This window comes from Oncorhynchus keta, chromosome 2, assembly GCF_023373465.1.
Source record: "Oncorhynchus keta strain PuntledgeMale-10-30-2019 chromosome 2, Oket_V2, whole genome shotgun sequence".
Lineage (NCBI taxonomy): Eukaryota > Metazoa > Chordata > Actinopteri > Salmoniformes > Salmonidae > Oncorhynchus > Oncorhynchus keta.
In genome coordinates, this window is record NC_068422.1 from 17473785 (window position 1) to 17581337 (window position 107553).

A 107553-nucleotide genomic window follows, 5' to 3' on the forward strand; every position below is an offset into this window, starting at 1 on the left:
AGGCACTGGAGCAACGAACCGCCCTTGCTGTCTCTGCCTGGCCGGTTCCCCTCTCTTCACTGGGATTCTCTGCCTCTAACCCAATTACAGGAGCTGAGTCACTGGCTTTCTGGTGCTCTTCCATGCCATCCCTAGGAGGGGTGCGTCACTTGAGTGGATTGAGTCACTGATGTGGTCTTCCTGTCTGGGTTGGCGCCCCCCTTGGGTTGTGCCTTGGCGGAGATCTTTGTGGGCTATACTCGGCCTTGTCTCAGGATGGTATGTTGGTGGTTGAAGATATCCCTCTAATGGTTTGGGGCTGTGCTTTGGCAAAGTGGGTGGGGTTATATCCTGCCTGTTTGGCCCTGTGTGGGGGGTAACATCGGATGTGGCCACAGTGTCTCCTGACCCCTCCTGTCTCAGCCTCCAGTATTTATGCTGCAGTAGTTTGTGTCGGGTACTAGGGTCAGTCTGTTATCTGGAGTATTTCTCCTGTCTTATCCAGTGTCCTGTGTGAATTTAAGTATGTTCTCTATAATTCTCTTTCTTTTTTTCTCTCTCTGAGGACCTGAGCCCTAGGACCATGCCTCAGGACTACCTGGCATGATGACTCCTTGCTGTCCCCAGTCCACCTGGCCGTGCTGCTGCTCCAGTTTCAACTGTTCTGCCTGCGGCTATGGAACCCTGACCTGTTCACCGGACGTACTACCTGTCTCAGACCTGCTGTTTTCAACTCTCTAGAGACAGCAGGAGCGGTAGAGGTGCTGACCTGTTGCACCCTCGACAACTACTGTGATTATTATTATTTGACCATGCTGGTCATTTATGGACATTTGAACATCTTGGCCATGTTCTGCTATAATCTCCACCCGGCATAGCCAGAAGAGGACTGGCCAACCCTTATTGCCTGGTTCCTCTCTAGGTTTCTTTGTAGGTTTTGGCCTTTTTAGGGAGTTTTTCCTAGCCACTGCATCTACACCTGCATTGCTTGCTGTTTGGGGTTTTAGCCTGAGTTTCTCTACAGCACTTTTAGATATCAGCTGATCTAAGGGCTTTATAAATACACTTGATATCCGTTCTTTCTTTTGCAGCTTTGTATTTAGAGTGACTCAACACAACAATAAAATGTTATTTGTCATATGCACTGAATACAACAGATGTAGATCTTACAGTGAAATGCTTACTTATGTCATAGTTTTCTTCCTCTTCATCTGAAGAGGTGAAACAGGGATTGGACCAATACGCAGCGTGGTAAGTGTCCATGGTTTTAATAGGAAACCTCAAACATGAGCACAACTACAAAACCGTGAAAACAAGAACTGTGAAACCAGTCCCATGTGGCACAAACACTGACACAGGAAACAATCACCCACAAAATACCCAAAGAATATGGCTGCCTATATATGGTTCCCAATCAGACACAAATATTAACACCTGCCTCTGGTTCTCAATCAGTCTAGGCAACCATAGACTTACCTAGACACCTAAACTGAACACAACCCCATAAATCTACAAAAAACCCTAGACAAGTCAAAACACATAAATCACCCATACCACACCCTGGCCTAACCAAAATAATAAAGAAAACAAAGATAACTAAGGCCAGGGTGTGACAACTTACAAGCCCTTAACCAACAATGCAGTTTTAGAAAAATAAATAAATAGAAATATAACAAATAATTAAGGAGCAACAATAAAATAACTGTAGCGAGGCTATATACAGGGGCTATATACAGGGAGTCAATGTGCGGGGGCAGCGGTTAGACGAGGTAATATATACATGTAGGTAGAGGTAAAGTAACTATGCATAGATAATAAACAGAATGTAGCAGCAGTGTAAAATGGGGGGTGAAGTGGGGACAACGCAAATCGTCCGGGTAGATTAACTGTTCAAGAGTCTTAAAGGGGTTAGAAGCAGTTAAGATCCCTTTTTGACCTAGACTTAGTAGCAGAGAGAACAGTCTATGACTGGGGTGGCTGGAATCATTGCCATTTTTTTGGGCCATGCTCTGACACCGCCTGATATAGAGGTCCTGGATGGCAGGAAGCTTGGCCCCAGTGATGTACTGGGCCGTACGCACTACCCTCTGTAGTGCCTTGCGGTTGGAAGCCGAGCAGTTGCCATACCAGGCAGTGATGCAACCAGTCAGGATGCTTTCGATGTTGCAGCTGTATAACTTTTTGAGGATCTGATGACCCATGCCAAATCTTTTCAGCCTCCTGTGGGGGAATATACATTGTCGTGCCCTCTTCACGACTGTCTTGGTGTGTTTGGACCATGATAGTTTGTTGATGATGTGGACACCAAGGAACTTGAAGCTCCCAACCTGCTCCACTACAGCCCCATCGATGAAAATGGGGGTATGCTTGGTCCTCTTTTTTCTGTAGTCCACAATCATCTCCTTTGTCTTGATCAGGTTGAGGGAGAGGTTGTTATCCTGGCACCACACTGCCAGGTCTCTGATCTCCTCCCTATAGGCTGTCTAGTTGTTGTTAGTGATCAGGCCTACCACTGTTGTGTAATCGGGAAACTTAATGATGGTGGAGTCGTGCTTGGCCATGCAGTCATGGGTGAACAGGGAGTACCTTAGGCTATGCTTTGGTTACATGAAATGATTACTGAATATATGGAAAACAATAAATACATGTAGTGGATAGTCGTTACCTCCCAAAAATCGCGCGATTTTTATTTTGTTACACAACATTTTGACCGAGGAGGGAAGGCATGTAGTTTTTTTCTCTCAAGTAAATTATTGATGGGACATGATAGACAAAACTAGTCTAGTAATCCCTTGAAGGTGGGTCTTTGAAACTGTTCCGTGTTTTCCTGACATGGAACCAAAGTGAACTTCGAAAAGTCCACATACGCTGTGGCCATATACAGTACATTATTACAATATGTAATAATTGAGTATGTTTAATTGTTGTATCGGTAACGTATGTTCGAAATGCGACTTGGGTTGGACAAAAAAAAGCAACGAACTATTTTGATTGACGTTCAGAAACCTTGTCCAATCAAAAACATCAGGGCGAGTTATTGGGCGGGATTTATCTGTCAGGAGACAGGAAGAGCGAAACGGGGGTTGTGTAGATAGCGAATATAGCTAGACTTGTAGCACAGCACGACGATCTGCAGCGTTGTTGTACTTTTATAATCATGACATCTACTCTTGATGATAGCGAAAAAGAAAAGGTACGTTATGAGCGATGTATTATCGTCTTTGTTAGCCAACTACCTAGCGCTTCGCTTAATGTTAAATATCCAGCTAACTGTAGCCTATATTTTAGCTAGCGAGGAAGTTCATGAGAAGCTCACTTGCTTAAAACACAACTGCAGTATTTAGGTAACGCTATTCACACAGTCAGCTATCTATGATACATTTCGCTGGCTAGCTAATAACCTGAAAATAAGGTTGCCCGGCTAGCTAAATAGCTATCTAGAGGAATCAACAGCTGCAGTCTGTTGAAAGCAACAGTCTAACTTATAACGTCAACGAGTATTGGAGCCTGTATAGAAAGCATTCTACCACCATCTTTGGCATTGGCCTAGCTAGCTAACTACTTCACAGATGAATGTTGTCACAAGATGTCTTATCCATTATTGTATTGTCACCACCCCAGGCTACTTTAGTTTGCCATAAGTACTTGATGTTGTAGCCTTTACAAGTGTTCCACTGCCTCTGACATGAGAGTTGGGCTTGTATGGCACTACACTTCCCCAATAACGTCAGGCCATTCTCGCTGGTTTAATTTCTGCTTTTCCTGTTTACCCCATTACTATTTTGAATTATATCTGGCTAGAGGGCTATTGATTTTAGAATATGGATCACTGATCTAACCATTGCCTTTGGGGACTTGCAACGTGGCAGTAAGAGGCTAGTTTTGTCCTGGCCAATTACAGAATAACTCAGATGGCTTACATATGGACTGGTGTGGAATTGGACAGGCCTGTGGTTATTTTATTTTCTGCAATTTTTTTATATTTTCCTCTGAGACTTTCCAGAGGAGACTTAATCTGCTTTATTTCGGTTGACTCTGTCAAGCAGAGTTCGGGTAGTAGTATGGTGAAACACTGAGGCTCAGTGGGTCATTCACACAGGAAGTACTTGCTAAATTGTTAGAGAAAGGTGCTTGCAACGGCAGGATAGTGGGTCAGTTTCCACTAGGGCTACCCATACGACCAATGCTTCTCCTACTCAAACAGAAACAGCTGTTAAGATGGGAGAAACGTAGCCTTGAAAATAATGACCATAGGGAGTGGTCGGATGGCACAAACAAATTCAGGACCATGCTAGGAAAAATGTGCGCTAGCTAGCAGACTCTTGCGAACACTGACTGACCCTTTTGGGAAATCAGCTGGAGTTATTGCTTCAAGTACGGTGTGTGTAATTCAACCCCAAGTATGTATGTATGTATGTATGTATGTATGTATGTATGTATGTATGTATGTATGTTAGTTGAAGTCGGAAGTTTACATGCACTTAGGTTGGAGTCACTTAGGTTGAAACTCGTTTTTCAGCCACTCCACAAATATCTTGATAAAATATAGTTTTGGCAAGTCTGTTAAGACATCTACTTTGTGCATGACACAAGTAATTTTTCCAACAATTATTTAGACAGATTATTTCAGACAAATTCACTATCACAATTCCAGTGGGTCAGAATTTTACATACAGTAAGTTAAATTTGCCTTTAAACAGTTTGGAAAATTCCAGAAAATGATGTCATGGCGTTAGAAGCTTCTGATAGGCTAATTACATTATTTGAGTCAATTGAAGGTATACCTGTGGATGTATTTCAATGCCTGCCTTCAAACTCGGTGCCTCTTTGCTTGACATCATGGGAAAATCAAAAGAAATCAGCTAAGACCTCAGAAATTGTAGACCCCCCAGAAGTCTGGTTCATCCTTGGGAGCAATTTCCAAATGCCTGAAGGTACCATGTTCATCTGTACAAACAATGGTACGCGCAAGTATAAACACCATAGGACCACGCAGCCGTCATACCACTCAAGAAGGAGACACGTTCTGTCTCCTAGAGATGAACGTACTTTGGTGCGGAAAGTGCAAATCAATCCCAGAACAACAGCAAAGGACCTTGTGAAGATGCTGGAGGAAACATGTACAAAGTATCTATATCCACAGTAAAACGAGTGCTATATTGACATAGCCTGAAAGGCCGCTCAGCAAGGAAGAAGCCACGGCTCCAAAACCGCCATTTAAAAAAAGCCAGACAACGGTTTGCAACTGCACATGGGGACAAAGATTGTACTTTTTGGAGAAATGTCCTAGTGTCTGATGAAACAAAAATAGAACTGTTTGCCCATAATGATCATCGTTATGTTTGTAGGAAAAAGGGGGAGGCTTGCAAGCTGAAGAACACCATCCCAACTGTGAAGCATGGGGGTGGCAGCATCATGTTGTGCGGGTGCTTTGCTGCAGGAGGGACTGGTCCACTTCACAAAACAGATGGCATCATGAGGGTGGATGTATTGAAGCAACATCTCAAGACATCAGTCAGGAAGTTAAAGCTTGGATGCAAATGGGTCTTCCAAATGGACTATGACCCCAAGCATACTTCCACAGTTGTCCTTAAGCCATTTTCTCACAAAGTCATGGTGTTGGAGTGGCCATCACAAAGCCCTGACCTCAATCCTATATCAAATATGTGGGCAGAACTGAAAGCATGTGCGAGCAAGGAGGCCTACAAACCTGGCTCAGTTACACCAGCTCTGTCAGGAGGAATGGTCCAAAATTCACCCAACTTATTGTGGGAGCATGTGGAAGGCGACCTGAAACGTTTGACCCAAGTTAAACAATTTAAAGGCAAAGCTATCAAATATTAATTGAGTGTATGTAAACTTCTGACCCACTGGGAATGTGCTGAAAGGAATAAAAGCTGAAATAACCTTGTCCTTTACCCTGTTCCCCCTTGTCTTAGGCACGCTCTGTGTCTGTGGACCTTAACAACGACGCTTCTCTCCTCATCGACATTCCTGATGCACTCTGTGAACGTGACAAAGTCAAGTTCACTGTCCACACCAAGGTAAAAACAGCAACTCCACAGTTTCAGTTCTTAAGCTAAGGGTCACTGCTAGTTCCCTCACTTTCCTGTCAGTTATTCAAATAATATATAATGCTCTTCGTGTCCAGCAGGCTAGAACTAAAGCTGTTGTTGTTTCTATGTTTCTATGTCGGATGTGGTTGTCTTACCTACCTAGTTGAATGCTGCACTGCAAGTCACTCTGGATCAGTGTCAGTGAAAAATAAATAACAGTAACTGTCTCTCTCTGTCTTACTTCTAAAGTATATTACAACCTTGTGTTAATGCACTTTAAATGGAGCTTGAATTGTCTTGTCAGACCACCCTGAGCTCCTTCCAGAAGCCAGACTTCTCTGTTCCTAGGCAACATGAGGACTTTATCTGGCTCCATGACGCGCTGGTTGAGACTGAGGACTACGCTGGGCTCATTGTGAGTGACCTATTAAGTCCACCACATACACACACACTGGTTTGCGACTACGCTGAGCTCATTGAGTGATTTGAGTAGTAGAGCTGGGTGATATGGAATAAAAGACCATATTGCAATAAATTGCCTGGATTGATGCGATAATGAGTAGTTTATAACATTTTAATGTACATCACAGATGTTTATCTTTATCCTTAACTACTAATACTAGATTGATGGTTGTTTCCATCAGTTGTCCCATTAAGTGACCGAGATTAGCAAACATATTTAATTTTAAACTTCTCTAGTATCGGCTACTTATCGTAATGAACGATATCAGCAAAATGCCTGTGATAAGTGGTCTGTATTGATCATTTTCAGTTTATCGTCCCAGCTCTATGGAGTAGTCTACGGAACATACACACACACACAGGTTAAACCCTGGATCACTGATATTCTGACTTCCGCGACGCATATAAGGCCCTCCCCCGCCCTCCTTTCGGGAAAAGCTGACCACGACTCCATTTTGTTGCTTTCAGCCTACAGACAGAGACTAAAACAAGAAGCTCCCGCGCTCAGGTCTGGTCGGACCAGCGTTGAACAATCTAATTTCACGCTTCAAGACTGCTTCGATCACGTGGTTTGGGATATGTTCCGCATTGCGTACAACAACATTGACTAATATGCTGATTCGGTGAGCAAGTTTATTAGAAAGTGCATCGGCGACGTTATACCCACAGTAACAATTAAAATATTCCCAAACCGGGGATTGATGGCAGCATTCGCGTGAAACTGAAAGTGCGAACCACTGCTTTTAACCAGGGCAAGGTGACCGGAAACATGACCGAATACAAACAGTATAGCTATTCCCTCCAAGGCAATCAGACAAGCTAAGAGTCCGTGTAGAGTCGCAATTCAACGGCTCAGACACGAGAGGTATGTGGCAGGGTCTACAGTCAATCACGGATTACAAAAAGAAAACCAGCCCCGTCGCGGACCAGGATGTCTTGCTCCCAGACAGACTAAACAACTTCTTTGCTCGCTTTGAGGACAATATAGTGCCACTGACATGGCCCGCTACCAAAACCTGCGGACTCTCCTTCACTGCAGCCGAGGTGAGTAAAACATTTAAACGTGTTAACCCTCCAAGGCTGCAGGCCCAGACGGCGTCCTCAGAGCATGCGCAGAGCAGCTGGCTGGTGTGTTTACGGACATATTCAATCAATCCTTATCCCAGGCTGCTGTTCCCACATGCTTTAAGAGGGCCACCACTGTTCCTGTTCCCAAGAAAGCTAAGGTAACTGAGCTAAACGACTACCGCCCCGTAGCACTCACTTCGGTCATCATGAAGTGCTTTGAGAGACTAGTCAAGGACCATATCACCTCCACCCTACCTGACACCCTAGACCCACTCCAATTTGCTTACCGCCCAAATAGGTCCACAGACGATGCAATCTCAACCACACTGCACACTGCCCTAACCCATCTGGACAAGAGGAATACCTATGTGAGAATGCTGTTCATTGACTACAGCTCAGCATTTAACACCATAGTACCCTCAACTCGTCATCAAGCTCGAGACACTGGGTCTCAACCCCGACCTGTGCAACTGGGTACTGGACTTCCTGACGGGCTGCCCCCAGGTGGTGAGGGTAGGTAACAACATCTCCACCCCGCTGATCCTCAACACTGGGGCCCCACAACGGTGCATTCTGAGCCCTCTCCTGTACTCCCTGTTCACCCACGACTGCGTGGCCATGCACGCCTCCAACTCAATCGTCGGCAGCGTAGCCTAGTGGTTAGAGCATTGGACTAGTAACCGGAAGGTTGCGAGTTCAAACCCCCGAGCTGACAAGGTACAAATCTGTCGTTCTGCCCCTGAACAGGCAGTTAACCCACTGTTCCCAGGCCTTCATTGAAAATAAGAATATGTTCTTAACTGACTTGCCTGGTTAAATAAAGGTTAAAAAAATAAATAAATAAATAAATAAAAGTTTGCGGACGACACTACAGTGGTAGTCTTGATTACCAAAAACGACGAGACTGCCTACAGGGAGGATGTGATGTGGTGTCACGAAAATAACCTTGCACTCAACACAATAAAGGAGATGATTGTGGACTTCAGGAAACAGCAGAGGGCGCACCCCCCCTATCCACATCGACAGGACAGTAGTGGAGAAGGTGGAAAGTTAAGTTCCTTGGCGTACACAAACTGAATTGGTCCATCCACACAGACAGCGTTGTGAAGAAGGCACAGCAGCGCCTCTTCAACCTCAGGAGGCTGAAGAAATTCAGCGTGTCACCGAAAGCACTCACAAACTGCTACAGATGCACAATTGAGAGCATTCTGTCGGGCTGTATCACCGCCTGGTACGGCAACTGCTCCGTCCACAACCGTAAGGCTCTCCAGAGGGTAGTGAGGTCTGCACAACGCATCACCGGGGGCAATCTACCAGGACACCTACACCACCCGACGTTACAGGAAGGCCATAAAGATCATCAAGGACAACAACCACCCGAGCCACTGCCTGTTCACCCCGCTATCATCCAGAAGGCGAGGTCAGTACAGGTGCATCAAAGCTGGGACCGAGAGACTGGAAAAACAGCTTCTATCTCACGGCCATCAGACTGTTAAACAGCCATCACTAACATTGACTGGCTGCTGCCATACATGTTAAGAATGTATCACTGGCCACTTTAAACAATGCCACTTAATATAATGTTTACATACCCTACGTTACTCATCTCATATGTATATACTGTACTCGATACCATCTACTGCATCTTGCCTATGCCATTCTGCACCGTCACTCATTCATATATTTTTATGTACATATTCTTTATCCCTTTACACTTGTGTATAGGCTAGTAGTTGTGGAATTGTTAGGTCAGATTACTCGTTGGTTATTACTGCATTGTCGGAACTGGAAGCACAAGAATTTCTCTACACTCTCATTAACATCTGCTAACCATGTGTATGTGAAAAATAGAATTTGATTTGACACACCACTTAATTACAGTATAGTTCACACTCGCAGCCAATGCTGTCACTGAATGTAATTTCACAAGTTCACTGTCAGGACATTTGAGTGTTATTTGATGAAGGTGGAAGGGACTCCGTTATCTGCTCAAATATTTTATTTTAAATACCATTGTCTATCAGCTGAGTTTTATTGCAGGGACATGCCTGTGTAGGAAATCTTACTAGAAGCTCCATCTGCTCTCCTCACCCCTACCTCCGCATCTCCCTCTCCTCAACTACACCTTCTTCTCTGCTCTCCTCACCCCTACCTCCGCATCTCCCTCTCCTCAACTACACCTTCTTCTCTGCTGTCCTCACCCCTACCTCCGCATCTCCCTCTCCTCAACTACACCTTCTTCTCTGCTCTCCTCACCCCTACCTCCGCATCTCCCTCTCCTCAACTACACCTTCTTCTCTGCTCTCCTCACCCCTACCTCCGCATCTCCCTCTCCTCAACTACACCTTCTTCTCTGCTGTCCTCACCCCTACCTCCGCATCTCCCTCTCCTCAACTACACCTTCTTCTCTGCTCTCCTCACCCCTACCTCCGCATCTCCCTCTCCTCAACTACACCTTCTTCTCTGCTCTCCTCACCCCTACCTCCGCATCTCCCTCTCCTCAACTACACCTTCTTCTCTGCTCTCCTCACCCCTACCTCCGCATCTCCCTCTCCTCAACTACACCTTCTTCTCTGCTGTCCTCACCCCTACCTCCGCCTCTCCCTCTCCTCAACTACACCTTCTTCTCTGCTCTCCTCACCCCTACCTCCGCATCTCCCTCTCCTCAACTACACCTTCTTCTCTGCTCTCCTCACCCCTACCTCCGCATCTCCCTCTCCTCAACTACACCTTCTTCTCTGCTTCTCCTCACCCCTACCTCCGCATCTCCCTCTCCTCAACTACACCTTCTTCTCTGCTCTCCTCACCCCTACCTCCGCATCTCCCTCTCCTCAACTACACCTTCTTCTCTGCTCTCCTCACCCCTACCTCCGCATCTCCCTCTCCTCAACTACACCTTCTTCTCTGCTTCTCCTCACCCCTACCTCCGCATCTCCCTCTCCTCAACTACACCTTCTTCTCTGCTCTCCTCACCCCTACCTCCGCATCTCCCTCTCCTCAACTACACCTTCTTCTCTGCTCTCCTCACCCCTACCTCCGCATCTCCCTCTCCTCAACTGCACCTTCTTCTCTGCTTCTCCTCACCCCTACCTCCGCATCTCCCTCTCCTCAACTACACCTTCTTCTCTGCTCTCCTCACCCCTACCTCCGCATCTCCCTCTCCTCAACTACACCTTCTTCTCTGCTCTCCTCACCCCTACCTCCGCATCTCCCTCTCCTCAACTACACCTTCTTCTCTGCTCTCCTCACCCCTACCTCCGCATCTCCCTCTCCTCAACTACACCTTCTGCTTCTCCTCACCCCTACCTCCGCATCTCCCTCTCCTCAACTACACCTTCTTCTCTGCTCTCCTCACCCCTACCGCCGCATCTCCCTCTCCTCAACTACACCTTCTTCTCTGCTCTCCTCACCCCTACCGCCGCATCTCCCTCTCCTCAACTGCACCTTCTTCTCTGCTCTCCTCACCCCTACCTCCGCATCTCCCTCTCCTCAACTACACCTTCTTCTCTGCTCTCCTCACCCCTACCTCCGCATCTCCCTCTCCTCAACTACACCTTCTTCTCTGCTCTCCTCACCCCTACCTCCGCATCTCCCTCTCCTCAACTACACCTTCTTCTCTGCTCTCCTCACCCCTACCTCCGCATCTCCCTCTCCTCAACTACACCTTCTTCTCTGCTGTCCTCACCCCTACCTCCGCATCTCCCTCTCCTCAACTACACCTTCTTCTCTGCTCTCCTCACCCCTACCTCCGCATCTCCCTCTCCTCAACTACACCTTCTTCTCTGCTCTCCTCACCCCTACCTCCGCATCTCCCTCTCCTCAACTACACCTTCTTCTCTGCTCTCCTCACCCCTACCTCCGCATCTCCCTCTCCTCAACTACACCTTCTTCTCTGCTGTCCTCACCCCTACCTCCGCATCTCCCTCTCCTCAACTACACCTTCTTCTCTGCTTCTCCTCACCCCTACCTCCGCATCTCCCTCTCCTCAACTACACCTTCTTCTCTGCTCTCCTCACCCCTACCTCTGCATCTCCCTCTCCTCAACTACACCTTCTTCTCTGCTCTCCTCACCCCTACCTCCGCATCTCCCTCTCCTCAACTACACCTTCTTCTCTGCTCTCCTCACCCCTACCTCCGCCTCTCCCTCTCCTCAACTACACCTTCTTCTCTGCTGTCCTCACCCCTACCTCTGCCTCTCCCTCTCCTCAACTACACCTTCTTCTCTGCTCTCCTCACCCCTACCTCCGCATCTCCCTCTCCTCAACTACACCTTCTTCTCTGCTCTCCTCACCCCTACCTCCGCATCTCCCTCTCCTCAACTACACCTTCTTCTCTGCTCTCTCCTCACCCCTACCTCCGCATCTCCCTCTCCTCAACTACACCTTCTTCTCTGCTCTCCTCACCCCTACCTCCGCATCTCCCTCTCCTCAACTACACCTTCTTCTCTGCTCTCCTCACCCCTACCTCCGCATCTCCCTCTCCTCAACTACACCTTCTTCTCTGCTCTCCTCACCCCTACCTCCGCATCTCCTCTCTCCTCAACTACACCTTCTTCTCTGCTCTCCTCACCCCTACCTCCGCATCTCCCTCTCCTCAACTACACCTTCTTCTCTGCTCTCCTCACCCCTACCTCCGCATCTCCCTCTCCTCAACTACACCTTCTTCTCTGCTCTCCTCACCCCTACCTCCGCCTCTCCCTCTCCTCAACTACACCTTCTTCTCTGCTCTCCTCACCCCTACCTCCGCATCTCCCTCTCCTCAACTACACCTTCTTCTCTGCTCTCCTCACCCCTACCTCCGCATCTCCCTCTCCTCAACTACACCTTCTTCTCTGCTCTCCTCACCCCTACCTCCGCCTCTCCCTCTCCTCAACTACACCTTCTTCTCTGCTCTCCTCACCCCTACCTCCGCATCTCCCTCTCCTCAACTACACCTTCTTCTCTGCTCTCCTCACCCCTACCTCCGCCTCTCCCTCTCCTCAACTACACCTTCTTCTCTGCTGTCCTCACCCCTACCTCTGCCTCTCCCTCTCCTCAACTACACCTTCTTCTCTGCTCTCCTCACCCCTACCTCTGCCTCTCCCTCTCCTCAACTACACCTTCTTCTCTGCTTCTCCTCACCCCTACCTCCGCATCTCCCTCTCCTCAACTACACCTTCTTCTCTGCTCTCCTCACCCCTACCTCCGCATCTCCCTCTCCTCAACTACACCTTCTCTGCTGTCCTCACCCCTGCCTCTGCCTCTCCCTCTCCTCAACTACACCTTCTTCTCTGCTCTCCTCACCCCTACCTCTGCCTCTCCCTCTCCTCAACTACACCTTCTTCTCTGCTCTCCTCACCCCTACCTCCGCATCTCCCTCTCCTCAACTACACCTTCTTCTCTGCTCTCCTCACCCCTACCTCCGCATCTCCCTCTCCTCAACTACACCTTCTTCTCTGCTCTCCTCACCCCTACCTCCGCATCTCCCTCTCCTCAACTACACCTTCTTCTCTGCTCTCCTCACCCCTACCTCCGCATCTCCCTCTCCTCAACTACACCTTCTTCTCTGCTCTCCTCACCCCTACCTCCGCATCTCCCTCTCCTCAACTACACCTTCTTCTCTGCTCTCCTCACCCCTACCTCCGCATCTCCCTCTCCTCAACTACACCTTCTTCTCTGCTCTCCTCACCCCTACCTCCGCATCTCCCTCTCCTCAACTACACCTTCTTCTCTGCTCTCCTCACCCCTACCTCCGCATCTCCCTCTCCTCAACTACACCTTCTTCTCTGCTCTCCTCACCCCCTACCTCCGCATCTCCCTCTCCTCAACTACACCTTCTTCTCTGCTCTCCTCACCCCTACCTCCGCATCTCCCTCTCCTCAACTACACCTTCTTCTCTGCTCTCCTCACCCCTACCTCCGCATCTCCCTCTCCTCAACTACACCTTCTTCTCTGCTCTCCTCACCCCTACCTCCGCATCTCCCTCTCCTCAACTACACCTTCTTCTCTGCTCTCCTCACCCCTACCTCCGCATCTCCCTCTCCTCAACTACACCTTCTTCTCTGCTCTCCTCACCCCTACCTCCGCATCTCCCTCTCCTCAACTACACCTTCTTCTCTGCTCTCCTCACCCCTACCTCCGCATCTCCCTCTCCTCAACTACACCTTCTTCTCTGCTCTCCTCACCCCTACCTCCGCCTCTCCCTCTCCTCAACTACACCTTCTTCTCTGCTCTCCTCACCCCTACCTCCGCATCTCCCTCTCCTCAACTACACCTTCTTCTCTGCTCTCCTCACCCCTACCTCCGCATCTCCCTCTCCTCAACTACACCTTCTTCTCTGCTCTCCTCACCCCTACCTCCGCATCTCCCTCTCCTCAACTACACCTTCTTCTCTGCTCTCCTCACCCCTACCTCTGCCTCTCCCTCTCCTCAACTACACCTTCTTCTCTGCTCTCCTCACCCCTACCTCTGCCTCTCCCTCTCCTCAACTACACCTTCTTCTCTGCTTCTCCTCACCCCTACCTCCGCATCTCCCTCTCCTCAACTACACCTTCTTCTCTGCTCTCCTCACCCCTACCTCCGCATCTCCCTCTCCTCAACTACACCTTCTTCTCTGCTCTCCTCACCCCTACCTCTGCCTCTCCCTCTCCTCAACTACACCTTCTTCTCTGCTTCTCCTCACCCCTACCTCCGCATCTCCCTCTCCTCAACTACACCTTCTTCTCTGCTCTCCTCACCCCTACCTCTGCCTCTCCCTCTCCTCAACTACACCTTCTTCTCTGCTTCTCCTCACCCCTACCTCTGCCTCTCCCTCTCCTCAACTACACCTTCTTCTCTGCTCTCCTCACCCCTACCTCTGCCTCTCCCTCTCCTCAACTACACCTTCTTCTCTGCTCTCCTCACCCCTACCTCCGCATCTCCCTCTCCTCAACTACACCTTCTTCTCTGCTCTCCTCACCCCTACCTCCGCATCTCCCTCTCCTCAACTACACCTTCTTCTCTGCTCTCCTCACCCCTACCTCCGCATCTCCCTCTCCTCAACTACACCTTCTTCTCTGCTCTCCTCACCCCTACCTCCGCATCTCCCTCTCCTCAACTACACCTTCTCTGCTGTCCTCACCCCTGCCTCTCCCTCTCCTCAACTACACCTTCTTCTCTGCTCTCCTCACCCCTACCTCCGCATCTCCCTCTCCTCAACTACACCTTCTTCTCTGCTCTCCTCACCCCTACCTCCGCATCTCCCTCTCCTCAACTACACCTTCTTCTCTGCTCTCCTCACCCCTACCTCCGCATCTCCCTCTCCTCAACTACACCTTCTTCTCTGCTCTCCTCACCCCTACCTCCGCATCTCCCTCTCCTCAACTACACCTTCTTCTCTGCTCTCCTCACCCCTACCTCCGCATCTCCCTCTCCTCAACTACACCTTCTTCTCTGCTCTCCTCACCCCTACCTCCGCATCTCCCTCTCCTCAACTACACCTTCTTCTCTGCTCTCCTCACCCCTACCTCCGCATCTCCCTCTCCTCAACTACACCTTCTTCTCTGCTCTCCTCACCCCTACCTCCGCATCTCCCTCTCCTCAACTACACCTTCTTCTCTGCTCTCCTCACCCCTACCTCCGCCTCTCCCTCTCCTCAACTACACCTTCTTCTCTGCTCTCCTCACCCCTACCTCCGCATCTCCCTCTCCTCAACTACACCTTCTTCTTCTCTGCTCTCCTCACCCCTACCTCCGCCTCTCCCTCTCCTCAACTACACCTTCTTCTCTGCTCTCCTCACCCCTACCTCTGCCTCTCCCTCTCCTCAACTACACCTTCTTCTCTGCTCTCCTCACCCCTACCTCTGCCTCTCCCTCTCCTCAACTACACCTTCTTCTCTGCTTCTCCTCACCCCTCCCTCTGCCTCTCCCTCTCCTCAACTACACCTTCTTCTCTGCTCTCCTCACCCCTACCTCTGCCTCTCCCTCTCCTCAACTACACCTTCTTCTCTGCTCTCCTCACCCCTACCTCCGCATCTCCCTCTCCTCAACTACACCTTCTTCTCTGCTCTCCTCACCCCTACCTCCGCATCTCCCTCTCCTCAACTACACCTTCTTCTCTGCTCTCCTCACCCCTACCTCCGCATCTCCCTCTCCTCAACTACACCTTCTTCTCTGCTCTCCTCACCCCTACCTCCGCATCTCCCTCTCCTCAACTACACCTTCTTCTCTGCTCTCCTCACCCCTACCTCCGCATCTCCCTCTCCTCAACTACACCTTCTCTGCTCTCCTCACCCCTACCTCCGCATCTCCCTCTCCTCAACTACACCTTCTTCTCTGCTTCTCCTCCTCTGCTCTTTTCCTCCCTGTCTGTCCAGATCCCTCCAGCCCCCCCGAAGCCAGACTTCGAGAGCCCAAGGGAGAAGATGCATAAACTGGGAGAGGGAGAAGCCACCATGACCAAGGAGGAATACACCAAGATGAAGCAGGAGTTAGAGGCGTGAGTTCTGACCTTTACCCCTTGTCACTGTGTCCAAGCGTAATCGGCACAGTTTTGCGTATTTAAATGTTGTATTACGATTCCTGTGGGAATGATTCTGGTCATCTCAAGATTGTGTATCTGTATGTGCACTCTCAGTTGGTAATTTGCCATCTTCTGGCTCTCTCTCCCAGTGAGTACCTGGCTGTATTTAAGAAGACTGTACAAGTCCACGAGGTATTCCTGCAGCGACTATCTTCTCACCCGATCCTGAGCAAGGACAGAAACTTCCAGATATTCCTGGAGTATGACCAGGATGTGAGTTTGACACTTGGAAAAGGAAACGAAGAAGACAGACTGCGTATTTTCCAGCAGTACTGACTTCCTAGTTAACTGCTGAGTCGTGTTCACTCGAGCACACCGTTGAAAAACATTTCCCAATGCAGTTCAGTTAGTACATCCAGTCATTTTCTTCCGTTTTGTGCCTAGTGAACTAGAGGAAGGGGGATAGAGGAAGATAAGCAAGCAGACCTAGGACACATCCTGCTGCTGAGTTCAGCTCTATTTCCAAACCACTCGGACAGTGGAGCTTCGAGTCAGCTAGGGTCTGCTGAGATGGTTTTGTTTGTCCTTTTGGGAATGTTATACAGGCATTTTATAAAATTATTAGGAAAAACCCTAACACTTACTGTAGTTCTTACTCACTTTCTTCATTCCTATGTGGAACTAAAGACTTCCACAAGACAGCGCCACAGCTATTGTAGCTTACGTAATCAATTTTACATTGCGAACTTGTTTTGTGGTCTCAATGGCTAACTAAATCATTTCCCTCCCTGTGATTGGTCCACGTAGCTGAGCGTACGAAGGAAGAATGCCAAGGAGACGTTTGGGAGTTTCTTTAAGAACATGGTCAAGAGTGCTGACGAGGTCATCATCTCTGGGATAAAGGTAGGTGTGGCCTCCTCGCACATCATACAATACTAGCCAAGTTCGAGAGCATCACATCTGTGAGGCATTGTGGGTAAATTGTGACTGACTGACCTACAAACAATAATTTATGCAAGGTGATTTCAGGATCAGTCAGCAGTTGCCTGCATTGTCAAACAAGCCCAATGCTTTTATTGTCCATTTCCATGGAATGTCATCTTGTGAATGCATTGCTGATTTACAAACCAGATGCAGAAAATCAATGCATTACAAACCAGATGCAGAAAGTCAATGCATTACAAACCAGATGCAGAAAGTCAATGCATTACAAACCAGATGCAGAAAGTCAATGCATTACAAACCAGATGCAGAAAGTCAATGCATTACAAACCAGATGCAGAAAGTCAATGCATTACAAACCAGATGCAGAAAGTCAATGCATTACAAACCAGATGCAGAAAGTCAATGCATTACAAACCAGATGCAGAAAGTCAATGCATTACAAACCAGATGCAGAAAGTCAATGCATTACAAACCAGATGCAGAAAGTCAATGCATTACAAACCAGATGCAGAAAGTCAATGCATTACAAACCAGATGCAGAAAGTCAATGCATTACAAACCAGATGCAGAAAGTCAATGCATTACAAACCAGATGCAGAAAGTCAATGCATTACAAACCAGATGCAGAAAGTCAATGCATTACAAACCAGATGCAGAAAGTCAACAATGGAGAAACAAATGCAGCTACAAATCGTAACTGTTTACAAGCTGAGCAGGGACCTTCGTATCCAGAATGAAGATCTGGCTTTGTGGGTTTTTTTTTTGTGTGTCTTAGGCAGAAGGTTGTCTTTTAAAATATTTTTTTTCTTGCAGGAAGTAGATGATTTCTTTGAGCAGGAGAAGACCTTCCTGCTTGATTATTCGTCCAAGATCAAAGACTCCACTGCCAGGGCAGAGAAGATGACCCGCTCTCACAAAAGTAGGACTATGAAATCAACAACAACCAACTTGAATTGGAGCTTTTTGAGTTATTGATAAGTTGTTTTTTCCCCCTTATATCTGGCTCAATCACATGTAATTTATAAAGCCCTTTTAACATATTGCTTTGGAGATACCTAGCCGCAATGCTGGACTTGGGACTAAAATAGGTGCTGGTACTGTTTTTATAGTTAGTTGCAGAAGCTCCACAATACATTTGTGCTAATATTCTATGAGAGGAACAGAATATTTGAGGAGCTCCTGCCCAAGTCAAAAACTGCCTTACCTAAAACTCCAAAGAGCAAGCAATACTGATGCAGAAGCACAGTGTCTAGGAAAAACTCAAAAGGCGTGAACATAGAGGAACCGAGGGGTGGCCAGGCCTCTTCTGGCTGTGCCGGGTAGAGAGGAACCAGGCTCCGAGGGGTGGCCAGGCCTCTTCTGGCTGTACCGGGTAGAGAGGAACCAGGCTCCGAGGGGTGGCCAGGCCTCTTCTGGCTGTGCCGGGTAGAGAGGAACCAGGCTCCGAGAGGTGGCCAGGCCTCTTCTGGCTGTGCCGGGTAGAGAGGAACCAGGCTCCGAGGGGTGGCCAGGCCTCTTCTGGCTGGGCCGGGTGGAGATTTAAGAGTACATGTAGCCATTAAGGCCAGATCGGTTTTCAAGACATTCAAATGTTTATAGATGAACAGCAGGATGTGTGGTATCATTGTGTGGTGTCACCAAAGTGGTGCAACTTCTTGCAGTATGTTACCCATACTGAGTTTTATTGATTGCTTGGAATTCACAGCCGTTGACTCTTGGCCTCAGGTCGACCACCTAGGATACCAGGTTTTGCGTTATGGTGACCCCTAACCTCTTGAAGTCACTCAGGGGCTGAGTTCAGATTTAAAGTGGGCCAAGAATTTAGATTTTAACATGTTGTATTTTGTCTCAGATGTTGCTGATGATTACATCCACATCTCTGCCACTTTGAACAGTCTCTCTGTCGATGACAACACCGCACTTAAAAAGTGAGTAACAATATGAATACACTATAGTTTGAGGTATACGAATGGTGCCGTTGTTTCAAGCCAACTACGGGTGGCTTAATCTCGGTTAACCCAGAACTAAAGTCCCGCGTAATTGGTCAGAAGCTTGATTAAGTTCTGGGATCATACGTGTTAAGAGATTCTAGAATGAGGAGCGGAACCAGAACAAGGAGCCCCAACCTCTCTGCAGATTACAGGCAATTATTATATGGGCAAAATGATTTGTCCAAATAATCAGTGATTGAGAACCCAAGCACTGAACTATTGCTGCTTGTTAGCTATCGGTGCCCATAGTATAAAGATCGATCTAGGGTACCATGTTTGTTTATGTAGTCTAGCTACAAGAGTTTATGGGTTGCTAAATGAATGGTTTACATCTCACCCAATATCAGCGACAACAAATTGTGACTTTGCTCAAGTTGTCATGGTCTTGTCTATTCCCTTCAGGCACCTTGAGAAGTTTGCAGACCTGTTTGAGAAACTAAGGGTAAGAACCACAGTGCTGGTCTTCTGCACTTCTCAACCTGGACTGTTTTTCTATTCATTGTATGTTTTTATATAATCCGCTATTGTCCATCTCCATGCAAATTCAAATTGTGCGGTCAGCAATACATTTAAACACGTGTGCATTTTGCTTTTGTGAGCTGTGCAAATGTCTACATTTGTTTTTACAAGTTAGTCATTTAGCAGACACTCATATCCAGCACGACATGCAGGTCATTTTAAGATAGCTAGGGTAGACAACATTTCTGTCATATCTGCTTTAGAGGAAAATTGTACTTACTATCAGCAAAGTGCTAGTTGGAAATGTGTGTATATACAGTGCCTTGCGAAAGTATTCGGCCCCCTTGAACTTTGCGACCTTTTGCCACATTTCAGGCTTCAAACATAAAGATATAAAACTGTTTTTTTTTGTGAAGAATCAACAAGTGGGACACAATCATGAAGTGGAACGACATTTATTGGATATTTCAAACTTTTTTTAACAAATCAAAAACTCAAATTGGGCGTGCAAAATTATTCAGCCCCTTTAAGTTAATACTTTGTAGCGCCACCTTTTGCTGCAATTACAGCTGTAAATCGCTTAGGGTATGTCTATCAGTTTTGCACATCGAGAGACTGACATTTTTTCCCATTCCTCCTTGCAAAACAGCTCGAGCTCAGTGAGGTTGGATGGAGAGCATTTGTGAACAGCAGTTTTCAGTTCTTTCCACAGATTCTCGATTGGATTCAGGTCTGGACTTTGACTTGGCCATTCTAACACCTGGATATGTTTATTTTTGAACCATTCCATTGTAGATTTTGCTTTGTTTTGGATCATTGTCTTGTTGGAAGACAAATCTCCGTCCCAGTCTCAGGTCTTTTGCAGACTCCATCAGGTTTTCTTCCAGAATGGTCGTGTATTTGGCTCCATCCATCTTCCCATCAATTTGAACCATCTTCCCTGTCCCTGCTGAAGAAAAGCAGGCCCAAACCATGATGCTGCCACCACCATGTTTGACAGTGGGGATGGTGTGTTCAGAGTGATGAGCTGTGTTGCTTTTACGCCAAACATAACGTTTTGCATTGTTGCCAAAAAGTTCAATTTTTTTGGTTTCATCTGACCAGAGCACCTTCTTCCACATGTTTGGTGTGTCTCCCAGGTGGCTTGTGGCAAACTTTAAACGACACGTTTTATGGATATCTTTAAGAAATGGCTTTCTTCTTGCCACTCTTCCATAAAGGCCAGATTTGTGCAATATACGACTGATTGTTGTCCTATGGACAGAGTCTCCCACCTCAGCTGTGGATCTCTGCAGTTCATCCAGAGTGATCATGGGCCTCTTGGCTGCATCTCTGATCAGTCTTCTCCTTGTATGAGCTGAAAGTTTAGAGGGACGGCCAGGTCTTGGTAGATTTGCAGTGGTCTGATACTCCTTCCATTTCAATATTATCGCTTGCACAGTTCTCCTTGGGATGTTTAAAGCTTGGGAAATCTTTTTGTATCCAAATCCGGCTTTAAACTTCTTCACAACAGTATCTCAGACCTGTCTGGTGTGTTCCTTGTTCTTCATGATGCTCTCTGCGCTTTTAACGGACCTCTGAGACTATCACAGTGCAGGTGCATTTATACGGAGACTTGATTACACACAGGTGGATTGTATTTATCATTATCATCATTAGTAATTTAGGTAAACATTGGATCATTCAGAGATCCTCACTGAACTTCTGGAGAGTTTGCTGCACTGAAAGTAAAGGGTCTGAATAATTTTGCACGCCCAATTTTTCAGTTTTTGATTTGTTAAAAAAGTTTGAAATATCCAATAAATGTCGTTCCACTTCATGATTGTGTCCCACTTGTTGTTGATTCTTCACAAAAAAATACAGTTTTATATCTTTGTTTGAAGCCTGAAATGTGGCAAAAGGTCGCAAAGTTCAAGGGGGCTGAATACTTTCGCAAGGCACTGTATATATAAATGTTGTCTCCCCTAGCTAACATTTTTAAAATGTTTATCTTATGTTCTTTGAGCATGGCGGTAGCATTGATGTTGTATCTATTTGGTCCTGCCTGTAGAAAGTGGAGGGCAGAGTGGCGTCAGACGAGGAGCTGAAGCTCACGGAGCTGCTCCGTTACTACATGCTGGACATCCAGGCAGCCAAGGTGAGCCACGTCTAGTCTTTCTCTCTCAAAAAAACCTCAGCAACTTCTTATTGAATCATTAATTATTTTCTTAAAGTCACGTGGAAACACGGTAGGCATGCATATTCCATGCATTCTCTGAGAAATGCTGTTTGTGTGTTAACCACTACATGTGTGTCAGGACCTGTTGTACAGACGGGCCCGGGCCCTGGCTGACTATGAGAACAGTAACAAGGCCCTGGACAAGGCCCGGCTGAAGAGTAAAGACATCACCCAGGCTGAGGAGCACCAACAACAGTGTCTGCAGAAGTTTGACAAGCTCTCTGAGTCTGGAAAAAGAGGTTTGTGTAAGATGGTGTGCATGTGGTTTTGGGCTAACATGTTCTTCCGTAATACAGTATACTGAGTAAACTGACAGTATGGTCTTCTCCTCCCAGAGCTGACCAGTTTTAAGGGCAGGAGAGTGGTGGCTTTCCGTAAGAACCTAATAGAGATGGCTGAACTGGAGATCAAACACGCCAAGGTCAGTCAGGGTGCACAGAGTTCTTTTTCCTTCCTGTGTTTGAGATTTTCTTTCAGGAATATGCAGTAATGAAATATAGGGGGAGGGGAGAGATCGAATGACACAATTAGAAGCCGTGGGATACAATCTCACAATATCACTAAACTGTTATGTGCTACAGGTGTTCCCCACTAGACCAACCGCAGACAACTCTACTTAGTTGGTACTTTTCTCAGTGATGGACTGGATTGTTCAGGAGCTTTCAGTGGATATTATATATGTAGCAACTATGAGCAAAATGTGGTTCATGTTATGTGGTACATTGTGCCCTGATCCTTGTGAAATGTCTGAATGGCTATGATACTGATATCCCTGTTCTCTCTGTAACCACAGAACAACATGGCTCTGCTGCAGGGCTGCATTGAGCTTCTCAAGAGCAACTGAACCTCCTGTCTCCTACCAATCCTCCCAGACCACCACCCACTGACCGGCTAGCCTGGGTGCCAGTCTGTTTTTTGCTGTCTTGCCAACTCCGTATGGAACTGTCATGCAGAACCGTGCCAATGGCGTAGGCAAAAGCACAAACGGATCTGGAACCAGGCTACTGACCCAGCCTTTGAGAAGGGAACCTGGATACCCCTTCCCACCACACTCTACCCCCAGGGGACCTTGGGTCGTGTTCATTAGGGTACATGGTAGAAAAACATACATTTGCGAAAGAAAAGGAGCCTTTCTTATTGCACAGGATTAGATAGTCCCTCACCGTTTCACTCGATTTCGGTGCATTCTGTGCCTATTAAACACGATCCTGGGTACCTCCACCCCCAAATGATTCCATTTCAGGAACCTGCAGCCTTCTGTTTTTTAGTCTGTCTCAAGGTTTACATAGTCCCTGCCCACCTGTCAACCCACCTCTTTCTACTCCGCCTCATGTCCCATGGAACACTCACCTTTTGTGATGCCAGCAATGCGGAACAGGGAGAAGGTAGCCGCTTGCATTGTCTTCTGATATTCCTCTTCATCTGGGCGCCTTTGTAAATTCACTCTGACTATCTACTCCGATTTCAGAGCGCTCTCGTCTGTGTGCCAGAATGCAGAATAACTGATGAACGAACGCTCAACACCTGTTGAATATGGCCGGTGTCCCTAAACATTGGTAAAAAATCGTAATTCAATTGCTGCACAGTTAGTCACCAACGCTCTATAACGTGAAAACAGCCTAACCACCTCTGACCACTTTACTTGCCCTAGCAGAGTGAGGTTTTCTATCATTTATGTCTGGAAGTAACTAGCAAGCTAATTTACTTTAGCCAGTTAGCAATCTGACAACGCTCTGAATTTACGAACGCACCAAGCGCACTCTCGAGGGCCCTTTGGCACTCCAGAGTGAATTTACGAACGCACCAAGCACACTCTCGAGGGCCCTTTGGCACTCCAGAGTGAATTTACGAACGCTCCGAGCGCACTCTTGAGGGCCCTTTGGCACTCCTTTCTACCAAAGTGTGCACTTGCACACTCGTCCTGGATTTAAATACATTGGGTTGATATAAGCATTGGCTGATGCAAGTTTCCACCACTGTTAAATCCATGACAGGAAGTGGGAGAATTGGGACTTAGATATAGATATAGATAGAGAGATATATATATATATCTTGCTCTCTCTCGCTCTCTGGTTAGGAACGCTGAGTAGACACGTGTGTGTGTGTGGTAGTGTATCTATACTGTGTGGAACCACACAAATGCTTTGGCTGTTCCTCAGGAATGGCTACATGGCTCTTCTCACATTCGTCTACATTACTCCCAGAATTTAGTTCCAGTTACTAAAGATTCACATTGCTTTTGACAAGTTTACTTACACATATGGACCAATGGATTGTTTTCACCACAGCCCTTGTGAGTGTCAGGACTGGTAGTTGTCCCTTTATCAAATTTGACTGCCAAGCTTGTGATTTATTTTTACCCCCCCACCCTCTCTTCAATCTGCTATGTCTAGTGAGTGCCAGGGATCACTGGTTTCTGTACTCATTGAGTGAATGTTCAGTGGACTAGTTTGAGTCAGTGAAGTCCACCCGTAGTAGCTAACTACTGTATACTTATGAATCACGTGACACACTTCCTGCTGTGTGGGTGAGGCCAGCAGCAGGTCCTAGTCCACTCACCCTTCAGCCAGTTGCTCTAGAGAATTTCCATGGTAACAGCATTATACTCAGATGTTTCACTTTAAAATGTATGTCAATGTTTAACTTAACTTTTGTTTGATATTTCCACTGAAAAGTTTACAGAAGCATATTTTACAGGAAGAACTGCAGATATGTTTGGTAACAGAATAAAATATGTTACTATAATTCTGTTACTGAACTTTGCATCTGCCCAGTTAATCCAGTAATTTATTTATTTCTCTAAAATTAAGGTAGTTGTATGGTTTGTTAAACTTAATGAATGGATTTTGCTTGACATACATTTGAAAGTTACTGTAGGATTGCGCTCTGTCAAGTCAGCCCAATAATTACATTGCACATGTAGCCTGGTCAGCTGGGAAGCTTCATGCATTATATAGTTAACATTAAGCAAGCATCAAGCACTAGACTTATATTGGCTATTGGAGAGTAACTCTGGTCCTAGCACTTATTCAGAGGAGTTTGACTGACTCATGTCCTTCAGCATCTGCTTGAAGCTGTTTGTTTAAATTCTAGAATGTTCTGCCCTAAGTGTGCACTTGTTCACTGCCCTTCATGAATTTGAAAGAGTCTGACATGCTTATACCAATCCAATGTTTTTAATTGTGTGATGAGGACGAGTGTACACTACCAGGATAATTGTGATGCAGAGAGTAGACTACATGACTGTGCACTTCATTGATTTCCTGTTGTTTACCAGTTGCCTACTCCACCTGCTTACAGAGCAACACTAACCTAACCAATCCACCAATCTCCTTGCTTCTTACTGCTGATGCAGTATTTGTTTTTAAGCAATTAAGTTTGGCGTCGCCTATATTTCTCCTATTGCTTTTTGTTACTGACAGAACCTTTGCTAGTGCTAAACTAGCCTGGGTACCAGTCTGTTTCTGCCCTCTTGCATACGATTGGATATGGATTTGTCATGCTGGTCTGGCTTTACTATGACAGCAATGGTGTTGGCAAGAGCACTAACAGATCAGGGACCAGGCTATGCCAACACTCATTAACCTGTGAAATGGAAAGGGTTCATATTGAAACAAAAATGATTGAATTCTTTGAATTGCTTAAGAAAAGAATGAGAGAATGCACTATGAAGGTGGTAGATACTTAGCAATCATTTCCAAGCCCCAGAGAGCTGTGTTTTATAATGAAATATGAAATGTTTTTTGCAAATTGAATGTATTTCTAATGGATTACAACTGTGTGAAATACTTCTTTACCTAGTTCTTTTTCTTACGGAGCGTCTACATTTAAAAAAACAAAATGCAATAATGACATTAAATAAATCCTACTTTCCCAAAATACATAGTGTTAGTATCTTAAGGTACTACAACTGCGTGTGATGTAATCACTACTATGGACTCGTTCAAGACAACTCAGAATTCGGAAATTTCTGACTTCGAATATATCAGAATGAACCAATAATAAGCTCTATGTAAAAAAAAAAAATGTATGCAAAATTGAAGGTAGCGTATTACTACTGAAGTGAAGGTCAACTGAAATTCAACTGTCACTGGGACCATGGCATCTTCACACCAGCAGGTGGTGCAGTCTGCATGCTGAAGAGGATAGGAGAGTAGACAACCTAAACTACTAATATCTAGAAGTTAATTTTTATTTTTTATTTTTTTTTACGCACTGGTTTGCCTTTTCTCATCTCACAATAGGCCATGTCAGTTGGTGTAGGGAGTTTTCTAAGGTATTTTTATGCACAATGTTAAATGCATGAATAGACCCTATCACCTCAACACTACTACGTAATGACGTACTTTCTCTCAGAGCGTTGCCACTATACTGTTGAACTTACAGTATGTGGCCTGACTTCCCCTGCTCACAGTAAGGGCCACAGTAGGACTGTCATTGGCAATGCTGATTTGATGACACCATCTTTGGGAGTGTCATGAGAAGGTGGTATATATTTATGCTGGAAAAGACTCCGTTGCAATGCCAGGTGCAGTTTCCCCCTGGACAGTAAGTGGAACTTGACTAATTTTACTCAACTGTAAGAGGAACTTCCATATCTTAGAACTGTGTATGTGTCGCTGTGTCCTTCCGTGTGTCAAAATGTTTGGTCACTCATCCTGTGTCCTGAGATAAGACTGGGACAGACAGTCTGCTGTCGTTTACTGTAGGTGAGTGGAGAGGAAATGCCAGTGTGCCTCAGGGACTTGTCACTATGAAAACACACGGGCTACATCTTGCTTGGTGAGAGCTTCTTAGCAACCGCTACTAAACAAACCAAACAAACCAGTGGGCCTACAGCCTGAAATTCACTGGCCGAGCTCTTTACAGCCCTGTACTAGGGCCTCTGAAATACACTGGCCGAGCTCTTTACAGCCCTGTACTGGGGCCTCTGAAATACACTGGCCGAGCTCTTTACAGCCCTGTACTGGGGCCTCTGAAATACACTGGCCGAGCTCTTTACAGCCCTGTACTGGGGCCTCTGAAATACACTGGCCGAGCTCTTTACAGCCCTGTACTGGGGCCTCTGAAATACACTGGCCGAGCTCTTTACAGCCCTGTACTTGGGCCTCTGAAATACACTGGCCGAGCTCTTTACAGCCCTGTACTGGGGCCTCTGAAATACACTGGCCGAGCTCTTTACAGCCCTGTACTGGGGCCTCTGAAATACACTGGCCGAGCTCTTTACAGCCCTGTACTTGGGCCTCTGAAATACACTGGCCGAGCTCTTTACAGCCCTGTACTTGGGCCTCAAATACACTGGCCGAGCTCTTTACAGCCCTGTACTGGGGCCTCTGAAATACACTGGCCGAGCTCTTTACAGCCCTGTACTGGGGCCTCTGAAATACACTGGCCGAGCTCTTTACAGCCCTGTACTTGGGCCTCTGAAATACACTGGCCGAGCTCTTTACAGCCCTGTACTGGGGCCTCTGAAATTCACTGGCCGAGCTCTTTACAGCCCTGTACTGGGGCCTCTGAAATTCACTGGCCGAGCTCTTTACAGCCCTGTACTGGGGCCTCTGAAATTCACTGGCCGAGCTCTTTACACGCTTCTGCTTGTTTGGGTTCAGAGAGAATATAATTGGTAAAAGCTTTCCTAAAGCCTGATGCTGTCTACAATCTACAGAACTGTACATGGATACACTATCTTGTATTTTGTACTTTAAATGGGTCTTTTTCTGAATGTTTGTCAAAGATGAAAGATAATTCCATATGTACAAACCAAGTGCTGATAAGTGACAAGCCTTTTAGCTACAACAATCAGATTTACACTGAACAAAAATATAAATACAACATGCAATGATTTTACTGAGTTACAGTTCATATAAGGATATCAGTCAATTGAAATAAATAAATTAGGCCCTAATCTATGGATTTCACATTATTGGAGATCAACGTTCCAACAACAAAAATGACACAGCAAATTTAGGTGCAACTTCCGGTGTGCGTTTACTGTGAAAAAATGAGGCTGTACCCGTTTTAAGTCTTCAAGTAGGCTACTATGGCTAGTTGAACGTTAAATGCATCCCTTAACATTTTAACATGGAAATAGCTATATTATCACTCAGCCTACAATAGCAGCCAATGTTCGGTGTTCAATGTAGACCTACATTCCATGAGACATGCAGGGTGTGACATTAACATGTTTATCCACTTGTCCTTCAGACAAGGAGGTGACTGAAAATGTTGTTTTGATGCAAGAAACCACTTTCCAAAATAAAATGCATCATTATTCCCATACCATTATTACAGAGACTCATACAAATTATGCTACCCTCTGCCAATTGGCTACTAAGCTTATTCAAGCCTGTCTCAAAATACAACACTTCCCTTTTAAGACAAAAAAAAGCTCTTTACCTGACTTGTCTAGAAATTCACATGTTTTGTGCTCTTGTAGGAAGCAATCGCTCCCCCATTGCTGGCTACAAATGATCTATAACTGCGCATGCTGTAAAAACAGTCCAGTTCAAAGTGAATGGCAGAGATTCATATATGGCAATGGTCTATTTGCATATAGGCCTACTGCAGCTCTGATTGGTTATGGCACACTGGTCTGTGTAGAGTGAGTCATGCCTGTCAATGGCAATCCAAGATAGCATAGGACGTGTGTATTTATCTTATCCCGTGTCGTATATATCTTAATTTCACTTTCTATTTACGAACTAAGTATACTTTCCTGCAACCAGCCTCACCAAATTTGGTACGGGTCTGCTATTTTTATTCCTTATAACTGGAACTTCCATCAGGAGCTGGCCAGCTAACTAGCTACTTTGTTAGTCACGGCTAGCGGTCTTCACCTTTTTCTCGGTCACCAGCCAGCCTTAGCTCGGACAACACCTGCCAGTCTGCACAGCGTGATATCAACTCAGAGCTTATCAGACTGCTTCTCTCTACCAATCACCGGATTCCTGCAGCTCTGGATCATTACACCAGATCATCACAGCTAGCTAGCTGCAAACAAGTGGCTACTGCTTCGGGACAAGTGGCCTCTGTCCCGAAGCAAGCACCAGCTAGCCTCGAGCTAGGCCCATATACCAGCTAATTCTTGGGCTACAATACAATACTTTGCCAATTGGCCATCACGACTGGACTGCCGACGTGATCACCCAATGTGGTCGCAAAAGGCTATTCTGTTACCATATTGCCGAAAAACCATCTACTAACCACGGCCCGTTATCTTTTTTGAATACTGTGTCCCCTGCACGCTTAGCGTAGTAGTGACTACCAAACGGCACCATGACTCACCTATTGCTGCTCTTTTGACCCTATGATCACTCGGCTACACAGCTGATGCCCCCTGTATGCACTACCTTACTGACCTGCTCTGCCCATTCATCGCCATTTCCCCATTGTTGTCTTAGCTCTCCTGATCAACACCTGTGATTGCTTTATACCTCTCTCTGTCAATATGCCTTGTCTACTGCTGTATTGGCTAGTTTTTATTGTTTTATTTCACTGTAGAGCCCTCAGTCCCACTCAAAATGCCTTTATATAGCTCTTTTGTCCCACCCCACACATGCGGAGACCTCACCTAGCTTACAGAGACTAAACCTCTCATCGTCACTCAACGCCTAGGTTTACCTCCACTGTACTCGCATCCTACCTGTACATTATGCCCTGAATCTATTCTACCATGCCTAGAAATCTTCTCCTTTTATTCTCTGTCCCCAATGCACTAAATGACCAGTTCTTATAGCCTTTAGCCGTACCCTTATCCAACTCCACCTCTTTTCCTCTGGTGATGTAGAGGTTAACCCAGGCCCTGTAGCCCCCAGTTCCACTCCTATTCCCCAGACCCTATTATTTGTAGACTTTTGTAACTGTAAAAGCCTTGGTTTCATGCATGTTAACTTCAGAAGCCTTCTCCCTAAGTTTGTTTTATTCACTGCTTTAGCACACTCCGCCAACACTGATGTCCTTGCCGTGTCTGAATCCTGTCTTAGGAAGGTCACCAAAAACTCTGAAATTTCCATCCCAAACTACAGCATTTTCCGCCAAGATAGAACTGCCAAAGGGGGTGGAGTTAGCTTGCAGAGTTCTGTCATGCTATTCCGGTCTGTGCCCAAACAGTTCAAGCTTCTGCTTTTAAAAATCCACCTTTCCAGAAGTACGTCTCTCACTGTTTCTGCTTATTATAGACCCCCCTCAGCCCCCAGCTGTGCCCTGGACACCATATGTGAATTGATTGCCCCCTATCTATTGTCAGTTTGAAATGTTCGGTGACCTAAACTTGGATATGCTTAACACCCCGGCAGTCCTATAATTTAAAATAGATGCCTTCAATCTCACACAAATTATCAAGGAACCTCCCAGGTACAACCCTATATCTGTAAACACGGGCACCCTCATAGATATCATCCTGACCAACCTGCCCTCTAAATACACTTCTGCTGTCTTCAACCAGGATCTCAGTGATCATTGCCTACGTCCGTAATGGGTCCGTGGTCAAAACGACCACCCCTCATCACTGTCAAACGCTCCCTAAAACATTTCAGTGAGCAGGCCTTTCTAATCGACCCTTGCCCGGGTATCCTGGAAGGATATTGACCTCATTCCGTCAGTAGAGGATGTCTGGTTACTTTTTTAAAAGTACTTTCCTCACCATGTTAAATAAGCATTCAAAAAATGTAGAACCAGGAACAGATATAGCCCTTGGTTCACTCCAGACCTGACTGCCCTTGACCAGCACAAAAACATCCTGTGGCATACTGCATTAGCATCAAATAGCCCCTGCGATATTCAATTTTCAGGGAAGTTAGGAACCAATATACACAGGTAGTTAGGAAAGCAAAGGCTAGCTTTTTCAAACCAGAAATGTGCATCCTGTAGAAGACACTCCAATGTTCTGGGACACTGTAAATTCCATGGAGAACAAGAGCACCTCCTCCCAGCTGCCCACTCCACTGAGGCTAGGAAACACTGTCACCACAAATCTACGATAATCTAGAATTTCAATAAGAATTTTTCTACAGCTGGCCATGTTTTCCACCTGGCTACCCCAACCTCGGTCAACAGCTCTGCTGCACCCCCCCCCCCACAGTAACTTGTCCAAGCCTCCCCCATTTCTCCTTCACCCAAATCCAGATAGCTGATGTTCTGAAAGAGCTGCAAAATCTGGATCCCTACAAATCAGCTGGGCTAGACAATTATTGCAACCCCTATTACTAGCCTGTTCAACCTCTCTTTTGTATCGTCTGAGATCCATAAAGACTGGAAAGCTGCCGCGGTCATCCCCCTCTTCAAAGGGGGAGACACTCTAGACCCAAACTGTTACAGACATAGGTCTATCCTACTATGCCTTTCTAAAGTCTTCGAAAGCCAAGTTAACAAACAGATCACCAACCATTTGAATCCCACCGTACCTTCTCCGCTATGCAATCTGGATTCCGAGTGCACCTCAGCCACGCTCAAGGTCCTAAACGATATCATAACTGCCATTGATAAAAGACGGTATTGTGCAGCCGTCTTCATCGACCTAGCCAAGACTTTCAACTCTGTCAATCACTGCATTCTTATCGGCAGACACAACAGCCTTGGTTTCTCAAATGACTGCCTCGCCTGGTTCACCAACTACTGCTCAGATAGAGTTCAGTGTGTCAAATCTGATGCCAATTGCACAGTCCCTCTACTTGAGACGTCTGTGGCATTGTGCTGTATTTGCAAAGGTGGTCTTGAGTTTGTGACAAACTGCACATTTTAGTGTCCTTTTTATTGTACACAGAAATTAGTAATGGCATCGGAGGCAACTGCTATTTTTGTTTGTTTTTTTCACATAGTTTGTAATTAATTTTGTACATAATGTTGCTGTTCCTGTCTCTTATGACAAAGAGCTTCTGGACATCAGAACAGTGATTTACTCACCTCGAACTGGACAAATATTTTTTTCCTTTAACGAATCCGATGTGAAGGATATACTGCTTTCTCGAGACCAGGTCCCTGTCATTCGTGTGAAAAGGCAGAGAAAAAAGGGGTGGAGGTCGGGGTGCCTCGTGAGAATTCATAGGCGAGTGAGTAAATCTTCACTACCATCCGTACTATTGGCCAACATGCAATCATTGGAAAACAAAACTGTACGATCCACGATTAAGACTATCCTACCAACATGACATTTAAAAACGAATATCTTAAGTTGTAATATAGAGCTGGCTGGGTTTTCCGTGCATCGGCAGGACAGAGCAGGTACGTTTGATAAGATGAGGGGCGGGGGTGTGTCTTTGTCAATAACAGCTGTTGCGCAATGTCTAATATTACAGAATTTAAGTTATTGCTCGCCCGAGGTAGAGTACCTCATGATAAGCTGTAGACCACACTATCTACCAAGAGTACTCATCTATATTATTCGTAGCCTTCTATTTACCACCACGAAGCGATGCTGGCACTAAGACCGCACTCAGATCTGTTTAAGACCATAAGCAAATAAGAAAATGCTTATCCAGAAGAGGCACTCCTAGTTGCCGGGGGCTTTAATGCAGGAAAACTTACATTTTACCAAATGTCTACCAGCATGTCACGTACAACCAGAGGAAAAAGCTCTAGACCACCTTTACTCCACACACAGAGACGCATACAAAGCTCTCCCTCGCCCTCCATTTAGCAAATCTGACCATAATTATATCCTCCTGATTCCTGGTTACAAGCAAAAACTAAAGCAGGAAGTACCAGTGACTCGCTCAATACGGAAGTGGTCAGATGACACGAGTTCTAATCTACAGGACTGTTTTGCTAGCATTGACTGGAATATGTTCCAGGATTCATCCAATGGCATTGAGGAGTACACCACATCTGTCATTGGCTTCATCGATGATGTTGTCCCAACAATGACCGTACATACATACCCACCCAGAAGCCATGGATTACAGGCAACACCTGCACCGAGTTAAAGGCTAGAGCTGCCACTTTCAAAGAGACGGGCACTAATCCGGATGCTTATAAGAAATCCCGCTACACCCATAGACGAACCATCAAACAGGCAAAGCGAAATACAGGACTAAGATTGAATCCTACTACACAGGTTCTGACGCTCGGATGTGACAGGGCTTGCAAACTATTACGGACTACAAAGGGAAACGCAGCCGTGAGCTGCCCAGTGACACGGGCCTACCAAACGAGCTAAATGCCTTTTATGCTTGCATTGAGGCGAGCAACACTGAAGCATGCATGAGAGCACCAGCTGTTCCAGATGACTGTGTGATCACACTCTCCGTAGCTGATGTGAGCAAGACCTTTTAAACAGGTCAACATTCACAAAGCCGCGGGGCCAGACGCATGACCAGAACGAGTACTCAAAGCAGGTGCGGACCAACTGGCAAGTGTATTCACTGACATTTTCAGCCTCTCCCTGAACAAGTCTCTAATAACTACATGTTTCAAGCAGACCACCATAGTCCCTGTGCCCAATAAAGCGAAGGTAACCTACCTAAATGATTACCGCCCCGTAGCACCCACGTCGGTAGCCATGAAGTGCTTTGAAAGGCTGGTCATGGCTCAAATCATCCCGGAATCCCTAGACCTGCTCCAATTCGCATACCGCCCTAACAGATCCACAGATGACGCAATCTCAATCGCACTCCACACTGCCCTTTCCCACCTGGACTAAAGGAACACCTATGTGAGAATGCTGTTCATTGACTACAGCTCAGCATTCAACACCATAGTGCCCACAAAGCTCATCACTAAGTTAACGACACTGGGACTAAACACCTTCCTCTGCAACTGGATCCTGGACTTCCTGACGGGCCGCCCCAAGGTGGTATGGGTAGGCAAGAACACATCTGCCTTGCTGATTCTCAACACTGGGTCCCCTCAGGGGTGCATGCTTAGTCCCCTCCTGTTCACCCATGACTGCGTGGCCAAACACGACTTCACACCGTCATTAAGTTTGCTGACGACACAACGGTGGTAGTCCTGATTACCGACAATGATGAGATAGCCTATAGTGGGAGGAGGTCAGAGACCTGTAAGTGTGGTGCCAGGACAACAACCTCTCCGTCAATGTGAGCAAGACAAAGGAGCTAATCATGGATTACAGGAAAAGGTGGGCTGAACAGGCCCCCATTAACTCTGATGGGGCTGTAGTGGAGCGGTTCAAGTTCCTTGGTGTCCACATCACCTACGAACTATCATGGTTCAAACACACCAAGACAGTCATGACAACACATTTCTCCCCTCGAGACTACAAAGATTTGACATGGGTCCCCAGATCCTCAAAGTTCTACAGCTGCATCATAGAAAGCATCCTGACCTGTTGCATCACTGCCTGGTATAGCAACTGTTCGGCATCTGACCGTAAGACACTACAGAGGGTAGTGTGTAAGGCCTAGTACATCACTGGGGCCAAGCTTCCTGCCATCCAGGACCTACAGTACTCGTCAAAAGTTCATACACACTTACTCGTTCAAGGGTCTTTCTTTCTTTTTTAAAACTATTTTCTACATTGTAAATTAATAGTGTAGACAACAAAATTGTTAAATAACACATGTAGTAACCAAAAGTGTAAACAAATTAAAATATATTTGAGATTTTTCAAAGTGCAAGTTGCAAACTTTTGGCATCCTCTCAACCAGCTTCCTGAGGTAGTCACCTGGAATTCATTTCAACACTGTACGCCTGGTGACCATGTCAGTGTGCACTGCGCCTGGCCCGCCACAGGAGTCGCTAGTGTGCGAGGAGACTAGTATATCCCTGCCGGCCTAACCCAGACAACGCTGTGTCTATTGTGCTCCGCCCCATGGGACTCCCGGTTGCGGCCGGCTGCGACAGAGCCTGGACTCGAACCCAGAATCTCTAGTGGCACAGCCTTAGACCACTGCGTCACTCGGAGGCCCTTCTTAATGCTTTTGAGCCAATCAGTTGTTGTGACAAGGTAGGGTTGGTATACAGAAGATAGCCCTAATTGGTAAAAAAACAAGTCCATATTATGGTAAGAACAGCTCAAATAAGCTAAAAGAAATGACAGTCCATCATTACCTTAAGACCAAACGGTCAGTCAATCCGGAAAATGACAAGAACTGCTAAGGTTTTTTCAAGTGCAGTCACAAAAACCATTAAACGCTATGATGAAACTGGATTTCATGAGGACCGCCACAGGAAAGGAAGATCCAGTGTTACTTCTGCTGCGAATGATAAGTTGATTTAGAGTTAATTGCACCTCAGATTGCTTCCCAAATAAATGCATCACGTAACAGACACATCTCAACAACTGTTCAGAGGAGACTGTGTGAATCAGGCCTTCATGGTCGAATTGCTGCAAAGAAACCACTACTAAAGGACAATAATAATGACACTTGCTTGTGCCAATAAATGGACATTAGACTCTGGGTATGGGTCCTTTGGGCTGATGAGTCCAAATTTGGGGATTTTTGGTTCCAACTGCCGTGTCTTTGTGAGATGCAGAGTAGATGAACGTATAATCTCCGCATGTGTGGTTCCCACCGTGAAGCATGGAGGAGGAGGTGTGATGGTGTGGGGGTGCTTATTTATAATTCAAGGCACACTTAGCCATGCTGGTTACCACAGAATTCTGCAGCAATACGCCATTCCATCTGGTTTGAGCTAAACATTTCACGGTAAGGTCTACTACACCTGTTGTATTCGGCGCATGTAACAAATTAAGTTTGATTTGAATAGGCATTTTGTGAGTAGACAATTTCTGGGATCTTTTATTTCAGTTCATGATGCATGGAACCAACACTTTTACTTGTTGCGTTTTATATTTTTGTTCAGTGGAGATTCTTGCACCTAGTATTGCAGCTCGTTTTACCTTCCTCTTTACAGAACCATTAGCTCTGGAGGAAATGTGCTTCGAGGTTGTGGAATTTGTGCGTGTGTCTCTTCCTCTGTGAGAGCTGTGCTGAGACTCTCTTTAAAAAAAATGTTTAAACCTTTACGTAACTAGACAAGTAATTTAAGAACACATTCTTATTTACCCCGACCAAACCCGGACAACGCTGGGCCAATAGCGCGCTGCCCTAAGGGACTCTCAATCACGGCCAGATGTGATGCAGCCTGGATTCAAACCAGGTACTGCAGTGACGCCTCTTGCACTGAGATGCAGTGTCTTAGACCACTGCGCCACTCGGGAGCCCAAGACTTTCTGAGCAAACATTGTTTTAATGTGTGGAGAGCAAACAGTCATTTCCCACACAGCAGCCTGACTGGCAAATAACACTCACTATTCAACTGCAGAATGACAAATAGTGTTCACGATGGTTTGTGTCCCAAATGGCACCCTATTCCCCATGTAGTACACTACTTTTTTTAAGTAGGTCCCATAGCTCTCTGGTCAAAAGAAGTGCACTATATAGGGAATAGGGTACGATTTTGGATGCAGCCTTACGTCTATCAGCACCAATGGAAAGTGGTCTAATAGGCCATGTTGATGTTTGAGTAAATTAGAAGAATTGTTTGAATGTAAAAAAAGATTTGATAAAAACCTGTGCCTTACTGTTCAATGAACTCGTCCAAGGTCAATTCCATGGAGGGAATATACACTACAGTATGTTGCCAAGGCTGTTATAGAGCTGGCTGGGAGTACTCTGGGATAAGAGATATGGCTGAACTGCTTATAAACCCTTAATAAGTCCTAAGAATAGTGAAGTGTTACCTCTTTGTCTCTCATGTTATGAAACATGTCAAACTTGATTTCTGGTAATTGCAGTTTAAATGTCTTTTAAGTACCAATGTCCCTCCCTGGCTCTTTGGGTAAGGTGACTGGTGACATAATGGTTAAGGCCAATTACACACACACACACACACACAACTCAAGTCAGCCCCACCAGCTTTCGCCATACTGCAGACGTCATGACTTCTAATGCATTTCTTGTTGATATTAAGAAAGCTGATCTTAAATCAGTTGTTGAAGGTAACCAGAGTCCTTCATATGAGACAGAGGAGTAGGATATAGTTTCTTCTTGTCACTGATCTAGTGTCAGTTTTGTGTTTCTCCTCTTAATGGTTAAGGTTAGGATTTAGGTATGGTAAGCTGATCCTAGATCTGTGGTGTCGATGTCGGTTACTGCAGCAGCATCATGTCCTTTCCTCCGTCTCCTCTCGTGAGCCGTTCTCAAGTTCAACCCAGCTCCTTCCGCCTGCTCGCACAATGACGATATATCTGTCAGAAGAGAGACGGAGGGAGGGAGGTAGGGACGAGAGAGGGTGGGTAGGAGGGGGAGGGAGAGAGGGAGGGAGGGAGGGAGGGAGGAGAGGGGGAGGGAGGGAGGGAGGGAGGGAGGGAGGGAGGGAAGGAAGGAAGAGAGAGAGAGAGAGAGAGAGAGAGAGAGAGAGAGAGAACGTGGGTAAGAGAAAGTGAGGGAGTTTGTGAAAACGATGGAGAGAGAGTGAGGGTGTGTGAGAGAGTCAGGGAGAGAGAGTGAGAGAGAGGCAGGGAGAGAGAGAGAGTCAGGGAGAGTGAGTGAGAGAGAGGCAGGGAGAGTGAGTGAGAGAGAGGCAGGGAGAGTGAGTGAGAGAGAGGCAGGGAGAGAGAGGGAGAGAGTGTGTGTGAGAGAGGCAGGGAGAGAGAGTGAGAGAGAGGCAGGGAGAGAGAGGGAGAGAGTGTGTGTGAGAGAGGCAGGGAGAGAGAGTGAGAGAGAGGCAGGGAGAGAGAGTGAGAGAGAGGCAGGGAGAGAGAGGCAGGGAGAGGGAGTGTGTGTGAGAGAGGCAGGGAGAGAGGCAGGGAGAGGGAGTGTGTGTGTGTGAGAGAGGCAGGGAGAGAGAGGGAGAGAGAGGCAGGGAGAGGGAGTGTGTGTGTGAGAGAGGCAGGGAGAGAGGCAGGGAGAGAGGCAGGGAGAGAGGCAGGGAGAGGGAGTGTGTGTGTGAGAGAGGCAGGGAGAGAGGCAGGGAGAGGGAGTGTGTGTGTGAGAGAGGCAGGGAGAGAGAGGGAGAGAGAGGCAGGGAGAGGGAGTGTGTGTGTGAGAGAGGCAGGGAGAGAGAGGCAGGGAGAGGGACTGTATATGTCAAGAGTTGCGTGTTTGTGCATCTGCGCTTTAACATGCGCAGTAGCTCAAGCCCCATATTAGCAGCACGAGTCCATGCACGAGCACAGTGTCATTGTAATGCTCTTTATGGTCACCTCTTTGTGGTCTACTGCAGAGCACCGTCTTTATATTCTATAGTAGAACACAGTCTTATATTCTACAGTAGAACACAGTCTTTATATTCCAGAGTAGAACACAGTCTTATATTCTACAGTAGAACACAGTCTTTATATTCTAGAGTAGAACAGTCATTATATTCTAGAGTAGAACACAGTCTTATATTCTACAGCAGAACAGTCTTATATTCTACAGCAGAACAGTCTTAAATTCTACAGCAGAACACAGTCTTTATATTCCACAGTAGAACAGTTATTATTTTCTACAGTAGAACACAATCTTTATATTCTACAGTAGAACACAATCTTTATATTCTACAGTAGAACACAGTCATTATATTCTACAGTAGAACACAGTCTTTATATTCTACAGTCATTGTACAGTCAAGTAATCCTTCTCACCCCCCTAAAAGATTTAGATGCACTATTGTAAAGTGGCTGTTCCACTGGATGTCATAAGGTGAATGCACCAATTTGTAAGTCGCTCTGGATAAGAGCGTCTGCTAAATGACTTAAATGTAAATGTAAATGTGGCTACGGGCAACTTTTATCCTTTACTCCGATCCATCCAGTCACGCCCCAGTTGGGTTGGCCTGACCAGGCCTGACTGTAGCCTCCTACTACCGACTCACAGGGTCAGAGTGACCACTAGGTCCTGTTTCCAAAAGCCAGCGGTTGTTGACAGTTCGAAAGAACCTCTACTGTCACTGTTGCAGACTACTACTGACTTAGAGTCACATTGACTCCGGCAGTAAGTCCTGTGGCTGAGTGTTGGAACCACTGCAACTCTAGTGTGTGTCACACAAAACCTCACTGGAGAAGAACCAAAGAGGACACATCAAAAGTTCAAGCCAGGGCTGTATTCACAAGAGCACACACAAAGTAGGCTTACTGTACTGTATATATTAGTATTGATGGTGTCAGCCCTATGACTTGATGTAGTAGTCTACTGTATTCCCTGTCATTGTGGATTTTATATGTTCAATGTTGTTTTTATGCTTCTTTGTTGCAAACCAATTGCCCTCTGGAACAAATGAAGTTGAAACTTGAACTTGAACAAATTATTTTGCAACGGAAAGCGAAAAACTAAAATGAAAGTGAAAACAAAAACAAGTCGAGGTAGCTAGTCTCTCCCTGTTTCTGTCTGAATTCGCCCGTTGGATGGGCATCTTTATGTAATACATGTATCACTAGCCACTTTAAACTATGCCACATGTTTACATGTTTACATACTCATCTCATATGTATATACTGTACTCGATACCATTACTGCATCTTGCCTATGCCGTTCTGTACCATCACTCATTCATATATCTTTATGTACATATTCTTTATCCCTTTACACTTGTGTATAAGGTAGTGGTTTTGGAATTGTTAGTTAGATCACTCGTTGGTTATTACTGCATTGTCGGAACTACAAGCACAAGCATTTCGCTACACTCGCATTAACATCTGTATGTGACAAATAAAATTTGATTTGGAAGTTTACATACACTTAGGTTGGAGTCATTAAAACTCGTTTTTCAACCACTCCACAAATTTCTTGTTAACAAACTATAGTTTTGGCAAGACACAATTCATTTTTACGACAATTGTTTACAGACAAATTATTTAACTTGTAATTCACTCTATCACAATTCCAGTGGGTCAGAAGTTTACATACACTACTTTGACTTTGCCTTTAAACAACTTGAACAATTCCAGAAAATGATGTAATGGCTTTAGAAGCTTCTGATAGGTTAATTTACATAATTTCAGTCAATTGGAGTTGAACCTGTGGATGTATTTCAAGGCCTACCTTCAAACTCAGTGCCTCTTTGCTTGACATCATGGGAAAATCAAAAGAAATCAGCCAAGATCTCAGAAAATAAATTGTAGACCTCCACAAGTCTGGTTCATCCTTGGGAGCAATTTCCAAACGCCTGAAAGTACCACGTTCATTTGTACAAACAATAGTATGCAAGTATAAACACCATGGAACCACGCATCCGTCATATCGCTCAGGAAGGAGACGCATTCTGTCTTCTAGAGATGAATGTACTTTGGTGCGAAAAGTGCAAATCAATCCCAGAACAACAGCAAAGGACCATGTGAAGACGCTGGAGGAAGCAGGTACAAAAGTATCTACATCCACAGTAAAACTAGTCCTATATCGACATAACCTGAAAGGCCGCTCAGCAAGGAAGAAGCCACTGCTCCAAAACCGCCATAAAAAAGCCAGACTACGGTTTGCAACTGCATATGGGGACAAAGATCATACTTTTTGGAGAAATGTCCTCTGGTCTGATGAAACAAAAATATAATTGTTTGGCCATAATGACCATCGTTATGTTTGGAAGAAAAAGGGGGAGGCTTGCAAGCCGAAGAACACCATCCCAACCGTGAAGAACGGGGGTGGCAGCATCATGTTGTGGGGGTGCTTTGGTGCAGGAGGTACTGGTGCACTTCACAAAATAGATGGCGTCATGAGGCAGGAAAATATGTGGATATATAGAACTAACATCTCAAGACATCAGTCAGGAAGTTAAAGCTTGGTTGCAAATGGGTCTTCCAAATGGACAATGACCCCAAACATACTTCCAAAGTTGTGGCAAAATGGCTTAAGGACAACAAAGTCAAGGTATTGGAGTGGCCATCACAAAGCCCTGACCTCAATCCTATAGAAAATTTGTGGGCAGAACTGAAAAAGCGTGTGTGAGCAAGGAGGCCTACAAACCTGACTCAGTTACACCAGCTCTGTCAGGAGGAATGGGCCAAAATTCACCAAACGTATTGTGGGAGCTTGTGGAAGGCTACCCAAAATGTTTGATCCAAGTTAAACAATTTAAAAGCAATGCTACTAAATACCAATTGAGTGTATGTAAACATCTGACCCACTGGGAATGTGATGAAAGAAATAAAAGCTGAAAGAAATAATTATCTCTACTATTATTCTGACATTTCACATTCTTAAAATAAAGTGGTGATCCTAACTGACCTAAGACAGGGAATTTTTACTAGGATTAAATGTGAGGAATTGTGAAAAACAGAGTTTAAATGTATTTGGCTAAGGTGTATGAACATAACACGCTATAAAGATGGTGGGTATTTTTTATGGGATCATATCTTCAGCAGCAGACTAAATTAGGATTTGCCTGTGCTGAGTGTTTGAGTCAGTATTTCACTACTGCAAATAGACAGGTTAGTTTCCCCTGCCCTGCCTAGGCAATGTCTTGCATCATTCCTAATACTGTTTGCTCACAAAAAATGATCAAGAGTCAAATTATACTCAAGAAGACACGACAGAAACACTGATTAGAAACATTTAGGATAGAAATCATTATTTAGATTGTCCATATCAAATCTCTATCTTGTTGTCTGTGTAACGGATGTGAAACGGCTAGCTTAGTTAGCGGTGTGCGCTAAATAGCGTTTCAATCGGTTACGTCACTTGCTCTGAGACCTTGAAGTAGTAATTCCCCTTGCTCTGCAAGGGCCGCGGCTTTTGTGGAGCGATGGGTAACGATGCTTCGAGGGTGACTGTTGTCGTTGTGTGCAGAAGGTCCCTGGTTCGCGCCCGGGTATGGGCGAGGGGACGGTTTAAAAGTATACTGTTACATTGATGCTGTTGACCCGGATTACTGGTTGCTGCGGAAAAAGGAGGAAGGTCAAAAGGGGGGTGAGTGTAACGGATGTGAAACGGCTAGCTTAGTTAGCGGTGTGCGCTAAATAGCGTTTCAATCGGTTACGTCACTTGCTCTGAGACCTTGATGTAGTAGTTCCCCTTGCTCTGCATGGGCCGTGGCTTTTGTGGAGCGATGGGTAACTATGCTTCGAGGGTGACTGTTGTTGATGTGTGCAGGAGGTCCCTGGTTTGCGCCCGGGTATGGGCGAGGGGACGGTTTAAAGTTGTACTGTTACATCTGGGACATAAATACTGTACTTCATGTCAATTGTGTTATGATTTTTATGTCAGTATATCATACGGTATCGGACGTAATGCTAGTATGTGCCATGAGCCGCAAACAGAGATACAACAGCATTTTAAAAGGGCAGGGCGGAGAAAAGGCTATTATGAACTGAAGTCAATGATTGCATCCCAAATGGCACCCTATTCCCTATAATATAGTGTGCTATTTTTGACCCGAACCAGAACCTGAACCTGGTCATCAGTGGTGAACTTTATAGGGCGTGGGCTGCTATTTGGGATGCATCCAATGTTTTACTTTTAGGAGCTGGATATGAGTCACATGGTGTTGCCAAAAATGAGGAAACAGAGCCAGAGGGCAGAACAGCACAAAAACATAGGCTTTTGGTCATGCTCTTAGTATCAGTACAGGCACAAGAGAGAAATGAAGTGCTTCTCCTTCATGCTGGGTTGAAAATTGGAGTCCTGGGTTCCAGTAGTGCATCAGAGGGACACACGCATGACTTGAACTGTGTTCCCCTTAGTCAGTTGGCAGTTAAGGGTTGTGCATCTGAAAGTACTTCACATGAGGCTCACACACACCACAGAGCACTGGAGTGTAGTCTGTGTTTAGGCAAGTCAGTTAAGAACAAATTCTTATTTTCAATTATGGACTAGGAACAGTGGGTTACCTGTCTTGTTCAAGGGCAGAACAACAGATTTGAACCTTGTCAGCTCGGGATTCAATCTTGCAACCTTTCGGTTACTAGTCCAACGCTCTAACCACTAGGCTACGCTGCCGCCCCATCAAGATATTGTCAAGGGTAAAGTGCCTTCACAAAGTATTTACACCCCTTGCCTTTTTCCAAATGTTGTTGTGTTACAGCCTGAATTTTAAATGGATTCAATTTAGATTTTGTGTCACTTACCCCATAATGTCAAAGTGGAATTATGTTTTGAGAAATGTTTACAAATGATTTACAAATTAAAAGTAAGTCAATAAGTATTCAACCGCTTTTGTTATGGCAAGTCTAAATAAGTTCAGGACTAAAAATGTACTTAACAAGTCACATAATAAGTTGCGTGGACTCTGTGTGCACCTAATTGTTGTTGTGTACCTAATCTCTGTACACCACACATACAATTGTCTGTAAGGTCCCTCAGTCGAGCAGTGAATTTGAAACACAAATTCAACCACAAAGACCAGGAAGGTTTTCCAATGCCTCGCAAAGAAGGACACGTATTGGTAGATGGGTAAAAATATTTTTTAAAGCAGATAATGAATATCCCTTTGAGCATAGTGAAGTTATTAATTAGGTATTGGATGGTGTATCAATACACCCAGTCACTACAATGATACAGTCATCATTCCTAACTCAGTTGCCAGAGAGGAAGGAAACCGCTCAGGGATTTCACCATGAGGCCAACGGGGACTTCAAAACAGTTACAGTTTAATTGTTGTGAAAGGAGAAAACTGAGGCTGGATCAACAACATTGTAGTTACTCCACAATACTAGTTTTCTCTGAAGGAGGATGAGTAACAGTTGTGAACATCCATGGAGCTGATGTCAAGGCTGAGGTCAAAGCTTCAATGGTCTAATACATCTATTTGGGTTAACCCATTTGAATTCAATCACTTTTTGACAGCACCCCTTTTTGATTTGAATTAAACTTTCCATACATATTTGCCCATTGTACAAGTGCTCAGAAAGTGAATTTTTGAACCTGAATCCCAAAACATTCAGGAGATAAAGGTGCTGAAAGTTGACTCATTTTAGATCCCCCCCACCGTACTATTAGACATCCTACTATTAGACATGTCTTCATCACTGGAAAAGACAAAAAGTTTAAAAGCTTACAAACAGGGTTGTCATACAATTTTTACATTTTTATTATTCAAATTCTGTCATTTTTAAAAAAACTTTTAACGTCAATTAACTTACACATTGTTTTCAAATTCACATACAGTATGTTGTACCTTAGACCCTATTTTACATAATCTAAGGTGTTTGTGTTGTGCTCGCCATCAGTTGAGACACATGTTTTGGCTAATAAACATACTAAAATACGAATAAAATGGAAATTGTGTCTTTCAAATGGTACCACAAAGATGGAGGTTCACACGAGAGAATGTTGACTTGAATGGGAATATCTGTTGTTTTAAATTATACTGTCAATCCTCCATAGGAAACCTATTGAAATCAAATAAATATGGATAATACAACAGACATAACATTCAACGGTGGGTGGGCCGGCGGTCATCTTTGTGGTAGTAATTAGTAGTAAAAATGTCAATTTAATTTCAATTTCAATGGTGTGCCAGCTAATGGTCTGTGGTCTGAAGGGATAGGTCCATTCTATAAATGTTATTTCTATGATTGAAATGCCCCGCTTTATTTAAGAGCATGTTGTGTCTCAACCGATGAGGGCAAAATACAAAATCCTCAGACGATGTGAAATAGGTCTAAGCTACAGTACAACCTATGCGGATAGATAATTGACATTAAATTAAAGTTTTTTTTTTTAAATGTAAAATATTTATTTCAAGAAATAATCAAATAGTTTGAGAAGAGTGTATTATATTAAACTTAACCGTTTATCTTTCCCAGTGATGAAGACATGGATGTCTCATGGTATGGTGGGGTATTCAAAATGGACCAACTTTGAGCACCTTTATCTCCTGAATGTTTTGGGATTCAGATCCAAAAAGTCACTTTCTGACCACTTCTTCCACGGGAAAACATGTAATGGAAAGTTTTGCTTAAATCAAAATGGATGCTGTCAAAAAGTGATTCAATTAAAATGGATTGACCCATGTACTATAGCTATTATATATATGTATTTATTTTTACCGAGCAAAGACTTATAGATGACCTGGAGCCAGTGGGTTTGGCGACGAATATGAAGCGGGGTCTAGCCAGGTAGTATATGGGGCTTTGGTGATAAAACGGATGGCACCGTGATAGACTGCATCCAATTTGCTGAGTAGAGTGTTGGAGGCTATTTTGTAAATGACATCATCGAAGTCAAGGGTTGGTAGGATAGTCAGTTTTACGAGGGTATGTTTGAAGCATGAGTGAAGAATGCTTTGTTGTTAAATTGGAAACCGATTCTAGATTTCATCTTGGATTGGAGATGCTTAATGTGAGTCTGGAAAGAGAGTTTAAATTCTAACCAGACACCTAGGTATTTGTAGTTGTCCACATATTCTAAGTCAGAACTGTCCAGAGTAGTGATGCTAGACTGGCGGGCAGGTGCGGGCAGCGATCGGTTGAAGAGCATGCATTTAGTTTTACTTGCATTCAAGAGCAGTTGGAGGCCACGGAAGGAGAATTGTATGGCATTGAAGCTCGTCTGGAGGTTTGTTAACACAGTGTCCAAAGAAGGGCCAGAAGTATACAGAATGGTGTCGTCTGTGTAGAGGTGTATCAGAGATTCACCCACAGCAAGAGCGACATCATTGATGTATACAGAGAAAAGAGTTGGCCTGAGAATTGAACCGTGTTGGCACCCCCATAGAGACTGCCAGAGGTCCGGACAACAGGCCCTTCGATTTGACACACTGAACTCTGTCTGTGAAGTAGTTGGTGAACCAGGCGAGGCAGTCATTTGAGAAACCAAGGTTATAGAGTCTGCCGATAAGAATGCGGTGATTGACAGTGTCGAAAGCCTTGGCCAGGTCGATGAATACAGCTGCACACTATTGTCTTTTATCAATGGCGGTTATGATATCGTTTAGGATCTTGAGTGTGGCTGAGGTGCATCCATAACTTGCTCCGAAACCAGATTGCATAGCAACATACTGTGTGTGGTAGGCTGTACTGTAAATTGTGTTGGGCCCAATATACATCAAAATGTTCAACATCATTTTACATGTTCACTAATCGTGGATCAAATTAATAAATCCTAAGCAGTACTTTTAGCATTTCCTTTCATTAATTCAGCGTTTCCTTTTTTTAGGTTATGTATGCAGTTATAGTTTTTACTGTGTCATTGGTAAACAAATATTTTTGTGTGCACAAGAACAATTATTTTGTCAGCATTGGTGGATTGACCGGATTCCGTTCTTCGTTTTATGACTTTGTGTATAGAGCAACAATGTATCCCAGCATCATTTTTTTGTGTGTGTGTGTGACGAAGACGATGAGTAATTAAGGAAGTAGCCTAACCTAGCCTGATAACTTTAGCTAGCTACTACTAGTGGATATAATTTTAGCTAAAACTAATCTATAGAGATTTAAAACAATTTGCTACCATGTTAATGCCAAACAATGACAAGCCTACGAGGACAGGCAAATTCATTCGCCGAGAGCGACGAGCCCCCGTTTCGCTGATTCCAGCAGCGAAGAGGACAAACCAAAGGAGTCCGAGCCATGCACTTCCACCGATGATGACAGCTTTCTGGCTGGACGAGAACAGGTGGTCGCACCAGGCCTAGCCACACCTCCAAACAATGCCGGCGAAGACCCTACTATCTTGGACCCAGACTAAGATTCATCGCTCCCCGTCCCCGATGACAGTTGTGGTGCTGCTGCTAAATCCGACTCCCAGACAAAAAAAACATAAAAGATCCCGGTGAGTGTCCAAAATATATAAATAGATCTTTACGGGATGTTAGTGCAGGCTGGGCCACATCAGGATAAGGAGGGGGATTTCCCAAGAGATGAGGGGCAACGAAACACACGCACTAACAGCAGCAGCAGACGTCCGAAAAACAGAGTCGTCACTGCGGTGCTGACAGTGTTATCTTGGTGCCTGCAGCTAGCAGTGTGAGAAAATTACATTTTGGCACACGTCAGGAAGTGTGTGTGTGTAGCCTACAGCGACCAGTGACTTTTCAACACATCCAATAGGTGCAGTTGTGATTGCCCTGGAGTGGATGGTTTGGAACAGCACTGTCAGTGGTGAAGGTAGAGGATACTGTATTCCCCAAAGGGAAATGTAAGAGCTCTGTTGAATGCACAGGTTGCTGCCATCACTTCATAGCACAGAGATCTATTTCCATCTATTTTCTTTGTGTGATAGGTGTGGTTGTGACAGCATTAGAAGGTGATGGCTGAACAGAGGCTGTAATGCTGAAGTGACATATTTGACAGCATAGAGATATATTTCCATCTATTATCTTTGTGTGACATATGTGACATATGTAGAAGGTTCTCTGACCTAATGTTTGGATCAAGTTGTCACATTGAACTTTCCTTAACGAAAAGATAATTAGAAAACAAATGACAGACTCCTCTTTGAATACCGGTATGTGTCATTTTTCCAGAACTCCTGGCTGTTCCTGTCCCCAATCCACCGTGTCATGTTGCTGTTACGACTGCAGCTGTAGACCCTTGACCTAACCTGACTTCACAGGGCGTGCTACCTTCTCCTGGACCCCGGCTGATAGAGTCCCGCCACCCTACCCTATCTACTCGGTACAGGCAGAAGAGAACAGGCCACCCCCTCGGAGCCTGGTCCTCTCTAGGTTTCTTCCTAGGTTCCTGCCTTCTAGGGTGATTTTCCTAGACAATGTGCTTCTGCCTCTGCATTGCTTGCTGTTTGGGGTTTTAGGCTGGGTTTCTGTATAGCACTTTGTGACAACTGCTAATTTAAAAAGGGCTTTTTAAAATAGATTTGATTGATTGATGGTCACTTCTTGTGTAAGTCTGGATGACTGTCTGTGTGGTCTCGGTTTTTCTTCACATGTTTGCCTGGGAAATGGCAACCATCATGGGCAATTCACCCTGAAAACAAAGTTATTCTATTCAGTTCTATTCTATTGTACTCACCACAAACTCCAAAATAACCTAATCTGATTAGATATAGGATACTCAAAGAGACAGAGGACTGTTTCATATTCCTATTCTCTATGGAATTCAATATCTGACTTGTAATTCTCTATCCTACCTTATGTTGCAGAGCAAAGCACTGCAATATTACACCTCTGGACATCCAGAAACCAGTGGAGGCTGCTTAGGGTAAGACGGCTCATCATATTGGCCAGAACAGAGCAAATGGATTGGCATTTGATACCATACCATTGTATTTGATACCATTCCACTTATTCTGCTCCAGCCATTAACAAGAGCCCATTCTTCTCAATGAAGGTGCCACCAAACTCCTGTGCCAGAAGCAGATGTGCATAGCTACCTTGAATATAATCGAATGAAATCGTGTTCACAAAGGGGGCATGAAAATAATATGTGATGCTCACATCCTTGCCCGTGTGCCCAGCCTCCACATATGTTGTAGTTTTAAGAACGAGCTTTCACCGTCAAGCCAAGTAATTCCAACGAACAACAACCACAGAACAACTCCCAGAAACACTTTCCATTGTGAGCTACAGACATCGTTGGTTCCATTGCTTGAGTAGATTTAGCCAATTAGGAATCTTGTGGATTAATGAGGGGATTCATGTTTAGTAGTGGAGGTGTGGACGTGTTTAGCACAAATTGATTGCATTAGTTTTGGGACCGGGCTGCCTCCGGGATGTGAGCCCTATTCAAAGTCCACGGCGAAATCGGCTCCAAACAAAAGTGACGCAATTAAGCACGAGAAGTAATGAAGGATTTTGATGAAAACGCTTTATCTGCCTTCCCAATGAAAAATATATTTTATGGAAAATATATGTTATTTTTTTGTGCGCAGATTACTGTTCGATTTGAGAAAGGCGCTCCTCCCTCACCGCTTTTGACCGGCCCGTCACGGGCCATGGAACGGTGCCCTGATGTTCAGCATAATCGAATCAGCCCAATATCTAACAGGGACATGGGTCTAGGGCACAAAATCGGAGTCGGTGTTTAAGCAAATGCCGTCAAACATCGGGCGAAAGCGGGGAGGGAGGAGCACCATTCTATAATCTGTGCGCGGCTCAGTCATTTTGTCAACATAAAATAAATGTTTGAATTTTCAACAAAAATCTTTGGGAAAGAAGAAAAAAAAAAAAATCAATCACTTTTCCATGGGACAACACAGAATCCTACTAATTTACACACGTAGGTCACTCTTGTTTTGAGCAGATTTCACCTTGGGCTTTGAACCGGGCACCTGGCTCACGCCGGGAGCAGCCCGGTTTTAAAATCGAAAGCAATTAACTTTCAGTCGATGCAAAACACCTCAACACGGGCGCCCGGGCGATATTAATCGAACCTCCTCACTGGCCCGATGAGAGCCAGCTCAAAGTGCCACGACTCCATTTAAAGGAAGAGGATTCCCAGACGAACTGTCTGAGAGATAATTTGGGGAAATAGCTGCATATTTTACTTCAGATTGAAAGAAATTCAACGACAAAATCCGTGCTTCTTCAACCGCCCCCAGAAGCGGTCTACAGTAGCTACGTCAGCAGATATATAAAAAAAATAAGGTATGAATTCTGAAGAGCTCTAGAATACTATTCTGAAAAATCAGAACCTTATTACATATTTCATATGGATGGTAGTCAGACGAACTAACTGGTTGGCTAATGATGACTGTAACTATTTAGCATGTGATTCTTACTAGGCAGCAGCTGACAACTTCGCAATTTTATAATAATAAACTTGCAATGAAACTAAGTTAACTGGCTAAAAAGACAGCTAGCTAACGTGTTGTAGCCTAATAGCCTAGCTAACGTTAGCTAGCCAGCTCCTAGCTAATCATTCTCAACTCGAGATGTGATGTAGCTACATAGTAGATAAACTCTGTAACGGTAGTTACATAGATTTGTGGAGTTGCTAATTCTCAGCTGGCTGTCTCGACTTTCTTGCTAACGCGTTAGCTATGCTAGTTACGACAGTTTCCCACAAGATGCCAGTTAGTAATGACACAACTTAATTTCCATTTCATGTCATGATAAAAGATTTCGAAATTACATGACAGCGTTTTTATGATAAACATGCCGAATACAGGGCCTGACTGACCGCCGCATATGGGGCTCCAGGGCACCTACCGCCACTTTTATTTTTGAGGGGGGGCAGTAGAAATTTGTTTTAGCAGTCCCCCCCAATTGTTTTTTTAAACTTCCTGCATTTCAACACTTTGCCATGGGACAGAGATAAAATGTTCTATTTTATAGCAAATCTCGTGCTATTTTTCACATTTTGCCATGAGGATGAGAGAAAATGTAGCAGTATTAAAGCAAATTTCTTGCTGATGCTTATGGTGTGTTCATATGCTATCTGGGAGGTTGGGGGCCCCTGGCGGAATACAGCATCATGTATAATAAGGATAAAAAAAATGTATGTATAAAAACACAATCATTTCGCTCCCCCCGCCATAACATCTGCTAAACATGTGTTTTTGACCAATAAAATTGGATTTGATTTAGATGGGAGTCAGAGAGTAGGGGCTGGCGGGTAGTTACTGCTCTGGCCAGGGAGTAAAATAATCCCTTTGGAATGTCCAGCCAAACTTGGACGGAGCGTTGGTGTTGGCATTATGCCAAGCACTTGTTATAATAACACATGCTTGGCACTATAATGCCAAGCACACACATCTCCCCCAGCTGCACTGAGTGAGCTAATTGAAGAGTACGTAGCCTACTCTTTTGGTGATCTAGAAAAACAGGAGAACACTTATGTGGCTGTTTTATGAAAATCTGGGAATATTTGGCCAAGGAAACATTTCTGGTTGGTGTCAGGGAATGTAAACTTTTAGGGAGACTTTTAAAACAGGATTGAATAAAGTAACAGTAAATATGTTGAATGAGCATTGAGAGTTTGACAAAATTACCTTATGTCTTGAAGTCTAATATGGCTATTTACTTACTTTCGTAGCTCTTTGTTAGATGCATGCTTTTGTAAGTACCGGTAGTTAACTGTCCACTCCTAGTTTAGCTGGAATGTAGCCCGAAAGGATTTGACAAATGTATTTGGTTGACGATATGAAATTGGCCAACTCTTCTTCTTGCACTGTGCAGAATTATTATAATATATATTTTTTTAAATGTCACCTTTTATTTAACCAGGTAGGCTAGTTGAGAACAAGTTCTCATTTACAACAATTTACAACAACCTGGCGAAGATAAAGCAAAGCAGTGCGACACAAACCACACAGTTACACATGGAATAAACAAATGTACAGTCAATAACACAAAGAAAGTTTATATACATTGTGTGCAAATGGCGTGAGGAGGTAAGGCAATAAATAGGCCATAGTAGCAAGTAATTACAATTGAGCAAAATTAACACTGGAGTGATCGATGTACAGATGATGATGTGCAAGTAGAAATACTAGTGTGCAAAAGAGCAGAAAAATAATAAAAACAATATGGGGATGAGGTAGGTAGATTAGATGAGCTATTTACAGATGCTCTTTGTACAGCTGCAGCATTCGGTTAGCTGCTTGGATAGCTGATGTTTAAAGTTAGTGAGGGAAATACAAGTCTCCAGCTTCAGTGATTTTTGCTATTCGTTCCAGTCATTGGCAGCAGAGAACTGGAAGGAAAGGCGACCAAAGGAGGTGTTGGCTTTGGGGATGACCAGTGAGATATACCTGCTGGAGCGTGTGCTACGGGTGGGTGTTGTTATCGTGACCAGTGAGCTGAGATAAGGCGGAGCTTTACCTAGCAAAGACATATAGATGACCTGGAGCCAGTGGGTCTGGCGACGAATATGTAGCGAGGGCCAACCGACGAGACCATACAGGTCGCAGTGGTGGGTGGTATATGGGGCTTTGGTGACAAAATGGATGGCACTGTGATAGACTGTATCCAGTTTGCTAAGAAGAGTGTTGGAGGCTATTTTGTAAATGACATCGCCGAAGTCGAGGATTGGTAGGATAGTCAGTTTTACGAGGGTATGTTTGGTGGCGTGTGTGAAGGAGGCTTTGTTGCGGAATAGGACGCCGATTCCAGATTTAATTTTGTTTTGGAGATGTTTAATACGTGCTGAGATCCCGGGATCGATATGACAACAGCCAGTGAAAGTGCAGGGTGCCAAATTCAAAAAACAGAAATATCATATTTAAAATTCCTCAAATATACAAGTATATTACACCATTTTAAAGATAAACTTGTTGTTAATCCCACCACAGTGTCCCATTTCAAAAAGGCTTTACGACAAAAGCACACCAAACGATTGTTAGGTCAGTACCTAGTCACAGAAAAACACAGCCATTTTTCCAGCCAAAGAGAGGAGTCATTAAAAGCAGTAATAGAGAAAATTAATCACTAACCTTTGATCTTCATCAGATGACACTCATAGGACCTCATGTTACACAATACATGTATGTTTTGTTCGATAAAGTTCATATTTATATCCAACAAGTTTACATTGGCGCGTTATGTTCAGTAATGTTTTGCTTCCAAAAGATCTGGTGATTTTTGCAGAAAGCCACATCAATTTACAGAAATACTCATAATAAACATTAATAAAAGATACAAGTGTTATGCATGGAACTTTCGATAAACTTCTCCTTAATGCAACCGTTGTCAGATTTCAAAAAAACTTTACGGAAAAAGCACACCATGCAATAATCTGAGTACGTCGCTCAGACACAAAAACAAGCCATACAGATACCCGCCATGTTGTGGAGTCAACAGAAGTCAGAAATAGCATTATAAATATTCACTTACCTTTGATCTTCATCAGAATGCACTCCCAGGAATCCCAGTTCCACAATAAATGTTTGTTTTGTTCGATAAAGTCCATTTATGTCCAAATACCTCCTTTTTGTTTGCATTTAGTTCACAAATCAATATTCACGAAGCGCAGGGCAGACAAAGTCAAAAAGTTCCGTTACAGTTCGTAGAAACATGTCAAACGATGTATAGAATCAATCTTTAGGATGTTTTTATCATAAATCTTCAATAATGTTTCAACCCGAGAATTCCTTTGTCTTTAGAAATGCAATGGAACGCAGCTACCTATCATGTGCGCACGCCCGACTGAGTTCATGGCATTCCCCTTAGTCAACCTCCTCTTATTCTCTCCTCCTTCACAGTAGAAGCCCCAAACAAGGTTCTAAAGACTGTTGACATCTAGTGGAAGCCGTAGGAAGTGCAATCAAACCAAATGTACACTATCTTGGATAGGCAAAGAGTTGAAAAACTACAAACTTCAGATTTCCCACTTCCTGGTTGGATTTTTCTCAGGTTTCTTCCTGCCATATGAGTTCTGCTATACTCACAGACATCATTCAAACTGTTTTAGAAACTTCAGACTGTTTTATATCCAAATCAACTAATAATATGCATATCCTAGCTTCTGGGCCTGAGTAGCAGGCAGTTTACTCTGGGCACCTTATTCATCCAAGCTACTCAATACTGCCCCCCAGCCAGAAGAAGTTAATGAGTCTGGAAGGGGAGTTTACAGTCTAGCCAGACACCTAGGTATTTGTAGTTGTCCACATATTCGAAGTCAGAACCGTCCAGAGCAGTGATGTTAGTCGGGCGGGTGCAGGCAGCGAACGGTTGAAAAGCATGCATTTAGTTTTACTATCGTTTTAAGAGCAGTTGGAGGCCACGGAAGGAGTGTTGTTGGCATTGAAGCTCGTTTGGAGGTTTGTTAACACAGTGTCCAAAGGAGGGCCAGATGAATACAGAATGGTGTTGTCTGCGTAGAAGTGTATCAGAGATTCACCCACAGCAAGAGCGACATCATTGATATATGCAGAGAAAAGAGTCGGCCCGAGAAGTGAACCGTGTGGTTTCCCCATAGAGACTGCCAGAGGTCCGGACAACAGGCCTTCCGATTTGACACACTGAACTCTGTCTGAAAAGTAGTTGGTGAATCAGGTGAGGCAGTCACTTGAGAAACCAAGGTTATTGAGTCTGCAGATAAGAATGTGGTGATTGACAGAGTCGAAAGCCTTGGCCAGGTCGATGTACTGTTCAGCCGTCTTCAATCTTTTATCGATGGTGGTTATGATATCGTTTCGTACCTTGAGTGTGGCTGAGGTGCACCTGTGACCAGCCCGGAAACCGGATTGCACAGCGGAGAAGGTACGGTGGGATTCGAAATGATCAGTGATCTGTTTATTAACTTGGCTATCAAAGACTTTAGATAGGCAGGGCAGGAAGGGTATAGGTCTATAACAGTTTGGGTGTAGAGTGTCACCCCCTTTGAAGAGGGGGATGACCGCGGCAGCTTTCCAATCTTTAGGGATCTCAGACGATACGAAAGAGTGGTTGAACAGACTGGTAATAGGGGTTGCAGCAATGCCAGCGGATAGTTTTAGAAAGAGAGGGTTCAGATTGTCTAGCCCAGCTGATTTGCACGGGTCCAGAGAGTCATAAAGCGAGGCATAAAGCAATCACAGGTGTTGATTGGGAGAGCTAGCTAAGACAACAACAGCTAATCAGCTAAGACAACAACAACCGGTAAAATGTTGATGAATGGGCATAGAGGGTCAGTTAACTACACACAGGGCCTGAGATCGAGGCTAGGGGCGACAGATAAACAAAAAAAGAAACAAGATGGAGTACCGTGATCATCAGATCTAAACATCGATTGGAGAAGTGTATAACATCACCACCGGCACATCTTTATCATATAATATCTTGTCATAATTGCAATTTGACTGCAACGGAGAGAGGTTGGACTGTAAATTATCATCAAATGCATAGGAACCCTTACTGAAATATAAGACAAATGAACCTTTTTTTGTAAATTAGTAGTGTTTTAATTTGTTGATAAAACACAGGGCATTATTGTTTGGGTGTGCGATGTGGGATGCGTGACAGTGCCAAAATGTGGTACTGTCCCATATAATCCGGGACATGTGGCAACCCTAATAGGCTAGATTCTATTGACTGTAATGGAGAGCTTCAGATGGAGTATACTAATATTAGAGAGAGTGAGAAGGATGGAAAGTGATGTTGCATAATGGGCTATATGATTTTCCTAAACGACTGAGATTTGCATTTCTCTCTGCATGTAAAGGACATTTCTTCAGAGGTACAGTAGGTGGCATATGGCTAGCTCTGTGTTGCCTTTTCTTTCTACACATATCTTTTTTTAAAGCATGGTGTGCAGGTTAGAGGCAGCACATGGTTTACTCTGTCTAGCTTGACCTTACTTCCTAACAAAATGGAGAGGCTGAGCTCTTGCCATGACTCACGGCTTATATTTCCTCCCCCCTTTGCATAATTTGCCAAATGGTTAATTCCACCAAGCCATAATTGGGCCTATAAAAACACTGAGCAGGTAGGCTATGCTGCACTTGGGTGGCAGAAAGAGCTTTCAATTTAAGCATACTTCTTTCTTTTGATTTGCCAAAATGGGTTTAGTTTAGGGTTTCAATCCCTTTTTGACAGCACCCCTTTTGATTATTTGTTTATTAGGTTCCCAATTAGCTTTTGCAGAAGTAGCAGCTAGGCTATTCTTCCTGGGGTCCACAAAAAACGCAGAACATGACAAGTAACAAAACACTAATAGACAAGGACAGTCACACAAATTTGAAATGCAACGATATGCAAAAATTATAATAAAAACCATACAACAAAATGATTGTGTTTGTGTGTGTCCTCACAGTCCCCACCGTTCCGTGAGATGTTGCTTAATCTGATTTTAAAGGTAATTTTGCTGTTTGCTTGAGTAATTGGAGATGTTAGTTCCATGCGATCAATGCTCTGTATTATACTTTGCGTTGCCGTGAATTCGTTTTGGATCTGGGGACTGTGAATAAACTCCTGGTGGCATGTCTTGTGGGGTATGTATGGGTGTCTGAGTTGAATGTTATTTGATTATGCAAACAATCTGGAATGTATTACAGCAACATTTCTCATAACTAGAAGAGAAGCAGTAAGTCTCTCAATTGTCAACCAGGAAAGACTGGTATGCATGTTGTTGTTAGTTCTGTATGTGTTGTTAAGGGCAAGGCGTGCTGCTCCGTTTTGAGCCAGCTGCAGCTTTGCTAGATCTTTCTTTGCTACACTTGACCACATGTGACTTGTTTCAGGTAACTCGGCATATGTCGACATCACTACTGTACTTCACAGGAGCAGCATTTGAACATAAACATTTTTCTTTTTTTATCAAAATGCGTTTTTCGGCAGAATTGCCTTCTGGAATGTGAATTTTCATGTGCCTTAATAACAAACTTGTATTCCATCCATAAATATGATTAAAATTGTTAAATTACGAGCCTAGTTGGTTTAGCCATGGAAAAATGTAGGAACCTTCCCACTAGCCATGATTGGCTGAGATAATGTATGGGCTGGACATGCCGGGAAATTAGTTTAGATAGAAGCGTGCTACATGGCAGACCAGTCTTTAACGTGAGCTGTTCAGTATGTGTTGACAGTCCTTTCTACCGTGCTGTTTTTGACAGATATAATGTTAACCATTGAGAACTACAAAACTTTTGCTACTTTTTTCAACAAAATTGATGTCCAGAATTTAGCAGACGCTATCGACAGATCAGTAGGAAAAAGTGATGGGCTACTTTCTGCACACGTCATGGTCAGTGTGAACCGGTGTGACTTAACACAACGCTGGCCAAACAAGCTAGCTCCAAACAAAACAGAGTTAAATGGTTCCAGTCTGCCATGAAGCATTCATCCAGGTATACGGGTAGGAGTCTAGCTACATTTTCCAGATATACTTTATAATTTTGTCAGTCATTTTTATTGCAAGTTAAAGCATACTGTTAGCAAATTTTTAGCTTGCTGGCTAACCTTATGTGTATGATCTGTGTAATAATATTATTTGAATCAGAAATCCATTTGCATTGCTAGTTAACTTTGAACCTAGTTTGTTAGCTTTAGCTACCTGCAGATTCATACTACAATGTTTGTATTGGTAGTAGTATGAGTTGGGTTGTTCCGGTTCATTGTTTAGCTAGCTAACTACATGTCTAATCAAAAGACTCCACTTCGGCCAGATTGTTACACAACCTATCAAATTGGGTGTGTCTGGGGGTAATTAAGGCCATCGATTGTATTTCATGAAGATGTGTACATGTCTAGACAATAGTGACCCATCTGCTTAGCTAGATGTGGATGGAGGCTGGTAATAACATTTCCTTCACACGATCCATATATTTAGCCAAGTGTGTCGGGTAATCTAATAACAACAAAATATTTTTATTTGAACACTTTCAGTTTTTGATATTGCTGGTATGCAAGTACTATCCCTGTACTGTTTACACCTTCTGTACCCTGTGCATGTGACAAATAAACACATTTTATTTGATACAGCGTGTGTTTGCCACATGGCCTCGCATGTGAATCCTTAAAGGGGCGGCAGGGTAGCCTAGTGGTTAGAGCATTGGACTAGTAACCGAAAGGTTGCAATTTCAAATCCCCGAGCTGACAAGGTACAAAATCTGTCGTTCTGCCCCTGAACAGGCAGTTAACCCACTGTTCCTAGGCCGTCATTGAAAAGAAGAATTTCTTCTTAACTGACTTGCCTAGTAAAATAAAGGTTAAAAAAAAGAGATGGGTGTGGCTTAGGCTTAAGAGATGGTGTGAATGATGCTGAATGACTGACAAAGAAGAGCTCTCCAGTAGGTGTATCAAACTATTCAAGGCCCATTTTCTCAAAAGTGGGATTACAAGTTTATCAACTTTCAAAGCAGAATGACTTTCCCGTTGTTCCTCAACTGCAATGTATGATATACCATTTTCTAGCTCTGTTTTTTACACGGGATAAAAATTTATTAAACGTTTTGCTACGTAAGACCGAATCGAGGTGGTACAGTTGATTTTGTGTCAAACGCAGATCATCTTTTTATAACAGACATACCCCTCCCCATCTTCACAACAATATCCCTAGGAGTTTAGTTTCCTCGACTTGCTCAATGTTAATACCCTACCCTCTGCACAACTCCAGTTGACATTTAGGTCTTAGAGAATGCTTTGAACCAAATACAATGCTTTTAGTTTTATATATATTTAAGACCAGTTTATTATTAGTCACCCGTTCTGATACTGACCGTAACTCTGTATTTTGAATTTCAGTGAGCTCACTGGCTTTGGATGCTGACCTGTAGAGTGTGAAGTAATTTGTATACATAGTCATTGTAGCTTTGTGTAAGACCAGTGGCAAATCATTTATAAAAATAGAGGCCAAAGGCAGCTTCCCTGAAGGACACCGCACTGTACATATCTGATGTTAGAGAAGCTTTAGGATTAATAACATCAAAGGCTGCTCTGAAATCTAACAATACAGCTCCAACTATCATCTTATTATTAATTTATTTTAGGCAATCATCAGTCACCGGAGTCAGTGCAGAACAAGCTGAGTGCCCTTCTTTGTAGGAATGCTGAAAGTCAGTAGTCAAACACAATTCTCGCCATCCAATTTACTAAGGCCAGGCAGCAAACTGATTTGGGTGGCTGTTCGAGCCAGCAAAGGGTGCTTTACTATTTTTAGGTAGTGGAATTACTTTAGCTTCCTCCCACGCCTGTGGACACCAGTGGTGGAAAAAGTACTCAATTGTCATACTTGAGTAAAAGTAAAGATACCTTTTAATAGAAAATGACTCAAGTGAAAGTCACCCAGTAAAATACTACTTGAGTAAAAGTCTAAAAGTATTTGGTTTTAAATATACTTAAGTGTCAAAAGTAAATGGAAATGCTCAAATGTACTTAAGTATCAAAAGTAAAATTATAAACCATTTAAAATTCCTTATATTAAACAAACCAGACGGCACCATTTAAATGTTATTTTTATTGACGGATAGCCAGGGGCACACTCCAATACTAAGACATAATTTACAAACAAAGCATTTGTGTTTAGTGAGTCCGCCAGATCAGCGGCACTAGGGGTGACCGGGGATGTTCTCTTGATAAGTGTGTGAATTGGATAATTTTCCTGTCAAAATGTAACAAGTACTTTTAGTTATCAGTGAAAATGTATGGAGTAAGAAGTACATTCTTTTCTTTAAAAGTAGTCAAATATTAATAGTAAACTACAGGAGAAAAAATGGCTTAAGTAATTAAAGTGTTTTTACTTAAATACTTTACACCATTGGTGGAGACACACTCCTTCAGGCTTTGGTTAAATATCTAGCAAATAGAGGTGGCAATACAGTCTGCTACCATTCCCAATAGTTTCCTATCTTGGTTGTGGATACCTGGTGGCTTATTATTGATTGATAACAATAGTTTTTCCACCTCTCCCACACTAACTTGAGAAGGGAATTAGCCTGTATGAATAGGGCTGAATTGAAATCTTTCTTACCAAAGAAATATGAAAAGCATATGCATGACCATGGTAGCAATTGAAAGGGAACAGTTTTGATATAATGGAAAAGTTTTAGATCGAAGGTGAATGCACAACAGTTCACCTGACCCATGACTGAATACAGACATTACACTGTTGGTTTATGACTTTTTATTTAATTGTTTTACTTTTTGCAACATTTGTTGATAATTAAATCTGAAAATACTCTGTGTAGATTCAGTAACATTATAAGACTTCCTGGAAAATGTGGGGTAGGTACAAGGTGTTTGAGTAAGAGGACTATCCTGTGTCTCCAAGTGGTCATGCACCTCTCCAATGTGTGAACAGTTCCTAAGCAATTTTAATGTGCTTTTATGACTTAAAGAGTCTTCAACTATAAGGTACTTTTTTTTGTTCTCCCCTAGCTTTGCTGTTCAGGAACTAGAGCAAGCTTACTTGTAGTTGTTTCATTTGGAACACAACCCCATATCTCCGCCATCACAAAATGACTGTTTACTCAATTTAAAAACGGTCCATTGTAAATCGCAATCTGGGTCAGGTGGGCATGATTTGAAAGCTTGTTCTATTGCCAACGTGACTAGCTAAGTTATAAAATACGATCTTAGTGTTAGGTTTTCACATGGCAATTCAGAGAATCATAATGTAGTTTTGGTGCTCATAGTCAGTCATGAGTGCATTCGGGTGCTCACAATAAACAAAAATGGTAATACCCTGGGTTGTTCTCAACAGAATATATCGCCATGTCATCTTGTACATCAAACATAGTGATCATAAACATTGACACTGTATATGACTTTAGTTTTATGGTTTGGAAATGTGAAGTGCACATTTGGACTCACAGGTGTTTGGCTTGCTTGTAATCACATCAAAGCGGTATTTATTATAATCCTCAACATCTCATCTTTCAAAATACATTGAGTCATCATTTACAGCATTTCCGTCACTCAGACAAAATATTAGCAAAAGTTGCCCAATTAGCCGGAGGGATGGGGGCAACTTCTTGTCATGCTCGGTGCTCAAGTTAAGAACAGCTGTCAGTCAAAACCCATACAGAGCTGTGAAGAGCCAAGCCAGAGCTCTGACGTCATGTATAGCATGTTACTGTACAGCTACTACCGTCATATATAGCATGTTACTGTACAGCTACTACCGTCATGTATAGCATGTTACTGTATAGCTACTACCGTCATGTATAGCATGTTACTGTACAGCTACTACCTGTCATGTATAGCATGTTACTGTACAGCTACTACCTGTCATGTATAGCATGTTACTGTACAGCTGCTACCTGTCATGTATAGCATGTTACTGTACAGCTGCTACCTGTCATGTATAGCATGTTACTGTATAGCTGCTACCTGTCATGTATAGCATGTTACTGTACAGCTACTACCTGTCATGTATAGCATGTTACTGTATAGCTACTACCGTCATGTATAGCATGTTACTGTACAGCTACTACCTGTCATATATAGCATGTTACTGTACAGCTACTACCCGTCATGTATAGCATGTTACTGTACAGCTACTACCTGTCATGTATAGCATGTTACTGTACAGCTGCTACCTGTCATGTATAGCATGTTACTGTACAGCTGCTACCTGTCATGTATAGCATGTTACTGTACAGCTACTACCTGTCATGTATAGCATGTTACTGTACAGCTACTACCTGTCATATATAGCATGTTACTGTACAGCTGCTACCTGTCATGTATAGCATGTTACTGTACAGCTGCTACCTGTCATGTATAGCATGTTACTGTACAGCTACTACCCGTCATGTATAGCATGTTACTGTACAGCTACTACCGTCATATATAGCATGTTACTGTACAGCTGCTACCTGTCATGTATAGCATGTTACTGTACAGCTGCTACCTGTCATATATAGCATGTTACTGTACAGCTACTACCTGTCATGTATAGCATGTTACTGTACAGCTGCTACCTGTCATGTATAGCATGTTACTGTACAGCTGCTACCCGTCATGTATAGCATGTTACTGTACAGCTACTACCGTCATATATAGCATGTTACTGTACAGCTGCTACCTGTCATGTATAGCATGTTACTGTACAGCTACTACCCGTCATGTATAGCATGTTACTGTACAGCTACTACCCGTCATGTATAGCATGTTACTGTACAGCTACTACCGTCATGTATAGCATGTTACTGTACAGCTACTACCCGTCATATATAGCATGTTACTGTACAGCTGCTACCCGTCATGTATAGCATGTTACTGTACAGCTACTACCCGTCATGTATAGCATGTTTCTGTACAGCTGCTACCCGTCATGTATAGCATGTTACTGTACAGCTGCTACCCGTCATGTATAGCATGTTACTGTACAGCTGCTACCTGTCATGTATAGCATGTTACTGTACAGCTGCTACCTGTCATGTATAGCATGTTACTGTATAGCTACTACCCGTCATGTATAGCATGTTACTGTACAGCTGCTACCCGTCATGTATAGCATGTTACTGTACAGCTGCTACCCGTCATGTATAGCATGTTTCTGTACAGCTGCTACCCGTCATGTATAGCATGTTACTGTACAGCTACTACCCGTCATGTATAGCATGTTACTGTACAGCTACTACCTGTCATGTATAGCATGTTACTGTACAGCTACTACCCGTCATGTATAGCATGTTACTGTACAGCTACTACCCGTCATGTATAGCATGTTACTGTACAGCTACTACCTGTCATGTATAGCATGTTACTGTACAGCTACTACCCGTCATGTATAGCATGTTACTTACTGTACAGCTACTACCTGTCATGTATAGCATGTTACTGTACAGCTACTACCGTCATGTATAGCATGTTACTGTACAGCTACTACCGTCATGTATAGCATGTTACTGTACAGCTGCTACCTGTCATGTATAGCATGTTACTCAGATTTGCCACCAATGCTCCTTATAGGACACATCACTACACTCTATACTCCTCTGTAAACTGGTCATCTCTGTATACCTGACGCAAGACCCACTGGTTGATACTTATTTATAAAACCCTTTTAGGCCTCACTCCCCCCTATCTGAGATATCTACTGCAGCCCTCATCCTCCACATACAACACCCGTTCTGCCAGTCACATTCTGTTAAAGGTCCCCAAAGCACACACATCCCTGGGTCGCTCCTCTTTTCAGTTTGCTGCAGCTAGCGACTGGAACGAGGTGCAACAAACACTCACACGGGACAGTTTTATCTCAATCTCTTCATTCAAAGACTCGATCATGGACACTCTTACTGACAGCTGTGGCTGCTTTGTGTGATGTATTGTTGTCTCTACCTTCTTGCCCTTTGTGCTGTTTGTGCCCAATAATGTTTGTACCATGTTCTGTGCTGCTACCATGTTGTCATGTTGTGTTGCTGCCTTGCTGTGTTGTCTTAGGTCTCTCTTTTATGTAGTGTTCTCTCGTCGTGATGTGTGTTTTTGTCCTGTATTTTTAATCCCAGCCCCCGTCCCTGCAGGATGCTTTTTCGTAGGCCGTCATTGTAAATAAGAATTTGTTCTTGTCTGACTTGCCTAGTTAAAAAGGTTAAATAAATATAAATAAATACATTAAAATAAAAAAAACAGGTGCATGCTTGTTGACAATTGTCATGAATAATTTTACAAATACTTCCAGTTGTGCATCTGGATTCACTTCCTCATACACATCAGACCAACATACATTTTCAACAAAAGACTCCTGAGAAAAACATTTTGTATGAAGCATTGACAACTTTCGGGTCCATGCCCTGATGAAGTGAGGCTGTTCTGAGGGCAAAAGAGGGTGTACATTTACATTTAAGTCATTTAGCAGACGCTCTTATCCAGAGCGACTTACAAATTGGTGCATTCACCTTATGACATCCAGTAGAACAGTCACTTTACAATAGTGCATCTAAATCTTAAAGGGGGGTGAGAAGGATTACTTATCCTATCCTAGGTATTCCTTAAAGAGGTGGGGTTTCAGGTGTCTCCGGAAGGTGGTGATTAACTCCGCTGTCCTGGCGTCGTGAGGGAGTTTGTTCCACCATTGGGGGGCCAGAGCAGCGAACAGTTTTGACTGGGCTGAGCGGGAACTGTACTTCCTCAGTGGTAGGGAGGCGAGCAGGCCAGAGGTGGATGAACGCAGTGCCCTTGTTTGGGTGTAGGGCCTGATCAGAGCCTGGAGGTACTGAGGTGCCGTTCCCCTCACAGCTCCGTAGGCAAGCACCATGGTCTTGTAGTAACTTTGTACTTTGAACTTGAAAGCAAAGGTTGTCTAAGATGAGAGAGCTGAAGACAACTTGGAGTTAGACCAACTGCCCTTTTTTAATTAGGCTAGGCCTAACTATCCATTTCCCTGTGTGTTCAACGAAGTGAGTCCCTTTTGGATCACTTTGATATTTTAAGTAGAAATTGTGCTCCAAAATTGGATTTTAAAAGCCTGTGATATGGAATGAAGTGCCCTTTTGATATACAGGGATTTTTCTGCTATTGAACTACTTGGGTGTGCCGCCTAAGCATTTTTTTCTGGGTCACCTAAGTCCAAACAGTATGATAAATTAAATGCAAATTCAGGATGGAAAGATGCTTTCAGTGTAAGCTAAAATTACTATAACCAGATAAAAAGCATATAGAAAAGATAATGGACATATATTTTAAAATAATATAATCTTTGTTAGTTCTCAATCACCAAAATGACAACTAGACAGTCGGGGAGAATTGAAAATTCACAAAACAATGAATTTAGCAGTATTGAGATTATTATTATGTTTGAGTAAAACAACACAGCATTAGCCATGGCAAATGCATATAATTGCAGGAAATTAGCTTTAAAACTGCAATATTTTCTCAGCTCCGTGGAGAAATTTGTAGAATTGCAGGAAATTGGCTTTAATGCAAAAATGTTTCTAGGCCAAAGGGCTTCCAATGTCATTTAAAATTCAGCTGCATCAACGGGTGATTTTTTTTTTTTTTTTTTTCTGATTATTTATTTCTAGGGCTGTCAAACGATTAAAATAATTACTCGAGTTAATGTATTTTGTGGTCTTGTAGCTCAGTTGGTAGAGCGTGGCATTTGTAACACCAGGGTAGTGGATTAAATCCCCGGGACCATCCATGTTTGAAATGTATTCACGCATGACTAGAAGTCGCTTTTGGATAAAAGCATCTGCTAAGTGGCATATATTATTAATGGCGACACACATCCATAAGTACTGTTAAAGCTTGAAGCATTTTAAATGCGTGTAACTGTAGGAAAAATAAACTGTCTCTATGGATACAACAATTACCACGACGTGTTCTCCGATCATGCGCTGACCAACTGGCAAGTGTCTTCTCTGACATTTTCAACCTCTCCCTGTCTGAGTCTAATACCAACATGTTTATTAAAGCAGTCCACCATAGTCATTGTGCCCAAGAACACTAAGGTAATCTGCCTAAGTGACTACTGACCCGTAGCACTCATGTCTGTAGCCATGAAATGCTTTGAAAGGCTGGTCATTGAGTAAAACAACACAGCATTAGCCATGGCACATATCAACACCATTATCCCAGAAACCCTAGACCCACTGCAATTTGCATACCACACCAACAGATCCACAGATGATGCAATCTCTAGTGCACTGCACACTGCCCTTTCCCACCTGGACAAAAGGAACACCTAGAGAATGCTGTTCATTGACTACAGCTTAACGTTCAACACCATAGTGCCCACAAACTCATCACTAAGCTAAGGACCCTGGGACTAAACATCTCCCTCTGCAACTGGATCCTGACTTCCTGACAGGCCACAGCCAGATGGTGAGGGTAGGCACCAACACATCTGCTCACCAACAACAATGAGACAGCCTATAGGGAGGTCAGAGACCTGGCCGTGTGGTGCAAGGACAACAACCTCTCCCGCAACGTGATCAAGACAATGGAGATGATTGTGGGCTACAGGAAAAGGAGGACCGAGCACAGCCCCATTCTCATCGACAGGGCTGTAGTGGAGCAGGTTGAGAGCTTCAAGTTCCTTGGCGTCCACAACACCAACAAACTAACATGGTCCAAGCACACCAAGACATTCGTGAAGAGGGCACAACAAAACCTATTCCCCCTCAGGATACTAAAAAGATTTTGGATGGGTCCTCAGATCCTCAAAAGATTTTACAGCTGCACCATCAAGAGCATTCTGACTGGTTGCATCACTGCCTGGTATGGCAACCCCAAGGCACCACAGAGGGTAGTGCGTACAGCCCAGTACATCACCGGGGCCAAGTTTCCTGCCACCCAGGACCTCTGTACCAGGCGGTGTCAGAGGAAGGACCTAAAAATTGTCAGACTCCAGCCACCCTAGTCATAGACTGTTCTCTCTGCTACTGCACGGCAAGCGGTTCCGGAGCGCCAAGTCTAGATCCAAGAAGCTTCTAAACAGCTTCTACCCCTAAGCCATAAGACTTCTGAACGGCTAATCAAATAGCTACCCAGACTATTTGCATTACCCCCCCCATCCACGCTGCTGCTACTCTCTGTTATTATCAATGCATAGCCAGTTTAATAACTACCTAAATGTACATAATTACGTCGACTAACCGGTTCCCCCACACATTGACACATTGACTCTGTAATGGTATATTGTCCCACTATTGTTATTCATTGTTGCTTCTACACCTGCATTGCTTGCTGTTTGGGGTTTTAGGCTGGGTTTCTGTACAGCACTTTGAGATATCAGCTGATGTACGAAGGGCTATATAAATACATTTGATTTGATGATTTGATTTGCTCTTTAATTATTTGTTATTCTTGTCTCTTTTTGGGGGGGTTCTTAACTGCATTGTTGGTTAAGGGCTTGTAAGTAAACATTTCACTGTAAGGTTTACACCTGTTGTATTTGGGGCATGTGACAATTTGATTTGAACAATGTTATAAGTACACTAACCATCTGTACTGAGTACTTTACACATAGGCTTTCACACTCCCGCCCTCCCACACCCTCTCTCTTTCACTGGGCGAGTTCGTTTTGCATGGCCCGGTACCCGGGCTGGGCTAAGTTTGCACCTTTTTTAGGCCATTCTATTGGTTCTTAAATAAAGGTTAAATACAATTATAATAATTTCTGTTTTTCATTCTCCCCATCCAACAGGACAGCTAACCCGTCATAGTGGTCATCATGGATCTGTATGACCCTCAGACGCTAGGCATAATGGTATTTGGAGGCTTCATGTTCATCTCAGCCCTTGGCATCGTCCTGGTCTCCACCTTCTCCATGAAGGTAGCCTAACTGTTGTTAATATAATAATCATAATGTATACCATTTAGCAGATCCAAAGCGACTTAGTCATGCGTGCGTGCATTTTTCTTATGGGTAGCCCCAGCAGCACTCAAACCCACAACACTGGCATTGCAAGCACCATGCTCAACCTACTGAGATACACAGTTGTTGTCGTGGTGGTGATCATGTATTACATTTAACTGTTAAGTTTTCTCATTCTTCGCCATGAAGGAGACCTCGTATGAGGAGGCTCTGGCCCAGCAGCGTAGAGAGCTGGGCAAGATGGCACCTCCCAGCCAACTGACCAAGAAGGACAAGAAGAAGGACAAGGTAAAACGAGATAAAACACACCTCTACTCAAATGCCTTTTTGTAGAATTATTCTAGCTGTGTGTGTGCCTGCGTGCATTTTAATGCACATACATACTGCAGCGCATTTTGATTGTCATATATAATGTTAAAGTGTGTTCTAAATGAAATGTATTATTCTAATCATTAAGATATCTGAGAAGAAGAACCGTGGTAAGAAGAAAGATGACAAGCCCAATGGGAAGCTGCCGGAATCGGAACCAGAGGAGTTCCCAGTGGCCGTACCTGAACAAACCCCAGCCCCAGAAAGAGTCACTGCTCCTGCCCCAGCCCCAGAAAGAGTCACTGCTCCTGCCCCAGCCCCAGAAAGAGTCACTGCTCCTGCCCCAGCCCCAGAAAAAGTCACTGCTCCTGCCCCAGCCCTTGAACCAACCACTCACCCTGCTCCAGTTCCCACTGCTGTAGAGGCCCCACCTGCCCCTGCACCAAAGGAGAAGAAGAAGAAGGAGAAGAAGGTGGCTAAGGTAGAGCCAGCTCAGGCGACCACCACCCCCATTGCCCCCTCCAAGCCTGCACCAGTCCTGGAGGCTGTCACCAAGGAGGTCCCTGTGATGGCAGTGCCCCCAGTGGGCTCCCAGCCGACTGCAGCCAAGGCTCAGGAGGCCAGGGCTCAGGAGGCCAGGGCTCAGGAGGCCAGGGCTCAGGAGGCCAGGGCTCAGGAGGCCAGGGCTCAGGAGGCCAGGGCTCAGGAGGCCCAGAACCCTTCTAAGAAGAAGGCATCTTCCAAGAAAAAAACTGAGTCTGGTAAGGAAGCTTGGTCTATTTTCAATGCATTTCAATAATTTTACATATGTATTATTTCACATAACTAGAGAGCAACACAACTATTGATAATATACATGTATTTTTTGTGACCAACTTTTTATTTAGTTTGTCATCTTTTTGAAAAGGGGTTACGGGGTATAACATTAGAAGGGGGTTACGGGGTATAACATTAGAAGGGGGTTACGGGGTATAACATTAGAAGGGGGTTACGGGGTATAACATTAGAAGGGGGTTACGGGGTATAACATTAGAAGGGGGTTACGGGGTATAACATTAGAAGGGGGTTACGGGGTATAACATTAGAAGGGGGTTACGGGGTATAACATTAGAAGGGGGTTACGGGGTATAACATTAGAAGGGGGTTACGGGGGTATAACGTTAGAAGGGGGTTACGGGTATAACGTTAGAAGGGGGTTACGGGTATAACGTTAGAAGGGGGTTACGGGTATAACATTCAATGTCATATTCATATATTCAGTTAAGATATTTGCATTTGATATTTCCTAGTAACTTTTGGCTGCCACTCAAAAACAGAGCAACAGAGCAATGCATACAAAGATTTGAGGCCAATTTCATTATGACACATTTATTAGGTGTTAGTCTGTGAACAAAGTTGAAATGAAAAAATTGATGGTCAGAATTATGGGATGCCAAGGTAATGTTTTTCTCTATTCTGGTCTAGTTAAAGGATTATTCAGTTACATTTAGATCTGTGGGCCATACTTTTTTAATGGCTAGCTCAGAGTATGGGCTTTCCAATAGTTTAGTTTATATGTTACAGAGGTAGTCTGTTTACAAATTCCATAATTGGACAGGTTGACAGCTGGATTTCCCATGGAACTCCATAGGCCAGCATAGCTGACTTAAGTAAGAATAATAAAATGCTTCTTTCAGATCTTGGAATGTCCTAAAATCATTACTGTCCATGATATCGCCGATACTGCATTGGGGCGATGTGAAAGGCCGTCCTTTCGATCGCAAGGCATTATTAATATTGGCGTGTGGGCATGCCTTTTAGTTTCCTAGTTGCATATTTTTTTCAATTTTGTGGAAAAGAGAAATTGTTCGAGCAATAATAGGGACAAAGCGTAGTTTACATTAAGAGATATCAATGAACACCACCGCTTCCAGTTCCATTTCTAACTAGTAGACTATTTGATTTAGAAAAATGGCTCCTGGATGCTGATTGACGCAACGCGGAGTGCCTGGACACAGCACAGATCACAAACCCCCGAGGTGCCTTATTTCTATTATAAACTGATTACCAACGTAATTAGAGCAGTAAAAATACATGTTTTGTCATACAGGTGGTATACGGTCTGATATACCACGGCTTTCAGCCAATCAGCATTCAGGGCTCGAACCACACAGTTTTATACCAGACAATATACCATGGGCATGATGCAAAACTACTTGTTTACTGCTCTAATTACGTTGGTAACCAGTTTATAGTAGCAATAAGGCACGTCAAGGTTTTGTGGTATATGGCCAATATACCACACCTCCTCGGGCCTTATTGCTTAATTGTATAATAGGCCGGACTATATACTATCTGCAGAGGGACTTGTGCTCCTACACTGCAGAACAAAGCTCAGTTGTTTTCTCTGTGGTGGACTGATTAGAATGAGAAATTGGTGTGCTCAGCTGAAGTTTGTTGGTAACACAGTGTTTGGGTGCCGGGTTCAAAAGGTATACACTGGAAGAAAGAAAAACCTGCACTCACTGAAATATTCTTTAAGTTTTCATGTCATTTTTTTTAGCAGCACATGTCAGAGCAAATGGACACGTTTCAGCGGCATCTGACGAAGGCTGCCGTGGTGGAGTCTGATCTTAGCCAGTCTAACTGGGTGTGGTCTGGTCGAAAGACTACTACTGCACACACACGGTCAGGGCCCAAGGCCTCTGTGTGTGTGTTGGGTTATGTGTGTGTGTGCCACCAAAGTGCAGCTACTACAGCTGCACAAGAACAACAAATACAGGACCACAAGTACAGTAGTTTCTCCTAGTGTTGTAAAATTCCAGGAACTTTCAATAAATTCCATGGTTTTCCTGAAATCCCTGTTGGAGGAATCGTGGAATCAGAAGGGAATAAGCAGGAAATCCGGAATCCTCCAACCAGGATTTCTGGAAAACCAGGGAAGTATGTTGTCTGTCTGTAGATGTCATTCTTCCTTATATGGGTTGTGTTTTTGTGACTGACAGACAGACCAACACAGGAAGTGAGGTAACTGCTAGCTAGGCTGTTAAAAACATATCTTTCCGTTTTTAATGAGTGGAAACGGTAGTCTAGGCAGGAACTACTTTAGCCAAAACACAAGCACTACTGTAACACTCTTACTACAACAATGACAATGTGTGTGTGTGTGTGTGTGTGTGTGTGTGTGTGTGTGTGGGGTAGCCTGTTCAATTCTCAGTCTGTTCTTGGCTGCAGTGGCGCCCTCCTGCTCAGTGTGTGCATGTGTATGTGTGCACAGCTCTGGCCCTGTTGTGTGCTAGCTGACAAAGCCTCTCAGTAACTCAGACAATAGGGAGTTTCTCTGGTGCCACATGGGCTGTGTCTGCCTGGTACCACTCTGCCTTCTCAGCCCGGGGTACAGCTGCCCAGTTCCCACCCATTCTGCCCTGAGCCATGGGAATTTACTCATATATTAAGCATATTAGACATACAGTTGAAGTTTACATACACTTAGGTTGGAGTTCATTAAAACTCATTTTTCAACAACTCCACAAATTTCTTGCTAACTAACTATAGTTTTGGCACATCTACTTTGTGCATGACACACGTAATCTTTCCAACAATTGTTTACAGACAGATTCTTTCACTTATAATTCCCTGTATCACAACTCCAGTGGGTCAGAACTTTACATACACTAAGTTGACTGTGCCTTTAAACAGCTTGGAAAATTCCAGAATATGTCATGGCTTTAGAAGCTTCTGATAGGTTCATTTACATAATTTGAGTCAATTAGAGGTGTACCTGTGGATGTATTTCAAGGCCTACCTTCAAACCCAGTGCCTCTTTGCTTGACATCATGGGAAAATCAAAAGAAATCAGCCAAAAATTGTAGATCTCCACAAGTCTGATTCATCCTTGGGAGCAATTTCCAAAAGCCTGACGGTACCACGTTCAAACAATAGTACGCAAGTATAAACCCCATGGGACCACACAGCCGTCATACGCTCAGGAAGGAGACTAGTTCTGTCTCCTAGAGATGAACGTACTTTTGTGCGAAAAGTGCAAATCAATCCCAGAACAACAGAAAAGGACCTAGTAAAGATGCTGGAGGAAACAGGTACAAAAGTATCTATATCCACAGTAAAACTAGTCCTATATCGACATAACCTGAAAGGCCGCTCGGCAAGGAAGAAGCCACTGCTCCAAAACTGACATAAATAAAGCCAGACTACGGTTTGCAACTACACATGGGGACAAAGATCATACTTTTTGGAGAAATGTCTTCTGGTCTGATGAAACAACAATGGAACTGTTTGGCCATAATGACCATTGTTATGTTTGAAGAGAAAGTGGGGAGGCCTGCAACCCGAAGAACACCATCCCAACTGTGAAGCACGGCGGTGGCAGCATCATGTTGTGAGGGTGCTTTGCTGCAGGAGGGACTGGTGCACTTCAGAAAACAGATCGCATCACGAGGGAGGAAAATTATGTGGATATTGGAGTGGCCATCACAAAGCCCTGCTCTCAATCCTGTAGAAAATGTGTGTGCAGGCCAACAAACCTAACTCGGTTACAACAGCTCTGTCAGGGGGAATGGGCCAAAATTCACCCAACTTATTGTGGGAAGCTTGTGGAAGGCTACCCAAAACGTTTGACCCAAGTTAAACAATTTATAAGCAATTCTACCAAATGCTAGTTGAGTGTATGTCAACTTCTGACCCACTAGGAATGTGATGAAAGAAATAAAATCTCAAATAAATAATTCTCTCTACTATTATTCTGACATTTCACATTCTTAAAATAAACTGGTGTTCCTAACTGACCTAAGACAGGGAATTTTTACTAGGATTAAATGTCAGGAGTTGTGAAAAACAGAGTTTTAATGTATTTGGCTAAGGTGTATGTAAACTTCCGATATCAACTGTATTTAGCCTTCATTTATTGCCTTTTACCCCACAAACACCCCACGAAGACAACCGATAGCTGCCAAATATCTGCCAAATATCAACCAAACCTAATAGAGTAGAATGCCCTACTAGACTGCCCACAGTGCCCAGTTCCCTCCCCTGAGATTGTGAGAACTCACAATCTTACGATGGCAGGCAACCTGTATCAGACAGTAGGAATATTCCACACGGCCTTTTACCCCTTAACTTCCCAAGTTCTGCCAACATTGTATTCCTGTGCACAGTAACTGCCCTTTTGATGAGTGCTTTTCTCAGTAGGGAAGGATGTTTTATTAATAGCTATGATTTCCTCTCCTTACTTGTTGCATCTGACTCTCTAGGTGCTTGTAATAATATGTAATAACATCTCTCTCCCTGTCGTGCTCTCTGTTTAGCCATACCAGTGGACTCTGGTCTGGATTCCCCCCTGTACCTGCCCTACAGGGCCCTGGTCTCTACCGTTAGCAGTATGGTGATCAGTCAGGGAGAGGCCCAGCGCCTCATAGAGATCCTGTCTGACAAGGCTGGCATCAGACAAGACACCTGGCAGATGGTATGACCTGTGGCGGGGGATGGGAGATACTGTTGGGGGGGGTGATATGAAATCACTCTGGGGAGGAGGACATCATGCATGACATCGTGGTATGACCCGGGATGGGAGATATCATTGTGGAGTTGAAGGGGTGTTGACAAATGTAAGGCTTGAGTTGGAGGGTAGGGAATCCGGCAGGGCATATAATACAATCTGGTCAGAACTGGATGGGAGATGTCATTTGAGGGGGTTGGACTGGGAATGTGTGATGTGGGGGGGGGTGGTACTGCATGGGACGGGAGAAACCACTGGGAGGGATGGTGACACTGACACACGTCATGCATGAGGAGGATGGGTGATTGGTCAGACACTCACAAATACACTACAGTTGTTGATTTTGATATTGATTGTGACTAACTTCCTGTGTGTGTGCACATGCTACTCAGGCTACTCAGAAGGGCGACCCGGTGGCTGTGATGAAGAAACAGTTAGAGGAGAATCAGAAACAGCTGGCAACTCAGCAAGAGGACGCCACCGCAGCCAAGAACAGACTGAGGGAACTCACCAAGGTAACACGCACACACACAATGCGCCGGAGTGTGTCACCGCAGCCAAGAACAGACTGAGGGAACTCACTGGGGTAAAAAAAAACACATTCTCACACATTGAGAATATCTCTGAAAATATGACTTATTTAACCACATAACTAGAATTCCCTCCCATGGATGAGTTGAACAATTGTTTACCACTGTTGTCTGTGTGTAGGAGCCAGGGTTGGGGTCAATTCAAATTGAAGTCAGTCAATTCAGGAAGGGATTTGGAATTTCACATGAAATATTTTCATTAAAAAAAAAAAATTGAATCACTTCCTGAATTGACCCCAGTCCTTGTAGGAGCTGTCTGACAGACTGTATCTCTCCTCCTTCTGTAGGAGCTGTCTGCTGAGAAGTCCAAGGTGGCCAGTGTGGAAACCAGGCTGAGTTCCCAGCTCTCGTCCAGGGAGCAAGAGATGATCGCTCTGCAGGCTCGGATGCAGGCCTCCTACCAGGACCACGTAGCACAGACACAGAAACTCACCGCTAAGGTACTGTATATAGAATAGAATGCATGTCTGTCTCTGTCTGTCAGCTTCTGTCTTTTTCTCATTTGAATTCAGTATACTTTAAATTAGTTACGTAAAGATTTCCAAAGCATTCCAAAGCTTTAAGTCAAAAGTCCCTCCCTACTCTCAGGTCATCAGTCTTCAGGAGCAGTTGGAGTCAGGTCCCACTGCCCAGCTGGCTTGTCTGCAGCAAGAGAACTCCATCCTCAGAGATGCCTTGAACCAGGCCACCAGCCAGGCAGAGAGCAAGTAGGTGTCTGTTCCTAACCTAAACCCTAACCCTGAACCAGGCCACCAGCCAGGCAGAGAGCAAGTAGGTGTCTGTTCCTAACCTAAACCCTAACCCTGAACCAGGCCACCAGCCAGGCAGAGAGCAAGTAGGTGTCTGTTCCTAACCTAAACCCTAACCCTGAACCAGGCCACCAGCCAGGCAGAGAGCAAGTAGGTGTCTGTTCCTAACCTAAACCCTAACCCTGAACCAGGCCACCAGCCAGGCAGAGAGCAAGTAGGTGGGTTCCCGGACACTGTCACAAAACGTTTTAGTTTTTGCCACTACGAAGAATACGTTTAGTTTTTAGAATGCAGATATAAATTCGTATGGAACACAGTAAATTATGATTACTAGGTCTAGGATTAGTGTGACTAAGAGACTGTCTACTGTGAAGCCTGCTCTGAGGTACACTACATGGCCAAAAGTATGTGGACACCCATTCAAATGAGTGGGTTCTGCTTTTTCAGCCACACCCGTTGCTGACAGGTGTATACAATCGAGCATGAGGCCATGCAATCCCCATAGATAAACATTGGCAGTAGAATTGCCTTACTGAAGAGCTCTTTCAACATGGCACCGTCATAGGATGGCACCTTTCCAACAAGTCAGTTTGTCAAATTTCTGTCCTGCTAGAGCTGCCCTGGTCAACTGTAAATGCTGTTATTGTGAAGTGGAAATGTCTAGGAGCGACAACGGCTCAGCTGAGAAGTGGTAGGCCACACAACCTCACAGAACGGGACTTTCGTTCTGTGAGCGTAACAAGTAATAATTGTCTGTCCTCAGTTGCAACACTCACCATCAAGTTCCAAACTGCCTCTGGAAGCAAAGTCAGCACAAGAGCTTCATGAAGTGGGTTTCCATGGCCGAGCAGCCGCACACAAGCCTAAGATCACCATGCGCAATGCAAAGCATGAGCTGGAGTGGTGTAAAGCTCGCCGCCTTTGGACTGGAGCAGGGTAAACGCTTTCTCTGGAGTGATGAATCACGCTTCAACATCTCTGTCCAACGGATGAATCTGCGTTTGGCGGATGCCAGGAGAACACTACCTGCCAACTGTTACGTTTGGTGGAAGAGGAATAATGGTCTGGGGCTGTTTTTCATAGTTCGGGATAGGCGCCTTAGTTGCAGTAAAGGGTGATCTTAACGCTACAGAATACAATGACATTCTAGACTATTCTGTGCTTCTAACTTTGTTTCAACATGACAATGTCCCTTTGCACAAAGTAAAGTCTATACAGAAAATGTTTATGGAGATAAAGTGTGGAAGAACTTGACTGGCCTGCACAGAGCCCTGACCTCAACCCCACCAAACACCTTTGGGATCAATTGGAACGCCGACTGCGAGCCAGGCCTAATCGCCCAACATCAGTGCTCGACCTCACTCATGCTCTTGTGGCTGAATGTGAACAAGTCGCCACAGCAATGTTGTAACATCTAGTGGAAAGCCTTCCCAGAAGAATGGATAATGTTATAGCAGCAAAGGGGGGACCAACTACATATTAATGCCCGTGATTTTGGAATGAGCTGTTTGACGAGCAGGTGTCCACATACTTTTAGCCATGTAGTGTATTTTCCTGACTGACCTGGCCTCCCTCTCTCTTCTCTCCTCAGACAGAATGCAGAGCTTGCCAAGCTGAGAGAGGACTGTGCCAGACTGACCAAGGAGCTGGGGGAAAGGAGTGAGAGCCTTCAAGCTGATGAGAAGGTCAAGAGAGGGCTGGAGACTAAGGTGTCTTCTGTAGAGAAACAACTTACTCTACTGCAGGTAGGACTGGAAAACACACATGCACACGGACGCACATGCACACGGACGCACATGCACACGGACGCACATGCACACACACGGATGCACACGGACATGGAAATGCACACGGACATGGACATACACACACGTTCAGACTAATGACAACATCTGGAGAGGGCTGGAGGTACTGGCCCTGCTGCTATAAGTAGTATCGCACCAGATTTAGCTAGTCTGTTCTGTGACCTAGGAAAATGTAACCTACTGTAAGTAGTTGTCGTGACTTTACTTTCATTAATCTGATGACTGTTATTTATTTAATCAATAACTGTTTAATTGCTACCCGAATCATGTAACAATTAACTAATTAGGAATTTGGGTCATCACCAGAGCGGTTGCTTAAAGAGTTACCTTGTCCTGAATTTACCTATTACATCCCTAAAACAGTCTACGTATTAATGTGTGGTCTCTCTGTAGCACAGTTGGTAGAGCATGGCGCTTGTAACGCCAGGGTAGTGGGTTCGATTCCCGGGACCACCCATACGTAGAATGTATGCACACATGACTGTAAGTCGCTTTGGATAAAAGCGTCTGCTAAATGGCATATTTTTTTTTTTTTTTTTCATAACCTTGTATCATATCATCATTCGGAACAGTTGTAACTTCCAACAAGCTCAGTCCGATGATGCTGTGACACACCGCCCCAGACCATGACGAACCCCACTTCAGAGTACAGGCCTCGGTGTAACGCTCATTCCTTCGACGATAAACGCGAATCCAACCATCACCCCGGGTTTAGGTTAGGAACATCATCCCTGAACCAGTCCTGTCTGGTTCAGCGACGGTGGATTTGTGCCCATAGGCGACGTTGTTGCCGGTGATGTCTGGTGAGGACCTGTCTTACAACAGGCCTACAAGCCCTCAGTCCAGCCTACCTCAGCCTATTGTGGACAGTCTGAGCACTGATGGAGGGATTGTGCGTTCCTGGAGTAACTCGGGCAGTTGTTGATGCCATCCTGTACCTGTCCCGCAGGTGTGATGTTCAGATGTACCGATCCTGTGCAGGTGTTGTTACATGTGGTCTGCCACTGCAAGGACGATCAGCTGTCCGTCCTGTCTCCCTGTAGCTCAGTCTTAGGCGTCTCACAGGAATTGTGAAAAACTGAGTTTAAATGTAATTTGCTAAGGTGTATGTCAACTTCCGACTTCAACTGTACATACAGAAGAACCAACAACACGATATACAGAAAATAAGGAACTTTGATGGGACCCGTGTCCAAAGTTATTATTTGCCCGCCAGAAAATGTTCCAGTTTGTGCAAGACTGCGCAAATATCTGCATACTTGATCTGCGCAAACATTGGTGAAATGCGTGGGCTCTCCTCGAAGAGAAGTTTGTCCGGCTCAGTAAAGCCTCAAACATAAATGCTGAAAAGGGCTACTTCTATGTAAATTTAATGAAGAGGCGGAACACACTTCAATTCAAACTTTTCGAAAATACAACTTAGAAAATGATTTTGACAAGTTGAAGGCAGCGCGTGTTAACTGTCATTTTGCGTAATAATCCCATTTTGGAACAGTGAGTGCATTCTGACATTACGTGCATAAAACAACTCGCGCTGGGGGTGACCGTTTGAAATATTTGGAACTCACGTATGAAAAGGTTAACAAAAACACATCATTTTTCATACACAACATAAAGCATGGAGACTTCGTACATGTAGTGTGTATATACTTTTCAAGTTACAGTATTTCTTTATAACATTTTTAATGACATCACAAAATAACCAAAATGACATTCTTCTTTAGATCACCTCTGACCATTTAGATCACCTCTGACCATTGGGGCGGCAGGGTAGCCTAGTGGTTAGAGCGTTGGACTAGTAACCGGAAGGTTGCAAGTTCAAATCCCCGAGCTGACAAGATACAAATCTGTCGTTCTGCCCCTGAACAGGCAGGTAACCCACTGCTCCTAGGCCGTCATTGAAAATAAGAATTTGTTCTGAACTGACTTGCCTAGTTAAATAAAGGTTTAAAAAAAAAAAAAATTATTCCCCACGTTCTATATTATAAATATTGTTCCAGTATTCGCTTTAGAACGTGTTAGCGTTTCAGCGAGAAACGTCTGTGAAAGGTGAAAGGTGAAACAAAGGCACATTACTGTGTGAATTTGGAGAGGGAGAAAACTGAACGTTCTAATCCCTGATTTACTGTCAACCCACCACCACCAGTCTGGCTGAAGTCATCTACTGCAAAGCTTTTCCGACCCATCCGGATCCTCACAGGACAGTCATGACATAGTATTGCACTAGATTTAGCTAGTCTGTTGTAGGAAAATGTTATTAGGAATCCAATATATCCAAGGGTATGTTGAACTGCAAGGCTACACCCTAGTTCTAGAACTGCCAGTTTGCCTTCGCCTTACCCACTGGCTGGTCCCCCACTCCTCTAAAATCTTAGCTACGGGCTGGTCCCCCTCCCCTCTACAGCATTAACCTCCGGCTGGTCCCCCTCCCCTCTACAGCATTAACCTCCGGCTGGTCCCCCTCCCCTCTACAGCCTTAACCTCTGGCTGGTCCCCCTCCCCTCTACAGCCTTACCCTCCGGCTGGTCCCCCTCCCCTCTACAGCCTTACCCTCCGGCTGGTCCCCCACCCATCTAATGCGCCTGTGATGCGTCTGGGTCTCTAATGGCCTTGAAATCATAGAGCTGTGTGTTGAACTGGAATGCAGCCACACAATAATGGGGCTGAATGACTAGCTGGCTGGCAGGTTGGTTGCTGACTGGTTGGCTGGTTGGCTGGTTGGCTGGCTGGCTGGCTGGCTGGCTGGCTGGCACCAGATGGAATGTGTGCTATGTGCCCAAGCAAAGTTTAAAACATTACTAGACACCAGCTGTGTTTAGTCCATTCGGTAAATCCTAAGTGTGTGTGTGTGTGTGTGTGTGTGTGTGTGTACTATTATGGGGTCAGTGAGTTAATGTTTTACTTCCTGGCAGTCAAGAGTTCATGTTAATTAATCATTTAATTATCATGTCCTTCTGGACCAGTTATGAGGTTTATCAACAGAATGGTACATGCCTATTAGTGAATATACACATGTCACTATCATTAGCCCTCCAGATTTGAGTCTTTCTCTTTCGCTCTCTCTCACACACACCAGTTGTATACCTATTACTAAGTCTCTGTAGCTGGATAATAATGTAGTAGATGTTTTGTATTTAGCCTCTGCTGCCCTCTGGTGGTTAGTAACATACAATGCGCCCCCACCCTTCATCCTCAGGCCAGACCCTGGGAATAATATCATACTGTTATAATCATAGAAATACAATCGTATTCTAGTTGTGGTCATATCTTACCCTGAGCATGCTGTCACAATACCTACTGTAGTATTACAGAATATTAAAATATGTCTTACTCTACTTCAGGCCAGCCGTGTAGAGAGTGAGCAGGTGCTGCAGAGGAGGTTGGAGGAGGTTAGTGAAGAGTTGAGGAGTTCACAGAGCACCCTGGAGAAAGCCCAGCAGGACGCTACCTCCCTCTCAGGTAAGACATTCACGTTTCGGCCATGTTTGTTCGAATTCCAGTGGACTAAACGAGTATGAAGCGAAAATGCTCAAATGCTCAATTGAAGTCAATGTCAAACTTTCCTCAAATTCGACCATTAAATTGAACCGTCAGATTACATAAACCGAACAAAAGAAGAAATCGGAATAGCTATAGTCACGTTATTTGACTGCCAACCTTAACCAATTGTATTTTATTCTTCAAAATTGCAGTGAATAAGATCTATTGATTGAACAGCATTAATCCAATTTGATTTGTCACATGCGCCAAATACAACCTTACCGTGAAATGCTTACTTACAAGCACTTAACCAATAATGCAGTTCAAGAAATAGTTACGAAATAAACTAAAGTGATTATTATATATATTTTTTATATATACTAATCTTAAAGTAGCACAAGAAAATTACATAACAATAACGAGGCTATATACAGGGGGTACCGGTACATAGTCAATGTGCGGGGCCACAGGTTAGTATAGGTCATTTGTAAATCGACTATGCATAGATAATAAACAGCGTGTAGCAGCAGTGTAAAAACAAAGGGGAGCGTCAGTCAATGTAAATTGTCCGGGTGGCTATTTGTTTAATTGTTCAGCAGTCTTATGGCTTGGGGGTAGAAGCTGTTAAGGAGCCTTTTGGTCCTAGACTTGATGCTCTGGTACCGCTTGCCATGCGGTAGCAGAGAGAACAGTCTATAACTTGGGCGACTGGAGTCTTTGACAATTTTTTGGGGCCTTCCTCTGACACTGCCTACTGCATATAGGTCCTGGATGTCAGGAAGCTTGGCCCCAGTGATGTACTGGACCATATGCACTACCCTCTGTAGCGCCTTACGGTCAGATGCCGAGCAGTTGCCATACCAGGCGGTGACACAACCGGTCAGGATGCTCTCGATGGTGCAGCTGTAGAAGTTTTTGAGGATCTGGGGCCCATGCCAAATCTTTTCAGTCTGTACTGAGGGGGAAAAGGTGTTGTGGTACCTCTTCACGACTGTCTTGGTGTGTTTGGACGATGATTGTTCGTAGGTGATGTGGACACCAAGGATCTTGAAACTCTCAACCCGCTCTACTACAGCCTTGTCGATGTTAATGGGGGCCTGTTTGGCCTGCCTTTTCCTGTAGTCCACGATCAGCTCCTTTGTCTTGCTCACATTGAGGGAGAGGTTGTTGTCCTGGCAACCATACTGCCAAGTCTCTGACCTCCTGCCTATAGGCTGTCTCATCGTTGTTGGTGATCAGGCCTATCACTGTTGTCAGCAAACTTAATGATGGTGTTGGAGTCATGCTTGGCCACGCAGTCGTGGGTGAACAGGGAGTACAGAAAGGGACTAAGCACGCACCCCTGAGGGGCCCCAGTGTTGAGGATCAGCGTGGCAGATGTGTTGTTGCCTACCCTCACCACCTGGGGTCTGTCCGTCGGGTAATCCAGGATCCAGTTGCAGAGGGAGGTGTTTAGTCCCAGGGTCCTTAGCTTAGTGATGAGCTTTGTGGGCACTATGGTGTTGAACGCTGAGCTATAGTCAATGAACAGCATTTTCACATACAGTGGGGCAAAAAAGTATTTAGTCAGCCACCAATTGTGCACGTTCTCCCACTTAGAAATATGAGAGGCCTGTAATTTTCATCATAGGTACACTTCAACTATGACAGACAAAATGAGAAAAGAAATCCAGAAAATCAATTTTTTTATGAATTTATTTGCAAATTATGGTGGACAATAAGTATTTGGTCACCTACAAACAAGCAATATTTCTGCCTCTCACAGACCTGTAACTTCTTCTTTAAGAGGCTCCTCTGTCCTCCACTCGTTATTTGTATTAATGGTGCTCATAGTCAGTCATGAGTGCATTCGGGAACTGATAACAAGTTCAAACAGGTGCCATTAATACAGGTAACGAGTGGAGGACAGAGGAGCCTCTTAAAGAAGAAGTTACAGGTCTGTGAGAGCCAGAAATCTTGCTTGTTTGTAGGTGACCAAATACTTATTTTCCACCATAATTTGCAAATAAATTCATAAAAAATACTACAATGTGATTTTCTGGATTTTTTTCTGTCATAGTTGAAGTGTACCTATGATGAAAATTACAGGCCTCTCTCATCTTTAAGTGGGAGAACTTGCACAATTGGTGGCTGACTAAATACTTTTTTGCCCCACTGTAGGTGTTCCTTTTGTCTAGGTGGGAAAGGACAGTGTGGAGTGCGATTTGAGATTGTGTCATCTGTGGATCTTGTGTTTCCGGCATGATGGTGTTGACGTGAGCCTTTCATGGCTACCGACGTGAGTGCTACGGGGCCGTAATTAGGCAGGTTACCATCGCTTTCTTGGGCACAGGGTCTATAATAATAATAATAATAATAATAATAATATATGCCATTTAGCAGACGCTTTTATCCAAAGCGACTTACAGTCATGTGTGCATACATTCTACGTATGGGTGGTCCCGGGAATCGAACCCACTACCCTGGCGTTACAAGCGCCATGCTCTACCAACTGAGCTACAGAAGTCTGTTTGAAACATGTAGGTATTACAGACTCGGTCAGGGAGAGGTTGAAAATGTCAGTGAAGACACTTGCTAGTTGGTCTGCGCATGCTTTGAGTACACATCCTGGTAATCCGTCTGGCCCCGCAGCTTTGTGAATGTTGACCTGTTTAACGGTCTGGCTCACATCGGCTACTGAGAGCGTGATCACAGTCGTCCAGAACAGCTAATGCTCTATAAATATATAGTTTGTAGTGAGTTTTGTCTGCCATCCCCCCCAGACATCCAGGTCCATCTGGGCAGGATGGAGGCTGATCTGAAAGAGCGTAGTGCCCAGGTGGAGGCCCTAACAGCCCAGCTGGAGCAGACCGAGCTGGAGAAGGGACAACTGGAGGATCAGGTAGAATCCATCAACGTACTGCTGGAGGCCAGCCACAACAGAGACGTGGACGAGGACACGGAGGTGAGTTGTCAGATTAGGGTTAGGGTAAGCGCCTAGACTGCTCCCAACCAGCACTTGCACACTCTGCGTGAGCCAGTGCTTACTAGTGCCAGAGGTTGTTAACGGAGAGACTCAAAATGCGATGACTTTCTGTAAACACTCATGATGAAGATTCAGAGCAATGTCAATGTCACATTTGTTCACAAAGTATTTGCAGGAGGTAATCACAAATTGAGTGTCTGTTTCCAACCTCTCTGGTGCTAATGAGCAATGGCTTGTCCGGAGATGATGTGGTGGTGAAAACCATGCTATCAATGTTTTTTTGGGGTCCACTTCTGAATTCATGTTTATTTATGTTTTACAGGGTAACTCTACTGAGTTGGAACAGCTAAAGAGCAGGTATGGTTTTGATAATCTGTCCCTCATAATTCTCTTTATAGATGTGGAGTTGGTCTTTTCTCAACAACACCAATCATTTATCTTCCAGTCTTCAGGACAGAGACAGTCAGTTGGCATCACTCCAACAGGAGCTGAAACAGCTCCAAGAAATGAAACAGGAGGCTTCTGTAAGTAGTCTCTATTCTGTTTTCATTGTGCTAGCTAGTTGGATGGCCATGGCTAACTGAATCCATTATTTCTCTATTGATTTCCTCTCTAGGTTTTTTCCTAGGTTCCTGCCTTTCTCTGGAGTTTTTCCTAGACACCATGCTTCTACATCCTGCATTGCTTGCTGTTTGGGGTTTTAGGCTGGGTTTCTGTACAGGGCTTTATAAATACATTTATTTGACTGATTTCCGAGCTGAATCAGTTAGTTCTCTCTTGATTTCCGAGCTGAATCAGTTAGTTCTCTCTTGATTTCCGAGCTGAATCAGTTAGTTCTCTCTTGATTTCCGAGCTGAATCAGTTAGTTCTCTCTTGATTTCCGAGCTGAATCAGTTAGTTCTCTCTTGATTTCCGAGCTGAATCAGTTAGTTCTCTCTTGATTTCCGAGCTGAATCAGTTATTTATGTTTACTGAATGTATTTGGACATTTCTAGGCAGAATTGTATCCATTGGGAGGAGACATTTGGTTTCCAAAGTGGGGTATCGAGAACCATAATGTTGTCTTTTTATCTTTCATTATCTTCTTACTCTGTCCCGGCAGGCAGTTGCTACAGCTGAGACCGAGCGCCCACCTAACAGGTCTGTCTGGAGCAAGTCCACTGCTATTTCAGTTTAAATCACCCATTTGAAGCTGAAACTATGTCACCAACTTTGTTCAATTCTGCTATTATGTACCTGAACATCCTCATATGCATCTCTCTTCATTTCAGTGAGGAAGCAAGCCTGGTGACATCACTTCAGGAAGAACTGAAGCAGCTTAAAGAAGAGATGGAGCAACTTAAAAACTCTCCCGTAAGTTTCTTTGAGCTAAAAGCGGTACATTTCTATATTTACACGACAGCTTTTCCATTATGAATATTGACATGGTTTCTCAAAGTTGACTGCTTTTTTGTCAGGCTGATGTCACTGGAGAGACGGAACAGCTACTCAACAGGTGAGTTATGGTTTTATTGAAACCTAGTTTCAGAAGAATATACTTACTAGAAGGGACAGAACATTGTCTTGACTGGGACTGTTAGTTCTAGTAATTATAGTTATATGCCTTGTGCTTACTTGGATCAACAACAAAGAAAAAAGAGATGTTTCAATACAACTTCATTACAACACACCATTGCCTAATGCTGGTTAACAATGTGGTCCTTCATTCCAGAATGAAGGAGAGAACGAGCCAGGAAGTGAAGCAACTCAAAGAAACATCAGAGCAGGCCCAGAGCAGCACTGCTGTAAGTGTGCCGTTCCTCTTCTACAGTCACCGACAGTTAACTTAATCTGGTCCCAGGCCCATTTGTGCTGTTTCACCAATCTCCTATGGTCGTTTGGCATGACAACAACCATAAGAATTGGCATGACCGCACAAACAGATCTGGGACCAGGCTATAGTTGCCCTTCTTGTGTATCAACTTAATGTGTACTACTGTAGGATATAGTCATCTGAATTCCTGCTTTATGTTTCAGCAGTCCGACAACACCGCAGAATTGGCGGTGCTACAAACCAGGTACAAAAAGCCTTGTTCCTTACCAAACCCATTGATTTTAACTTGGTTTTTCCCTTGTGGAATATCAAATCAAACTGTATTTAAAGTGTCTTTAAAATCGCAACACATTTTACAGTAAAACAATACAAATGTTGATTAAAAGCTATATGGAATATTTGCTTTTGGCTCTTCTATATAAAAAGGATACTCAAGTACACTGTGTTTCTGGCCATCTGGTTGTTTATTAGTCTGGCAGAGAGGGACGCTATGATGGCATCACTACAGGTGGAGCTAAGGGAAGCCAGGGACCAATCGCAGAAGGTACAGGAGACCCTCGCTCAGGTCCAGCAGAGCCAGGAATCAGAGCCTAGCACAGAGCTGCCGGTAAGACATGATGTACAAATCTGACTGAGCCATGATCATAACTTGATTGGTTTGGTCTCGTCTGACAGAAGTCATGGGGCCCGTTTATGAAACGTTTAGATAGAAATAGGCTTTGTCGAACAAATGTGCCTCTCTGACATGTAGGATAAGGAATCACGTCTGCTCTATTCACGGCAGTTCTATATGCAATGTATGACAAAGATTGGCTACCGAACATATCCCTGGTTATGTAGTCTGTATATTATGTACACTGTATATAATGCTTCATATACAGTACCAGTCCAAAGTTTGGACACCTACTCATTCAAGGTTTATTTTTATTTTTACTATTTTCTACATTGTACGATAATAGTGAAGACATCAAAACTATGAAATAACACATATGGAATCATGTAGTAACCAAGAAAGTGTTAAATAAATCAAAATAGATTTGAGATTTGAGATTCTTCAAAGTAGCCACCCTTTGCATTGATGACAGCTTTGCACACTCTTGGTATTCTCTCAACCAGCTTCACCTGGAATGCTTTTCCAACAGTCATTGAAGGAGTTCCCACATATGCTGAGCACTTGTTGGCTGCTTTTCCTTCACTCTGCGGTCCAACTCATCCCAAACCATCTCAATTGGGTTGAGGTTGGGTGATTGTGGAGGCTAGGTCATCTGATGCAGCACTCCATCCCTTTCCTTCTTGGTCAAATAGCCCTTACACAGCCTGGATGTGTGTTGGGTCATTGTCCTGTTGAAAAACAAATGATAGTCCTACTAAGCGCAAACCACATTGGATGGCGTATCGCTGCAGAATGCTGTGGTAGCAATGCTTGTTAAGTGTGCCTTAAATTCTAAATGCATCAGACTATCACCAGCAAAGCACCCCCACAACATCACACCTCCACCTCTATTCTTCACGGTGGGAACCACACATGTGGAGATCATCCGTTCACCTACTCTGCATCTCACAAAGACACGGAACGGAAGTTGGAACCAAAAATCGCAAATTTGGACTCATCAGATCTAATGTCACCGGTCTAATGTCCATTGCTCATGTTTCTTGGCCCAAAGCAAGTCTCTTCTTCTTATTGGTGTCCTTTAGTAGTGGTTTCTTTGCAGCAAATCGACCACGAAGGCCTGATTCATGCAGTCTCCTCTGAACAGTTGATGTTGAGATGTTTCTGTTACTTGAACTCTGAAGCATTTTTTGGGCTGCAATTTCTGAGGCTGGTTGCTCTAATGAACTTATCCTCTGCAGCAGAGGTAACTCTGGGTCTTCCTTTCCTGTGGTAGTCTTCATGAGAGCCAGTTTCATCATAGTGGTTTGATGGTTTTTGCACTGCACTTGAAGAAAGTTCTTGACATTTTCCAAATTGACTGACCTTCATGTCTTAAAGTAAAGATGGACTGTTTAATTTATCTTGTTCTTACCATAATATGGACTTGTTTTGTTTTTTTTACCAATAGGGCTGTCTTCTGTATACCACCCCTAACGTGTCACAAACAAAACTGATTGGCACAAATGCATTCAATTACACAAATGAACTTTTAACAAGGCACACCTGTTAATTTAAATACATTCCAGGTGACTACCTCATGAAGCTGGTTGAGATAATGCCAAGAGTGTACAAAGCTGTCATCAAGGCAACGGGTGGCTACTTTTAAGAATTTCCAATATAAAATATATTTTGATGTTTCACACTTTTTTGGTTACCACATTATTCCATATGTGTTATTTGATAGTTTTGATGTCTTCACTATTATTCTACAATGTAGAAAATAGTTTTAAAAATAAAGCAAAAACCCTGGAATGAGTAGGTGTGTCCAAACTTTGACTGGTACTGTATATCGTTTGTCTACTTTTACCTGTAACCCAGAGCACAACAGAAAAATATCACATTTGTAGAAAATGTACTGGACATGAATGTTTTCTCATTTGTTCTGACTGACTGTGGTGTTTTGATTACAGGAGCTGTTGGAGAAACTTAAGGAAGCAGAGGACAGCCACGGGATACTGCAGGCAGAGTGTGACCAGTACAGAACAGTCCTGGCTGAAACAGTGAGTACCTACGACAACCCAACACGCCCAGTTGGTTTACACATCGGCATATCTAGATCCCTCAAATTAAAATCTGGCTCTTGAAACCAGTTCCACTGCTTTTTTCATTATTCCCTCTAATTAGGGACTGATTTAGACCTGGGACATCAGGTGGGTACAATTAATTCTGGTAGAACAGAAAACCAGCAGTATTTTGGACCTCGTAGTGTAAGATTTGAATACCCCTGCTCTAGATGAACTTTAAAAAATGGGCCTACAACATAAGATAATTACATGTTTGTGTGAGTGGGAGATGGGTGTAAATGGGGGATAGATCTACTGAATTTATCACCCAAAACCTGCATCTATAAAGATGTGAAATTTGACATCAAGCAAAACCTTCTCTTGCATAAAAATACAAGTGTGTGTGAGTGGGCGAGAGAGCGAGTTGTGGTCTACAAGATTTCATCCTGCAAAATTTCAAATACAGAAATACTCACACAATCATGTGTCTGTCTCTCCACAGGAAGGAATGCTGAAGTGCCTTCAGAAGAGCGTAGAGGAGGAGGAGCTGGTGTGGAAATCCAAGATTGCTGACTCTGAGGACCAGTTGAAGAAGGTGAAGAAGCAGTGTTTTCTCTCCTCTCCAACTGTGTCCTCTCTCGTGCTCTTTGTGTGGCCCTGCAGTGTTTTAGTGGGCGTGGCCAATGTTGCAGTCTCTGACCCAACATTTTAAAGGCCCTTTTCTTGGCCAAGAGACAATGTTTCTGTTTGAATGCAAATTTCCTGAAATTCTTCACATTTTGCCATTGCTTATGCTGTGTTCTTATGCTATCTGAGTGACTCAAACATTATGACACAATCATAATTGTGGCCCCATGCCAGGACATATTTGGGATTTTAGATTCTCTCTGACTGTCTAGTTTTTATTGGTGATTGTTACTTCTCAAAGATGATCTCATTAAAAAAAATATATAGCTCTATATACCAAAACCAGATAAATATATTCTCTACATAGTCGTTTAAGTTTACACTGAAAACATTTACATCCCGAAAATGACCACCAATGTATTTTTAAAAACCACCCCGCCACTGCTCAATGATTATTGGGGAAACACTGCCATGTTCTTAACCACACCCTCTCTACTCACACTAGGCCCTGGAACAAGTGCACACTCTGAAGGAGACTGCAGAGAGCTTGAAGGCAGAGAACCAAAGCATAGAACAGGTATAAATATCAGGCTGATTTCAACTACAGTCCAGTAGGTGTGTAGTGCTGGACTGGTACTGTCTGTACTGAATTGTACTTAAGTAATGGACTCCTTACCCTCCTCTCCTTCCAGCTGAAGGAGCAGTTGATGCTGTTGGAAGCCCAGTTGGAGAAACAGTCCGAGACCACCCCGACAGAGGAGGAAATGGCACCGGTACACATCTACATCCATACAGTACACCATAGGAACACTAGCTATACACATCTACACCCATACAGTACACCATAGGAACACTAGCTATACACATCTACACCCATACAGTACACCATAGGTACACTAGCTATACACATCTACACCCATACAGGACACCATAGGAACACTAGCTATACACATCTACACCCATACAGGACACCATAGGAACACTAGCTATACACATCTACACCCATACAGTACACCATAGGTACACTAGCTATACACATCTACACCCATACAGGACACCATAGGAACACTAGCTATACACATCTACACCCATACAGGACACCATAGGAACACTAGCTATACACATCTACACCCATACAGTACACCATAGGTACACTAGCTATACACATCTACACCCATACAGGACACCATAGGAACACTAGCTATACACATCTACACCCATACAGGACACCATAGGTACACTAGCTATACACATCTACACCCATACAGGACACCATAGGAACACTAGCTATACACATCTACACCCATACAGTACACCATAGGAACACTAGCTATACACATCTACACCCATACAGTACACCATAGGTACACTAGCTATACACATCTACACCCATACAGTACACCATAGGAACACTAGCTATACACATCTACACCCATACAGGACACCATAGGTACACTAGCTATACACATCTACACCCATACAGTACACCATAGGTACACTAGCTATACACATCTACACCATACAGTACACCATAGGTACACTAGCTATACACATCTACACCCATACAGTACACCATAGGTACACTAGCTATACACATCTACACCCATACAGTACACCATAGGTACACTAGCTATACACATCTACACCCATACAGTACACCATAGGTACACTAGCTATACACATCTACACCCATACAGTACACCATAGGTACACTAGCTATACACATCTACAACCATACAGGACACCATAGGTACACTAGCTATACACATCTACACCCATACAGGACACCATAAAAACACTAGCTATACACATCTACACCCATACAGTACACTAGCTATACACATCTACACCCATACAGTACACCATAGGTACACTAGCTATACACATCTACAACCATACAGGACACCATAGGTACACTAGCTATACACATCTACACCCATACAGGACACCATAAAAACACTAGCTATACACATCTACACCCATACAGTACACTAGCTATACACATCTACACCCATACAGTACACCATAGGTACACTAGCTATACACATCTACACCCATACAGTACATCATAGGTACACTAGCTATGCACATCTACACCCATACGGTACACTAGCTATACACATCTACACCCATACAGTACACCATAGGTACACTAGCTATACACATCTACACCCATACAGTACACCATAGGTGCACTAGCTATACACACACATCTACACCCATACAGTACACCATAGGTGCACTAGCTATACACATCTACATCCATACAGTACACCATAGGTACACTAGCTATACACATCTACACCCATACAGTACACCATAGGTGCACTAGCTATACACATCTACACCCATACAGTACACCATAGGTGCACTAGCTATACACACACATCTACACCCATACAGTACACCATAGGTGCACTAGCTATACACACACATCTACACCCATACAGTACACCATAGGTACACTAGCTATACACATCTACACCCATACAGTACACCATAGGTACACTAGCTATGCACATCTACACCCATACGGTACACTAGCTATACACATCTACACCCATACAGTACACCATAGGTACACTAGCTATACACATCTACACCCATACAGTACACCATAGGTACACTAGCTATACACATCTACACCCATACAGTACACCATAGGTACACTAGCTATACACATCTACACCCATACAGGACACCATAGGTACACTAGCTATACACATCTACACCCATACAGGACACCATAGGTACACTAGCTATACACATCTACACCATACAGGACACCATAGGTACACTAGCTATACACATCTACACCCATACAGTACACCATAGGTACACTAGCTATACACATCTACACCCATACAGTACACCATAGGTACACTAGCTATACACATCTACACCCATACAGGACACCATAGGTACACTAGCTATACACATCTACACCCATACAGGACACCATAGGTACACTAGCTATACACATACAGGACACCATAGGTACACTAGCTATACACATCTACACCCATACAGTACACCATAGGAACACTAGCTATACACATCTACACCCATACAGTACACCATAGGTACACTAGCTATACACATCTACACCCATACAGGACACCATAGGTACACTAGCTATACACATCTACACCCATACAGGACACCATAGGTACACTAGCTATACACATCTACACCCATACTGTACACCAGGTTTTGGGACTGGGGAAAATAGGGAATGGGAATCAATCCCCACAGGGTTAGTTAAACAAGACTGTGTGTGCTTGCCCCTGTCTCCTGTGGTCCTGACAGGAAATGCAGTGTGCTGCCTGTTGAGGTCTACTTAGTATGTATCACAATTCTCCCCCTCCTCTCCTGTCCCTAACCCTTGGAGCTTCCTTTTCCAGGTCAGAGGTCAGCTGAGCGAGGTGATGATGTGTGCTCGGAGCCAGGAGGTAGTCCCTGAAACCAGGGCACAGAACAGCCAATCAGAGCCTGAGGTCAGAGTGCCGGAGGTTATCGGTCATGGGGCACCCTTCACTGCATGTCTGTTCTACTGGGGGGGTACTAGACTTTCTGGAAACTGGTCACTGGACAGCCATGGTTACCACAACCAGGGAATAGAGTGATATACAAATACTACTGGCTGATGTCATGACCATAGACAGCAGCCAGAGGTTTTAAAATGTTCTAGTAATGGCAGCCATCTTGGCATGTCATAAATAGGGACTAACTCATGAATAAATTGACTCGATTTTATTTCTATGGACTATATTCTAAATGAGTATCTCTCCTGCTGTTAAACCATGTATCTGTGGAGTTGGGATCCATTCTTACTGACACATTTTGATTGATAAAAACATTACAGCAATACAAGAAACAGAAGGGTAATCTGGTCGTCAAGATAGTCAACACACACTAACTCCAGACTGTGTTTGTCTAGTCTGTCCAGTCTTCTCCATACACAGCTAACTCTAACCATGGTGTGTTTAACCAGCCCGTGTGTGTTGACTACCAGCTGTAGCTAACTCTAACCATGGTGTGTGTTGACTACCAGCTGTAGCTAACTCTAACCATGGTGTGTGTTGACTACCAGCTGTAGCTAACTCTAACCATGGTGTGTGTTGACTACCAGCTGTAGCTAACTCTAACCATGGTGTGTGTTGACTACCAGCTGTAGCTAACTCTAACCATGGTGTGTGTTGACTACCAGCTGCAGCTAACTCTTCCCATGGTGTGTGTTGACTACCAGCTGTAGCTAACTCTTCCCATGGTGTGTGTTGACTACCAGCTGCAGCTAACTCTAACCATGGTGTGTGTTTACCCAGCCAGTGTGTGTTGACTACCAGCTGCAGCTAACTCTAACCATGGTGTATGTTGACTACCAGCTGCAGCTAACTCTAACCATGGTGTGTGTTGACTACCAGCTGCAGCTAACTCTAACCATGGTGTGTGTTGACTACCAGCTGCAGCTAACTCTAACCATGGTGTGTGTTTAACCAGCCCGTGTGTGTTGACTACCAGCTGCAGCTAACTCTAACCATGGTGTGTGTTGACTACCAGCTGTAGCTAACTCTAACCATGGTGTGTGTTGACTACCAGCTGCAGCTAACTCTGCCCATGGTGTGTGTTGACTACCAGCTGCAGCTAACTCTAACCATGGTGTGTGTTGACTCCCAGCTGCAGCTAACTCTAACCATGGTGTGTGTTGACTACCAGCTGCAGCTAACTCTGCCCATGGTGTGTGTTGACTACCAGCTGCAGCTAACTCTAACCATGGTGTGTGTTGACTACCAGCTGCAGCTAACTCTAACCATGGTGTGTGTTGACTACCAGCTGCAGCTAACTCTAACCATGGTGTGTGTTGACTACCAGCTGCAGCTAACTCTAACCATGGTGTGTGTTGACTACCAGCTGCAGCTAACTCTAACCATGGTGTGTGTTGACTACCAGCTGTAGCTAACTCTAACCATGGTGTGTGTTGACTCCCAGCTGCAGCTAACTCTAACCATGGTGTGTGTTGACTACCAGCTGCAGCTAACTCTAACCATGGTGTGTGTTGACTACCAGCTGTAGCTAACTCTAACCATGGTGTGTGTTGACTACCAGCTGCAGCTAACTCTAACCATGGTGTGTGTTGACTACCAGCTGCAGCTAACTCTAACCATGGTGTGTGTTGACTACCAGCTGTAGCTAACTCTAACCATGGTGTGTGTTGACTACCAGCTGCAGCTAACTCTAACCATGGTGTGTGTTGACTACCAGCTGCAGCTAACTCTAACCATGGTGTGTGTTGACTACCAGCTGTAGCTAACTCTAACCATGGTGTGTGTTGACTCCCAGCTGCAGCTAACTCTAACCATGGTGTGTGTTGACTACCAGCTGCAGCTAACTCTAACCATGGTGTGTGTTGACTACCAGCTGCAGCTAACTCTAACCATGGTGTGTGTTGACTACCAGCTGTAGCTAACTCTAACCATGGTGTGTGTTGACTCCCAGCTGCAGCGAACTCTAACCATGGTGTGTGTTGACTACCAGCTGCAGCTAACTCTAACCATGGTGTGTGTTGACTACCAGCTGTAGCTAACTCTAACCATGGTGTGTGTTGACTCCCAGCTGCAGCTAACTCTAACCATGGTGTGTGTTGACTACCAGCTGCAGCTAACTCTAACCATGGTGTGTGTTGACTCCCAGCTGCAGCTAACTCTTCCCATGGTGTGTGTTGACTACCAGCTGTAGCTAACTCTAACCATGGTGTGTGTTTAACCAGCCAGTGTGTGTTGACTACCAGCTGCAGCTAACTCTTCCCATGGTGTGTGTTGACTACCAGCTGTAGCTAACTCTAACCATGGTGTGTGTTGACTACCAGCTGTAGCTAGCTCTAACCATGGTGTGTGTTGACTACCAGCTGTAGCTAACTCTAACCATGGTGTGTGTTGACTACCAGCTGCAGCTAACTCTTCCCATGGTGTGTGTTGACTACCAGCTGTAGCTAACTCTAACCATGGTGTGTGTTGACTACCAGCTGTAGCTAAATCTAAACATGGTGTGTGTAGACTACCAGCTGCAGCTAACTCTTCCCATGGTGTGTGTTGACTACCAGCTGTTGCTAACTCTAACCATGGTGTGTGTTTAACCAGCCAGTGTGTGTTGACTACCAGCTGTAGCTAACTCTAACCATGGTGTGTGTTGACTACCAGCTGTAGCTAACTCTAACCATGGTGTGTGTTTAACCAGCCAGTGTGTGTTGACTACCAGCTGCAGCTAACTCTTCCCACGGTGTGTGTTGACTACATTTAGTAGTCTACCAGCTGTAGCTAACTCTAACCATGGTGTGTGTTGACTCCCAGCTGCAGCTAACTCTAACCATGGTGTGTGTTGACTCCCAGCTGCAGCTAACTCTAACCATGGTGTGTGTTGACTCCCAGCTGCAGCTAACTCTAACCATGGTGTGTGTTGACTACCAGCTGTAGCTAAATCTAAACATGGTGTGTGTAGACTACCAGCTGCAGCTAACTCTTCCCATGGTGTGTGTTGACTACCAGCTGTTGCTAACTCTAACCATGGTGTGTGTTTAACCAGCCAGTGTGTGTTGACTACCAGCTGTAGCTAACTCTAACCATGGTGTGTGTTTAACCAGCCAGTGTGTGTTGACTACCAGCTGCAGCTAACTCTTCCCACGGTGTGTGTTGACTACATTTAGTAGTCTACCAGCTGCAGCTAACTCTAACCATGGTGTGTGTTGACTACCAGCTGCAGCTAACTCTGCCCATGGTGTGTGTTGACTACCAGCTGCAGCTAACTCTAACCATGGTGTGTGTTGACTCCCAGCTGCAGCTAACTCTAACCATGGTGTGTGTTGACTACCAGCTGCAGCTAACTCTAACCATGGTGTGTGTTGACTACCAGCTGTAGCTAACTCTAACCATGGTGTGTGTTGACTCCCAGCTGCAGCTAACTCTTCCCATGGTGTGTGTTGACTACCAGCTGCAGCTAACTCTAACCATGGTGTGTGTTGACTACCAGCTGTAGCTAACTCTAACCATGGTGTGTGTTTAACCAGCCAGTGTGTGTTGACTACCAGCTGCAGCTAACTCTTCCCACGGTGTGTGTTGACTACCAGCTGTAGCTAACTCTAAACATGGTGTGTGTAGACTACCAGCTGCAGCTAACTCTTCCCATGGTGTGTGTTGACTACCAGCTGTAGCTAACTCTAACCATGGTGTGTGTTTAACCAGCCAGTGTGTGTTGACTACCAGCTGTAGCTAACTCTAACCATGGTGTGTGTTTAACCAGCCAGTGTGTGTTGACTACCAGCTGCAGCTAACTCTTCCCACGGTGTGTGTTGACTACCAGCTGTAGCTAACTCTAACCATGGTGTGTGTTTAACCAGCCAGTGTGTGGTGACTACCAGCTGCAGCTAACTCTAACCATGGTGTGTGTTGACTACCAGCTGCAGCTAAATCTAACCATGGTGTGTGTTGACTACCAGCTGCAGCTAACTCTAACCATGGTGTGTGTTGACTACCAGCTGCAGCTAACTCTGCCCATGGTGTGTGTTGACTACCAGCTGCAGCTAACTCTGCCCGGGGTGTGTGTGTCGACTACCAGCTGCAGCTAACTCTAACCATGGTGTGTGTTGACTCCCAGCTGCAGCTAACTCTAACCATGGTGTGTGTTGACTCCCAGCTGCAGCTAACTCTGCCCATGGTGTGTGTTGACTACCAGCTGTAGCTAACTCTAACCATGGTGTGTGTTGACTACCAGCTGTAGCTAACTCTGCCCATGGTGTGTGTTGACTACCAGCTGTAGCTAACTCTAACCATGGTGTGTGTTGACTACCAGCTGTAGCTAACTCTAACCATGGTGTGTGTTGACTACCAGCTGTAGCTAACTCTGCCCATGGTGTGTGTTGACTACCAGCTGTAGCTAACTCTAACCATGGCTTCTAATCACTCTCGTCTTAGCATGATCACTCACTCATTGGGTTCAGTTTCCCACTGATTTTAGATTTTTCACTGAAGGAACCACACTGTTTGTTTTGGACATGACGCTGCGTCTTGCCTGGTGTGGAGTGAAGTGGGCACTAACATGACACATGGTGGTGTGGGGGTGTGCAAGTCACAACATTTTATAGTGCTTTCACATGCTTTTATCTATTTTTGTCTGTAGCAAGGAGGAACACACAATATCTCTAGTGTCCGTACAGATATTCATCTTATACTATATTTTCTGCAGCTCAAGGTCCAGTCCCAGTTGAATCAGACCACAGAGGAGTTTGAACAGGTACTAAACTCTCCCACCCCTCACCACATACCAACCGGAAGAGGGTAGCTCTTGCTAGCAAGTTTGACATTGGCTAACAACAAAATTGCTTAGTTAGACACAGCGATTTGTCGGCTCGACTGTATGTTTGACTGTTTCTTGTTTCTCTGACTGACTGTTTTGTCTTGATTCCCTACCCCCAGGCTCAGAAGACGGTTGCAGAGCTCCAGGCTCAGCTGGACCTGCTGAAAGAGGCAGGAGACTCCCCACAGGCTGACACAGAGGACGTAGCCCAGCTAAAGGTACCCACATAGCGCTGAACATGACCCTTGGCTTTGTTCATCAGGACACAATGCTGTGGAACTTTCAGATAGAAATTTGTTATGTAGAACAAACATGCCTCTCTGACATGTAGAATAAAAATAGTAATCATGTTGGCTCTATTCATTACATTTCTAACCCTAACCCTGCAACATTGGACAACGTTTGCCTGCTAAATGTGGACCAGGGCCAGTATTCATCAAGTGTCTCTGAATAGGAGTTCTGATCTAGGATTTATAAATCTCTGGGGTGAGGACTCTAGTGCCCAAATGCGTGTTTTAGCATGGGCACTGCCATTGAGGACTTTTAACATTTTAAAGTAGTCAACTGGGAGGGACTTATTATTGGTCAAGGAAGGATCACATGATTCCATCCAGGTCATCAGGAGGAATCAGCCAATGAATCATACTCTTGAGCTAACATTCCATAACTATATGTGGCAATAAATCACGAACCTTGGCTTTATACCTGTTCAAACAACACACTCCAGGTGGCAGTATGCTTCATTAAAGTTAGTTTACCAGCTCATAGAAGTAGTAGAAGAACAAATTGACAAATTCAAAATGGAGCCTGAATTAGCGCTACCCATGCTGTCACAGTGCTGCGATCGTTATACATCTCTATGGGTCACCCCTGTCCATTCACTATAGTCTAAAAGGAAAAACTGATCCTAGATCAGCACTACTACTCTGAGACGCTTTATGAATACATGCCCTGGTCAGAACTGAAGCCGATGGAGGTTGTGTGAGGTCCGAAGGATCACCTTCTGTCCCTCTTCTTTTCTCCTCAGGAGCGCCTGCAGAAAGAGAGAAAACTAATCAAAGATCTTGGCCAAGCAGCCACCAAACTCCAGCAGCTCTTAAAGTCCACTCAGGAGCAGCTTGCCAAAGAGAGGAACAAACACCGCACACTACAGGACCACTCTGATGAGACCAAGGTGGCTATGACAATCTATTACTCATTTATTATGCTACGGTTGTGGGTTCAATTCCCACAGGGATCACATACCCAAACTAAAAATGTATGCACTCACAGTACTGACAGTTGTTTTGCATATCTGCGCCTGCTTAGTGGAATACAGAGTAAAATATTTATTATTATTATTATTGCACACTTAGCCTGAATGACTACAGTAATACTGTTTTGAACTGTTGCATGGGTGTGGTTATGTCTTTTCTATATTTTTTTGTAATGTCCATCAATGATTGTTTTGATTCATGTATTTATTGTTTGGGTGTGGTTGTAAATGTGTATTTTTGTGTCTGACTTTCAGAGCACAGTGCTGAAGGAAGGAACATCTGTTTAAGAGACTGAAGACAAGACATTAAAACATTCCAAAAAGGCCTTCATATGATTACTATTACCATAGTTATGCATTCCAAAACCATTCTTATTTCTTTGTACTGTAGTAGTTGATTTCTGCAACTCCTGTAAGAATCAAAGGACCAGTTTCCCAGACACAGATGCATGGTCAATGGAGAATCTCCATTTAAAATAACCTTTTAGTCCAGGACTAGGTTTAATCTGTGTCTGTGAAACCGGACCAAAATGTTTAGCTATTGCTATGAACATTTCATTGTATGATCTCTGATGAGGAAAAAAAGACTATGCTGCAAACAAAACTTTGTTGAAGAAAAAGCTCCATTCCATCAATAATTCTGGCTATGTCAGAAGTTATAGCTAATACTAGCTTTGGTCCAGGGCATTAGTGCAAGTTCCTTCACTACGCCCTGTATCGCTATCGATTAACGCCCTGGACCAGAGTTAACCTATTACCTACTCTGCCTTATATTCACAATGACCCCCCCCAAACCAGAGTCCAGTGTTAAAAGGGAAAACAATTGTGCGTTAACGCGTACATCGACCTGTGCAATTACTTTGTTTGTATCCAAAATGGCACCCTATTCCCTATATAGCACACTACTTTAGACTAGGGCCCTCGACGAAACGCAATGGGCCCTTGGTCAAAAGAAGTTAACTATATAGGGAATAAATATGGTGCCACTTTCGGACACTCCTTTTGTGTGTGTCTTTTCTAAGAGGTTGGTTGAATGGTGGGTAGATTTTATGGTACACAATGGATGGGTGAATGCAATACAGTGAGTGCCTCCTTCAGTACTGTGTGCGCAGTAGCTGGCTGCCAACACACATGAATGACTTTGATAAAGAATAAACTACAATGTAGCTATGTGTAATGACTCAGTCCTGCTTGAACCTGTTGTTGTTGACATTTAAAAAAAGGATTGATGAAAGAAACCTTGTGGCTGTTCCAGAAAGCATGATTGTTACATTAGCCAGCTAATATTGATAAACATCCAGCTAATTTGGATAAACTGCCACATAACGGCCACACAATCAGAGGCTATGCTACAGGACTTCTTTGCTAGCACTGACAGGTATATGTTCTGGGACTCCGTCGATAGCATCGACGAGCTAACCACCTCCATCACCGACGTTGTCCCCACAGTTAATGCTCGCTGCTTCCTCGATCAAAAGCCCGGGATTAACACCGAGGTTGGAGCTAAAATAAAGGACAGGGCTGTGTATTGCAGCCAACACCGAAGCTACAGCTGAGGACACAAACAAGTACAATAAATCCCTCTACAACCTCTGCAGAGCCATCAAACAAGCAAGGGCGATATAGGAACAAGGTGGAACCCTATTACACTGACTAAAATGCCGCATTTGGGGCGCCTGGGTGGCACAGCGGTCTAAGGCACTGCATCTCCGTACTAGAGGCGTCACTACAAAACCTGGTTCGATCCTGAACTGTATCACAACCAGCTGTGATCTGGAGTCCCATAGGGCGCCGCACAATTGGCCCAGCATCGGGAGGGTTTGGCTGTGGTAGGCCAGTCTTGTAAAATGTCAGGGCTACAACCCATTAAGTCCTTAAGAGTCCAGTGAAGCACCAGTGCGTCAATCAAAGTAACAAAAAAATCCCCATCGAAATCTGGAAATTTAAACACTCCCATCCCATCTGCCTATGTCAGCTTTCTGCACCTGCGGTGGAAGGTGGACGAGCTACAGCGGTGTTAGTCAGACCATGAGACATCTCCTCACGAAAACGTCTGACAGCGTCTGAATGGTGATATGACCACGATATGGAAAGATAACTCTCGCAAACATAATAGTATTCTCCAATTTGCTCTTCATCCTCCCGAAGTGTCCCTGAACTATGGAGGTAGTTTTGTACTAACAAAATTAACCGGTTAAATGTGTCCAAAAAAACGACAATATTTCCTGAGCTTCCTTATATCTCCTAAAAATAGGACGAACACTTCAAAAGCGTATTTTTTTAAATGTATTTTTTGCCATTTTATGAATGTTATTCAACGCGTTTCTATGGGCTACAGTAGTAAAAGCCTAATTCAATATTTTAACAAATAATTTAAAATAAAAAGATATTGATAGCCGAAGAATTCCTAAAATTCAAAATAACATTTTATTGGTCACATAATACAACCGTTAACCGGTGTAGACTTTACCATGAAATGCTTAATTACGAGCCTATTCTCAACATTGCAGAGTTAAAAAGTTAGACATATTTTCTAAATATAAAAGGAAATACTAATAGAATAAAATAACAATAAGGCAAAATACAAAGGGTATCAGTACAGTCAATGTGCAGGGGCATGAGGTAATACAGTATGTAGGTAGAGGTAAAAGTGAAGAGGCAATCAGGATATACAGTACCAGTCAAAAGTTTGGACACACCTACTCATTCCATTTTTTTTCTACTATTTTTCTACATTGTACAATAATAGTGAAGACATCAGTGGGTCAGAAGTTTACATACACTAAGTTGACTGCCTTTTGGAGAAATGCCCTCTGGTCTGATAAAACAAAAATAGAACTGTTTGGCCATAATGACCATCGTTAGTTATGTTTGGAGGAAAAAGAGGTGAGGCTTGCAAGCCGAAGAACACCATCCCAACTGTGAAGCATCATGTTGTGGGGGTGCTTTGCTGCAGGAGGGACTGGTGCACTTCAGAAAATAGATGGCATCATGAGGGTGGAAAATTATGTGGATATATTGAAGCAACATCTCAAGACATCAATCAGGAAGTTAAAGCTTGGTCGCAAATGGGTCTTCCAAATGGACAATGAGGTTGGGTGATTGTGGAGGCCAGGTCATCTGATGTAGCACTCCACCACTCTCTTTGGTCAAATAGCCCTTACACAGCCTGGAGGTGTGTTGGGTCATTGTCCTGTTGAAAAACAAATTATGTCGAAGCGCAAACCAGATGGGATGGTATATCGCTGCAGAATGCTGTAGTAGCCATGCTGGTTAAGTGTGCCTTGTATTCTAAATGAATCACAGACAGTGTCACCAGAAAAGCACCATCACACCTCCTCCTCCATGCTTCACGGCAGGAACCACACATGCAGAGATCATCCGTTCACCTACTCTGCGTCTCACTAAGAGACAGCGGTTGGAACCAGGAATCTCATATTTGGACTCATCAGACCAAAGGACAGATTTCCACCGGTCTAATGTCCATTGCTCATGTATCTTGGCACAAGTAAATCTCTTATTATTGTTGTCCTTTAGTAGTGGTTTCTTTGCAGCAATTCGACCATGAAGGCCTAATTCACACAATCTCCTTTGAACAGTTGATATTGAGATGTCTGTTACTTGATGCATCTATTTGGGAAGCAATCTGAGGTGCAATTAACTATAATCAACTTATCCTCTGCAGCAGAGGTAACTCTGGGTCTTCCTTTCCTGTGGCGGTCCTTATGAGAGCCAGTTTCATCATAGGGCTTGATGGTTTTTGCGACTGCACTTGAAGAAACGTTAAAAGTTCTTGACATTTTCCAAATTGACTGAACTTCATGTCTTAAAGTAATGATGGACCTTTGTTTTCTTTACTTATTTGAGCTGTTCTTGCCAGAATATGGACTTGATCTTTAACCAAATAGGGCTATCTTCTGTATACCAACCCTACCTTTACACAACTGATTGGCTCAAAAGCATTAAGTAGGAAAGAATTTCCACAGATGTACTTTTAACATGGCACACCTGTTAATTAAAATGCATTCCAGGTGACTACCTCTTGAAGCTGGTTGAGAGAATGCCAAGAGTTTACCAAGAGTTTGCAAAGCTGTTGTCAAGCTAAAGGGTGGCTACTTTGAAGAAACTTAAATATGAAATATATTTTGATTTAACACTTTTTTGGTTACTCAATGATTTAATATGTGTTATTGCATAGTTATGATGTATTCACTATTATTCTACAATGTAGAAAATAGTAAAAATGTATAAAAACCCTTGAATGAGTAGGTGTGTCCAAACTTTTGACTGGTACCATATAATAAACAGAGTAGCAGCTGTGTGTATGTGGCGTCAATATGCGTGCATGTGTGTGTGTGTGTGTCAGTGTAGTATGTGTGAATGTGCATAGAGCCAGTGCAAAAAATTAATAACTGTGGTCAATAATCCCGGGTAGCCATTTGATTAACTGTTCAGCAGTCTTATGACTTTTGGGTAGAAGCTGTTCAGGAGCCTTTTGGTCTTAGACTTGGCACTCCAGTATCGCTTGTCGTGCGGTAGCAGCGAGAACAGTCTATGACTTAGGTGGCTGGAGTATTAGACAATTTTTAGGACCTTCCTCTGACACTGCCTGGTATAGAGGTCCTGGATGGCAGGAAGTTTGGCCCGGTGACGTACTGGGCTGTACGCACTAACCTCTAGAGCCTTGCGGTCAGATGCTGAGCAGTTGCCATACCAAGTGGTGATGCAGCCAGTCAAGTTGCTCTCAATGGTGCAGCTGTAGAACTTTTTCAGGATCTGAGGGCCCATGCCAAATCTTTTCAGCCTCCGAGGGTGAAGAGGCATTGTCGTGCCCTAGTTACGACTTTGTTTTGACCATGACAGGTCCTTAGCGATGTGGACAACTAGGAACTTGAAGCTCTTGGCCAGCTCCACTACAACCCTGTCGATGTGAATGAGGTGTGTTCGGCTCTCTGTTTCCTGTAGTCCAAAATAAGCTCCTTTGCCCATGTTGATGAAGGGTTTGTTGTCCTGGCACGAACCTGCCAGGTCTCTGACCTCCCTATAGGCTGTCACATCGTTGTCAGTGATCAGGCCTAACACTGCTGTCATTGGCAAACTGAATGATGGCATTGGAGTCGTGGTTGGCCACGCAGTCCTGTGTGAACAGGGAGTACAGGAGGGTACCGAGCATGCACCTCTCAGGGGCCCCAGTGTTGAGGATCAGCGTGGCAGATGTGTTGTTGCCTACCCTCACCACCTGGGGGCGGGCCTGTCAGGAAGTCCAGGATCCAGTTGCAGAGGGAGGTGTTCAGTCCCCGGCTCCTTAGCTTAGTGATGAGCTTGGAAGGCACTATGGTGTTGAACAATAGAGATTGCATCATCTGTGTATCCGTTGGGGCGGTATGCGAATTGGAGTGGGCCTAGGGTTTCTGGGATGATGGTGTTGATGTGAGCCATGACCAGCCTTTTAAAGGATTTCATGGCTACAGATGTGAGTGCTACGGGGCGGTAGTCATTTAGACAGGTTACCTTGGTGTTCTTGGGCACAGTGACTATGGTGGTTTGCTTGAAACACGTAGGTAATACACTGTTAGTCTACACCTGTTGTTTACGAAGCAGGTGACATAACATTTGATTTGATTTTATGTTCCACTGTGTCCAAATCACTAAGGAGTTAAAATGGTCCACAAACACGCAAACAGTCTGGCTGCATCACTGCTTGGTATGGCAACTGCTAAGCCCCCGATGATCGCATGGCGCTACAGATGGTGGTGCACCCAGCCCAGTACATAACTGTTGCAAGAGCCTGTTGCAAGACTCCAGACACCTAAGCCATTGACTGTTCTCTCTGCTTCCGCACGGCAAGTGGTACCGGAGCAACAAGTCTGACACCAACAGGCTCCTGAACAGCTCATATCCCCAATCCACAAGACTGCTAAATAGTTAACAAAATGGCTACACGGACCATCTACATTGACTTTTCACTCACACACACTCACACGGACTCTCCAACACACACACACTCACTTAATTTGCTCACATTCTGAGCATAACACACACACACATTCATCATACTGTATATGCTTCTGGTACTCTGTTTATAATATATCCTGATGCCTAGTCACCTTACCCCTATACATATCTACCCCTACCACTCCTTTATCCTTGCACATTGTAAATATGATATTGGCACTGACCCTGGAACTGACCTTGTATATAGCTACTGACCCTGGAACTGACCCTGGAACTGACCTTGTATATAGCTACTGACCCTGGATATAGCTACCGACCCTGGAACTGACCTTGTATATAGCTACTGACCCTGGAACTGACCTTGTATATAGCTAAAGACCCTGGAACTGACCTTGTATATAGCTACTGACCGTGGACCTGACCCTGTATATACAGTAGGGAGAACAAGTATTTGATACACTGCCGATTTTGCAGGTTTTCCTACATACAAAGCATGTAGAGGTCTTCAATTTTTATCATAGGTACACTTCAACTGTGAGAGACAGAATCTAAAACAAAAATCCAGAAAATCACATTGTATGATTTTTAAGTTATTAATTAGCATTTTATTGCATGACATAAGTATTTGATACATCAGAAAAGCAGAACTTAATATTTGGTACAGAAATCTTTGTTTGCAATTACAGAGATCATACGTTTCCCGTAGTTCTTGACCAGGTTTGCACACACTGCAGCAGGGATTTTGGTCCACTCCTCCATACAGACCATCTCCAGATCCTTCAGGTTTCGGGGCTGTCGCTGGGCAATACGGACTTTCAGCTCCCTCCAAAGATGTTCTACTGGGTTCAGGTCTGGAGACTGGCTAGGCCACTCCAGGACCTTGAGATGCTTCTTACGGAGCCACTCCTTAGTTGCCCTAGCTGTGTGTTTCGGGTCGTTGTCATGCTGGAAGAACCAGCCACGGCCCATCTTAAATGCTCTTACTGAGGGAAGGAGGTTGTTGGCCAAGATCTCGGGATACATGGCCCCATCCATCCTCCCCTCAATACGGTGCAGTCGTCCACCAAAGAATGATGTTTCCACCTCCATGCTTCACGGTTGGGATGGTGTTCTTGGGGTTGTACTCATCCTTCTTCTTCCTCCAAACACAGCGAGTGGAGTTTAGACCAAAAAGCTGTATTTTTGTCTCATCACACCACATGACCTTCTCCCATTCCTCCTCTGGATCATCCAGATGGTCATTGGCAAACTTCAGACGGGCCTGGATATGCGCTGGCTTGAGCAGGGGGACCTTGCGTGCGCTGCAGGATTTTAGTCCATGACGGCGTAGTGTGTTACTAATGGTTTTCTTTGAGACTGCAGTCCCAGCTCTCTTCGGGTCATTGACCAGGTCCTGCCGTGTAGTTCTGGGCTTATCACTCACCTTCCTCATGATCATTGATGCCCCACGAGGTGAGATCTTGCATGGAGCCCCAGACCGAGGGTAATTGATCGTCATCTTGAACTTCTTCCATTTTCAAATAATTGCGCCAACAGTTGTTGCCTTCTCACCAAGCTGCTTGCCTATTGTCCTGTAGCCCATCCCAGCCTTGTGCAGGTCTACAATTCTATCCCTGATGTCCTTACACCCTCTCTGGTCTTGGCCATTGTGGAGAGGTTGGAGTCTGTTTGATTGAGTGTGTGGACAGGTGTCTTTTATACAGGTAACACGTTCAAACAGGTGCAGTTAATACAGGTAATGAGTGGAGAACAGGAGGGCTTCTTTTTAAAAAACTAACAGGTCTGTGAGAGCCGGAATTCTTACTGGTTGGTAGGTGATCAAATACATGCAATAAAATGCAAATTAATTACTTAAAAATCATACAATGTGATTTTCTGGATTTTTGTTTTAGATTTAAAAAATATATATTTTAGATTCCGTCTCTCATAGTTGAAGTGTACCTATGATTACAGACCACTACATGCTTTGTAAGTAGGAAAACCTGCAAAATGTATATCAAATGTAGTGTATCAAATACTTGTTCTCCCCACTGTAGCTACTGACTTTCTACGTTACTTTATGTTTTAAATATTTTTACTACTGATCTTGATTACTGCACTGGTTTCATTGTACTTGTGCACATAACAATAAAACTTTAGACTTATATCTCAAAGTCCTTCTGACTTCAGGGCCTGGAATGGCTCTTTGATGTTGAAGGCACAGTGCCTGGATAATGAAGGGGGCTGTGCTTTTACTAGTTGGCTCTCATCCGTGTCTTTCACCCGTGTCTTTCACAGTCGAACACCCACACACAGCCCCCGAGCCCCGCCCCCTTCCATTACAACAGTTGGATTTTGCATATATTGTTCGTCTTTGTTCATATAGCATTTTAAAGGGATTTTTTTTAATCAGTTCATTTGTTGTTTGTATCAAACTACTGAGTGTGCCTTAACAGGTTCCTTTATTCGGATTATACCTACAGTTTGGCTGGATTGTACTTGAATATTGAATAATAATGTGATTTGGGACAAAATATAAATTTATGTGTATGTTATTGTAAGTTTACTTAAATTAGGATAAAATACAAATGTATAGATCGACTTTGAATGATGATGTAAATATGTTAAAGTATTAAAGTATGCCGTCAGAAAAAATACATACACCCCGACACACTTACTTCACGCACAGACTTTTGACCTTAGTAAGAAAGACATCAGGGAGGGCCAAGATGGCGTTGCTTTGAGAGGGAGTGTTTTCTCGCCTGTCAAAGCAACATTGAGGGTTAGGTGGCCCATCATAGAGCGGGCCACCGAAGTAACATCAAAGAGGATCGATAATTTGTCAGAAAATGTCAGTCAGCTTCACAAAATTGTGAGCGAGAACAAGGAAAAGATAACGTTCCTAGAGAATGAGTTGAAGAAACTGCAGTCCCAAAATACTGAGCTGTGTGAGAATGTAGCTGAACTTCAAATGTACTCTCGCAGGTGGAATCTGATATTGACCTCATCCCGTGCTTTCCTCGCCATCTTAAATAAGCGTGCCCAGTTAAGAAAATGTAGAACTAAGAAAAGATATAGCCCTAAAGTGGTGATCCTAACTGACCTAAAACAGGGAATTTTTACAAGGATTAAATGTCAGGAATTGTGAAAAACTGAGTTGAAATGTATTTGGCTAAGGTGTAAACTGTAAATAACACTTAAGATAAACTGGTTGAAAAGATGTTTGATCAATACTGATTCAATATGGTATTTCATTCCAAATAATGTGTTTAATAAATTGGGAGGTCTTCAATTTTTACTGAAATTTAATTATATTCCTGAAAGATTACCCAGTAAATTGGCTAGGTTTCACCAACAACCTTTAATGGCCTGTAAAATATGTTTACTACACAATTTTTCCCAACACAAAGCTATTTTGTGGAATAATTCAGACATAACTGTAAGGAATAAGTCATTGTTCTACCCCAGCTGGCATGAGAGGAATATTGACTTTGTTCTTGATATTTTCAACAACAGGGGTAATATTCTTACATATGAACAATTTATAACATTGAAAGAGTTTCCAATACCTTTCAGAGAGTTTATTTCTGTGATCAAAGCCGTTCCCAGTGGTCTAACTACATTAAAGAAAACTCATCTTAGCTTTGGTAATGATCACAAAGCTTATCCAGAACTCAGTTTGGAAAGCATGGGCTTACTTGAGAAATCTTGTTGTAATAAATATAAGACAAATTCTCCATTCACAAGACCAACTTACATCAAGAGGAAACATTTTCTGGAACACGCTTATTCCTGACATTGTCTGGAAAAATGCATGGTTAAGGCCTTACAAATATTGTATACCAAACTAATTTAAGGAAGTTCATACCAAATTCGATACCAAAACTACACATTTTTGATAGTTAAATTCAATCTTCTTAGGACATTATCCCTAGTGAATAACAAGAATAACATTTCCTGAATCATTATAATGATATTTTTACAGAGTGATTACAATTGCACTAGAATTGTTTTTTATTTGTATTATTTCATTGATATTTTTGTATGTTTTAGTATTTTCTTGTTAATACCTGCGTTCTATTTTGTATGATGTAGCAATGTAAGTTGTTGATGTATTATGATTAAAAAGAAAGCCATCATCATCTGCGCCCATTCAACATAGCCTAAATTAACGTTTTTTATTCCTTTTAAACAAAATAACTTTTTGGGGTTCTCATATGTTTACAATGATGTTTTGATTCTTGCTTGAGCAGTCGCTAAAATTATATTTTGTTGTGATCTTTGCATAATAACTATTTTGGATGCAGCAGTTGCACCACGTGCCTGTATGACCTCCCTACAACGCCTGGGCATGCTCCTGATGAGGTGGCGGATGGTCTGCTGAGGGATCTCCTCCCAGACCTGGACTAAAGCATCCGCCAACCCCTGGACAGTATGTGGTGCAACGTGGCGTTGGTGGATGGAGCGAGACATGATGTCCCATATGTGCTCAATTGGATTCAGGTCTGGGGAACATCAATGCCTTTCTCTAGCAGGAACTGCTGACACACTCCAGCCACATGAGGTCTAGCATTGTCTTGCATTAGGAGGAACCCAGGGCCAACCGCACCAGCATATGGTCTCACAAGGGGTCTGAGGATCTCATCTCGGTACCTAATGGCAGTCAGGCTACCTCTGGCGAGCACATGGAGCGAGCACATGGAGGGCTGTGCGGCCCCCCAAAGAAATGCCACTCCACACCATGACTGACCCACCGCCAAACCGGTCATGCTGGAGAATGTTGCAGAACTTTCTCCATGGCGTCTCCAGACTATGCCACATCTGTCACGTGCTCAGTGTGAACCTGCTTTCATCTGTGAAGAGCACAGAGCGCCAGTGGCGAATTTGCCAATCTTGGTGTTCTCTGGCAAATGCCAAACGTCCTGCACGGTGTTGGGCTGTAAGCACAACCCCCACCTGTGGACGTCGGGTCCTCATACCACCCTCATGGAGTCTGTTTCTGACCGTTTGAGCAGACACATGCACATTTGTGGCCTGCTGGAGGTCATTTTGCAGGGCTCTGACAGTGCTCCTCCTGCTCCTCCTTGCACAAAGACAGAGGTAGCGGTCCTGCTGCTGGTTTGTTGTCCTCCTACGGCCTCCTCCACGTCTCCTGATGTACTGGCCTGTCTCCTGGTAGCGCCTCCATGTTCTGGACACTACGCTAACAGACACAGCCAACCTTCTTGCCACAGCTCGCATTGAGCATTGCCATCCTGGATGAGCTGCACTACCGGAGCCACTTGTGTGGGTTGTAGACCACTAGAGTGAAAGCACCGCCAGCATTCAAAAGTGACCAAAACATCAGCCAGGAAGCATAGGAAATGAGAAGTGGTCTGTGGTTACCACCTGCAGAACCACTCCTGTATTGGGGGTGTCTTGCTAATTGCCTATAATTGCCACCTGTTGTCTATTCCATTTGCACAACAGCATGTGAAATTT

The 107553-nt window shown here is 44.1% G+C and overlaps 2 protein-coding genes and 1 long non-coding RNA gene across 46 annotated transcripts; 2 read left to right on the plus strand and 1 right to left on the minus strand.

The window, feature by feature from the left end:
- Positions 1 to 3007: 3007 nt before the first annotated feature.
- On the plus strand, positions 3008 to 25536 carry LOC118374070 (sorting nexin-5-like). Its single transcript, XM_035760410.2, has 13 exons — positions 3008 to 3172; positions 5919 to 6023; positions 6340 to 6450; positions 15897 to 16018; positions 16192 to 16315; positions 16850 to 16945; positions 17801 to 17906; positions 18840 to 18915; positions 19381 to 19420; positions 21488 to 21574; positions 21735 to 21894; positions 21991 to 22076; positions 22449 to 25536. Exons 1-13 carry the CDS (start codon positions 3137 to 3139, stop codon positions 22497 to 22499), a joined length of 1200 nt encoding a protein of 399 aa, XP_035616303.1. The 5' UTR covers positions 3008 to 3136; the 3' UTR covers positions 22500 to 25536.
- Positions 8755 to 15596, minus strand: LOC127910113 (uncharacterized). 39 transcript variants are annotated; one of them, XR_008074034.1, is made up of 11 exons: positions 15466 to 15596; positions 15327 to 15409; positions 14121 to 14231; positions 13928 to 14065; positions 12499 to 12881; positions 12389 to 12443; positions 12224 to 12278; positions 11312 to 11725; positions 11010 to 11256; positions 10268 to 10738; positions 8755 to 9937 (listed from the first exon to the last, which is right to left on the minus strand). It is a non-coding gene; the product is annotated as an uncharacterized LOC127910113 (long non-coding RNA). The 39 variants fall into 39 exon arrangements; XR_008074023.1 differs by having other exon boundaries at positions 12334 to 12443; XR_008074016.1 differs by having other exon boundaries at positions 12169 to 12278; positions 12334 to 12443.
- A 502-nt stretch (positions 25537 to 26038) lies between the features above and the next one.
- LOC118374069 (ribosome-binding protein 1-like) lies at positions 26039 to 97310 on the plus strand. 6 transcript variants are annotated; one of them, XM_052473157.1, is made up of 28 exons: positions 48789 to 49015; positions 65883 to 66011; positions 66243 to 66341; positions 66511 to 67123; positions 71663 to 71820; positions 72246 to 72368; positions 72731 to 72883; positions 73032 to 73150; positions 74784 to 74937; positions 78339 to 78456; positions 81240 to 81421; positions 81765 to 81799; positions 81888 to 81966; positions 82545 to 82582; positions 82714 to 82795; positions 82900 to 82937; positions 83154 to 83226; positions 83459 to 83498; positions 83714 to 83862; positions 85818 to 85907; positions 86413 to 86505; positions 87043 to 87114; positions 87230 to 87310; positions 89942 to 90034; positions 94773 to 94820; positions 95003 to 95101; positions 95911 to 96057; positions 96394 to 97310. In XM_052473157.1, the coding sequence occupies exons 2-28, from the start codon at positions 65910 to 65912 to the stop codon at positions 96424 to 96426; spliced, it is 3111 nt and encodes a 1036-aa protein (XP_052329117.1). In that variant the 5' UTR covers positions 48789 to 49015; positions 65883 to 65909; the 3' UTR covers positions 96427 to 97310. The 6 variants fall into 6 exon arrangements, with proteins under 6 accessions (XP_052329110.1, XP_052329105.1, XP_052329112.1 ...); XM_052473150.1 differs by lacking the exons at positions 48789 to 49015; positions 81765 to 81799 and adding an exon at positions 26039 to 26203 and having other exon boundaries at positions 81841 to 81966; XM_052473145.1 differs by lacking the exon at positions 81765 to 81799 and having other exon boundaries at positions 48786 to 49015; positions 81841 to 81966.
- Positions 97311 to 107553: the final 10243 nt, after the last annotated feature.

Coding starts and splice junctions, on each gene's coding strand:
- LOC118374070 (XM_035760410.2), top strand. CDS start 3,137: ATGACATCTACTCTTGATGATAGCGAAAAAGAAAAG. Junction 16,946..17,800: donor TCATCATCTCTGGGATAAAG/GTAGGTGTGGCC, acceptor TTTTTCTTGCAG/GAAGTAGATGATTTCTTTGA. Junction 18,916..19,380: donor GACAACACCGCACTTAAAAA/GTGAGTAACAAT, acceptor TATTCCCTTCAG/GCACCTTGAGAAGTTTGCAG.
- LOC118374069 (XM_052473150.1), top strand. CDS start 65,910: ATGGATCTGTATGACCCTCAGACGCTAGGCATAATGGTATTTGGAGGC. Junction 66,342..66,510: donor AGGACAAGAAGAAGGACAAG/GTAAAACGAGAT, acceptor CTAATCATTAAG/ATATCTGAGAAGAAGAACCG. Junction 87,115..87,229: donor AGAACCAAAGCATAGAACAG/GTATAAATATCA, acceptor CTCTCCTTCCAG/CTGAAGGAGCAGTTGATGCT.